The following is a 144,179-nucleotide window of genomic DNA, read 5'->3' as shown; positions in this document are numbered from 1 at the left end:
TTCTAGTCCTGGCTGTGTCTTGGGCCTGTGACCTTAGCATATCAACAAACTTCAACTTTTACTTTCCCCATCTTGAAAATGGGGATAAAAAGTCTACTTAGAAAGGGTGTTATGAGAATTACATGTAATCATTTATTCTCTGTGTGATTGCATCTTTGTCAGTTAAATCTTAGCTCAGATGCCATCTTCTCAGAGGCTTTCCCAAATCCTCCTGGATTAAGTAGTTCCTCTCTCACCTCAGTCATTCCTTTACTTTGTCCTATTTTTATTGACTTCTTAGCATCATCAGTATCTGAAATTATGTTATTTAGTTTGTTTCTGTGTTCTTTATCTCCCTATACTGTAAAGTACATTCCATGATCATTTATATACCTAGTAGATGCCTAGTTATATCTGTTCAACTAGGCATCTACTAAGTATATAAATGATCATGGAACTTACTTTACTTTAGTGAATGGATAAGACGTTTAGCAACTTAGCACAGTGCCTCTCACTTATTAGGTCTTGATAAATAATATTGAAGTCATTATTCCTACAACTCATCACAGTACCTGGCACTTGGTGACTAAAGGAAAGATACTTCTGGTGTTCAGGGATCTCTTGGTCTGGTGATGGAAACTGACATGCAAACAGACAGTAATCCATCATGTAATATGATAAGTAGAATAATGGAGGTATTTTCTAAGTACTTTGGACCACAAAGGAGGGGGAAGTAACTGACCATTCATTAATAGAAGGCATCCCAGAGATTGTTAACAGTTGAGCTAGGATCCAAGAGATACATAGAAGTTTTTCTGAGAGAGAAGTAGAGATGGACATTGAGGGAATGGACAACAAAGTGAGCAACAAGTAAGGAAGTTTCCAGGAAAGAACTGGCATGTTGGGGAGCATTGAGTACTTGGCTAGGCTAGATGGAACTAAGAATGCTGAAAAGGTGAGGGCTGACTGTGAAGTCCTCTGTAGCATAGTAAGATATTTAGACTTTATTGTTCTACTGGGAAAAAGAAACCATTCATGTTTTAAAGGGGGGAATAAGGCAATCTTGTTTGTGTTTTAGGACCGAGTTTTCTGATGGCACATGTATTGGGAGAGAGAGAGAATAGCATCAGGGAGACCAGTTCCAAGGCAATTGCAGTTCACTTGTATCAGTTCATTTTCATACCGCTATGAAGAAATACCCAAGACTGGGTAATTTATTAAAACAACGACAAAAAAAGAGGTTTAATGGACTCGCAGTTCCACATGGCTGGGGAGGCCTCACAATCATGGTGGAAGGCAAAGGCAGAGCAAAGGCGTGTCTTACATGGTGGCAGGCAAGAGAGCATATGCAGGGGAACTGCTCTTTATCAACCCATCAGATCTCATGAGACTTATTCACTGTCATGAGAACAGCATGAGAGAACCTGCCCCCCATGATTCAATTACTTCCCACCGGGTCCCTCCCATGACATGTGGGGATTATGGGAGCTACAATTCAAGATGAGATTTGGTTGGGACATAGCTAAACCATATCATTCCACCCCTGACTCCTCCAGAACCTTATGTCCTCATATTTCAAAACCAATGATGCCTTCCCAGTAGTCCCCCAAAGTCTTAACTCATTTCAGCATTAATTTAAAAGTCCACAGTCCAAAGTCTCATCTGAAACAAGGCTTGTCCCTTCCACCTATGAACCTGTAAAATCAAAAGCAAGTTAGTTACTTCTTAGATACAATGGGGGTACAGGCATTGGGTAAATACACCCATTCCAAATGAGAGAAATTGGCCAAAACAAAGGGGCTATAGGCCCCATCCAAGTCCAAAATCCAATAGGACAGTCAAATCTTAAAGCTCTGAAATGATCTCCTTTGACTCCATATCTCACATCCAGGGCATGCTGATGCAAGAGGTGGGTTCCCATTGTCTTGGGCAGCTCTACTCCTGTGGCTTTACAGGGTATAGCCCACTTCCTGACTGTTTTCATGGGTTGGCGTTGAGTGTCTGCAGCTTTTCCATGCACACAGTGCAAGCTGTCAATAGATCTGCCATTCTGGGTTCTGGAGGACAGTAGCTCTCTTCTCACAGCTCTACTAAGCAGTGTCCCAGTGGCTATGTGTGGGGGCTCACACCCCATATTTCCCTTCCACACTGCCATAGTAGAGGTTCTTTGTGAGGGCTCCACCCCTGCAGAAGACTTCTACCTGGACATCCAGGTGTTTCCATACATCCTCTGAAATCTAGGCGGAGGTTCCCAAACCTCAATTCTTTACTTCTGTGCACCCGCAGGCCCAGCACCACATCCAAGCTGCTAAGGCTTGGGGCTTGCACTCTCTGAAGCAACTGCCTGAGCTGTACCTTGGCCCCTTTAAGCCATGCTGGGATGCAGGGCACCAAGTCCCAAGACTGCACAAAGCAGCAAGGCCCTGGGCCCAGGCCAGGAAACCATTTTTCCCTCCTAGGCCTCTGGGCATGTGATGGGAGGGGCTGCTGTGAAGACCTCTGACATGCCATGGCAACATTTTCCCCATTGTCTTGGTGACAACATTTGGCTCCTCATTACTTACACAAATTTCTGCAGCCAGCTTGAATTTCTGCTCAGAAAATAGGATTTTCTTTTCTATTACATCATCAGGATGCAAATTTTCTGAACTTTTATGCTCTGGTTCCCTTTAAACATAAGTTCCAATTCCAAACCATATCTTTGTGAATACATAAAAGTGAATGCTTTTAAGAGCACCCAAGTTACTTCTTGAATGCTTTGCTGCCTAGAAATTTCTTCTGCCAGATACCCTAAAGCATCTCTCTTGAGTTCAAAGTTCCACAGATCTCTAGGGCAGGGACACAATGCTGCCAGTCTCTTTGCTAAAGCATAGCAAGAATCACCTTTGCTTCAGTTCCCAATAAGTTCCTCATCTCCATCTGAGACTACCTTAGCCTGGACTTTTTGGTCAAAACCATTCAACAGGAAATTCCGAACTTTCCCGTGTCTTCCTGTCTTCTGAGCCCTCCAAGTCTCTAGGAAGTTGTAAACGTTCCCACATTTTCCTGTTCCTTCTGAGCCCTCCAAACTGTTCCAACCTCTGCCTGCTACCCAGTTCCAAAGTCACTTCCACATTTTCAGGTATCCTTATAGCATTATCCCACTCTACCAGTACCAATTTACTGTATCAGGCCATTTTCATACTGCTATGAAGAAATATCCAAGACTGAGTAATTTATTAAAAAAAATGAGGTTTAATGGACTACTTGCAGTTCCACATGGCTGGGGAGGCCCCACAAACATGGTGGAAGGCAAAGGCAGAGCAAAGGTATGTCTTACATGGTGGCAGGCAAGAGAGCATGTGCAGGGGAACTCCCCTTTATCAAACCATCAGATCTCATGAGACTTACTCACTGTCATGAGAACAGCATGAGAAAACATGCTCCCATTATTCAATTACTTCCCACCGGGTCCCTCCCATGATGTGGGGATTATGGGAGCTACAATTCAAGATGAGATTTGGGTGGGGACACAAACCATATCATCACTGTGTGTGTGTGTGTGTGTGTGTGTGTGTGTGTGTGAGAGAGAGAGAGAGAATGAGGATGTTGAAGTATAGAGATGGAGATGAGAGATTCAATTTAAGAGATACTTGTAGAGCCAAGAGGAGATGGTCACTGAATGTCTAGTGTGCGAGGAAGTGAAGAATTAATACAAGTTACTGATGGTGATGTCCTGGACCTAGAGAAAAAGTTAGGAAAAGAGTTGTTGGAGGAAGGAGCTAATGCATATTGTTTGGGACATATGGCCTTTAGGTAGGTACAATTGAACCATAATTATATACTCTCGTGTTGAAACTTTGAGATAATTCAGGTGCTATTCTTTGCTTTCCTTGGATCATACAGAGATTCCTTTCATAAGAACCTTCATGAGAGCCCTCTGGACAGGCACAGGCCAGAGTAGAGACTTGATAGTTAACATTTTAGACAGTAGGAGTTGAGGTGGCAAGGTGTACTAAAATAGAAACAAGAAATTGTTAAGTGTGAGTACCAGAGGTTTGGCTGTGGGGATACATCTTTTTATTTAATACTTGTGTTAGTTATCTGATACTATCTAATAATGCATAACAGATTATAAATTTAGTGGCTTATTTGCATTTATTATCTCCTAGTTACTGTAGGTTAGGGAGTTTGGGCCTGGTTTAGCTAGGTTTTCTGCTTCAGGGTCTCACTAGGCTACAATCCAGGTGTTGGCTGGGGTTACAATTTCATCAGAGGCCCAACTGGGGAAGATTCTGCTTTTCAGCTCTTTCAGGTTGTTGGCAGAATGCTTACAGTGGTAGGACAGTCCACCCTGAGCTCCTTGAGTTCTCTGCATTGTAGGTTTCTGCTTCATGGTAGCTTGCTTCTTCATAGCCAGCATGGGAGAAGGAGACTCTAGAGTAAGTCTGCTAGCAAGTTATGTCCCATAACATAATCACACTGCATTCTTGTGCCATATTCTACTGGTTAGAAGCAAGTCACAAGTCCCAGCGACACTCAAGGAGAGGGGATTGTAGGACGTGAACACCAGGAGGTAGGGGCCACAGGGATCACCTAAAGTATCCACCACAAGTATATTTTACAGTTCCTTTATATATGATTTTTTTTTTTTTTTTTGAGACAGAGTCTTGCTCTGTTGCTCAGGCTGGAGTGCAGTGGTGCGATCTCGGCTCACTACAACCTCTGCCTCCCAGGTTGAAGTGATTCTTATGCCTCAGCCTCCTGAGTAGCTGGGATTACAGGCACGCACCACGACACCTGGCTAATTTTTTTTGTATTTTTAATAGAGATGGGGTTTTGCCATGTTGCCTAGGCTGTTGTCAAACTCCTGAGCTCAGGCAATCCATCCGCCTTGTCCTCCCAAAGTGCTAGGATTCAGGTGTGAGCCACTGTGCCCAGTCTATATAGGATTTAAATAAACAGTTGGAGTTGGGCACAGTGGCTCATGCCTGTAATCCCAGTATTTTGGGAGGTCAAGGCAGGAAGATCACGTGAGGCCAGGAGTTTGAGACCAACCTGGGCAACATAAAGAGACTCCATCTTTACAAGAAATAAAAAAGCCAGGTGTGGTCCCAGCGGGAGGCTGAGGCAGGAGGATCCTTTGAGCCCAGGAGGTCAAAGCTGCAGTGAGCCATGATTGAGCCACTGCACTCCAGCCTGGTGACAGAGCAAGACCCTGTCTCAACAAATAAATAAACATAAATGCATGCATTCATACAAAACACAACCCCAAAATCCCAAAGGAACCTTTAGTTTACTGCATTTCTATACGCTTAGAAAAAAAATTTCTGAGGCTGGGCATGGTGGCTCACGCCTGTAATCCCAGCACTTTGGGAGGCCAAGGCAGGTGGATCACGAGGTCAGAAGTTTGAGACCAGCCTGGCCAACATGGTGAAACCCCATCTCTACTGAAAATACAAAAATTAGCTGGGCGTGGTGGTGGGTGCCTGTAAACCCAGCTACTTGGGAGGCTGAGGCAGGAGAATCGCTTGAATCCAGGAGGCGGAGGTTGTGGTGAGCTGAGATTGTGCCGCTGCACTCTAGCCTGGGTAACAGAGTGAGACTCCATCTCGAAAAAAAAAAAAGAAAGAAAAATTTCTGGCCTTAGAGAGGAAGGTGAGATAGTAATCCTAGGGCATTACCTTTGACTGTCTAGTACTTCAGATGCCCCTAGTCTCAAACTGGAATGCAGCACCCTCAGTACATACTAATTTCTCTCCATAACCTATTATGGACCTATCATTATTTGATTCATTGAAACCCTTCCAGCTTGTACTACCTCTAGGGATAACGGATATATTACATAGTGGTGAAGTCTGGGATTTAATGTACTCATCACCAAATAATGTACGTTGTACCCATCAGGTAACTAATCATCCCTCACCACACCCCCCTGCCCCCCGCCACCCTCCCACTCTTCCAAGTCTTCCATGTATATTATTCTACACCCTATACTTATGTGTACACATGAAATGATTATTAAAAGTATTATAAGAGCATGATTTTTTAAATGATATAAAAAGTATAAATGCTTATTGTAAAAATTCAAACAAAACAGAAAAGTGTAAATAAGAAAAGTCCAAGTCTCCCCCATAGGTGCATTTTCTATGTATATAGATATGGTGATAGTATGGGAGTGTGTGTGTGTATAGTTCTGCATACATAGAATTATACTGCTGTTGGCATAACCTGCTTTTTTTTTCAACTGAGCAATGTATACAAACAATATATTGCAGCTTTTCCAAATCCAGTAAATATACCTATGTCTTCATTTTTAGAGAATGCTCAATATTCCACTCCTCTGTGGATGACATATTCCCCCATAACTTCCTTGTTCCCAAGGGAAAGGGAACTCAGGCATTTTTGTGTCTTCATTTGAGAGCTTCCTCATACCTTTGATAATTGTGGTTGCCATTCCTTCTCCCTTTGAAATCAGGTTTCTTGAAAAATGAAATATTTGTCTCCTTGAAACTGTGATAACTGTAGGAAGCAGTTTTTCACTTAATTTGCCTCACTTCAAGTTCACAGGTTGTTTTGGTATTCAGTTTGGCTTTGTTTTAGAGTGGTTAGGGAAAGGGCCCAGAAAGTCAGATGCTGGCAGTTTTTAGGCCACTGGGGGATCTGGACTCAGTGACTGCTATAGTTCTTTTTTTTTTTTTTTTCGAGATGGAGTTTCACTCTTGTTGCCCAGGCTGGAGTGCAATGGCCTGATCTCGGCTCACCACAACCTCCACCTCCTGGGTTCAAGCGATTCTCCTGCCTCAGCCACCTGAGTAGCTGGGATTACAGGCATGCGCCATCACACCCAGCTAATTTTGTATTTTTAGTAGAGGCAGGTTTTCTCCATGTTGATCAGACTGGTCTCAAACTCCCGACCTCAGGTGATCCACCCACCTCAGCCTCCCAAAGTGTTGTGATTACAGGCATGAGCCATCGCGCCTGGCCCTATTGCTGTAGTTCTTTTGTCTGCAGAATCCTCAGGTCACTCATGGAGGTGGCTTGGCAACCCGGACAGCGAGACGGGGGATATGAGGGATTCAGGCAGTAAAAAAACAGCAAAAAGGAGCATATTGAGGAAACTTCTAGAGTGCCTCCTGGGGATTCGCAAGGTCCACAATCAGCCTGTGCCAATCTATTGTTCTCTGTTGCTGGGGCCTGGGCTTGGATGTAGTAATTCTGGGAAGACTTGCTTGGAGAACACTTGATGTTATAGAACAAATCACATTACAGTAAACTCTTCCTGTTCTTTTATGGTATCAATAAACTGTTTCTGTATGTTTATAGCATCAAATGTTTAAAATAGGTGGGCCTTGAGCAAAGGACCAGAAGTCTCTTTTGTACTAGATATGTGTTAATTTTGGTTGTTACTTTTGAAATGTCATGTGGTGCGTCTCAGAAAATGCTGATGTGGCATCCTGCCATATTCCAGCAATAAATTCAGTTTACCGTTGGCTAAACCAAGTTATAACCTAAGCCAGTATGCACTGAAAAAGCTGTTGTGTTAGTTCAGACTGAAAGGAAGAATGGACCCAAGTACCCTTACATAATAGCTTAGGGGATCGGCCCTCCTGCATTCTGGCATCTGTTGCCCACCTTCCTTCTCAGTTCCTCACCTTTTTCCGTCTCCTACCTCCCTTTTCCCCTCCCTTCCTCACCCTCCTTCCTTTTTCTCCATCTTCTTCAACCTCACCCAGACAAACAGGCCGTGACTTGATTGGTTAATCCCTGTCCGGTATAGGGAGTCTTTAAAAGGCAATTTTGGGTTCAGGTACTGGTCCAGTCAGTGGGAGCCAGTGGAACATTTTATTTTCCTGGAATATATGTTTGCTTTTCTCAGAGGGAGCAGTAGGGGGCAATGTAATTGCTAGATGCTTTTGATACTTGAGGCCTATCTATTTAATAGTTAAGTGAATTATTTTGGTACACCTGTATATTTTACTTGGTTTTTTTTTTTTTGAGACAGTTTCGCTCTTGTTGCCCAGGCTGGAGTGCAATGGCACAATCTTGGCTCACTGCAACCTCCGCCTCGCGAGTTCAAGTAATTCTCCTGCCTCAGCCTCCTGAGTAGCTGGGATTACAGGCATACGACACCACGACTGGCTAATTTTGTATTTTTTTTTTAGAAGAGATAGGGTTTCTCCATGTTGGTCAGGCTGGTCTCGAACTCCCAACCTCAGGTGATCCTCCCGCCTCGGCCTCCCAAAGTGCTGGGATTACAGGCGTTGAGCCACCGTGCCTGGCCTACTTGTTTTTTTATGTGACAGAAAATGTATGAAAATACTCTGAAAACTGCAAAACTATGTAATATGAAGATGTTTTATGAAAAATGTTATATCTTATTGAAACCATCTAGTGGGGCTAGGCACGGTAATCCCAGCACTTTGGGAGGCCAAGGTGGGTTAATTGCTTAAGGCCAGGAGTTTGAGACCAGCCTGGGCGACATAGCAAGACCCCATTTCTACAAAATTAAAAAAAAAAAAAAAAGCCAGGCATAGTGGTAGGGTCTGTAGTCCTAGCTACTTGGGAGGCTGAGGCGGTAGGATCACTTGAGTCCAGGAGGTCAGGCTGCAGTGAGCTATGATCACACTACTGCACTCCAGCCTGGATGACAGAGCAAGACCTGTCTCTTTAAAAAAAAAAAAAACTATTAAAAACAAACAAACAAACAAAAAACCATCTGGTGAAATAAAGCCTGTTTTCTTGTTTTTGGAATCATGTAGCAAAATGTAAATGAATAAGTTTATGATGATAAGTAGGACTTTTAAATTCAATTTACTATTTTTAATGTAAATTGTTAGGCTTGTTTCAGATAGCTTTGTATGGGTTTTTAGTTAATGAAAAATTTCCAAATGTATTTCTCTATCTCAATCAAAAGGGAGAATTACCAAGATCTTCATCACACACCTTCATGGAGACCATTTCTTTGGCCTTCCGGGGCTCCTCTGCACAATCAGCCTGCAGAGTGGCTCCATGGTGTCCAAACAGCCCATTGAAATCTATGGCCCTGTAGGGCTTCGGGACTTTATCTGGCGAACCATGGAACTCTCTCACACGGAGCTGGTCTTCCATTATGTGGTTCATGAACTGGTTCCTACAGCGGATCAATGTCCTGCAGAAGAACTAAAAGGATTTGCACATGTGAATAGAGCAGACAGTCCTCCCAAAGAGGAACAAGGAAGAACTATCCTATTAGACTCAGAAGAAAACTCATACCTTCTGTTTGATGATGAACAGTTTGTTGTAAAAGCATTTCGCCTCTTTCACAGAATTCCCTCATTTGGGTTTTCAGTCGTGGAAAAGAAACGCCCAGGTAAACTCAATGCACAGAAACTTAAAGACCTTGGTAAGTGTTTTTTTTTGTTTTTTGTTTTTTTCCCCGCTTCTCATCAATAGGGCTCCTGTTGACTGAAGCTATAAGAAGTGTCATAGTAAGGCCAGGAGTGGTGCTTCACGCCTGTAATCCTAGCACTTTGGGAGGCCGAGGTGGGAGGATCACTTGAGTTTGAGAGTTCAAGACCAGCCTGGGCAACATGGCGAAACCCCATCTCTACTAAAAATACAAAAAGTAGCTGGGTGGGGTGGCATGTGCCTGTAGTCCCAGCTACTTGGGGGGCTGAGGCAGGAGGATCGCTTGAACCTGAGAGGTCAAGGCTGCAGTGAGCCAAGATGGTGTTACTATACTCCAGCTTGGGTGACCAAGTGAGACTCTGTCTCAAAAAAAAAAAAAAAGTGTCATAGTAAGCTTCCACTCCTCTATCACAGGCCTAAAACTGACATTTTCTCCACTTAGTCCCTTTGCCCAAAGTTTGCTTATTAAGGAAAATCCATGGGGCCAAAAAATGCTATTTAGAGCAAAAGCCAAGTATACATTTGAATCCTGTCTTCAGCTCCCTGGATCCACATTCTTAGTCTGTCTTCATCTTATACTATCTTGGTTGGCAAGGTGATTTGGGTGGTAGTGGTGGTGGTTTTAGGTCCAGGCTTTATTTTTTCATGTCTTCCCTTTGATATGTGTTTTTGATGACATCTTTGGTCTGAGAATTTTTGCCATCATTCTTAACCTTACAGCTGCAACCATGTGCTTTCAGAATTTCCTTCTGTATCTACTTTGCTTACTAATTTAACCTTGATTAAATTAATTTGGTATTCAAAACCCTGTGCCTCAACCAGTTTTATATATCAGGGTTCATCATAGTTGAAAGCAAGCATACAGAGGTGGGCTTGGGGTTTATCTAAGGCTTCACACCTCCTCCATGCTAAGCCAGCATGCATGAGGGGATCTTTTCAGCACCTCTTGCGAGGTAAAGTCCAGGTACGTTATATCTCCAGCGTCACTGCCTTCACGGGCATGCTGTGGCAGTGCCTGTAAAAAGCATGGTAGCATTTTGTGTGTGTTTGTTTTTTTATTTATGTGATCTCTTCCTCAACTAAAACAAAATGCTAGATAATGAGGAAAAGTGACTTAGGCCAAGGGTATTTTTATTACCTGAAAGCCTGTGGAAATACTATTATATTTGGAAACTTTAAACAAGATCTGTGTTGGAATTGGTGGTCATATTATACTGGTTTGTAAGTATTGTCCATAGTGATGATCAGGTCTTATTTTAAATTAATATGAGATTTTTTTTTTTTTTTTTGAGATGGAGTCTCGCTCTGTCACCCAGGCTGGAGTGCAGTGGCGCGAACTCGGCTCACTGCAAGCTCCGCCTCCCGAGTTCACGCCATTCTCCTGCCTCAGCCTCTCCGAGTAGCTGGGACTACAGGCGCCCGCCACCATGCCCGGCTAATTTTTTGTATTTTTTTTAGTAGAGACGGGGTTTCACCGTGGTCTCGATCTCCTGACCTCGTGATCCGCCCGCCTCGGCCTCCCAAAGTGCTGGGATTACAAGCGTGAGCCACCGCGCCCGGCCTTAATTTAAGCCCACTTTGATAAATGTGGAACTGCCCTTGTCTGCCAAGAAGACTAATAATGTACAATTGCCTGAAAAAATGCTCCTTGATCTCGTAATACAAACAATCCCGCTAACAATTTTTTTATTAAGTTACTTTGTAGGTACTTGTTTTGACTAGGTGTTGATTATCTTTTTTTTTTTTTTTTTTTTGAGGCAGTCTCACTCTGTTGTCCAGGCTGGTGTGCAGTGGTGTGATCTCAGCTCACTCACTGCAACTTCTGCCCGCTGGGTTAAAGCAATTCTTGTGCCTTGGCCTCCCATGTAGCTGGGACTACAGGTGTGCACCACTACGCCCGGCTAATTTTTTGTATTTTTAGTAGAGGCAGGATCTTGCCTTGTGGCCAGACTGGTCTCAAACTCCTGAGCTCAAGTGATCCGCCTGCCTCGGCCTCGCAAAATGCTAGGGTTACAGGTATGAGCCACTGCACCCAGCCTGACTATATCACTATTTAAATGCACTCTCAAATTTTACCCAAAGGTGAGCTTATTAAATAAAGCACTCTCAAAAACTGTTGTTTCTGTGCACAGCAGAGAATCAAGAATGTTATAGTGACTACAATAAGGTCCTAGCAATACTTAGGAGACTAAAAGTTGTCTGACATGTATGCATGGGAAATGTGTTAAGTACTAAGGCATTGCTAATATCAATCAACACTGAAATTTTAAAAATGTATAAATAATTCCAGTTTTCCACAAGTAGTAAAACATTTATAACAATTATGGATGCCTTTTCCATTAGCTATTTGCAATGCTGTTAAAATAGACTCTTGAAAAGTCATAAATTCCATTCCTATGATGTAATGTTATCTGCCTTCATCATTAGGTGTTCCGCCAGGTCCTGCCTATGGGAAGCTGAAAAATGGAATTTCTGTTGTTCTGGAAAATGGGGTTACAATTTCTCCCCAAGATGTCTTAAAAAAGCCTATTGTTGGAAGAAAAATCTGCATATTGGGTGACTGCTCTGGGGTTGTGGGTGATGGAGGAATAAAGCTGTGCTTTGAAGCAGACCTGTTGATCCATGAAGCGACCCTGGATGATGCCCAGATGGACAAAGCAAAGGAGCACGGCCACAGCACACCACAGATGGCAGCAACATTTGCAAAGTTGTGCCATGCAAAGAGGCTGGTTCTGACTCACTTCAGTCAGAGGTACAAACCAGTTGCCTTGGCCAGAGAAGGAGAAACAGATGGCATTGCAGAACTAAAAAAGCAAGCTGAATCAGTGTTAGATCTCCAAGAAGTGACTCTAGCAGAAGATTTTATGGTGATAAGCATTCCAATCAAGAAATGAAACCAGTGTTCCTGAGTACACACTGACATGTCTGTGAATATGTTACTGAACCTATAGTCCAGTTTTTTATTTCTTGTTTTAGTCTGAAATTATTTGGGCCCTAATAATCCTAAAAAGAATGGAGCTGCTCAGTATTTAAAGGGAGCAAGCTTTTTGATAATAAATCTTTTTAAGAGAAAAAAAACCCCAGCATCCTTTTTAAAGTCCAGATTTGTCAAAATGATAGACTATTCAGGTATACGTCTTATTTTGTGCTACTACCACAGATAGCCAATATTTCATGCAGTCCTGGGCTTAGCTTCTGCCCAGCTTTATTGCTGCTATTGGCAAAGAGCACAGGACTCAGCCCTCGTGGCTAAAAATGGTATCTTGGCAGTTTGTATTGAATCTGTTTGTGTTATTAACAGAAGAGGGAGAAATGTCATGAGACGTTGGATATGCAGGATTGACAATAGCATGACCATAACTTTGCTGGAATACTGAATGCAGGATTTGGCTAGGTGTTTATTTTAACATTTTATTAAACTTTCTATTTGGCTCTTAACCCATGGTTCTCAGCTGGGGTGACACTGCTCCTCTAGAAGCAGGTTTGAAATTATGGGTATGTTTTCTTGTCACAGTGACTGAGTAGGTGGTGATAGTGGTGGTACTACTACTACTGGTATTTAGTCAGCAGGGATCAGGGATGTTAGATGTCCTGCAAAGTTTTGGTCAGTCGTATACAATAAAGAATCATCTCACCCCGAAATGCAAATTGCAGGCCCATTGAGATACACAGCAAGTTAAAGTTTATACTCTTGATGTGAATATAGTTTACCAAAATTAGTGACATAATGAGTCGAATTACTAGGTAAGTCAAATCCTAAAGAGTGAATATGTTAGAATTGCAATGTCATACCAAATAACATTCAAAAGAAATGAGCCATCAAGTGAAGCTTATGAACCTGGAGGTAAAAAATGCTTATCTATTAAACTGAGGTTTCATTTATGTGTCCCTATTAATAAACATTATTTGCCCCACAATGTTTCTTAAAACATGCTCCATGGAAAGCTAGTCTTGAGTGCTGATTCACTCAGGGGCTCCTCAGTCAAGTCAGTTTGGGAAACACATTATTGCTGTCTGTCCTTCTAGGAGTGGTGTAGCGCCCATCAACATATTAAAAACAGTATTGCTTCAAATGATCATAAACCAGTGTTTGATGCCAGAAATACCTGATCCCAGAGTCCCATTCTGTGACGTGTGGTGGTACCTCTGTGTGGTCTGGAGCAGGCAACTCACTCTCTGAGTTTCTTCAGCTTGTTCATTTCAAAAATGGGAAAAACGGTAAGACCCATGTCATAGATTGTTAAACAAGACAACATATATAAGGAGCGTAGCACATTGCTTGAAGGTGTTGAGAAATCCTGCAGTACAGAGGCCTGTCAGCTCTATTGAAACCCTTTCTCAGTCATATTTCACCAGGTACTACCTGTTAACATCTCAGGAACCTAGAGTGCTTTACAGCACACATATTTAGAAACACTGTTGTAGTACATACTGTTCAATTCCTCTGAGTTCTGGGGCTTCTCTGGCCAAAATTTTTGACTCCTAGCTAGTTGTGGAGACTCCAAAGTAGTGATGATTGGCTGGGGCAGTGGCTCATGCCTGTAATCCCAGCATTTGGAGGCCAAGGCAGGCGGATTGCTTGAGCCCAGGAGTTCCAGACCAGCCTGCACAACATGGTGAAACCCCATCATTACAAAAAATACAAAACTTAGCCAGGCATGGTGGTGTGCCTGTGGTCCCAGCTACTGAGGAGGCCAAGGTGGGAGCCTGGAGAGGTTGAGGCTGCAGTAAGTCATGATCATGCTCTTGCACTCCAGCCTGAGCAACGAGCAAGAGCCTGTCTCAAAAAATAAATAAATAAATAAATAAATAAATAAATAAATAAATAAATAAAAGAACAATGATCAAGATAGGTCTGGTTACTTAAGAGATGATCATTCTGATGCAGTCTCTAGAATGGTCTGTCTTACTGTAGACTCTGCCCCCAAAAAGTGCCAAATTTTGATCATGCATAAAGCATGTCATGGTTTCTAAATTCAAATAAGCATTAATTAGACATCTAATGTACCTAAACTTGTGCAAGAGGCTAGGACTCTAGGACTAGAATGGCTCAGATGAGTATCTCTAATGCATGAAGCCCCTGAGGATAGAGATTATGTCTTAGTCACTGCCACATCCTTAGAAATGCCCACCTAGAGCTGAGTGCAGTGGTGTGTGCCTGTAGTGCCAGCTACTCAGGAGGCTGAGGTGGGAGGATCACTTGAGCCCAGGGGTTCAAGTCCATAGAGACATAGCAAGACTCCATCTTGGCCAGGGGCAGTGGCTCACGCTTGTAATCCCAACACTTGGGGAGGCCAAGGTGGATGGATTGCTTGAGGTCAGGAGTTCAAGACCAGCCTGAGCAACATGGCTAAACCCCCGTCTCTACTAAAATTACAAAGATTAGCTGGCTGTGGTGGTGCATAGTAATGAAACTAGCCCATTTCATTACTGAACTTACCAGAAAGAATTTAAACCACCTGTTTGGTGGTGCCCCATTCACTGAGTACTAAATAAGTGCCAGACTTTATTGTGTTGGTAGTACATACATGAATAGACAAATGGCAAAATTCCAGCCCTAAGCGCACAGCCTAGTGAAAGAGACCAGTAGATAAAAGTAAATCTGTAGTTGCTTCACATGTTCTAATCTTGTATCCTGGGCACTCGAATTTTGCTGTTCCTGAGCATTACTTGGTAGCTGACTTGAGCCATGCCCTTAGAATCAGGCTCTATAAATACATATGGGATAAGCCCTCAGAGGCCATGGGAATGTGGAAACGATATGTTGGGTCAAGTGTAGAGTATCAGTCCATGATGAGAACTTTTTCTAGACCCTCTTCTGGGCTAGAATTTGTTTTCAGTGATAGGGACATTCTAAGAATTTGTGGAGCTAGAATTAAGAAAGAAACTTACATTGGACTTCTCAGAACCTGTACTCTACCCAAGAATTTGACTCTTAAGTGGGGAGGGTGACCATAATATGTATTGTGTCCCAAATTTATTTGATTACTGAATCCTCTTTTTGCCACGGAAGATCTTGTAACTTTAGAAATGGCATTCTCCATACGTCGCAAAATTATTCTATTTATTTTTTTTTACCTGCACAGTTTATTGAGCTAATGATTTCCATGTCTACACTTAATATATTACTTCCTTTGTCCTAATCTGCCTCCATTGTAAGGAATCCATAGATACCTACTTATTTTAGATTTTATTATTATTATTATTTGAGACAGTCTCATTCTGTATTTTAGATTTTAAAAAATGCACACTTGTGGCCAGGCACCATGGTTCACCTGTAATCCCAGCACTTTGGGAGGCTGAGGTGGGTGGATCACTTGAGGTTAGGAGTTCCAGACCAGCTTGGCCAACCTGGTGAAACCCCATCTTTACAAAAATTAGCTGGGCATGGTGGCGGGCACCTATAATCCCAGCTACTTGGGAGGTTGAGGCAGGAGAATAGCTTGAACCTAGGAGGCGGAGGTTGTAGTGAGCCGAGATCACACCACTGCACTGCCTGGGTGAAAGAGCAAGTCTCTGTCTCAAGAAAAAAAAAAGTGCACATTCTAATTCTCCAAAGTTGTTTACACTTGCCCAGATAGACCCTAAATCATCTCTGTTTAATACTCATGCCTCATTAATGCACTTTTAATGAACTTTGAATTATAAAAGCAGCGTATGCTTGGTAGAGAATTTTTTTAAGATACTATAAAAGAAGACAATTATTCGTAATTCCGTCACCCACAGAGAGCTGTTATTTCTGATCCAGTGGTCCCCAAACTGAGGGGTGGGTGAGAATTACTCAGGGTGTGTAGGTAGACAGTGATCCTTAGGCTGTGTTTTCAAAGACTTAGGCTCTGTTTTCAAAGGTCTGGGGTAAACCCAGGAATTTGCATTTTTAATAAGCCCCCAAGGTGATTCTGAGGTATATGAATGGCAGACCATATTGGGAGAAAAAAACTGTCTATTCTATGCGTTTTTAAAGTTTTGTGTGTGTTTAGATATTTTGTATGTGCTTCTACCTATGTTTGTATGTGTGTATATTATACACATGTATATTTTTACATGTAGGCTGACCTCAACTGTTTTTCTCATTTAGCATATTATGAGCATTTCCACACGGCATTAAGTGTTCTCTGAAAGCATGAATTTAATGATTTTCTATTATTGCATTCTATAGATACAGTATCACTTAACCAATTTGGAGGCAGTGAGATTGTTTTCCGTTATTACAAATAATACTATTATGAATATTCTTATGCATAAATCCTTGTATTTCTGAGTATTTCCTTCCTTAGAATTGATTTCTCTGAGGGTGAAAATCTGACTTCTTTTTGGAGGTTCTGCGTAGGAATTGCCCACTGGTTTCCATGTTCTTTTACACTCCTAGCAGCAGTGAACAGGAGTGGCCTGTTTCGATATTCTATCTGGAGATGATATGGAGTATCATCAGCTCATGACCTTGCTAACGCTTCTTCCCCAAGACATTAGTCCTATGAAGATTATTTTCACCTCGCAGTGCAAATAACTTTGTTATGTCTTGCAAGTAGGACGTATTGTCATTTCCTTGAATATTCTTATGCCAACTTAAAAATTTGGTAGTTTTTACTTTAGGGGTAAAAATTCTTACTGCTTCAAATACGTCCATGATAGATGTACAGTGAAGGTACTTTTTTACTAACAAAGGTATAAATTTATCGTGAAATGTGCTGGTTCTGTACTTACTGATTGATGGATTTTTCAGGTAATGAATGAGTCAGTATTTTTCTTACATGGGAAGACTAAAAAGGAAGCGCTGGTAATGCTCTGAATGTTCCCTCTTGGCAGGATAAGAATAGAGCGGGGAGGCGGGTGAGATCGCAAAATTCTTTTCTTCCTTAGTAGGAAGTAAACAATGTCTAAAAGTGAAAAATAAATAGTACTCTAAGCATAGTATGTTTTTTAAAAGCAGAAGGAGGGGAGGAGAGACTACCAGATGAATAGTTAAGAGTGGAAGAAGGGGTCAGAAGGGTCAAAGGGGTGGAGACGGACGGTCAGGGGACTGCTATTTTTTATAAGCCTAATAGTATTAGCACTATTTTATATTTTAAACCATTTGTGTATATTCATTTAGTTTAAAAATTACATTAAAACACACACACAGATAAGATGCTGCTCTGAGTAATCTTATTCAATTGCGTGTCTCCCCATGGGTGCTACAGGCAGTTAGCAGCTGCTTTCAAGCCTTTGTAACATTCCAGTCCCATTCTCCATACTGCAGTCTGAGTCTGTGTGTTTTGTTTTTTTCAAAATGCACATTTGAGTCTCACATTCCCCCTGCTTGAAACTTAATGGTCATTTCTTACCCACCTTTCCAATCTAATCTTCCTCTACACTTCTGCAGCCCTAGCCACGTGGGTCTTCTTTCAGTCCTTTGTCAGGGCTTTCTGTTGTCACAAAGCCTTTGCAAGGCCTGCTCCCTCTGCCTGGAATGCTCTTTTTCCTCTCCCCAAGTTAACCCTTACTGGGCTTCAGATCACAGCCCTATAGTCACAGCCTCATGGAAACCTTCCCTGGCCTCCCCACTAGGTAGCATATTACTCTTTTTTTTTTTTTCTTTTTGAGACGGAGTCTCGCTCTGTTGCCAGGCTAGAGTGCAATGGTGCGATCTCTGCTCCCTGCAACCTCCACCTTCTGGGTTCAAGCGATTCTTCTGCCTCAGCCTCCATATAGCTGGTACTATAGGTGTGCACTACCACGCCCAACTAATTTTTGTATTTTTGGTAGAGATGGGGTTTCACCATGTTGGCCAAGATGTTCTTGATCTCCCGACCTTGTGATCCACATGCCTCAGCCTCCCAAAGTGGTGGGAACACAGGCGTGATCCACTACCCCCGGCCGCATATTACTCTTATAGCACCTGCATCTGACCTTCCTGGTGCTTGGCACTTACTATTTTCATTTTGCTTCCGTGAGTGATGTTTCTCTTTCCCATTAGCATTGTAAGCTTCCCAAGAGCAGAACTGTGTCTTTCGTTTCCCTCTGTGCCTAGCTTGGTGCCTGGAACATATTAGGCACTCAATAAATAGTGTTGACTGGTTCAGTTTTCCCTGTCATCCTGTTATTCAGTTAATATGCAGTGCCTTGTTTTTCTAGGAATTCTTCCTGATTAATATTACAAACAAAATTCCCACCCCTAGTCTCTGAAATAAAAGTAGGAAGGAGGATAATGGTTGTCTGTGACTTTAATGGGGTGAATCCTTTTAAGTGGTAATTTTAAAGCTTTAGTTTTGTGTCATATGATATGCAGACAGAAACCTAGACCCATGGGAAGGGTTGGAAAAAAGATTTACTCTGCCTAAAAAGTTGGGATGTTAGCTTTTGCAATGTATAGGGAAATCAGAACAGAGAGGAGACAGCCAAGCCCCAGGCAGGAGTCTGGAGCCCTATGCAGGCAGGAAAAGTGGGAAAACTTTAAGAACACAGATATCTGATACTCAATTTTATGTTGCCTGCATTGCTTGGAATTAAGTCCCTACTTTCTACCTAACTTCCTTTGAAGTCTGCTAGACACACATGACTTGGGGATCCCCCCCCAGCCCTGCACACCACCAAAAGAGAACAAGTTCTAAATTCCATGACTAGGTTGACCTGGGGGGAAAAAGGACAGCAGGGAAGAGAGTGAGACAATCCCCAAACTAATACAGTTCACAGGAGCTGAAGTCAGAGGTGATTACATGAACCAGTTATTTTCAGAAAATTGTGAAGAGGACATTGACCTTAACATAGCCCATGGAATGAGAGTGACAGGGGTTGAGCCAATTTCATGTATATCTTAAAGGACAGGGTAACTCCAGCTGCAATCTAGACACAGATATTTCTGTGTCCTTGATATGTTTCAAGGTTTAAAAGGCTGTCATATCCAGTATAACAAGGAAGTTTTTTGGGGGGAAGCAGTACCTAAGTTTATCCAAAGCAAAAAATATTTCCACCCCTAAATAAAGCTAGCTGAGAAGCACTGCTGCTCAGATGTCAGGATGCTAATTATACACCCAGCAGACATGGAAGGTACAAAGATGAAATGCACCCACGAAAAAGTAAAAGGGGAAAGGCAAGGGATCAAGTTTTCCAGCTATATAAATCTACCTTTAATTGCCAGAAATCATTCAGGCAGCCTCAGGTGGAGAACTACACAATGTTTAGTTCACTGTCACCAAATGAAACCAAGGTTATCTGGGTTGTTTTCTACATTGTTATGGCTTCCAGACGTCATAGGCTTGTCTGACTGTATCTCTTGACACATCCTGGGCTGGAAGTGACCTTATCACTCGGCCTTCTAAAGTGCTGGGATTACGGTTGTTGACCCAGACATGAGTACCTTAGAAGTACCCATATCTGGGTCAGCAACTCAAATGCTGATCCCAACTGGCTCACAAAGGGCCTTCCGATGGAATACATTTTCACACAGCTAGCAGATAATAGGGCACAATCCTCCCCAGCATGCCTATACTGAGAGGCAGTATAGCCTAGTAGAGTGGTCTTCAGGCTAGGTAATAGTATCCCTGGAGATATGTAAAGACTTTTCTAAGGATACACAGGCATATTCTCATATGAAATATTTCCTAAAGTTTATCTCCCTGAGAACTATTGCAATCAAAGTGTTTTGCTGTAGTATTCTGCATTGTACCAGAATGAAAAGCCTCTGGGATACCAGTGAAAGGGATAATTGAAATATTGATATTGAGGTTGAAAAAAATGAATAACACCTTCTTTTATAAATGAGGTAGTTTCCAACTTGTTTTGAACAATATTGAAGGAGGATCTAATCTGTCCAATGATAGATTTGTTTAAGCAGCTTTATGGAGATATAATTCACATGTCATACAATTTGGTAGTTTTTCATATATTCACAGAGTTGTGCAGCCATCACCACTATCAATTTTAGAACATTTTCAGTATCCCCCAAATAAACCCCATACTCATTGGCACTCACGCCCACTCCTTCCCATCCCCCAAACCTACCATCCCTAGGCAACCACTAATCTGCTGTCTTTATAGATTTGCCTATTTTGGACATTTCAGATAAATGGAATCATACATTATGTGGTCTTTCATGACTGGCTTCTTTTAGTATAATGTTTTCAAGATGTATCCATGTTGTATCAATCCTTTATTCCTTTTTATGACCAAATAATATTCCATTCTATGAATATACCACATTTTATTTATCCACTCATCAGTTGATCCAATAATAGGTTATGAAAAATATTGTCTACAAAACACCTGTATCAGGAATGAAAAATGAGATATTCCTACAGATCTTATGTTTGTAAGATATTGCTACAGATCTTACATTAGAAAGATAAAAAAGTATATTATAAATAACTCCAAAGTTACTGAAACAACTTCCTTAAAAAAAAAAATTTGCCAGAACGGACACAGAAAGTAAATAGGACTAACCAGACTTTCTATTTATTAAAGAAATTGAATTTGTGATAAAAAAGAAACCTTCTTACCAAAAAAAAAAAAAAAAAAAATCTTGAGGGCCAGGTTAGTGAATCATTTTAAACAACTGAGGAAGAAATACACCTTTCTTCTCCAAACACTTCTGGAAAGTAGAAAAAGAGGGAACACTTTCCAACTCATTTTATGAGTTTAGCATAACCTTGATGCCAAAATGTAAGGACATTAAAAGAAAGGAAAATTACATGCTAGTCTCTATCATAAAAACCCTGAAGAAAATTAGCTAATTGAATCCAGTGAAATATAAAAAGAATAAGACCTCTTCATAAAAGGAGTTTCTTCCAGGAATGCAAGATTCATTTAACATTTGAAAATTAGTGTTTTCCATTTAATAAATGGGGAAAAACTGTGGGACAGTCTCCACAGATACAAAACATTTTTTGATAAAATTTAATAGTCATTTGTAGTAAGAACTCTTAGCTTATTAAGAATAAGAGATAAAAGCCAGGCGCGGTGGCTCACGCCTGTAATCCTGGCACTTTGGGAGGCTGAGGAGGGCAGATCACTTGAGGTCGGGAGTTCGAGACCAGCCTGACCAACATGGAGAAACCCTGTCTCTACTAAAAAAATATAAAATTAGCCGGGCGTGGTGGCGCATGCCTCTAATCCCAGCTACTCGAGAGGCTGAGGCAGGAGAATCACTTGAACCTGGGAGGCGGAGGTTGCGGTGAGCCAAGATCGAGCCATTGTACTCCAGCCTGGGCAAGAAGAGTGAAACTCCATCTCAAAAAAAAAAAAAAAAAAAAAAAAAAAAAGAGATAAAACAGCAACTCAAAATACTGTTAAAAGAAAAAAAAAAAAAAGGATAGGAGAGAATGCCCTTAATGTGCACCACCACGCCCAGCTAATTTTTAAAACTTTTTATAGAGATGGGGTCTCTCCATGTTGCCCAGGCTGGTCTTGAACTCCTGGGCTCAAGTGATCCTCCCACCTCGGCCTCCCAAAGTGCTGGGATTACAGGCATTAGCCACCGTGCCTGGTCATGTACTATATTGCTTTGAAGGTCTTAGCCAGAGCAATAAAATAGATGATAGATAGATAGATAGATAGATAGATAGATAGATAGATAGATAGATAATAGATAGATAGATAGATAGATAGATAGATAGATAGATAGATAGATAATAGATAGATAGATAGTATGAAGATTGGAATGGAAGAAATAAAGCCTTCATGATTAGCAGGTGACATGATTATGTATGTAGAAAATTTTAAAGAATAAGCAAATAACCTGTTAGGATAAATAGATGAATTTAATAAGATTGCTGAACACTCAGTCAATATAAAGAAAATCAACTTTATGTCTATATTCCAACAACAAACTAATAGAAAATGTTTTAATTATATCATTTACAGAAGGATCAAAACTATCAAAAATCTAGGAATAAATCTAATGAAATATATGCAAAACCTCTCCACTGAAAACTACAAAATATTATTCAGATGAAGAAAAGTAAAATAAATGGAAAGGCATACCATGTTAATAAACTAAGAATATTCAGTATTGGAAAGATGTCATTTATCCCTAAATTTATCTGTAGTTTCCATGCAATCCAATCAAAGTGACTGTAGGTTTTTATTTGGATATGTTTATGAAGAAATTGAGAAACTGTTTCTAAAGTTTATATAGACATGCAAAGGACCAAGAATAGCTAGGACAATCTTAAAAGAAGAACAAAATTAAAAGATTTACATTATCGGATATCAAGACTTACAGTAAAACTGCAATCACTTAGTATAATATTGTTGCAAGGAGGACAAATAGACCAATGGAATAGAAAGACGTTCAGGGGAAAAAAACCGACACATATTTAGTCACTTATGACAAATACGAAATTTCTTTGCAATGAAGAAAGAGTTGCCTTTGCAATAAATGGAGAGTCAATCAGATTTCAATAATGAAAAAATTGATTACATTGATTCCTACCTTAAATATACACAAAAATCAATTCCAAATGGATTTTATATATAAATGTGAATATAGAATTTTAGTATATGTGCTGCCGAGGCGAGCACTAAATGTGAATATAGAAAAGCTCCCTTTTTGGAGTAGGCAAAGATTACTAAAACAAAATACAAGCACTAAGAATAATAAAGAAAAAGGTAGTTAAATTGAATGTTAAAATTAGGAACTTCTATTCATAAAAGACACCATCAAGAGAGTGAAAAAGCAAGCCACAGAGTGGTACAGCATATTTACAATACCTAGAGTTGATAAAGGATTTGAATCTAGAATTCAATAGTAGTTAGCTGTTGCTACGTAACAAATTACCCCCAAAACAGTGATCTCATAATCTTGGTGGGTCAGGAATCTCGGTACAACTTAGCTGGGTGCTTCTGGCACAAGATCTCTCATGAGGTTGTAGTTAAGCTGACAGCTATAGGGCAGTGGGTTCATCTGAAGACCTGAACATAGGTTATATATCTGTGGAAAGCTGACTTAACATTTTTGATGAGAAACTCTAGGCAGAATTCTAAAGATTCTTATCTCCTGGTTATTAATTAAAGCTCTAAGCTAGGCATAACTATGAGTGGATTTTGCAGATATAATTAAAGTCCCGGTTGACTGTAAAACTATCCAAGTGAGCATAACTCAATCGGGGAGCCCTTTAAAAGCAGATAATTTTTCACCTATAATTCCAGTGCTTTGGGAGGCCAAGGCAGGAGGATTGCTTGAGGCCAGAAGTTCGAGACCAGCATGGGCAAAATAGTGAGACCCTGTCTCTATTAAAAAAAAAATTAAATGATTTAACATATGTAACAGATCAGACATTGTCATTATTAAACTTCAAATTGGAGCCTACAATATTCTTTCATCATTCAGAGGAGGTTTAACTTCTTTGGGGTTTTGGAAAATGCCCTCACAGTGTTCCACCAGCCCAGAGGCTGGGGTAAGGAGTGCCTCCAACCTTCTAGATTGGGGGCCAGGGCACACTGCTTTTGACTTATGTTAAAGCCACTTGCCACATGTTGCTACTGGACACTTGATATGTGGCTAGTCCAAATTAAGATGTGCTGTTAAGTGGAAAAAAGTCACTGGATTTTAAAGACAGTATGAAAAGAAGAATGTATAATAATAGTTCAATCATTTTTTACATTGATTATAGGTTGAAATAATATTTTGGACATATCAGGTTAAATAAAAAACATGACTAAAATTAATTTCACCTGTCCCTTTTTGCAGTTTCTAATGTGGGTACTAGAAAATTTAAAATTACCTATGTGGCTCACATTATATTTCAACTGGACGGTGCTGCTTTAGACAGTCTTTCTCAATGCCAGCAGTCAGAGTGGTCCTTTAAAGATACAATTCAGATCATGTCACCACTCTGCTCAAAACCCTCCAGTAATATCGGATCTCACTCAAAAGTAGGTCAATATCCAGATCAAAGTCTACCAGTTCCTGTGTGATCAGCCTCCACCTCACCCCCTCTCTCTCAGGTTCAGTGTAAATCAAGTTCTAAATTTTGCAAAACCTGAAGTTTACATTATGGGAGAAAGGAAGGGGAGATGAACGTGGGTTCTTTCTAAGAAAAAGTACAAATTATGAATTTATTTATTTATTTAGAGATAGAGTCTGGCTCTGTCCCCCAGGCTGGAGTGCAGTGGCACGATCTTGGCTCACTGCAGCCTCTGCCTCGTAGGTTCAAGCGATTCTCCTGCCTCAGCCTCCAGAGTAGCTGGGATTACAGGCTGGGTAATTTTTGTATTTTTAGTGGAGATGAGGTTTCACCATGTTGGTCAGGCTGGTCTTGAACTCCTGACCTCAGGTGATCCGCCTGCGTCGGCCTCCGAAGGTGTTTGGATTACAGGCCTGAGTCACCGCGCCCGGCCAAATTATGAGTTTAGAATTAGGTACTGTGATGGTTAGTACTAGGTGTCCACTTGAATGGACTGAGGGATGCCTGGATGGCTGGGGAAGCATTGTTCCTGGATATGTCTGTGAGGGTGTTGCCAGAGAAGATTGACATTTGAGTCCCTGGACTGGGAGAGGAAGACCCACCCTCAATGTGGGTGGGCACCATCCAATCAACTGCCAGAGCAGCTGGAACAAATCTGGCAGAAAAGGGGAAGAAACAGCTTCCTGGGTCCTCTCCGGTGCTCTCTTTTCCTCTGCAGGATGCTTGCTTCCTGTCCTCCTGCCCGTGGACATCAGACTCCAGGTTCTTCGGCCTTTGGACTCTGGGACCTGCACCGGCAGCCTCCTGGAGGCTCTCGGGCTTCAGCCTGAGGGCTGCACTGTCGGCTTTCCTGGTTTTGAACCTTTCAAACTTGGACTGAGCCACGCTCCCGGCTTCTCTCTTTCTCCAGCTTGCAGACAGCCAGTCATGGGACTTCGCTTTATAATCCTGTGAGCCAATTCTCCCCGATAAACTCCTTTATATATACACACATATATCCTATTGGTTCTGTCCCTGTGGAGAACCTAATACAGGTTTTGGTATCAGGAGTGGTTCTAGAGGAACATAATTTTAAGCATAAATTTCCTTTGTTGGTTTTGGGGTTTCTGGAGTTGGATATCTAATCTGATTAGACCCAAATGCTAAAGACTCTATTTCTAATAGTATGAATAGCACTAATAGTCCTTGGCTTGAACTGTTTAGAAGTACGCAAAATAAATGCATTTGATATTCCTGATTCCCTGTTCCTAAGAGGCAAGGAGTTTAGTGACTCTATACATGATACCTTTGAACATTTGTGGAGAACCAAGGAATATAATGAAGTTGGTTGGTTGCTCCTAAGTTCACTGGGCAAAGTGATGAAGGAAAAGGATGAGCTGAGGGATTCTATTTCCTGGTTCAAGATACGCATACATAGCCAAAAAGTTTCTCAGTGTGCCCTGGGTAAGAGTCTTCTCTTCTGTGGACAAAGAGTTGAAATTGCTGAAAATCAGACACAAGCTCTTATGCAAGTGGCTGACCTGCAATGGAAGGTTCATGCTCAGCCTCACCAAGTGTCTACTGTCAAAGGGAGGGCTTTGATTGGGAAAGAATGGGACCCTGTAAGTTGGGATGGGAATACGGGGGATTCTGATGAAGCTGGGGACACCTGAACTCCTAAATTCTGATGAGCCTTTTTTTGCCAGAGGAAATGGCCTCCCCACCCCCAGTAGTGGCAACATGCTTTTACCCATGCACTCCAGTTCCAGCCTTTCCATCTTTGAGATTAACCCTGCATTGCCCGGGGAAACAGTGATGTCCTCCCTTGAGGCAGCTGCCAGGAAAGACAATGCTGGTTCTCCTCAGGACCCATCCCCAACACCTGTCTTTGCCTCTGGACTTTAACTGGACTCCAGTTCCTACAGGCCCCTAGGGGTGAGGTTCAGGGTATGACTCATGAGAAGGCAAGCTATGCTCCAAATACTAATCAGACTTTTGGGGGGCTACTGGATGCTGGCTCCAACTACTCAAGTTTTCTAATTTACAGGAGCAGAAATCCAGGGAACAGGTATGGGATGGATATTAAGAGTGTGAGATAATGCAGCCAATATCATACTGAATGGGCAAAAACTGGAAGCATTCCCTTTGAAAACTGGCACAAGACAGGGATGCCCTCTCTCACCACTCCTAGTCAACATAGTGTTGGAAGTTCTGACCATGGCACTCAGGCAGGAGTAAGCAATAAAGGGTATTCAATTAGGAAAAGAGGAAGTCAAATTGTCCCTGTTTGCAAGTGACATGATTGTATATTTAGAAAACCCAGCTGTCTCAGCCCAAAATCTCCTTAAGCTGATAAGCAACTTCAGCAAAGTCTCAGGATACAAAATCAATGTGCAAAAATCACAAGCGTTCCTATACACCAATAACAGACAAACAGAGAGCCAAATCATGAGCGAACACCCATTCACAATTGCTTCAAAGGAATGAAATACCTAGGAATAAAATACCTAGGAATCCAACTTATAAGGGATGGGAAGGACCTCTTCAAGGAGAACTACAAACCACTGCTCAATGAAATAAAAGAGGACACAGACAAATGGAAGAACATTCCATGCTCGTGGATAGGAAGAATCAATATCGTGAAAATGGCCATACTGCCCAAGGTAATTTATAGATTCAGTGCCATCCCCATCAAGCTACCCATGACTTTCTCCACAGAATTGGAAAAAACTACTTTAAAGTTCATATGGAACCAAAAAAGAGCCTACATTGCCAAGACAATCCTAAGCAAAAAGAACAAAGCTGGAGGCATCATGCCATCTGACTTCAAACTATACTGCAAGACTACAGTAACCAAAACAGCATGGTACTGGTACCAAAACAGAGATATAGACCAATGGAACAGAACAGCGCCCTCAGAAATAATACCACACATCTACAACTATCTGATCTTTGACACACCTGACAAAAACAAGAAATGGAGAAAGGATTCCCTATTTAATAAATGGTGCTGGGAAAACTGGCTAGCCATATGTAGAAAGCTGAAACTGGATCCCTTCCTTACACCTTATACAAAAATTAATTCAAGATGGGTTAAAGACTTAAATTTTAGACCTAAAACCATAAAAACCCTAGAAGAAAACCTAGGCAATACCATTCAGGATATAGGCATGGGCAAGGACTTCATGACTAAAACACGAAAAGCAATGGCAACAAAAGCCAAAATTGACAAATGGGATCTAATTAAACTAAAGAGCTTCTTCACAGCAGAAGAAACTACCATCAGAGTGAACAGGCAACCTACAGAATGGGAGAAAATTTTTGCAATCTACCCATCTGACAAAGGGCTAATATCCAGAATCTACAAAGAATTTAAACACATTTACAAAAAAAAATCAAACAACCCCATCGAAAAGTGGGTGAAGGACATGGACAGACATTTCTGAAAAGAAGACATTTATGCAGCCAACAGACACATGAAAAAATGCTCATCATCACTGGCCATCGGAGAAATGCGAATCAAAACCACAATGAGATACCATCTCACACCAGTTAGAATGGCGATCATTAAAAAGCCAGGAAACAACAGATGGTGGAGAGGATGTGGAGAAATAGGAATGCTTTTACACTGTTGGTGGGAGTGTAAATTACTTCAACCATTGTGGAAGACGCTGTGGCGATTCCTCAAGGATCTAGAACCAGAAATACCATTTCACCCAGCCATCCCATTACTGGGTATATACCCAAAGGATTATAAATCATTCTACTATAAAGACACATGCACACATGTGTTTATTGCGGCACTGTTCACAATAGCAAAGACTTGGAACCAACCCAAATGCCCATCAATGATAAACTGGATAAAGAAAATGTGGCACATATACACCATAGAACACTATATAGCCATAAAAAAGGATGAATTCATGTCCTTTGTAGAGACATGGATGAAGCTGGAAACCATCATTCTGAGCAAACTATCGCAAGGACAGAAAACCAAACACCATGTGTTCTCACTCATAGGTGGGAATTGAACAATGAGAACACTTGGACACAAGATGGGGAACATCACACACCGGGTCCTGTCATGGGATGAGGGGAGGGGGGAGGGATAGCATTAGGAGATATATCTAATGTAAATGATGAGTTAATGGGTGCAGCACACCAACATGACACATGTATACATATGTAACAAACCTGCATGTTATGCACATGTACCCTAGAACTTAAAGTACAAAAAAAAAAAAAAAGAGCGTGGGATAATGGAGGAAGGACCATAAAGTTGGATCAGGATGAACTCATTACTATGGGTCCACTAAACAGAGATTCTGCATTTAATAATTGCAGCTCAGGGAGTTAAAAAAGGGTTCTAATAGTTTATTTGCTTGGTTAGCTGAAACATGGCTCGAAAGATGGCCCACTGTGAGCGAGCTGGAAATGCCTGATCTCCCTTGGTTTAATGTAGAGGAAGGATCCAAAGGCTTAGGGAGATTGGAATGTTAGAGTGGATTTGGATTTGTCAGTGAGGACCTACTCATCCCAACTGGGAGGATCCAGAAGACACACCTTTCACCAGTTCCTTGTGAAATAGATTTGTGAAGGGAGCACCAGCATCCTTGAAGAGCTCTTTGATTGCTCTTCTCTGTATGTCAGATCTTACAGTGGGAGCCACAGCCACTCAATTGAAAAACTTAAATGCAATGGGAATAATTGGATCCCGAGGTGGCAGAGGCAAAGCGGTGGCACTCAACCATCAAAGGCAAGGTGGGCATAGTTAGTAATGGACAGCAGAGGCAAAACAGCAATCAGAATAGTCTGAAACCTGTAGAGCTCTAGCATTGGCTAATTTATCATGGTTTTCCTAGAAGTGAAATCAACAGGAAGCCTACTATATTCTTACTTGATCTGTATAAGCAGAAAACTTCCAGGTCAAGTGAACAAAAGTCCAATTTGAATTATAAAAACAGAGAATCATGGTCCTTCAATCAATTTCCAGACTTGAGCTAGTTTATAGACCCAGAACCCCTTGAATGAAAGGGAGGCCAGGTCCACTTGAGGAAGGACCCCACTATACTACTGAAAATTTATACTGTTAATCTTTCTCCTAACCTTCCTCAAGGAAACCTCTGGCCTTTTAGCAGGGTAACTGTGCTCTGAAGAAATAAATAATCAGACTTTTGGGGGGCTACTGGATACTGGTTCTGAACTGTCATTGATTCTAGGTGAGCCAAAATATCACTGTGGGGCTGGGCGTGGTGGCTCACACTTGTAATCCCAGTACTTTGGGAGGCCGAGGTAGGCGGATCACTTGAGTTCAGGAGATCAACACCTGCCTGACCAAAATGGTGAAACCCCATCTCTACTAAAAACACAAAAAATTAGCTGGGCCTAGTGGCATGCACCTGTAGTTCCAGCTACTTGGGAGGCTGAGGCAAGAGAATCACTTGAACCCGGGAGGTGGAGGTTGCAGTCAGCCGAGATTTTACCACTGCACTCCAGCCTGGGCGACAAACAAGATTCCATCTCAAAAAAAAAAAAAAAAAATCATTGTGGCCCTCCAATTAGACTAGGGGCTTATAGGTGTCAGATAATTAATGGAGTTTTATCTCAGGTCTGACTTATAGCAAGTCCAGTGAGTCCCTGAATCTATCCTATGGTCATTTCTCCAGTGCTAGAATGCGTAATTGGAATAGATATTCTTAGTAGCTGGCAGAATTCCCAAATTGGTTCCCTGGCCTGTGGGGTGAGGGCTATTACAGTGGGAAAGACCAAATGGAAGCCATTAAGAATGCCTCTACCTAGGAAAATAGTTAATTAAGGACTTGAAACATGCAGGGTAGTGATTCCCACCACATCCCCATTCAGGTCTCCTATTTGGCCTGTGCAGAAGATGTGGATCTTGGAGAATGACAGTGGATTATCATTAGCTTAACCAAGTGGCGACTCCATTTGCAGCTGTTATAGTAAATGTGGTTTCATTGCTTGAGCAAATTAATACATCCTCTGGTGCCTGGTATGCAACTATTGATCTGGCAAATGCCCTTTTCTCCATTGCTGCCCATAAGGCCCACCAGAAGCAATGTGCCTTCACTGTCTTACCTCAGGGGTATATTGACTTTCCAGCTGTATGTCATAATCTTGTTCACAGAGGCCTTGATTGCTTTTCCCTTCTACAAGATATCACACCAGTTCATTACATTGATGACATTATGCTGATTGGACCTAGTGAGTGAGAAGTAGCAACCACTCTGGCCTTATTTGGTGAGACATTTGCATATCGGGGGTGAGAAATAAATCTGACTAAAATTCAGAGGCCTTCTGCCTCAGTGAAATTTCTAGGAGTCCAGTGGTGTGGGGCCTGTTGAGATATTCCTTCTAAGGTGAAGGATAAATTGTTGCATCTGGCCTCTCCTACAACTATGAAAGAGGTGCAACACCTAGTGAGCTTATTTGGATTTTCGAGGCAACACATTCCTCATTTGGGTGTGTTACTCTGGCCCATTTATTGAGTGACACAAAAGGCTGCTAGTTTTGAGTGGAACTACTACCTAATGGTAGGCTGATTACATTGGACTACTTCCATCGTGGAAGGGGCAGCGGTTTATCCTTGGGACAGATAGTTATTTCTGATATGGATTTGACTTTCCTGCATGCAATTCTTCTACCAAGACTACCATCTGTGGGCTCACAGAATGCCGTATCCACTGCCATGGTATTGCACATAGCATTGCTTCTGACAAAGGAACTCACTTCCCAGCCAAAGAAGTACAGCAGTGGGCTCATGCTCATGGAATTCACTGGTCTTACCATATTCCCTATCATCCTGAAGCAGCTGGCTTGATAGAATGGTGGAATGGCCTTTTGAAGTTGCAATTACAATGCCAACTAGGTGACAATACTTTATAGGACTGAACTCTTCTCCAGAAGGCTGTATATGCTCTGAATCAGTGTCTAGTATACGGTACTGTTTCTCCCATAGCCGGGATTCACAGGTCCAGGAATCAAGGAGTGGAAGTGGAAGTAGCACCACTCACCATCACCCCTAGTGACCACTAGCAAAATGTTTGCTTCTTGTTCCAGTGACATTATGTTTCGCCGCCTAGAGTTCTTAGTTCCAGAGGGAGAAATGCTGCCACCAGGAGACACAATACAAAAGTAGCTTGAGGAGCTACTTTAGGCTCCTCAAGCTTCCGAGTCAACAGGTTAGGAAGTGAGTTACAGTGTTGCCTGGGGTGATTTACCCAGACTGTCAAGGTGAAATCAGACTACTACTCCACAATGGAGGAAAGGAAGAATGTCTGTAATTTAGGAGATCCCTCAGGGTGTCTCTTAGTATCACCCTGCCCTGTAATTAAGGTCAGTGGAAAACTACAGCAACTCAATCCAGGCAGGACTACAAATGGCCCAGACTTCAGAAATGAAGGTTTGGGTCACGCCACCAGGTAAAAAAACCACAACCAGCTGAGGTGCTTCCAAATAGCAAAGGGAATACAGAATGGGTAGTAGAAGAAGGTAGTTATGGTTAGGGACAAGCTGCCCCAGGGACCCCCCCTCCCCCCCGCCCTGCCCCGCAATGCAGCTGACCCTTACCCTGAATACTCTGCAGCTGCATTCCTGAACCCTTATCTAGGCACCACAGCAAGGTCACCAGACTTGCTGAGCAAACCCTGATTATAGCCCCCCGGGCGGCACTGGAGAGGTCAGGAGAAACCTAAGTTACACCCTCTTGTAAATTCCTATTTTCACAAGATAATATATTGTAAGCCGGTCACGAGATGATATGTGGTAAAGTTAACCGACAAACAATCCCAGAGTCTCTCTCCCCCATATAAACCCCTCATTTTGTAAGCTCAGGGCTGCCTCCTCTGACTGTGGTGGAACAGTCTGGCAGGTTAATAAACTTCCTTGCCTGACCTTGGGTCGCTCTCTCTCTCTCTCTCTCTCATCCTTTATTTCGGCTAACCTTACAGTTATCAATACCAGCTACCACTACATGACCCATTTCAGAAACGAGGACTGTAATTGTCATGAGTATTCTCTCCTTATTTTGTTAATAATACATTTGTGCATATATACACTTGTATTAAGCAGATATCTTTGTTTTATGTCTTTTCTTGTTCCTTTATGATGTAACATAAGATTTACTGATGTCACATCAGCATTTAAGTGTTAATTTTATGTAATAGTATTTAAGTTAAGGATTAGTGCATTTTCAATTGTACAAAGGATAGTTACATTATGTTGGGTAGAATTATGACCTTATTGTCTTTATTTGGAGATAAGTATGATTTAAGAAAGTGTGTGTGAGTGCGAAGTTGACAAGGGGTGGACTTGTTATGGTTAATAGAGATGTCAACCTGATTGGATTGAAGGATGCCTACATGACTGGGGAAGCATTGTTTCTGGTTGTGTCTGTGAGGGTGTTGCCAGAGGAGATTGACATTTCAGTTGTTGGACTGGGACTCAGTGTGGGTGGGCACCATCCAATCAGCTGCCAACAGAGGCTGGAACGAAGCAGGCAGAAGAAGGGGGACAAAGCAGCTTGCTGAGTCTTCTTGCTCTCTCTCTTCATGTGCTGGATGCTTGCTTACTCTCCTCCTGTCCTTGGACATCAGACTCCAGGTTCTTCAGCCTTTGACGTCTGGGACCCCCACCAGTGGCCTCCTGGGGGCTCTCGGGCCTTCAGCCTCAGACTAAGGCCTGCATTATTGGCTTCCCTGCTTTTGAGGCTTTTGGACTTGGACTGAGCCACACTCCCAGCTTCTCTCTTTTTCCAGCTTGCAGACGGCTTATTGTGGGGACTCACCTTGCTATCATGTGAGCTAATTCTCCCTGATAAACTCCCTTTTATATATACATATATCCTATTGGCTCTATCCCTCTGGAGAACCCTAATACAGGTTCAGAATTGAATGTGAATTTAGAATGAGAAAATAAATCACAACAATTTATTGGATTCTTGGAAATTCTGGTCCCTTTCTTCTGATCTCTCTTTAGGCAAATTATCAGACATGTTTACACAGAATACCTCCAGATTGCAGCCTGGTTCCCCTTACCCCATCTAGAATTCTCCACAACCCCAACAACAGCTGCCCAGGCTAAGGGGAGCCTTGAAGCTCTGACCTCACTGCCTTTGACCTCCCCTCTCTTTCTGCCTCCTTACTACTCTTGTTTGCACCATGCCGGTGCCCATTGTACAGCTTTTCCACTTGCCCTTTCCTGTGCTTGAAATGTTCCATCCCCAGCTGTCCACAGAGCTCACCTTCTCATCTTCAGGTGTCTGCTCAAATGTCACCTCATCAAAGCAACCTACCCTGTTCTCCCTGTAAAAAGCAGCAAGCCCCTTCTGCACTTTCTATTCTCTTTACCGTGCTTTAATTAGTCTCATCACACTACCAGCTGACATATTCTGTGTTTGCACATTTGTTTGTTAATTATCAGTCTCCCTCCTTTAGAATGGAAATTCAGGAGGATAGGGACTGTTTTGTCTCCTGTAAGTACACCTGGCACCTAAAACTAGGCCTGGCCCTTGATAAGACACTTAAAAACTACTGGTTGAATGAATGAATATAAGTTGAATAACAAGGAAGCCTTATTATTTTTCAATATGGAATCAACTCTTTAAGGAAATAATTCACTCCACATTCCCAGCCCATATCCTCAATTATCAGTTACCTCAATTACCTACTGGTGTGTGACAGCTACTATTTTTGGCTACCTGGCATGCTTCCACATCATTCTTACCCTAATCCCACACTCCACTTATCTCCAGGGATAAGCACACACTCTAGGTATGGCCAAGTGGTGTGCTCCAGATGATTGGTCAGAAATGAGCTCACCTCCTAAGCTTGGCCAATCCATGACTTCCTCAAGATCATTCTCACTGGAGTTAGGGAAGAGGAAGTAGCCCCTTGACATGTGTCACATTATTGAGCTAGAAGGCTGTGAATTAAGGGTTCTGAGGGATGTGTTTTTCCCTAGCAGAGAAAGAGATGGCTTGAAAGTCCCAGCAGCATGGAGCCCTGGGTCCAGTTTCTGGAGCTCCTCTGCTTTCTGCAGCTCTTCCTGCAGTTCCAGGATGCTGGAACCTAGGAGTTTCCCAGCATCCTTCCAAGTTCCTTTTCTGCTTTAACAAATACCAGCTGAGCTCCTGTTACTCACGATTAAAACTCCTCACTAATATGCACCAGGCACCAGCCTGTTCACTGAGGATGTAGTGATGACCGGGACACTATCCTTGCCCTCAAGGAACTTACAACCTTCAGGGAGAACGCAGAAGGGAAGATGGCAATGGCAATGCAGTCTGAACACATGTACTGGATATGGGACTTGGTGGAATTCAGAGATCTGACATGTGTCATGACATTGATCAGCTACTTTAAGTTCTTGTGATAATTCTATGTTCAAAGCAACCTAAGGATCTAAAATAATATTGTTGGTCATCAAATCAATATATATACTAACTGAGCACCTACTGTATGCAAGGGTTACCATAAGTGCTATGATACAGACCTGTAGAGCATTCTAACTGGGGTAGGTTGCCCTTCTAAAAAATAATAAATACATGGTATGTATGAAATGAAGTCATAGGACATTCTATTTCTTCCTGAAGTCATAGGACATTCTATTTCTTCCTATCTGTGTCTTTCTTTTTTTAATTCTTTTTTTTTTGAGATGGGGTGTTGCTCTATCACCCCAGCTGGTGTGCAGAGGCACGGTCATAGCACATTGCAGCCTCCAACTCCTGGACTCAAGCGATCCTCCTGCCTCAGCCTCTTGAGCAGCTTGGACTACAGGTGTGCACCACCATGCCCAGCTAATTTTTTTAAGTAGTGATGAGGTCTTGCTATGTTGCCCAGGCTGGTCTTGAAATCCTGGGCTCCAGCCATCCTCCCACCTCAGCCTCCCAAAATGCTGGGATTACAGACATGAGTGAGTCACTGTGCCTGGCCCTATCTGTGGCTTTCTAAAGGAGCAGTTTAGCATATGGTTGGGAGTGTGAGCTTTGGAATCCCAGTTGTGTTACTAGCCAGGTGATCTTGGGCAAAGTCACTTTATCTCTGTGAGACTCAAGTGTCTTCCTGTAGACTGGATAACTATTTATTTTACAGGGTTGTTAGGAAGATTAAATGAGTCCATTCGAGTAAAGCAGTTAGAATAGTGCCTGACACATAGTAAATCCTCAATAAATGTTACCTAACAACACTGTGTCTAAATCATATAAATTATAAATTCCTCAAAAGCAGGAGCCTTGCATTATTTGTAGCTCTGCTAACATGTACAGACCACTCAAGATTTTTCTAGTTGCTCAGCTCAGCAGTATTAATATATTAGCAAATGTAGCATTGTCTTGCTTGCTGGTTTCTCCATCTGCTCTAAATTTAGTACTAAATAAAGATAGTTGTGGGGGTGGAGGAGGTTTTAAAGATCTCTGGTCCAAATCCATTAGGTTTTTTGTTTTGTTTGAAAGCTGTAATCCAGAGACAGTTTGGAAGCATATGCTAAAGACCATTTTTAGGCATGTTTTGCAGAAATGTATAGCATCTATTTACATTATTATGTGTTTCCATACTTTGAACTGTCAACCCTTTGCATATAGTAGTATCCTAACTGATGTTCCAAATTTGCTACTATGCTATACATGGGCTTGCATAATTCCTAATTCATAACATATGGATATTAAATAAATTAGCTTATGAGAAGCAATTCACTTTTTTCCATCTTGGTAAGTAGAATAGTCACAATCCAATAAAGATAAATAAAGATGCCTAGGACTAAGGCATCATAATTACACCTTATATTTGTATAGTGCAAAATAACACCTTACATTTGTACACCTTATTTAATTCTTACAACCACTCAGTGAGGTAAGCAGGCATGGAAGTATCGTGAATTCCATTTTACAGATGAAGATATTAGAACCTAGAGGTTTTAACTGACTTGCCTAAGTTTACTACATGGTAACTAATGGCAGAGCCAAGATCATACTTGGGTTTCTTGACTGCTAGCCCAGTGCCCTTTTTACTTTATTGGTAGAGAAAAGTGTTAGGAATTTTTATTTTCTTTCACCAATATTTACAGCCTGACTCTACAAAGAACCTTACCAATGGTAGTCTGTTGTGAGCCTTTGGCAAAGCATGGGTCTCATATGCTTAATCCCAATTTGTAAATGTTATAGAGCCACCCCCCTGGCAAGGAGGATTTATATCAGGCAAATGTTGCAGATAACAGTATTTAGCTGCATCTGCTAGAGCTGACACACTTTGGAATTGAAAGACAAGAAAGAATCATCAATGAAGTAACTCAAATAATGGGAGAGAATCTTCCAGTCAACACTTAATCTCCTTGCTCCTTAAATTTCAAGCTAAAGATGCCTATAAAACTCCGTATAATATAACCACAGAAGATATTTTGTAGGTAGTACTTTGCACAAAAGCAATCATAGGAGTTTTACGGTTTGTTTTTATTGGAAGAGAGCCACCGCTCCAGAATTTCTTGTCATTGAATAGATGGGACAGAGCGGGAGTTAGAAGCAGAAAAGAGAATCAGCCTGAACATACAGATGCTGGGGACTATGTGGTTGGGGCAGAAAATGTTTATACCGTAAGAAGTTAGTGTGAGTGGTGGAGACAGTGACTAAAATTTCTACACAATTACTATATAAATTTTTTTTAGTATATACATTCTGATCAGACTAGTGTAAACTGGCATAGACAAATATGAAGCAGTTGATGTTGGACACAGAAATGGGAGAAAAGAAAGCCAGACAATGTAAAAAATTTATTCCCCTCCCACTCCAGATAACACCCCAGTGTGAGAGTTAGGAGTCCACATATTTCAAGAGACTGAAAACCAATTCAATGAGCTTGAAAAATAATAAGATGTATTGATCCTCATAGGTCAAAAAAAACAGGGATGGTACCAGCATCAAATGCAATTGGATCTGAGGCTCAAAGGAGAGTAGGGATTTCCCTCTCTCTCCTTCTGGCTTTCTACTCTGCTTTCTTGTTCATTATCTTCTTTCCTACTGCAAATGAGCTTCCTCGATGTAGTCAGAGAAGCTGACTGCCAGGAGTGGCAGGCCAATACTCCATGCTGGGGTACCACTGTTAAACCAAATCCCAGCACAAAGAAAGAACACGTTTCTCCGATGGCTTCCATGTATAATGTCTTAGAGAAGGATTGTGATTGGTCAGTGTGGACCACGTCTGCCTGTGAACCAGTCTCAAGCTCTAGAGCAATGGAGTGCCAGGACTGACCAATCCTTGGTTATGTCTCCACACTTGTAGCCAAAGCAGATGAAGTCCATCACCAGAAAAGTGGTAAAGAATTTGGCTGAGCTATCCCAGTTCACTACAGCAACAGTTCCCAAATTGACCTGAAGATAAACATCCCCTGGACCCTTGTTAAAAAACAGATTCTTTGGCTCCCAGCTTAGACCTCCATAATAAGAATTTATATAGGAGAAGGATGGTAATTTGTATATTTAGCAAGTACCCCAGGTGTATTCGTTTCCTATTGCCACTGTAACAAATTACCACAAATTTAGTGGCTTAAAACAACATGGATTTATTATTGTCCTGGAGGTCAGAAACCCAAAATTGGTTTCACTAGGCTAAAGTCAAGGTGTTGACAGGAGGTTTCTTCTGGAGGCTCTGAGGGGAGAATCCATTTCTTTGCCTTTTTCAGCTTCTGGTGGCTGCCTGTGTCCCGTTCCACCATCTTTGAAGAGCATCACTCCAGTTACTGCTTCTATAATCACATCACCTTCTCCTCAAACTTTGACTCCTTCTGTGATCCTTTTATAAGGACCATTGGACATTGGGTCCACTTGGATAATCCAGCATTATCTCCAAGTTCAAGATCCTAACTCAGTCACATCTGCAAACTCCCTTTGCCATATGCTATATGGTTTGGACGTGTCCCTCAAATTTCGTGTGTTGAAAACTAGATCCCCAAATTCATACCTTGATGCTATTTGGAGGCAGAGATTTGGGGAGGTAATTAGTATTAGGTGATGTCATCAGGATGGGGCTCCTATGATGGGACTGGTGGCTTTATAAGAAGAGGAAGAGAGACTTGAGTTTGCATGCCTGTGGTCTTTTGCCATGTGATGCCCTTCACCATAAAAACCCTCATCAGAAGTTGAGCAGATGCCGGTGCCATGCTCTTGGACTTTCCAGACTTCAGAAGTGTGAGAAATAAATTTCTTTTATTTATAAATTATCCAGCCTCAGGTATTCTGCTATAGCAACAGAAAACAGTCAAAAACACTATTCAAGGTAACAGTCACATGTTCCAAGGTTTAGGGCATGGACATAGTGGGGCCATTATTCAGCCTACTGCACCAGGTAATTATTATTATTATTATTATTATTATTTTTGAGACAGAGTTTTGCTCTTGTTGCCCAGGCTGGAGTGCAGTGGCGCCATCTTGGCTTACTGCAACCTCTGCCTCCCGGGGTTCAAGTGATTCTCCTGCCTCAGCCTTCCGAGTAGCTGGAATTACAGGCATGCGCCACCATTTTTAGTATTTTTAGTATTTTTAGTAGAGATGGGGTTTCTCTATGTTGGTCAGGCTGGTCTCGAACTTCCGACCTCAGGTGATCCACCCACCTCTGCCTCCCAAAGTGCTGGGATTACAGGTGTGAGCCACTGCGCCCGGCCTGCACCAGGTAATTATTATCAGGTAAATTTGAGAAACACTGATAAAGGAGTTAAAAAGAAATTACTTAGGCAGATTGTGAAGGTAAGGAAGTCCTTGGTAAGGTTTTTCTTTTAATGAAAAGCAGCCCCCAAATAATTTTCTTTTCTAACAAATAGCAGCCTGTAAAATCGAGCTGCAGGCATAGACAAGCAAGCTGGAAGCTTGCATGGGTGAATGCTGGCAGTTGTGCCAATAGGAAAAGGCTACCTGGGACTAGGCATGATTAAAATGGTAGCTCCATATTTCCTTCTCTTTGCTAGCCATGTGTACAGTAAGAAGCAGACAAGATGGCACTGGCCAAGTGGAAAGCCCATTTGCATAATAAGATTGGGGTGGGGCAACCAGCCGTCTCCTTGTGCTATGTAAACATCACACCTGGTCGAACCAACAATCTGTGGGCCCTTCATAAATCAGACACCACCTCCTCAAGCCTGCCTATAAAATCTGCTGCAGTCTGCTGCAGGCCAGCTTTTCCCCTACAGACAACGCCTCTCTCTCTCACAAAAAAGAGCTGCTCTCCTTTCTCTTTCTTTTGCCTATTAAACCTCTGCTTCCAAACTCACTCCTTGTGTGTCCGTGTCCTTAATCTTCTTAGCACGAGACAATGAACCCCAGGTGTTTACCCCAGACAGTGATGCTGCTTCAGCACCACAGGAATGGTTAGTTAACACCACAAGTGCAACATAAATATTCCAAACTATAAATATTATATAAGCATAACTAATCACTTAACTGTATATAATATATAGATGCCCCAACTGGGTGGCCCAACCACCATGTTTTTGAATATGTCAGTAACTCATTTCATTTTTATTGTTGAGTAGTGTTCCATTGCTATGGTTTTGAATGTCCCCCCAAAACTCATGTTGAAATTTAATTGTCATTGTGATGGCATTAAGAGGTAAGGTTATGATGAAGCACAAAGGCCATCGCCAGATGCTGCTGCTATACTCTTAGTCTCCCTAGCATCCAGAACCGTGAACCAAATAAATTTCTATTGTTTACAAAGTGCCCAGTCTCAGGTATTCTGCTATAGCAACACAGAATGGACTAAAACATCCACTGAATGAATTTACCACAATCTGTTCATCCATTCACCTATGGATGGACATTTGGATTGTTTCCAGTTTTTTCTGGGCCAGGTGTGGTGGCTCACACCTGTAATCCCAGCACTGTGGGAGGCTGAGGCAGGCGGATCACTTGAGGTCAGGAGTTTGAGACCAGCCTAGACAACATGGCGAAACTCCATCTCTACTAAAAATACAAAAAATTAGCTGGATGTGCTCGCTTGAACCCAGGAGGCAGAGGTTGCAATAAGCCAAGATCGTGCCATTGTACTCCAGCCTGGGTGATAGAGTGAGACTCTGTCTCAAGTGCCCAGTCAAAGGTAAAAAAAAAAAAAGAATATTTATGGAGCCTCTTCCACACATATTCTCTTTCCCATCTCACCTCCTACTTCACTCCTCTCTTATCCTGCCCTAACTGTGTTGACCTTACTTCTGTTATGTGAATACACTGAGCTTACTTCTGCTTCAGGATCTTTACATCAGCTCTCTCCAGATTTTTGCATAGCTCTCTCCATCATTCAGGTCCCTACTCAAATGTCACCCTCTCAGAGAACCTCTCCTGATTGCCCTATCTAAAATAGTGCTCCACCTCCTCCCCCAATCTAATCAATCTCTATGGTCTTTTTTAAAGTAAAATTGCAATTATCACTTTAATATTATCTGTTTGGCCACATGTTCATCTTATGTATATCACCCACTAGAATGTAAGTTTTTTTTCATTTCTAACTTTTAAGTTCCTGGGTACATGTGCAGCATGTGCATGTTTGTTACACAGGTAAACATGTGCCATGGGGATTTGCTGCACAGATCATCCCGTCGCCCAGTTATTAAGCCCAGCATCCATTAGCTATTCTTCCTGATCCTCTCCTTCCCCTCATCCCGTCTCATCTGACAGGCCCCAGTGCGTGTGGTTCCATGTATCCATGTGTTCTCATCACTTATCTCCCACTTTTAAGTGAGAACATGCGGTATTTGGTTTTCTGTTCCTGCATTTGTTTGCTAAGGATAATGGTCTCCAGTTCCATCCACGTCCCTGCAAAGGACATTATCTTGTTCCTTTTTATGACTGCATAGAATTCCATGGTGTATATATACCACATTTTCTTTATCCAGTCTATTACTGGTGGGCATTTAGGTTGATTCCATGTCTTTGCTATTGTGAATAGTGCAGCAACGAACATACGCATGTATGTGTCTTTATAAAAATGTATTTAATAAGTTCTTTAAGCGGCTGGGCACAGTAGCTCATGCCTGTAATCCCAGCACTTTGGGAGGCCAAGGTGGGCGGATCATGAGGTCAGGAGATTGAGACCATCCTGGCCAACATGGTGAAACCCCGTCTCTACTAAAAATACAAAAATTAGCTGGGTGTGGTGGCACGTGCCTGTAATCCCACCTACTTGGGAGGCTGAGGCAGGAGAATCGCTTGAACCAGGAAGTCAGAGGTTGCAGTGAGCCGAGATCGTGCCGCTGCACTCCACCCTTGTGACAGAGCAAGACTTTGTCTCAAAAACAAAAAAAAAAGAATGTATTTAATAAGTTCTTTAAGGACCAGGAAATTTGTCTCACACTATGTCTCCATCTAGAGCAGTGCCTGGCAAACAGTAGAAACTCAATAAATTTTTGTTGGATGAGAATTTTCATTTAAATCTTAGGAAAAGAAAAATTTGAACAAGTGTTATACCTACTTTTATAGCTGAAGCAACTGAAGGTGAGACAGGTTCAGTAACTTGCCAGGAGGGCACAGAGATAGAGCCAGGATTTGAATGCTTGTCCATTTGACTTCAAAGCTCATCCATTATCTTAGCCTCTATCTACCGTCTCATAATGAAGTGGAATGTATACACACAAGACTACAAAATCAAGTGCCAGTGGAGTGGCTTGAGGTTCCACTCCATGAGATCAGCAGAGAGATGGAGATGAGATCAGCGGAGGAGATGGAGTCATCAGTAGGAGGGGAGTTGGCCTCATGCATGAGATTTGTAAAGATGGAGGCAGAAGGGAGGGCAAACCTTGGGTCTAGGCCTGCGATTGTCCACCGTGGCTTTGTCCTTGGCTGAAGAAGCCAGTTCCCATCTTCTCCTGGGAGAGCAGTGAGGATGGAGGGCCAGCTGTAGGGTCAGGACTGTGTAAGCCGCATTCCTGGGCCTTTGTGTCAAACCTACCAACAAAGAACACTTTCTGAGGAGCTTTTGTGGACTGTGGTTAGACCTGCAGTCAGGACCCGCATTCTAACTAACCAGTGTAGCCTCTGGCAAGTGCAGAGCCACTTTGCAGCTCCCTGGCAATGGCGATGATCTGTGTACTGAGGAAGGCAGCTGGGCCCAGAGGGGCTTTTGAAACACAGCATTTTGCTTAAAGATGAGGGATGTTATTGTTGAATCCAGTAGGAGGTGACCTGGGAACCACCCTCCCTGAAAAGGAGGAGGGAGGGAAACACCTATGGCCAGGGTTATGTGGTGCTATTTCCTTCCTGATTAAAGATGTAGATGCCTTAGTACCCGAGCCCTGGAGGAGGCTCCCTCAACCCGAGAAAGCGCTGTGCTCCAGCTCATCCTGGGAGCCAGCTCCCCTGGGTGGTACAGCACAGAGGAAGGAAGGGGGTGGCAGTTCAAGGGCAGCAGCTGGGAGAAGCACATCAGAAGTGCCAGGGAAGCGAAAGTTGGCCAGAGAAAGGAAAGGGGAAGAAGGAAAAGCAGAGAGGTAGCAGCAGCTCTGGGAGAAAGGGACAGCAGACATTAGAGGGGCGAGTGTTCTGGGAGCCTCAGAGCAGTGATGGATTTTCCATCTTTCCTTGGAGGAGGGGCTGGGTCTTGGAATCCCCTCTTCTCTGCCCCTTACACACAGTTTGTCCTGAAGAGCAGACATGAGGTCTGTGCTCACCCAAGCGCTCACAGTCTCCTTCTCTCTTCAATACCAATCTGCTGGGCCTAATTCTTACCTCAAAAAAGTAACTCTTGATTATTCTTAAAAGTTTTAAAAAAAATAGTAACTGTGGTTTTGGTCTAAGCTAAAGTTAATTATTTTTCCTCAAGGTTGTCTCCCAAGAAAAATGCTTAAAGAGGCCGGGCGCAGTGGCTCATGCCTGTAATCCCAGCACTGTGGGAGGCTGAGGTGGGCGGATCACCTGAGGTCAGGAGTTCTTCAAGACCAGCCTGGCCAACATGGTGATACCCCATCTCTACTAAAAAATACAAAAATTAGCCGGGTGTGGTGGTGAGCACCTGTAATCTCAGGTACTCAAGAGGCTGAGGCAGGAGAATTGTTTGAACCTGGGAGGTGGAGGTTGCTGTGAGCCGAGATCGTGCCATTGCACTCCAGGCTGAGTGACAGAGGGAGACTCCCTCTCAAAAAATAAATAAATAAATAAGAAAAACGCTAAAGAATATGGAAAGAATTTGGTGTTGTTTAGGTAGATTGTTTTCCTCCTCAGAGTTGAAAGTAACACAGATATTCATTAAATTTTACCACTGAAATGACACCACAGCACTGTCGCCCAGGCTGGAGTGCAGTGGTGCAATCTCAGCTCAGCGCAACCTCCACCTCCCTGGCACAAGCGATTCTCCTGCCTCCGCCTTCTGAGCAGCTGGGATTACAGGTGCATACCATCATGCCTGGCTAATTTTGTATTTTAGCAGAGACGAGGTTTTGCCATGTTGGCCAGGCTAGTCTCAAACTCTTCACCTCAAATGGTTTGCCTCGGCCTCCCAAAGTGCTGGGATTACAGGCGCGAGCCACCGTGCCTGGCAGGTTTGTTTTTGATGAACTTGTCATTTCCACCACTCCCTGCTTGTGATGTTCTCTCTTGTACCTGTGACACTGAGGAAAACTGTTAGATGCCAAGTTCACCTGAGGGACTAAAATCTGTCTAGATGTAACTCTGATCTGGCATCTACTGGGGGAAGGGAAAGACTGGATAAACTCTGTTTCAGTTCATATCCATTGCCATTCAATTCTGCATTCTAAGATATGGCACCCAGTAGGTTCACTCTACATGTTTATTCAATGGAAACGATGTCCGAAAATTTAACTTCTATCAAAAAGCATTTTAGGTGGGTAGAATCATGACTGTGAACTGTCTCCTAAATTTAGTGTTCCATTATTCCCCTCCCCAGTACATTTTAGATTTAGGTCCTACACAGTTCTAAACCCTGGAGTCTAGGGCTTTGCCTCTGGAACCAGCAGTACCGGCCTCATTTGAGAGCTTATTAGAAATGGACAGTCTTCAGCCCACCCTCAAATCCAAGGAATTATGGTGGTGCTTGCTAAAATCTAGCTTTTTAAACATAAAATTTTCCTAAAGTTCACTATTTTAACCATTTCAAATGGTTAAATATACTAAGTGTCTCTTAGTATATTTACAATGTTGTACAACTCTCAGCACTATCCAATTCCACATTTCCATCACCTCATGAAGAAACCCTATATCTCCCAATTCCCCTGACAACCACTGATCTGTTAATCTACCTCTGTTTCTGTGGATTTGCATATACATAAAATGAAATACTACTAAGCAATAAAAAGGAACTAACTACTGATACACAGTAACATTCTGGATCTCAAAAACAACACACTGAGTGAAAGAACCCAAATACAAAAGACTGCATATGGAAATATTCCATTTATGTGAAATTCTAGAAGAAACAAAGCCTTAGGAACAGACAGCATGGCAGTGGTTGCCTGGGGACAGGAACATACAGTTGGGAGGTGGCACTGACTGCAAAGGGGCATAAGGGAACTTTTTGGAGGGATAGAGGTGTTCTAATACTTGATTGGTAGTGGTGGTTACACATTGCATATATTTGCCCAAATGCGTCAAATTGTCCACTGCATCAAGTTTATAATATGTAAATTATACCTTAATAAGATTATAAAAAAAGAAGAAAAAAACCCAAGCATATCTGGTCCTGAATGGAGTTCAATTCATCAGCACGGCTTCCTTTGTTGTCTGGCCCCAGATCCATCTTCCCAGCCTCATCTCTCGCTTCTCTGACACTTGCCGTGGGCAAGCTCAGTGTTGGGTACTCGGAGAACATGGGGGAAGGAGAACCTCTATCTTCAGGGAACTCACGGCCTAGTCTGGGAGCAGAAAGAAAGGGCAGCCAACTCTGACACAGCAGGGCACCATTCCTAGAGGACCACCGAGTCCTAAAGGACAGGAACAAGAATATTCCAGATACAGCCTGGATTCCGGCCATTTTGAATCTCAAGTTTGAATCAAGTTGCAATCTAATATTTTGAATAGGTAATACATTTCTGTGGCTGTATACTTTAAGCCAAAGAGATGACAGAGTTTATTTTATTGCTTTTAGGAATGTGGGAATCACTTGTAATGTTTAGGTTAATCGATGTCAAGTAATTTTCAGGAGCAACTGGAATTATTTTAAAAATCACTGGGTTAAACTGGGTGCAGTTGTGCATGTCTGTAGTCCCCAGCTACTCAGGAGGCTGAGGCAGAAGGATCACTTGAATGCAGGAATCTGAGTCCAGCCAAGGCAACACAGCAAGACCCCATCTCTAAAAAACAAAACCAAACCAAACCCAAAACATTGGGTTGACACTAAAATATCATGATGCTAACTTGTGCCAGGAGGTCCTTTGCTTGAGGGAAGAGCACTCTGTCTCCATCCCTAGGATGAAAAGATTAAACTTCCATATTCACCTCACCCTTAGAAAGCTCCTATTCATAGGAGGTAAAACCATTAAATAAAACAAAAGGAAAATAAACCTTTCAAGTCTTTGCCTGCCCCTATCAGAGATCTATGTAGAACTGGCGGTAGCTTGGCTCCCTTTGAGTGCTTTGGAACTATGGTCTTCAAGATTTCTTGCTTGCTTTTCTCCTAAAAGAAATTTGAAAAACTGTGTTTTTTTCTTTCTTCCTTCCTTTCTTTCCTTTTTCTTTCTTTCTCTCTCCTTCCTTCCTTCTGTCTCTCTTCTTTTTTTTTTAAATAAGAGATAGGGTCTCATTCTGTCACTTAGGCTGGAGTGCAGTGGCATGATCACGGCCCACTGCAGCCTCAAACTCCTGGGCTCAAGCAATCAATCCTCTCACCTCAGCCTCCTGAGTAGCTGGGATTACAGGCATGAGCCATCACGCCTCGCTAAAACTGTTTCTTCTTGTACTTTTAAAGGTCATATCTAAAATGTTTCATCACAAGTTTAAATAATAGTACGGTTTGTTATTTCTGGCGTAAGTATTGGCATTTTAAAATAAGATAGTTACATCATTCTTTAAATGTATCCAAGGAAATTTAAGATCATAATGCATCTATCATCCATTTAAAAAATACATGAACAAGCTTTTCTTTAAAATAAATTTTACATCACTCTTTTTTTCTTATCTTGTATTTCCATTCCACTTACCCCTCAATATTTTAATATAGTATTTTAAGCTAGAGAGTCTTTTATTGATCAACCTATTTCCATACAAAAAAAATTATTTTTAAAAATTCTTGACTGAGGCTGATAAGCTTAAAAAGCTCATTTTGAATGTATAATTTTAATATCTAATTGATCTAAACAACATAAAATATTACATATTTTGGTATCTATTAAAATTAAAGTAAAGGATATTTTTGCTGAATGAAAGAGAATTGGGTCAAACCTAGTCCTAGTTTTCACTTCTATGGATAGAAGCACAAACACCTTGTTCATTCATTCAACAAATATTTATTGAGCACCTCCTACGTGTGAATAGCTACTCTAGGTACTTGGGATACACTGGTAAACACTACAGATAAATCCTTGCCCTCATGGAGCTTACATTCTAGTGGGGGGTAATAGGCAATAAACAATAAACACAACACATAAGCAAATCATATAGTATGTCAGAAGTGCTATAGCAAAAGAGAAAGCAGGGTAAAGGGGCTTTGGGTGTACTGTGAGAGTTAAGAATGGGCTGTGATTTTTAAAAGGTCGAGATAGGATTCAGTGAGGTAACTTTTGACCAAAGGAGGTGAGAGAGTTGGCAATGCATATATCTGGGGGAAACATGTACAAGGCAGAGGGCACAGCCAGTGCAGAGGCCCTAACTTGGGAGCATGGCTGGCATCTTCTAGGGACAAGAAAAGAGGTCGGGAAGGTTAGAACATATTGGAGAATGACTGATAGAAGATGAGATTAGAGAAGTAATGCTCAGGGGTGGAGTGGTGATGCTGATCTTATAGAACCCTTTAGACTATTGTAAGGATGTAGATTTTTACTCTAAATGAAATGAGGATCATTTAATGCAGGGATTTAAGCAGAGAGATGTCTGACTTTTTTTTTTGAGATGGAGTCTCTCTCTGTCACCCAGGCTGGAGTGCAGTGGCGCGATCTCCACTCACTGTAAGCTCTGCCTCCTGGGTTCACGCCATTCTCCCGACTCAGTCTCCCGAGTAGCTGGGACTACAGGCACCCGCCACCAGGCCCAGCTATTTTTTTTGTATTTTTTAGTAGAGATGGGGTTTCACCGTGTTAGCCAGGATGGTCTCAATCTCCTGAACTCGTGATCCGCCCGCCTCAGCCTCCCAAAGTGCTGGGATTATAGGCGTGAGCCACTATGCCCGGCCCTGACTTATGTTTTAAAAGGATCACTCTAGCTATTATGTTGGGAAGAGGCAAGCATGAGGACAGGGAGAGCTTTTAAAAGATGAATCCAAAGATGAGATGATGGTGGCTCAGACCAGGGAGTAGCAGTGGAGGTGGTTAGGGATGCTCTGTGGATTAGACATGGGTGTGAGAAAACGAGGGGAATCCAGAATTGCTGGACAGCACTAAGGATTTACTTGAGGTTCATGGTGATGAAATTAAAGTGAAACTACTCAGGGTTTTTGGTCTGAGCAACTTGAACAATAGAGTTATCAAATGAGATTGGAAAGCTAGTGGGTTCAACAGGTTTGAGGGAGAATATTGCTCAGTTTATGACATGTTTGAGGTATCAGAATCTGGAGTTCAGGTAAGAGATCTGAGCTGGAGATATAAATATAAGAGTTGTCATCATATATGATAATATCATATATCTTAGGTGGTACAGAAAGTCAGGAGACTGGATGAGATTAAGGAAATGAATATAGATTAAAAAGAATTCAAGGGGCCAGGTGCGGTGGCTCATGCCTGTAATCCCAGCCCTTTGGGAGGCTGACGCAGGCAGATCACTTGAGGTCAGGAGTTCAAGACCAGCCTGGCCAACAAAGCGAAACTCTGTCTCTACTAAAAATACAAAAACTAGCCGGGTATGGTGGTGGGCACCTGTAATCCCAGCTACCTGGGAGGCTGAGGCAGGGAGAATTGCTTGAATCTGGGAGGCAGAGGTTGCAGTGAGCCGAGATCATGCCACTGCACTCCAGCCTGGGTGACAGAGAGAGAGTCTGTCTGAAAAAAATAAAGAGTTCAAGGAATAAGCCCCAGTTAAGGGGTCTGAGAGAAGAGATGGAACCCAGCAAAGAAGACAGGGAAGGAGGAACCACGAATGAAGGAGGAAAACCAAGAGGATGTGGTTAAAAAAAGAGAATCAAGTGATGAGCTGCGTCAGCTGTTACAGATAAGATGAGAACTGAGACTCATCAATCAAGATGAGAACTGAGACTAGATCATTGGGTTTAGCCAATGTGAAGTTCATTGTTGGCCTTCACAAGAGTAGTTTTGATACAGTAGTAAGGATGAAAGCATGAATGGAGTTTAAGAGAGGATGGGAGACCTAACACTTAGCTGATGACCTAAAATACGCCACACGTGTACCTCGCATGTAATGATTCTACTACATATGTATGGAGTCTTAACATACGTATCATGCTTGACATGTTTTTGAACTTTGTATAAATGGTATTGTATGGGATGTATTCTGCTGTTGCAGAATGGGAGAAGAACTGGAGACAAAGTATAGAAAACTCTTAGAAGTTTTGTTGTAAAGGGAGTAGAGAAATGGGTGATAGCTGACAGTAGAAATAGGTCAAAGAGAAGAATCTGTAGGATTGGAAAAATCACAGCTGCTTGTAAGCTTATCAGAATGACCCAGTAGAAAAATACTGATAATACAGAATAGGCAGATAATTGCTGGAGTGACAGTGAGGATCTTGATTAGGCAAGATAGGACTGGAATCCATGTCTTGGTGACAATGCTCCTTTAGCTAGGAGCACAGCAATTCAACCATGTGAGGGTGGGGAAGGCAAAGTAGAGGCTGGTGTGTGGGTGTGGGTGATGCTGAGATTCTGTGGAATTTTTTCTCTCATTGCTTCAATTTTCTCTAACAAGTCTATTAATTGAGAATGATCAAGGGGAGGACGTGCAACTTAGAGGACAGAGAAGGTACAAAATCCAGAAGAATGGAGAAGGGAAGTAGAATTGCTGGACAGCATTAAGGGTCTATCTGAGGTTCATGGTGATGAAATTAAAGTGAAAGTAGTCAGTGTTTGTGTTCTTCTCTCGCCACATTCAGATGCATGGGTGCCAGCTTGAATCAGGGTTGTGGCTTTGCCAAGGAAGCACAACAAAGGGAGAAAAAGGCAAGGGGGCTGAGGACATGTGTAAGAGTGATTGTGATTGGCTAGGGGTTGAGGCTGGGTGACAGCAGATATGAGGGTTCAAGAATTGTTGCAGTTAGAGTACTACAGGGAGTGACCTGGAAAACTGAGGTGGTGATCGGGGTGTGAGATGTTTGAAACTGAGATAATGAAGAAGTTGCAGAGTTTGATAAGGCTACGGTGATTATGACCATGGGAGGAAGTGGCTGAATTAGGATATATGCAAGTTAGAAGTTAGAGAAGGTACAAAATCTAGAATGATCAAGGGGAGGATGTGTAAGTTAGAGGACAGAGAAGGTACAAAATGCCGAAGAGTGGAACAGGGAAGTATAAGAGAATTGCTGAACAGCACTAAGGTCTACCTGAGGTTAATGGTGAACAGCGGGAGCCTCCAGCCAACAGCCAGGAAGGGACTAAGGCTATCAGTCCTGAGGCCTGCAAGGAACTGAATGCTGCCAACAACCACATGAGCTTGGAAGCAGATCCGCTGTCCCAGCCTCACTTTGTAGAGGACCCAGCTAAGTAATGCCTGGACTCCTGACCCAGAGAAAATGTGAGATCATAAAATTGAAGCAATGAGAGAAGATCCTTGAAGAAGAAGAAAAGGAACTGAGAGGCCAGGGTAGTGGGAAGATCTTATAACCACCTAGCAGTAGGACAGAAGTGGCATTGGAGTGACTGACAGGAGCAAATTGTGCAGAGATGAAGTGGGGTGAGGTCAGCGATAGAGGTATCGGACAGCAAGATTTAAAGCTGCTGGTTTAGAGGAGGAGGGGGATGACCTGGAAGAATGTTGAGAAGCAAGAAGGAAACCTATCTCACCTCCAGGCACTAAGAAGCTGAAGGTTGAAAACACAGTTGCCGAAGTAATTCTGTCCTGTGGGGTTCGGCATCATGCAAGCTCCCCCTGGGCCATTCTCTGATGCAGGACACTTGCTCCACACTCTGGGAACCCAGATTAACCAGTCTGCCCTGTCACATAGTTGAAGGAGTTGCATTTATTTTTCTGGCTCCCAATTCCTTTAAAATTACATTTGTTGCGGAACCTCCACAAGGCTAAATAAAATAAAATTACATTTGTGACCATCAGAGAACTGAAGGAACTATTAACTGGCCGTCCTGGTTTTGCTGAGATCCGGCTGTTGACAGTTCCTGGTTGTCCCACAGCTACCATGTCAGATATCTCCACTAACATTTCCAAGAATCTTTGTAGGACAATTTCTCCACCTGCAAGGTCTTTCAAGTAAGAACTCTTCTTTCCTTTAAGGCAATTAGCCCATTGCCAAAAGGTTTTACTGTCTTAAAGCTGGAACTGTCTTTCTGAGATCTAATTCCAAGGACTTTTCTACAGCTAAGTGAGATGCCTCACACCAGTATCAGGTGATTCTTTGTGTGGACAGAACAGAGCATATTCATCTTGTGTTTAAAGCAATTTGTTGGCTTCGGCTCCTCACCACTTTCTATACCAGTCTCCCATTCGTGCCCCTAGTAATGCCTATGCCAGAAAAAAAGAAAAAAATGAAAAAGCTGATTGTGAAACCTACAGGTTTAAGGGCTTAAATCTCAACCTTTGTGTTAGGAGTAACAGAAGAGTGCTGAGAGGGCAAGCAATAAAACAAGTCATACCAAAAGGCCACATTGGTCTCTCCTAAGCCCCAATCCCACTCCACTCCGGTGGCCAGTAGTCCAAACAGAAAATAACTGGAGAAGACGAGGAGGTCAAAGGATTAGGGAACTAAGCATTATGTGAATTCACCAGCAAGATGTACAGAACGCTTGTGTTTACACTGTTTTTATGGAACTAGCAGAATAAAACTGATCTATTTTAAAAATGAAAAAAAAAAAAAAAAAAAAGAAAACACAGTTGCTACTACTTGAGAGGTGGAAGGAGGAGCAGTGTCCCAGGGCAAAGTTGGGTTTCCTTAAGTAAAAAGGTGAAGGGAACCTGAAGGGAAATTCTGAGAAAAGGTTGAGCTTATAGGGAATATTATTTGCATAAATAAATAGATGGTGTGGTAGACTCTAAAGAGGCCCCATATGATTCCCACCTCCTGGTGTTCAAGCTTTTGTGTGTTTCCTTCCCCTTCAGTGTAGGTGGCGCCTGTGATTTGCTTCTGGCCAGCAATGTATGGCAAAGGTGACAGAGTATGAGTGACACTGTGTATGTGATGATGTTACATAAGATTGAAACCAGTGTCTTGCTGAGACTCTCCCCGCTGCTGGCTTCGAAGAGGCAAGCTGCCATATTGTTAGCTTCCCTATGGAGAGGACCACATGGCAAGGAACAGAGGGGGTCTCCAGCCAACAACCTGCAAGGGACTAAGGCCCTCAGTCCTGCAGCCTGCAAGGAACTGAATGGTGCCAACAACCACATGAACTTGGAAGCAGATCCTTTGTTCCAGCCTCACGTTGTAGAGGACCCAGCTAAGCCATGCCTGGACTCCTGACTCAGAGAAACTGTAAGATCATAAATGTTTGTTGTTTTAAGCTTCTATATTTGTGATGAGATTGTTATACAACAATAGGTAACTAATACAGATGGAATAGAAGAAGTTTAGTTATAACAATGTCTCAATTTCTTAAAAACTTCTTCTGAGGTATATTACCTAAGATTCACATATTGATCTGTTACCAAATCATGGTTTGTAATCTATCAGCTGACAGATCTTCCTTCAGTTTTGTTGACAGAAAAGATTTGAAAACTATCTGACTTGAAAAAAAATTTAATATCCATTCACTAAGGTCATTTACTTTCTCAGCAGAGATACCGATTTTTGAATTGTCCCTTTTGGATTGCTGGGGAGGTTCTGCATTGATCCCATGCACCTTAGTAGTGGGTGAGAATTTTGACTTTCTTTTGTAAGGTGGGAGAACAGTTTTGAAAGGGGATGCTGTGTCCTCAGCTCCTTTCTCAAGCTGGGCAATTTTAGAAAATAGAACATATAGCAATGGAAGATGTGGAAATGAATTCCCTTAAAACTGGTCTCCATAAACCCCAGGGGTAAGAGAACACCAGTTTGGAGCTTTTAGGGGCTTTCTGGTAAAAGAGGGAATGGCCCAGGCAGTGATGTGGAGGACAGAATGAAGCACTGAGTATGAGTGGCGAAGGCGTGCGGTGGGTGTAGAGTTTTTCTGGGGGACGTGACCTAAGGAATGACTTTAGAACTGGCTAATCATTAGTTTTGGAGGGACTAAAAGTAGTTCCAAAGTAGTTCCTGGTTGGTGAAAATAAATCATTAATGCGTTTTAAATGAAAAAGAAATGCATGCGTCTTGTAAAAAATATGAAATAAAAGAAGCATAAAGTCAAAAGCAGAGCCTATGCCTTCCCCCCACCAAACAAACAGGTAACCTAGTTAACAGGTGTGTCGTAGGATTCGAAGTTCCCCTCCAGCTCCAAGAGTGCGCCTACATCTCTTCCAACAAAATCCACTCACACTTGCAACGCCTGGCAAGGCTCTTCAATATGTGATTCCTTGACTGTCCTGTGCGTCTCTCGAGTGTGAACACCTCTGGGGCTCGTGATTCGGGGTGCCAGAAAGAGAAGGAAGGTGCCGCCAGCGTCTGTTTCTTCCCGAAGTGAACTCCTACAACCTAGCCACCTTCTCCCCAGAGCTGTCGGCTGGTGGTTGAAGGCCAATTTTTGTGCCTACGCAGGTCCTCAACACAGAACAAAACAAAAAAACAACAAAGGCCGGGCTAATAGCTATTTATAAACACTTACTGGACGCCCACTCTACGCCGAGCTCTCCCGCGCTCCTTGGGTACTTTTTTGCAAAGATATGCCAATTTCCCCGGCGACCACTCCCTCAAGCAGGCCTTCGCCTCCGCCCGCGGTGAGGCCCAGGCCCGGGCCCGGATTCAGAGCCGCCCGCCGGCTGGCGCTGCCCTGCAAGCGCCTGCGCAGAGCGACCCTCCCCGTCACTCGGGGCGGGAGGCGGGGGCAGCCGGGAGAAAGGAAAGCTGCGGGGGAAAAGGGCCAAACCCTGAAATTACCCGGATGTGGTCCCCGCGCGCGCATGCTCAGTGGCCTCTCGACAAGTTGGCAGCAACAACACGGCCTTGGTCGTCGTCGCCGCTGCCGTAACGGAGCGGTTTGGGTGGCGGAGCCTGAGTTCGCGCCCTCCCGCTCTCCTCGGGAGGCCCTTCCTGCTCTCCCCTAGGCTCCGCGGCCGCCCAGGGGGTGGGAGCGGGTGAGGGGAGCCAGGCGCCCAGCGAGAGAGGCCCCCCGCCGCGGGGCGGCCCGGGAGCTCGAGGCGGTCCTGCCCGCGCGGGCAGCGGCGCGGCGCTGAGAAGGGGCGGCCTGGCCGGGACGCCTCGGGGCGGGGGCCGAGGAGCTCTCCGGGCCGCCGGGGAAAGCTACGGGCCCGGCGCGTCCGCGGACCAGCAGCGGCGGGAGAGCGGACTCCCCTCGCCACCGCCCGAGCCCAGGTAACCGCGCCATGTCCCCTCCCCTTCCCCCGGCAGGGCCCGCGCACCCCTCCTGCGGCTTCCCCGCCCCGGGGCGGGCTCCAGACTACGGCGGCGGCGGCGGCGGGGAGCGCGCGGAATCCGCTGGGAGGGCGATCGCCGCCGCCTGACGAGCCGGGCCGGGCGGGCCGGGTGAATGCCAGGTGGCGGTGCCTCGCGTCCCTCCGGCCCCCAGCTCCGTTTGCAGCTCGTGGGAGAATCAAGTTAAACTCGGACGGGACTTCTGCCGCGGCCGCCGCTCCTCTTTGTTGTTCTCAGTAGTTTCACCGTCGCCCCGGCTGAGCGCGTTGGGTCGGCTGGAATGTGTTGCCTTAGGGTCTAAATGAAAGTTGTAAATTGTTGGTCTAAATTTATTTTCTCCAGCCAATTTCTGTTTTGTCTTTGTCCCCTACTTTCTCTTCCTAGTCTTGTCATGCCAGTTTACGCTTCTGGCTTTGATATGTTTACTTTTTGAGTACTGAGAGTGACAGCGGTATGCAGGACACATTCTTAGCACCTAACTTAACCCCTCCTTGCCCCCAATAAAACATGCTTCCTAATAAAAGACATAGTTGATCTTACTGTTAGCACTGCATGTACTGACAGTGAAATTGGTGTAGGGTGGAGGGCGGTGGCTCCATCACTTGTCCCAAACTGCTGTTAGGATTTCTCAAACTAGATTTGCAAAGACACAAGTGTGTTTAGTTAACATGAAAGGTTTATTTGCTGGTGCAGAGGCTTTAAAAAGCCATGTTGAAGACTGATAGCTGTTTCCCCTCAAAAACCTAAGTACGTTTGTTTTTATTAAAAAAAAAACACATTTATTTCCATATTAGTTTCTTAATGCATTTAGTTTTTGCACCGTAGTTTAAGTGGAATTGCCAGTTATTTAGGAATAATAAACACAACAGGATAATAGCGGAATTATCCTGAATTGACTTTCTGCAAACATATAGTCTTAGCTAATTTTTGTTAATAACCTTTGACTTTTGCCAGAATTAGCATCCTTCTAGTCTTAGTAGCAGCTTGGTTACTCGGGTGTTTAAGAAGTAGGTTCACTCCTTTTTGCTGGCAAAAACCATTTAGTCTCAAAAAAAAAAAAAAATGCGTAATTTCTTAATTAGATTTAGAACATGGCATTTGAGTAATTTTTATGGTGGGTTTCATAAATTACTTTTGCCATACCCTGCGGAGACTAGGTATATATATTTCAGTTGAAATATAGAAAGTTCTCAAATGTAACTTTTTTTAATGCTAAGGACTTACTCTGTATATTGGAAAGTTCTGATATGATTAGTACATAATATTCCAAACTGTAAAATGATTAACATTTAAAAATACGGTTTTTAAAATTAGTGTTTCTTCCATAATGCTGTCATGATTGTGTTTACTTAAATGGGTTTGTTACAGAACAAATGTAATGGAGATAGAGCAAGCATTTATAATTGGAGTAGCTTTAGATCTAAAGACGGTGGTGAATTATGTAGGTTTAAGTTGTTGGAATTAAAACTAAAAACTTCTTTTGATAAAAGTCGTTGTAACATTTTGTGACTCTATTAATAGAAGTGGCTTTTTCTTTGCTTTCCAGGTTTTTGGGCGAGTTTTAAAGAAGTATTGCATCTTCGTTTTTTTATTTTTGAAGTGGGAGTGTATGTTTCTGTTTAGGTCACTGCCTTCAGTGTAAATCTTGAGTTTAGAAAAAACCAAACTGCAAATCTGTTTTTCAGACTTAATGAAAATTTGTGCTGAGAAAGTCACTTTGAAATATTTTGGAGTAAGTTTTACATGAATGATTGACCTTTTATGATAGCTTTGCTGTTTGAAGCAATTCTGCCTCTACTAGGAAGCAGCAAATCTTATTTTTAAAAACCGGTGCTTCACTTTCTTAAGCTGCATTTTAGTGGAGCGATTGTGTGTGAATTCTTTTTCTGTATTCCCCTTCAGTTTTTCTTTCTCCCTGCAAATTAAGGAGCAAGAATTAACCTAATTTATGCTGCCCAGTCACACTCCAGCTCTCCCACTTGGAAGCAGTTTTTTTCTGATTGAGCCAGTGTTACAGTAACATCATTAGACACTATTCTAATTGAGGTGTGAATTACTGAGGCCTCTGCTAGGGAGGTTAACCCTACAGAATCTGCAGGGTTCATTATATTTAAACTGCATATTTAGGTTTGTCTAAATTTTTGCCTATTTTGGTGAAAACATGTTGTTTTGCCGATGTTGAAACTTAGCAGACTTAAGTAAAAAGGGGAATTCATTGGCTTGGTCTGGAGATAGAGCTGACCTCAGATTGCTATATCCAGAGTTTCAAGCAGCATCACCAGGATTCTTGACTTTGCTTTCTTTCTGTTTCTCAGGTAGTTTGCAGGCTATTCCCAGCTTCAAGGAAGCATGAAGAGGGCCTTTATTTTCTCCCCTCTGTAGTTCCATTGGAAGTGCTGGAGCTATGTCACTCGCCTGCCTGCCTTGGGTTCTTTGTCATCAGAAACAACACTGTGGTCAGGGGGTGGCTCTGGTTAGTCTGGGAATTGTCCCACCTGGCCAGATGGGGAGAGTCTCCTTGGAAAATCAGACTACTGTTTTACAAATGGGGAAATACATGCTGGTACACAAAAACTGATGTCCACCTATAGTACTTTGTTATTTCTTCTTTTAACAGCCTTTAATTTACTAATCCAAAAAGGGTAATTTTTAAAGAAGATCAGTTAAACTGAAGGTGGCATACCAAAATGACATTTAAATTTAAGACACATGGGTAAACAAGAAGCATACATCTCAATTTGTCCTTTGTCATTCATCTTAAAAGTTAAAAAAAAAAACTTTTTGTTGCTTTTATTGCTTTATAAATGTGCTCTTGGAAGTTCGCCAGCTGCCCTCAGTTTGAAGAACCTGAACTTGCTGTCTAGGATTTAGTCTTTAGCTTGTGTTGCAGACAGTTGCACTAACTGTGAACACCTTTTTTTGCTATTGGTAAACCTAAGTTTAGAGTTTCTTCCTAGTGATACATTACCAGGCCCAGCTTTTTTCTCCTCCTCTAGTTAAATTTAAGCACTTTTGCGCCGGGCATGGTGGCTCATGCCTGTAATCCCAGCACTTTGGGAGGCCAAGGCGGGCAGATCATGAGGTCAGGAGATTGAGACCATCCTGGCCAATATGGTGAAACTTGTCTCTGCTAAAAATACAAAAATTAGCTGGGCGTGGTGGTGCGCCCCTGTAGTCCCAGCTACTGGGGAGGCTGAGGCAGGAGAATCGCTTGAACCCAGGAGGCAGAAGTTGCAGTGAGCCGAGATGGAGCCGCTGCACTCCAGCCTGGGCCACAGTGAAACTCTGTCTCAAAAAAAAAAAAAAAAAAAAAAAACACTTTTCTCAAATATTCCCATAGTGAGTAGTTTATTGATCACTGATCAAAACACTTATAACTTCTAGAAAATACATGTTTGACACATATAACACAGTTAATTCAAAAGTAAACTAACATCTGAAAAAAAAAATGTCAACACTCCTTACCTAAAATATATGAATTTACATGAGAACCTCTCTCAGGCCAGTATTCAGCCTGTTTAATTTTAGAGAGTATCTTAATTAGTTTGGTTATTTGGCTTTCTAGTCCATTTATTAGTATACCTATGGTCAACGTCAGTTGATAGCTTACAATTAATAGCAAGGCTAGAGGAAAAACACAACAGGCAGATACAAGAATCAGCTGTCTCTTCTTGCTGACTCTTTACCTCTCATAACTCTTGACTGCATCTAATACCTGTATATGTTAGTGCCTTTCAGATAGGCCTAACTTCTCATCTCTTCAAACTCAAGATATCTAAAACTGAATTTGTTACATACCTCCTTTTAAATTTTTTAATCATTGAGTTATCTAGAAATGGGTCATCTTTTAATAGTTCCCCTTTTTCACCCTTCATATTTCAGTTGGTTAAAGACTCCAGTCTTTTCTACCTAGAAATAGCTCACTGATTTCCCCCTCCCCTCCTTGGCCCATTGCTCATTCCCCAGTCTAGGATCTTACCACTTTTCTGATAATTGTTTCCTAACTGGTTTTCTATTTCCTTTTCCAAAGCTGTTCTCCAGGCTCTCACTGAAGTTTTCTTTCTAATACAAATCTAATGCTGTTTTTTCACCTGTTTTTCTACCATGAACCTACTCTAGACAAAGCTCTTATCCATCTCTGCTTTTCCTCATCATTTTCCTTCAGCCTGGCAACTTCTTATTCATGTGTGGTAATCCATTAATACTATTCTACCAATATTCTGATGGCTGTCCCCTGGCACATGGTAGTATTGTGCTTCTTTATCTCCCTCATCCCTACCTTGAAATTAGGCATGGCCCAGAGTTTCTTGCATTGGCACTGTTGACATTTTAGGCTGGATAATTTATTTTGGGGGTTGTCCTGTGCATTGCAGGGTATTTAGCAGCAACCATGGCATTTAGCCACCAGATGCCCAGTAGTATCCAGTTGTGACCATATATTGCCTCCAGATATTGTCAAGTGTCCCCTGAGGGACAAAGTTGCTTCTGGTTGAGAACTCCTGGCATGGCCTTATGACTTTGGCCAGTCAAACATGAGCAGAAGTGGTAGCGTTTAAAAGAAGATACATGAGCTGTCCTATCCCTTCTCCTGCCATTTAAGGACATATGTGGAAATGGAGCCTTTGTCAGTCTAATTTCTGAGCGATGCCAGTGAGCAGTGCCCCCAGTTGATCTGTGATGAATGTGTATTATATCTTAAGCGGAAAATAAGCTTTTGTTTTAAGCTACTGATCTTTTGGGGGTTGGTTGTCACTGCAGCTTGGACTAGCCAATCCTGACTGATACGTTGTGCCAAGACCTAGGTTACCTATGAACTTTCCATGCTCCCTCATTTATAGTCCCAAATCACTTTATACCTACTTATTTTAGCATTTATTACTTATGTAATAATATGTTTGGGTCTTCCAGATTAGTAGTTCTCAGTGGAATAAGTACTGCTCTTTAAGGGATGTTGTAGAAATTTGTGGATGGGTTTGGTGGGTTGGTGGCCAGGGATGCCATCCTGCAATGTGAGAGACAGCGAATAATTATCTTGCATCCCACAAGACTTTCAGATGCCCCAGAAATTCATGTAGGAGGAAAACATAATTAGCCCAGAACCTAACTCTATAATATATATTCACTTTGCCAGGAGTTAAATTTCTTTTAATTCACTTTTTTCTTGCCTGCCTCCCTCCCTCCCTTTTTCTCTCTGTTTTCTTTCTTTTTCATTCTTCCCTCCCTCCCTCCCTTACTTCAGGCTCTGTCACTCAGGCTGGAGTGCAGTGGCGTGATCTTGGCTCACTGCAACCTCTGCCTCTCTCAGGCTCAAGCCATCCTCCCACCTCAGCCTCCTGAGTAACTGGGACTATAGGCATGTGCTACCATGCCCCACTAATTTTTTGTATTTTTTGTAGAGAGGAGGTCTCACTTTGTTGCCAGGCTGGTCCTGGCAACCGTCCTTTGTTGCCAGGCTGGTTCCGAGCTTAAGTAATCCAACCATGTCGGCCTCTAAAAGTGCTGGGATTACAGGCATGAGCCACTGTACCGGCCTTTGTTGTTTTCTTTTTTGTTTTTGAGACCAAATCTTACTCTGTCACTTGGGCTGGAGTGCAGTGGCTCACCGTAGCCTTGGTCTCCTGGGCTCAAGCAGTCCTCCTGCCCCAGCCTCTTGTTAATTCATTTTCTTAGTTCAAATTGTTTAAGAGTTCACCATTTGGGAAAATCCATGTTACTGACTGCAGTGCCATTGTGCTATTTGAGTTGCCAGTATAACACATTTGTCTTGGAAGGTCTGAATTTGTAGCTGTCATATTTGTTATGATTCTGTATATAAGTGCTAGCATCTAACTTCTTTATTATACATTCTAACTTAGTTGGCATACCTGAGTATTTATAGGTGGAAGTACACATCATATATTAAGCTTTTCCTCCTCTTTGTTATAGTTAGGGTACTGTTAAATTTTCAAAATATGTGTAAGTAGTTTAGAATTTTGTTTCAGTAAAGCTAAGGTGGTGATATAAATTATTTGTTGGAAAAAAAATGGGATGTTGGTCTGAGAGAGTCCAGACTGACTTTCTTACTATGGGCTTCCTGTTTTTGTATCTGTAGTGCTTTGTATATACAATGTTTGTTGAATTGGTCAATTTATATTTCCCAAATTTCTTTTATGTACATTGTTGCATCTAATTACCACAATAAATTTGTAAAATTGTCAGGGCAGGTGTTACCATTTTATAGATGAGACAGTTGAAAGAGATGTTAACATTCAGTCATGCTGCTAGACCTTTAATTAGAATATATAATTTTATTTATATCGATATTATGCCCTTGCCTACCATACTTCCATAATCTAGAACCATTTAATGTAAGAATACATCCCTTTATTCCTGCTAGTATTATTTTTTATATGCATAACTTTTAATTATGTTTCAGGCACTTGTGGTCATAGGAATACAATAAAGAGAGAGATGAGAAAGCTGTGTTTGTTTAAGAAAGCAAGGTCATTATCATTTGTATTCAAAGCAACTTGGTATTAAAACAGACTTTGAGATACCATTAAGGCCCCAGAATAGCATAAATTTTAGAAATGATGACGTGATGATGAGATTGTGGTGAAATAGTTACCCTTAAACATTTTAATTGCATTGTAGATTCATACACATCTTTTGGAATATAATATCAGAAAATGACTTCAAAAGTATCTGCACTCTTCTAATTTGTTGTAAGACAATTCCACAGAATAAAAAGCTATGGTCAGTCCAGAAACACTTGCCTGGTATATGTCAGGAACTGTTCGTGGTGCTGGGAATTTCTAAAATGAGAGTGTTGTTGCTGTTTTCTTGGATTTCTAATTTGTGGCAACAATGTGAGACAGATATGTAATCAAATAACTAATGTGTTAAATTGTAATTTACACATATAATTTACAATTAAATTGTAATCGTAATTGTTAAATTGTAATTTAATGTATCTTTCCTTTTCCCTCTTTCCCGATTCCTTTACTTTCTACTGAGTCTCACTCTGTTGCCCAGGTTGGGGTGCAGTGACACAATCATAACTCACAGCAGCCTTCAACTCCTGAGCTCAAGCAGTCCTCCTGCCTCAGCCTCCTGAGGAGCTGGGACTACAAGCCCACACTACCATGCCTGGCGAACCTCCTACTTTTTTTTAGACAGATTTTAATAGAAAATGCAGAAAAATGCGTAATGCATTTTAGGAAAAATCTCCTTGTAAAACTATTATTATTTTTTGAAATAGGGTCTCACTGTGTTGCCCAGGCTATAGTGCAGTAGCACAATCACAGCTCACCAAGGCCTTGACCTCCCAAGGCTCAGGTGATCTTCCAGTCGCAGCTCCCCGCGTAGCTAGGACAACAGGCGTGTGCCACCACACCCAGTTAATTTTTTTATTTTGAGTAAAGATTGGGTTTCGCCATGTTGCCCAGGCTGGTCTCAAACTCCTGGGCTCAAGCGATCCACCTGCGTCGGCCTCCCAAAGTGCTGAGATTACAGGTGTGAGCCACTGTGCCTGGCCACAGTTAAGCATGTTAATATTTCAACAGTAGCTTTTTTACTGAACACTACGTATCAGACACGTTATGTAGAATTTTTCCTTTGAGCTTCTGTATACCCTCTTTTTAATCCAGATTCAGAGTAACTTCATTTTCTGACTACTGTGAAAACTGGAATTCTAATTCAGATCTCTTGACTCCAAAATCTCCCATGCATGTTATCTTTGGTTATCTGCAAAGTGTACCTTCAGCATGTGTATTGAATGTGGGCAAGTGCTCTAAGACATATGAAAAACTGCTTCTCTGCATGGGGTTTATGAGTTGAGACAGACATTTATGTAAAAGATAACAACAGAGGGAGGAGCAAGTCTTAAATATCAAGTGATTGATGTACATTCTGAAGAGGCTCAAAACTACAACAGTGGCAGGGAGAATGGGAGGAGAGATAGAAAAGACTGAGGTAAAGAATCTTGTAACTGTGACGGAATGTAGGGATAGTGAAAGAAAGAGGCAGGTCAGAGATCTTTTGCAAAGCTTCCCAAGGCTGGGTAATTGAGTGGAATTGATACTTTAACAAAGGTCTTCAGAAGAGGAAGAGATTTTGGTAGAATGATGAGTTTTATTAATCTTGTGGGAGGATACTTTAAAGATTCAAGTATGCAGCAAAAGAAAATGAAAGCAAAATAAGTCTGGAATGCAACTTCAGTGAACAAATAAAATACAACCAAGCACACAAAGTACAGGCTCCAGTCCTGCTTTATCTTCTTTATTCTTAGGCTAATGGCCTTTTCCTATTCTCTGTGGGGTCTTGGGGTCAGATAAGTTAGTTTTCTACCTGTTGAATGGATTCTTTATTAATCTTCACTTTTTGTTATTTTAATTTTTTTTGGAAATAATTTACCCTGCTGCTTTTACAGGTAAAATCTTTTGAGGAATTTAGTGATCTCTTTAAAGAACAGCTGTATTGAGATATAATTTCCATACCATAAAATTCACTGTTTGAAAGTGTACAATTCAGTGGTTTTTACTGTAGTCAGAGTTGTGCAGCCATCACCATTATCAATTTTTAGGACTTTTTCATTACAACAAAGAAACACCATACCCATTAGCAGTTATTCCTCATTCCCCTTCCTCCCAGGCCCTGGCAACCACTGATTTACTTTCTGTCTCTGTGGATTTGCCTATTCTGTATATTTCATATAAATGGGATTATATAATGTGTGACCTTTTGTCACTGACTTCTTTCACTTAGCATGTGTTTTCGAGGCTTATCCATGTTATAACGTGTTAGTACTTTATTCTTTTTTATGGTTGAATAATATTTTGTTGTATGGAATTTTATTCATGCATTCATCAGTTGATGGACATTTGAGTTGTATCCATTATGAACAACGCTGCTATGAACATTCATGTACAGGTTTGTGTGGACATGGGTTTTCATTTCCCTCAAGTAGAAGTGTGAAGAGTGGAATTGCTGGGTCGTATTTACTCTGTTTAACATTTTATATTAATACCAGACTGTTTTCCAAAGTACCTGTGCCATTTTGTAATCCCAGCAGCAATGAATGAGGGTCCAATTTCTCTACTTCTTCAATACTTATTACTGTCTTTTTGATTTATCCATCTCAGTAGGTATGAAGTGGCAGCTCATTGTGGTTTTGATTTTCATTTCTGTAATGTCTAATGTCGAGCATCTTTCTTGCGCTTATTGGCCATCATCTTTGGAGAAGTGTCTTTTAGAATCCTTTTGTTCATTTCTAAATTGGGTTATTGTTTTTTTTTTTTTTAATTGGTCTCTTTTAACAAAGGTGAGTGTTAACTATTAGGTAGCATTTCATACCAGGAGATGGTAAATTTTTCATAAATATTAGTAATAGACTTTTAGGTTTAACTAGTGCTGATCCTCATAAGTAATCCTTTAAAAAAGTGCTGGTAAGATTTTCCTTTAGGGTGACTAGTAAAGTCAGTAAGACTTGATTGAGCATGCCACTATCATAGTGAGAAGACCTAACTTTAATATTTTTGGAATGTCAAAAACAGTGACATTTTAATTAAGTAATTTTATTTTTTAAAATTATTTTTAATGGCTAATATTTTGTAAGAATTTTAAGTAATTTTCAACTCTGAGCATCAAATTTTAATTATGTGCATTGAATCTCTGACTTAACCAGAGCAATTTCATCTTTTCCCAAGTAGTCAGATCTACTTCATGAAATGTGTTCTGATGTGTCTTTTTTTTTTTTCTTTTTTAGGTTATCCTGAATACATGTCTAACAATTTTCCCTGCAACGTTAGCTGTTGTTTTTCACTGTTTCCAAAGGATCAAAATTGCTTCAGAAATTGGAGACATATTTGATTTAAAAGGAAAAACTTGAACAAATGGACAATATGTCTATTACGAATACACCAACAAGTAATGATGCCTGTCTGAGCATTGTGCATAGTTTGATGTGCCATAGACAAGGTGGAGAGAGTGAAACATTTGCAAAAAGAGCAATTGAAAGTTTGGTAAAGAAGCTGAAGGAGAAAAAAGATGAGTTGGATTCTTTAATAACAGCTATAACTACAAATGGAGCTCATCCTAGTAAATGTGTTACCATACAGAGAACATTGGATGGGAGGCTTCAGGTTAGTCTTACAAGAGTTTTTCTATATCCTCTGTGGTGGCAGATTTAAAAACTTCCTACATTTCCTTTCAAGCTACTACAGGGTAATTTAATTCGTGCTCCATCTCTTCAGATACTGTGCATCCTGTACAAATATGCATTATGGGAATTTGTGGAAGAATATGCAAAAGATAAAATTTTAAAGCTTTTTAATGTTCTGCTCAGAAAAATGTTCAATGGAGAAAATTTGGAAAATAAAAATAAAAAGCAGAAAACCCACACTTTGCAAGAACTACCTTTAGCACTTTGCTATTCATTTTTGTAGCCTGTTGTTTTCTTTTTTTTTTTTTTTTTTTTTTTCCTAGACGGAATCTTGCTCTGTCACCCAGGCTGGAGTACAGTGGCATGATCTTGGCCCACTGCAACCTCCACCTCTTGGGTTCAAGCAATCCTCCTGCCTCAGCCTCCTAAGTAGCTGGGACTATAGGCGAGTGCAACCATGCCTGGCTAATTTTTGTATTTTTAGTAGAGATGGGGTTTCACCATGTTGGTCAGGCTGGTCTCGAACTGCTGACCTCAGGTGATCCACCCCCCTCAGCCTCCCAAAATTCTAGGATTACAGGCATGAGCCACTGTGCCCAGTCATGTTGTTTTCTTTTTTGATATTGTATGTACATTTAAACAACCGGATTACACTTAGTCCTTTTATAATTTAGAAATCTGATATGTTTCACTGTTATCAAATGTTTCATTGATCATGTTTTTTCAGGTAGAACTTCATAGTACATATCCCTTGCTTAAATAAATCTCACAGAAATTTTGTCCTAGATTTTAAAGTTTTATTTCAAGACTTTACACATAGTTTCTACAACACAGTCTTTTTGCATATTTATTTATTTTATTTTATTTTTTTGAGACATGGTCTCACTCTTGCCCAAGCTGGAGTGCAGTGGTGCGAACATGGCTCACTGCAGCCTTGACCCACTGGGCTTATGCAGTCCTCCTGCCTTAGCCTCCTGAGTACCTAGGACTACAGGCACATACCACCATGCCTGGATAATTTTTTATTATTTGTGGAGACAAGGATCTTGCCATGTTGTCCAGGCTGGTCTTGAACTCCTGGGCTCAAGCGATCCTCCTGCCTTGGCCTCCCAAAGTGGTAGGATTACAGGTGTGAGCCACCATGCCCAGCCACTTTTTGCATTTTTGAAACCTGAGCACAGACCTTGAAATTATACCAAGGTTTAAATTCTAGGTCTGATGTATGACATGGCCAAGTTAGTTATTGTGAATTTTAGTTTTCTTATTTATGAAATGGGGATTATAATACTGACTTGGTGGGATTGTGAGGATTAAATCAGAATATATGTAAAAGTGTCTTGCATAATGTGACACATGAATAAATTGTCGTTTATTTTTCTAGGTGGCTGGCCGGAAAGGATTTCCTCATGTGATCTATGCCCGTCTCTGGAGGTGGCCTGATCTTCACAAAAATGAACTAAAACATGTTAAATATTGTCAGTATGCATTTGACTTAAAATGTGATAGTGTCTGTGTGAATCCATATCACTATGAACGAGTTGTATCACCTGGAATTGGTAAGTAGACTTTGCTTTCATCCTAAGAAACATAAAAGGAAAAGGATCTCAATAATGTTTTACTTTTTGTAAGTTAAATTATAAATTCGGAAGATAGCCCACGACTTTAAATAAGGTTAAAGAATCAGACATTTTTAATATATGTATTTAAATTTGAACTTAGGAGCAAACTTATATTTTGACTGCTAAAACCAAGTATTGTAGTTGATACTTTGCCCATTTAGAACATTGTTTTTGAGAAATAAGATGGAAAGCATTATAAATTTGAATACTTAGTTATGTATTGTTAGATAGCGTTTATGCTAACTTCTGAATTGAAATGGTTCATGAACTTTTGTAATCTCTGGTTTAAATTTACATTCTCTGTTTTTAAATGGAAAATACTTTCATTGTAATGATTAATGTTTCATTTGTTTTCCCCTTTAAACAATTAAGATCTCTCAGGATTAACACTGCAGAGTAATGGTAGGTAATCTGTTTCTTATTACTTTCTCTTTGTTTTGTCCTATCCTCTCTGTTTTTTTGTTGACCTAGAATTAGTTTGTGTGAGCGGCAGTAACATTAACAAGAAAATAACTTACTGCTTTGGAAATGTAGATTTTGAGGTTAGGGGCATTTAAAACTGGATTTAAATTGGCTATTTGCTCTTTGTATTTGAACTGCAGTTTATGAACTAAAGTACTGTAAAAAATATGATAGAGGAATGCACCAAAAACAAATACAAAGAATATTTTTTGAGTTAAGACCTATTTTTGAAGAAAATCTCACAGAGCCAGTTTAAATGGATGTTAAATACCCAGAATGTTTGGTAATTTGGAATCACGTATAACATATCCTTTAAAAATACCAGTATTCTAATTTTCCTTCATTTCAGCCTAACATTTTTATGAATGATAATGTTGAGAATGGTTTAAAATTGCACTCATTTGTATTTTTTCAGTCTTGTTACATTTTGAGTAAATAAATCAAGGCTACTTTAAAGGATATGCCCATCACAGCTTACCTAATTGTATTTTTAAAAAGAAAAAGTGTTTTAAGGTGAGAAAATGAAATGCGAATGGGGGTGTGTGTTTTTGTTTTTTATTGTAATATTTGAGAATGGAGTTTTATTAAATCTTTAGCTCTTTTACTTAGAACTTAATAAACTAAAATTTATGTAAGAACAATTAATTTGCAGAGAAACTCTTATAAAGAACCACTGTCAGCCAGGCACGGTGGTTCACACCTGTAATCCCAGTACTTTGGGAGACTTAGGTGGGTGGATCACCTGAGATCAGGAGTTTGAGACCAGCCTGGCCAACATGGTGAAACCCTGTCTTTACTAAAAATATAAAAAATTAGCCAGGCATGGTGGCGGGTGCCTGAAATCCCAGCTGCTCAGGAGGCTGAGGCAGGAGAATCGCTTGAACCCAGGAGGTGGAGGTTGCAGTGAGCTAAGATCATGCCATTGCACTCCAGCCTGGGCAACAAGAGCGAAAATGTCTCAAAAAAAAAACAAAAAAACAAAAAAAACAAAGGGCCGGGCGCGGTGGCTACTCCTGTAATCTCAGCACTTTGGGAGGCCGAGGAGGGTGGATCACGAGGTCAAGAGGTTGAGACCATCCTGGCTAACACAGTGAAACCCTGTCTCTACTAAAAATAGAAAAAATTAGCCGGACGTGGTGGCGGGTGCCTGTAGTCCCAGCTACTTGGGAAGCTGAGGCAGGAGAATGATGTGAACCCGGGAGGCAGAGGTTGCAGTGAGCCGAGATAGTGGCACTGCACTCCAGCCTGGTTGACAGAGTGAGACTCTGTCTCAAAAAAAAAAAAAAAAGGAACCACTGTCGTCTTAGAAAGGCGTGCTCTTGTTCTGGAGGGAAATTAGTAGTAGTTTAGCACCTTTTTTGTTTGTAGAATTTTGGAGGTGGGTCAGAAATACTAGGTGGCCTTAACCAAAATTTAGGAAGAGTATGCAATTCTACTTGTTTTTTTTTTCCACCTTTCTCCCATATCACTGGTAATGGAGGAAGACTTACTGTCTTGTGGTGCTTGTTAGTGATTAGTAGGTTTCTGACAAGTGTGGGTTTATTATTAGGAGCTGTTGTGGTGGTCTGGGAAGGGTTGCTTTAAGATTGGTTAAAACTCTGCCTCTTTGCTACACAGACATTGATATTATATCACTTCTTTTTTTTTGAAAGTAAACATGCTTCATATCTTCACCATTTTCCATCCATGTTTTTGGAGAAAACATTTGTCTCAGTGGGTATTAAAGGTTGGGAGACTGCAATGATAAGTGTGTCTGAATCTCTCTATGGGGCTGTTTGTGAGGGGGTTCAAATTCTGAATGCTCATCACACACCTCCCCTATTCTAAAATTATTGATGCACTGTTATTGATGGGATTGTATGGGTTGATAGCCTTTCTTTAGTGACTGTAGGGCTGTATTCAGCCTTGTAGATCCCCCTAGTGGTGGTTTTGTAAAGGCTGTCTTCAGTGCCTTATTTCCTCAGAAAACAACTGGTATTTCTCACAGCTCCTTCTAGATTTGGACAGAGGAATAATACAAGACCAGGTAACTAAAAGTTAGGACAATGGGACAGTTCCTTCATTTTTGAGTTAAAGTCTTGTGGTAATCATTTCCAGCCTATCTTTTATCTTTCATGAAACTTTCTATGACCATGTCAACCTGTGTATTCATTTTAACAAATATTTAATAAGCATGTATTGCCTGGTACTGTGTTAGGTTCCAGGGATGCTAAGATAAGGTATGTTTTGTCTACTCAAGTGAGCTTATAGTCTAGTGGAGGAGAGAAAAAGTAAATAAGAGAGTGATAATACCATGAGATAGGTGCTGTGTCCTGGCTGCTGGTGATGATAAAGAATACAGACCTAAGGTGGGCCCAGTGGTTTCAGCTTTTTTGTCACCTATATATAGAGAATATATTCTTTGACCCTCTTAGAACATTTTTTTTTTTCTTTTTTGAGATGGAGTTTCGCTCTTGTTGCTCAGGCTGGAGTACAATGGTGCAATCTCGGCTCACTGCAACCTCCGCCTCCTGAGTTCAGGCGATTCTCCTGCCTCAGCCTCCTGAGTAGCTGGGATTACAGGTGCCCGCCACCATGCCCAGCATTTTTGTTTGTTTGTATTTTTAGTAGAGACGGGGTTTCACCATGTTGGCCAGCTGGTCTCGAACTCCTGACCTCAGGCGATCCACGCGTCTCAGCCTCCCAAAGTGCTGGGATTACAGGCATGAACCACTGCACCCAGCCCTCTTAGAACATTTTATAATCACTGTATATATGTATAACTACTCTAAAAATATGGTTAAATAATAATAGCTAACGCTGGGTACTCATTGTGTGTCAGGTCAGACTGAGCTAAATGATTTCTGAGTATTGTGTCATCATTCTCATGATACTTCTACATGGGAGGTGGGATTATTTATACTTACAACAGATGAAGGGACTGCCACCTGGAGAGGTGAAGGAACTTGCCCAAGAATAGACAACTAGGAGGAGCCGGAGTAATGTGTGCTTGCTATTAGATATTTAAACAATGGAAAAATATTACAAAAGACTGCAAACTCCATGACAGCAGGGATATTTGTTTTGTTTATGGATATATCCCAAATACTAGAACAGTACCTGGAACAGAAGTGCTCAAGAAATATTTTTTCAGTGAATGAATTTGTTGAATGCTAGCCCATAAAGAGAAATATTTAACAGTTTGGTATCTGTTTTTCTGGACTTTAAAAAATATATACTATATGTTTTTTTAATTTTATTTTTTTGAATAGGCAATACATGGTCCATAAATCAAAATACTATAAAAAGGTATACAGTGAAAAGAAGTGCTCCCACCCCTGCCCCCATTCCCCCCTACCTCAGGTAATCACTTTTTTTAGTTTCTGGTGTTTCCTTCCAGGGTTTCTATATGCAAAAAATACACACCTCCTTTCTTACACAAAACGTATACAATGCATACTGTTCTGGACCTTGCTTTTTTACTTACAGTATATGATTTTTTAAACGTGTATGATCATAGTGTACAATAGTGTTTTGTAACTTGCTTTGATTCTCTTGGCAAAAATATATTGCAGACTTCTATCCTTGTTGATACCTTTAGTTTTACCTGAGAAACATTTATTATAGATTATCTGGGGTTAAAGAGATCTGTAGACCAGTAGAAGTTTCAAACTTACATTTGGGAAGTTTAGCCAGCATATTTAAGACAAGAAAGATTTATGGGTCATAACTGTTTAAAAGCAGAATACAGTTGGTACTTAAAGATGTTATGATTGCTGATTAAACTGAAGAGTCATCTGAAAAGCAAAAGCAGTGAGTACCAAGTTGACCAGTTGTATCCTCAAATCAGCTAGCAAAACCACTAAGTCGGTAAAAAGATCCCAGTCATTATAACAACAAAAAACCTAAAATGTCCAGGAATTAATTAGAGATGTCAGGATGTATATGAAGAAAATCACTGAACTTTGTTGAAGGGTATAATATAAGGCTGAATAAGTGTAGACATACCAATTTTATGCCCCAATTTTTTTCTTTTTATTATTTTTATAATTTGGCCAATGTTAGTGATGAGTGGTTGTGTTCAGTTTTTTTTATTGATACATAATTTGTTAAGCATCCTTTTGATTATCTTTTTGTTACCATAAAATTTCTAAAGAGGAACTTTGGAATGGGATTCATAGGTCTTCAAAATATCATCTTCATGACTTTTGATGCATGAACATACTTCTTAAGACATTTTTAAGAGGTTGTACATAGAAACTTGCACAATGGATGGTTATTACTGCCTTGAACTAGTCTCAATTTAATAAAAAAATACCCATGTAACTTAACTGATATTTACATGTAGTAGATTTTTTTCAAAGGTTGACATAGGGAAAGATAAGGGAAATGATATGCTGGTTCTTAATGAAAAAGGCAATGTCTTTTTGTGGTCTACTAATTGACTGCTTTAAGAAGAGAACCTACTATTAGTTCAGTGGATTGTTAAGTTCTGGAGTAGTGTTAGTTTAGAAGCAATAAAGGATTGGTTGCTAAAGGTAAAAAGCAAACCTTAAAACAATAACCTAAAAACAAATGGGAAGGTTCTGGGCAGAGAATTAACATTATTAATGCAGTTCAGTTTCAGTTTTCTGTTTTTCATACAGCAGAGCAACCTGTTTCCTGGTTTGTTAATGGAAAGATGTTACGCTATATCAGCTGGAATCTAGCTTTGCTTATGAAGGTATAACCACATAGGTGAAAGATGTTGATTACTGAGTTTTCTCACACCATATATTAATCAAATACTCTTATTTGGGTTGGGTTTCGAGAGGGAAATTTCAGTTTGACTTTTCATTTAGAATTTTTCCGTTTGGTTCTAAATCTATAGGGGACATTACATTCAGTGAACTTCATTTTTAAAGAATATGTTGCTTAACAATAATTATAGATCCTGGGATTGGATCTCTATCAGATCCCACTCATATCTCCACGGTGTGAAATTGGCAAAAAGATATAGTTAAATAGTCTCAATTTAGACCGAATAATTGTTTTTCTCAGCTGGACACACATTTTCCAGCCATTCGGTTTTTGCCTGCCTTACGTATTTAGGTGATTATTCTTCTAGGTTTATCAAGAAACTGAGGAGTACCTTTTTAGGATTGTTGCTGGAGGCTGTTGGAACATAGACTAGCTTCAAATTTGAGAGTCAGATTGATAAAATATATCTGATGCTGTTACCGCTGAATAAATGACTTTTGCTGGTAAAGTAGTATGCTTTTAAAATAATATGAAAAAATTCTGAATTAAAGTTAGTAATTTACACTGTAATTGATTTTAGATGCTATTATATTACTTGCTAATAAGATTTTTTTTTCTGGGAATAGAACCTTATAAAAATTTAAAATATGTTTAATTTTCTGTATAGCTCCATCAAGTATGATGGTGAAGGATGAATATGTGCATGACTTTGAGGGACAGCCATCGTTGTCCACTGAAGGACATTCAATTCAAACCATCCAGCATCCACCAAGTAATCGTGCGTCGACGGAGACATACAGCACCCCAGCTCTGTTAGCCCCATCTGAGTCTAATGCTACCAGCACTGCCAACTTTCCCAACATTCCTGTGGCTTCCACAAGTGAGTTCTAGAATCAGATGTAGTCAGCAAGTTGAGTTTTCCTAATCGTTGCTTATTTATGTATAGTCACTTGGGGGGAAACTCCAAGTAAGTAAACATTAACAGTAACTGTAGTATCTTTCATAGGTAAACAGGTATTAAACAGGTATATACAATCACTTGGAATTTAAGTAATGGCTTTGATTATAATATTGATTTAAATTAATGATCTGATTTGTATTTTACTATTACGTGTAGAAGTAAGTAGCCTCTTAAGCTCCCAGATAGATTTTGGAGAAATATTTGATCCAAGATGTTTATGAAGGTCTGTGCTAATGGAATTGCAACCTTTCTTTTAATCTAGTGTTCTCATTTTGGTTTATCTGGGAGAATTACCTTATAGTAGTTGTCTGATTTTCTCACTTTGCAAAGGGATCTTGACAAATTTGTTATATATTGCTCAAGATAGACATTAATTAAGTCAATTTTGATAAAAGCTAACTTATATATCTCTTTTTAAAATATATATATATATATATTTTTTTTAAAAGTCTGTTTCAGAAAGATCCATCTGTTTCAGAAAGATCCTTCTTTTCTGCCATGTCATAGGAGGCAGAGGGGCTGCTAGGTTCAGGTTTTTGGGGGCCTGATCATATGACCTGGTTCTGTTACTTATTTTCACAGTAACCGAAGGTTTGATAGTTTGCTGCTTGGCAAAGGAAGTAGCTTTTTTTTCTTTTTCTTTTTTTTTTTCTTTTTTCAATTAATCAGAGCATTGTCTTGGCATGTGTATGGTGTTAGTTGCATGCAGTTGCTAAAGGAATTTATGTAAACCCACATCAGAATAGATTTTTGACAGCTCTGGGCTAATACTGTGTTAGTTGCTACCAAAAGTACCATTATTCTGTTTGCTTTACTATCAGATTAGATTCAACATAGAAATTTTGATCTTTGGAATAAATGGGGGACTGATTTCTGTAATTGTGAGTTTTCAACTGAAGTATACCAAAATTTCCCCTCTTTAATTCATTACACCACTTCAAAGCAATATGTTTTTGGTTTGCTATATAAGAGATGACAGTCTCACTATAGGCAGCATATTCTAAATGGGTCATATAGGTTAAGCACTTGAGAACCCAGATCCTTAATCACTTGGTGCTTCTATTGTCTGTCTACTTTTTATTTACCAAATTAGGAATATGGTTGACAAACAGTGGGTAGTGATAGAAAATAAAAGAAGGAGCCGGGCGCGGTGGCTCACGCTTGTAATCCCAGCACTTTGGGAGGCTGAGGCGGGCGGATCACAAGGTCAGGAGATCGAGACCACGGTGAAACCCCGTCTCTACTAAAAATACAAAAAAATTAGCCGGGCGTGGTGGCGGGCGCCTGTAGTCCCAGCTACTCGGAGAGGCTGAGGCAGGAGAATGGCGTGAACCCGGGAGGCGGAGCTTGCAGTGAGCCGAGATTGCGCCACTGCACTCTAGCCTGGGTGACAGAGCGAGACTCCGTCTCAAAAAAAAAAAAAAAAAAAAAAAGAAAATAAAAGAAGGTACATTATAGCCACTTGAATGTAGATTAGTGCTAGAGCACAGCTATCTACTTCTGTTTATATTATCTGGAGATTTAATTTCTATGCCTTTGTCAGTGCTTACTAAAGTGACTTCATTTTGACTGTGTTGTTTCCTGAGGTTGAATCCTATTCAAAGATTAGAAAAAAGTGATACAAATAAAATGCAGCTAATTTTATCCTGGTATTTATTGGGTAGATTTTAATAGTCGAATACTGTAAATACTGTAAGTTTTAGAACTTGTGTCAAAATGTTCCCTTATGTGGTGGCATGCGCCTGTAGTCCCAGCTACTCCAGGGGCTGAGGCAGGAGAAATGGCGTGAACCCGGGAGGCGGAGCTTGCAGTGAGCAGAGATCAAGTCACTGCACTCCAGCCTGGGCGACAGAGTGAGACTCCGTCTCCAAAAAAAAAAGGGTTCCCTTAGATCTCAAAAAGTATACTGATAAAATTAAATGAAAGAAAAGAAGTTGAACTAGAATAGAAGATTTGAAAGGCTATTTTATGTAAGCTGATTTAGTCGTATTGTTTAACTTTATTTTACATACTTAGAATTGTATAAGGGAAGTATTCAATATGGATAACTACAGTGAGTCACTTTACAATTTATGTTCTTTTGACACCTGAATATTTTAAGAATTTCCTTTTAAATACCTGTAAATTAAAATAATTTATCCTGTGTAGTTAATGACAGTTTTTGTAAGTTAGCTAAGAGTATTGCCTGTAGAATTGTTAAAAACATGAACAAAACCATAATTAACCTTTAAAGATAACTTGTAGAATCTGGGGGATGAGTAGGAAGGGAGGTTGCTAAAATGTGATTTTTACAGATAAATAATTTGGGGAGTATTGAAATATTCTCTTTTGCTTTTGGTTTTGTAATTCTTAGCTTTAAGGAAATGTGATATGTAAAGAAAAGAAAAATATTCCTTTTCTTTGATACTTTGAGCAATGGTGACATGTTACTCTCTTCCATCTGATTATACTCCCATTTAGAAAAGAATGAGGTGATGCCAGTTATAAATAATTATAAATTTAGTGCTTTCCAAATAGGATAAACAGTCGACTTAATTAATGCTCTTTAAGAAACCAAGTTGCCACTTTAAAAAAAAAAGCCTTAAAAAGGTAGGACAGTAAGCAATATCATAGGATGGTTTTTTGAATAGAATAGAAGCCAAGAGAAGCTTGATTCTCTTACAGAAAGGGCAACTAATTTCTTGTACATCTGGGAATATGATGGTATTCTTGAAAAGAAATGATTCTTGGTTTATAAAAGCTCTTGAAAAAATTTGAAAGTAGACTGATAGTTTTTTTGTTTGTTTTTAACCAGTAAATGGTATATTGATTGGACAGCAGAGCTAGATCTTCTTAACTTCCTCATCTTCACTATCACATCCTATTTAAAATAATTTTCTGCTCTGCTTTTCTCTGTCAAACCCTAGCATTCTGCCATTGCTAGTACCAGTGCTGATAATGATTAATTTTTCAGTTTTCAACATTTTCTTGAGCCTGGATTTTTGGGGTCCTAATCAGAAAGATCCAGAGAGAGAGGTGGATGGAGTGGCCAGGATGAACTGACATACTTCTGAAGAAGTTAATATGATAGGCCAGACATACAGTGGTGTTTTGCTGGCATTTGAAATATGTTTGTGAAGAAATAAGCCATTACAATTAGTTAGACATTACCTAAAATGGAATAATTTTGAGCTTCCTCAAGTTAAAGTTTGCCTTTATAGGTGACTGTAGGTTTTTTACCTGATAGGCCATGGGTGAGTTACACTTTTTGCCCATCTTTATAGTCGTGCATTATCAGATAAAATTGGTCCTTCATTTGGTATATGAAATCATAAGATGACATCTATGAATGTACCATGTTAATATCTTCTTGTTCCTCTAGGTCAGCCTGCCAGTATACTGGGGGGCAGCCATAGTGAAGGACTGTTGCAGATAGCATCAGGGCCTCAGCCAGGACAGCAGCAGAATGGATTTACTGGTCAGCCAGCTACTTACCATCATAGTATGTACATACTTTAAAAAATCTTTTAAATAGTTGAGAAAAAAGTAGGCAGCCTTTATAAAAGCAAATTAACCCATGTGGGCCTTAATTTTTAGACAGCACTACCACCTGGACTGGAAGTAGGACTGCACCATACACACCTAATTTGCCTCACCACCAAAACGGCCATCTTCAGCACCACCCGCCTATGCCGCCCCATCCCGGACATTACTGTAAGCTCTTGTTTTTGTTGTAAGGGCTATTTTTTTTTTTTTTTTGGTAGGGCTTTGTTTTCTATTTTTTAAAAATGTTCTTACATCTTTTATTCATCCTGTGATTTTGTTTCATTAAATAGTGCTTTTCAGTATTTTTTGTAAACAGTATTATTTTTCATAGTTATCCTTTTTATTTTAGAGGAGTGATGTTTGCTAAATACATTTATTTCTCTGTTGCTAATGTTTCATTGACATCACATTGATTTCCATTCATTTGTTTGTTTGCTTTGTATATGTTCTTAGATCTCATCTGTGTCTTGTATATCCATGCATAATGGATTGAAACCCTTTGAGCTCTAAGTTCTCAAGGTTTCCCTCAGCATAGTATTCAGTGTACTTTGGATAATGTTGAATCTATAGATAACTCTGTGCTGGCATGATTGGGAGGAATACCCTACAGATAGCCTGTAGTTTCAGGTAGAATAGGAGCATTGTTCATATGGCTTAGTAAGATCAAGAGTGTAACTCTTTTATATACATTAAATCCCTTTCTTCTCATTATAATATTAATAGTACCAAAGAAAACTTAGAAAATAATAGAAAAGTGTAAATAAGAAAAGCAAAATTACCCTGAATCCTGCTACTCAAAAACAGCCACTTCTAATATTTTGTTATTTTCCTTCCAGTCATATAAACAGGTATATGTAAATTGACAGGGGGCTCCCACTCTATGTGTATTGTATATATCTTGCTTCTTTTCAGTTATGTTACTATTTTTTCCATTTCTTAAGAGAATGTAATTTTTAATGGCTGCCTAGGCCGTCATAGTGTTGAAGGGTGCTGGGTTTGGACCTTTAACAGGCTGTGTGACCATTGACAAGTTATTTCACCTCATTAAGCCTCAAGAGTAATAATAGTAGTATCTACCTCAAGGGGTGTTTGTAAGAAGTAAACGTAATAATTTATGTGAGGTGTTTAGCACAATGTCTTAACACATTACAAGTTTTCAATTATGTTAGCTACGATTCCATTAAATAAACATCCTTAATTAACATAAGTACTTGTTTTTAGAATAGACCTAACAGTTTATTATTATACATTGCCTTATAAATTGTACTGTATTGGACGTTACATGAATAATTTATGATCTGTATTAAATATTGGATATAAAATTATGTATAAATTGTGTAATAATAGCACTTGGCAGATAGCACTAAAATGTTAGTTATTAAATATCCACAAAAGTATTAATAGTTTAAGACTATTTGCTTATTGTAAACTTTTAAGTTCTTAGACATTGCATAAGCTTGTTTTAAACAATTCCTAACCTATAATAGTTATATTTAAGTACGATTTACTGAAAGTTTTAGCGTTAGACAACTTTTAATAAAAATAGAATTTTTGTTGTCTTTTCTTTAGGGCCTGTTCACAATGAGCTTGCATTCCAGCCTCCCATTTCCAATCATCCTGGTAAGTGTATTTCAAAATTGATTTCCTGTATTTAGATTGATTTAGTGGTGATTGAAATGCACAAACACAGGCTTTAATAGAATTATAGGGTCACTTAACTTCTCAGATAAGTACAATACTCATCATGACATGAGTTAATCAACAGTTTGAGTAGCCAGTATAGTCACACATAGACTGTCTATATTTTATTCAGTTTAGCTGTCCCCAAAAGAAAAGAACTATCTTTTCAGCTAAAATGGGAATTACAGAAATGCTGGCTTCAGCATTGAATACATAAATATGCAGCAGAATAAAACTAGGTTTCAAAATAGAACAGCTGTAAAACTATAGCTTAAAAAGCCAGGAAAGAATCTTAAGTACATGCTGAAAAGAAAAATAATTCACTCTATTCAGGATCTCTGGTCAACTGGAATTTAGAAACTATTTGATTAAATTGTATGCAAAAGAGTAAATAGCTAAGTAGCTTTCTTCAATTCAAAGTTTGTGTATAATTTTTGAAACTATAGAGGTAATAAAACAGAAAACACTTGAAAATAAAATACTGAAAGTCCCTTGTAACACAAACAGATTTTGAATTTTTTTCTCATCCCTTCGTATCTGTTTCTCTTAGCATAAAAAGATGCAAGTATGTTACTTCAACTAATCACCTTAATTTTTTGGAAACTATAAACTCAATTTTCCTCCTAATTAAAAGAAAATTATTATGAAGAATTATATTTTTATTTTTACTTGTTTATTTTTGAGACAGGGCCTGGCTCTGTCACCCAAACTGGAGTGCAGTGGCATGATCTCAGCTTACTACAGCCTTGACCTCCTGGTCTCAAGCGATCCTCTCGCCTCAGCTTCTAGAGTAGCTGGGACTATAGGCAGGGGCCACCATGCCTGGCTAATGTTTGTATTTTAGTAGATACAAGATCTCACCATGTTGCCCAGGCTGGTCTCAAACTCCTGGGCTAAAGCATTCCTCCTGCCAATAATTTTATTTATTTATTTATTTATTTATTTATTTATTTATTTATTTATTTATAAATTTTTTTCCGAGATGGGATCTCTCTATGTTGTCTAGGCTGGTTTTGAACTCCTAGCCTCAAGTGATCCTCCTGTCTTAGCCTCCCAAAGTGCTGGGATTATAGACGTGAGCCACCACACCAAGCTTGAAAAATTAAAAAAAAATTTTTTAAATGATTTTATTTTTAATCTTTGTGGGTACGTAGGAGATGTATATATTTATGGAGCACATGAAATGTTTTGATACAGGCATGTAATGCATGATAATCACATCATGGAAGATGGGGTATACATCCCCTCAAGCATTTATCTTTTGTGTTACAATCTATACTCTGTTAGTTAAAGTGTACAATTAAATTATTGACTACAATCACCCTGTTGTGCTGTAAAATATTAGATCTTATTCATTCGAACTACTTTTTGTACTATTAACCATCCTCACCTTCCCCCAATCCCCCACTACCTTTCTCAGCCTCTGGTAACCATCCTTCTACTGTCTGTCTCTATGGGTTCAATTGTTTTGATTTTTAGATCCCACAAATAAGAACATGTGATGTTTGTCTTTCTTTGCCTGGCTTATTTCACTTAACATAATACCTCCAGTTCCATCCATGTTGTTGCAAGTGACTGAATCGCATTATTTTTTATGGCTGAATAGTACTCCACTGTGTATAAGTCAAGCATAAAGAATTTTAAGCATACCAGAATAATACAGGAAGTTCCCCCATTGTACTCATTCCTCAGTTTCAGCCATTATCAACTAATGACCAATCTTGTTTCATTCATACTCACTCTTTCTTCATTCTATATTATTTTGAAGCAAATCCTATATAATAGTTTTATATGTAAATATCTTAGTATATATTTCCAGTAAAGGTTTTTAAAAACATAAACACAGTGCCCATAATGATTAATTTAAAGGATAACATACAATTCTTAAATAGGTCTTTGTGTAAATTTTCTTTTATTGATTATGTTGGTTTAATTTTTCTTCTAGCTGTTTAAAAAAATAGAAGGATACATCTTTGTGTTTATAACTTTTCTCATATTTTAGTTTAAGAAATTTATAGAATCTCTAGATCGAAAGGCCATATTACAGTGACATCAGAGTGTGCGAACCAGTGTTACTGTGCTGGCTAGCAGTAGATGTCATAGTTTAATAAACTTTTTGCTGATTTAAGAGGCAAATACTTGTTCTGGTTAGGAAAAAGGTGATGTTAGTGGGGCAGAAGCATTCTTTAAATAATATATATTTATTATCTTCTTTAACGGATTTTCTGTGTTATATTGTATGTTGTGGTTTTAAACATTTTTAGGTCAAGGGGTCTAGTCTTTTCATAAACTTTTTCTTTTGAGAAATGTAATATACAGAAAAGTACATAACACAAGTAAGTATATAGTCTAACATCACTAAAACCAATACTCATGTAACCACTACACAGATTGAGAACTAAAACATTACAGCATCCCAGGAACCCTCCTACCCCATGAATTTTATCTCTGTCAAAACCTTCTCTTTCCTTCTCCCCAGAGGTAGCTACTGTCCTGCTTTTTATGGATATTACTTTTTTTTTGCTGTTTTATTTTTTAAATTTTTATTTATTTATTTTGAGATGAGCTCTTGTTTTGTCGCTCAGGCTAGAGTGCAGTCACGCAATTGGGCTCACTGCAACCTCCACCTCCAGGTTCAAGCCATTCTCCTGCCTTAGCCTCCTGCGTAGCTGGGATTATAGGCACCCGCCACCATGCCTGGCTAATTTTTGTATTGTTAGTAGAGATAGGGTTTCACCATGTTGTCCAGGCTGGTCTCGAACTCTTGGCTTCAAGTGATCTCTGCCCCATCAGCTCCCAAAATGCTGGGATTATAGGCATGAGCCACCACGCCTGGCCCTTTTATGCTCTTTTAAAGTGATGAATACATCCCTAAACAGTCCAGTAATCTGGCTTTACTTGTTTTTTTTTTTTTTTCGAGACAGAGTCTCGCTCTGTCGCCCAGGCTGGAGTGCAGTGGCGCGACTTGGCTCACTGCAACCTCTGCCTGCCGGGTTCACGCCATTCTCCTGCCTCAGCCTCCCGAGTAGCTGGGACTATAGGTGTCCACCACCACGCCCAGCTAATTTTTGTATTTTTAGTAGAGACGAGGTTTCACTATGTTGGTCAGGCTGGTCTCGAACTCCCGACCTCTTGATCTGCCCGCCTCGGCCTCCCAAAGTCCTGGGATTACAGGCGTGAGCCACCGCGCCCGGCCTCTTGTTTTTATTTTTAAGAAACCGTGTCTCACTATGGGTCTCTATCTTTGAGTAGAATAAGGAAGTGATTTAATGGTGAGGCTGATCCTGAAAAGGTCTCTGTCAAGGTAGTTGCCAGAGAGGATTTGCTCTGCATGTACACCTTTAATGGAGTCAGCAGGTAGAACCCAGATGGTCTTTGGCTGTGGATACTAATGGGCCCTTGAGGAGTTCTATCTCACAACTGTTCCTCTTCATTTCTCCTTTTGTACTGTTTCAAGAATACTATGACTGATTTCCCTGTTAGGAGAGCTTCCAGTTCTAGTACCCTCCTCCTCAACTCTTATCTCTACTGCTACTAGGTATTTATTTTAAAATTTGAATCTAGTTATTTCTTTGCTCAAGAACTTATTCCCCTACTCAGTGCTTGGCCATAGGATAAAGTCCAAATTCCTTAGCTAGGCAGAAAAGAATCTCTGGTCCTGGTGCTTGCGTGCTTCTCTAGCCTCATCTCTTGATGCTTTAACCTAGGTATATCATCCCTCTGCTTTTTTCTCGTCCTCTATATTATCTATTCCACAACAAATTAACCCAAACTTAGCAAATTGAAACAATAACAATTTATTATATCACTTAGTTTCTATAGGTGGGGATCTACATATGGCTTAGCTGGGTGGTTTCGGCTCAGGATCTCATGAGGTTGCACTAAAGTTGTCAGCTGGGGCTGCCATCATCTGAAGGCTTTTTCAGAGGCTAAAGGAATCACTTTCAGGGTGGTTTACTGACATATCTGGCAAGTTAGTTTTCTTTTTGGCAGGAGGCTCCAGTTTCTCTTCTTGTGGATTTCTCTGTAGAGCTGCTTGAATATCCTTATAATATGACAGCTAACGAGTGATCAGGAGAGAGTAAAACAGAGCCTCGGTGTCTTTTAATACTTAGCTTCAGAAGTTGCATCATCATTATCTGTAAGAGTCCATGTTATGTGGGAGGGGACTACACAAGGATGTGAATATCAGGAGGTGAGAATCATTGGGGGTCATCATGAATGCTGGGTCCCATGCACCTCTATCCTCCCAAATGTAGTGAACTCTTTGAAGATCCAGCTCAAGTACACTACTGATGGGAAGTTCCCTGCTACCTAGTACTTTATAATCGTACTAAATTATAGCTACTAGTTTACATGTCTGCTATCCTTCCTTAATGTAGAAAAGAAACCAAAGTTTAAAAATTTGTGTAGGTATATGGTTAATGTAGGTCCTTAAGGTCTGATTAAGAAATGCTAAAATATTCTACCATAGATTTAGAATTATTTAAACAGGAAATATATCTTTGAATCTTTTATATGTGTAAAAATCATCAATAATATATAGTAAATTTATTTTGAGAAATTATTTTTGAAGATACATAAATGTTTTAGGAAATAGATGATATAATTGTAGAAAATGAAAATAATAAAGATTGGTCGTAATTACCTTGATGTTAAAGATTTCAGGTAGGCAACATACTTGGTGATTCCATGTGTTGTCTTTGGAAAAGTTTAATCACCTCATTTCTTTTTTACCAACTTACTGTTTCTACTTTTTCTTAAAGCTGAGATATATTCATCAAATTGAATATTGATTGCAAATTAAAGTGAAAGATTTCTTCAGTGTCTGAGGTTATTTTGTTCAAATTCACAAATGGATTCGAAACCCACAAATTTCCAACTTTAGGTGTGTTTTAGACTTTGGAGAGTACCTTTTTGTATTCATAAAAGATTCTCACAGGGCATCTCATTCAGATCTAAATAATAAAGGTAATAATTCATAATGAGTCACTTAGGTGCTTTAAGCAAATCTTTACACTTTATTTGGAATGACTTTATTTTTATTTAAAATAATGAAGATAGGCAGAGCACTTTGGCTTACTCCTATAATCCCAGCACCCTCAGAGGCCCAGGCCAGGGGATCGCTTGAGCCTAGGAGTTTGAGACCAGCTTGGGCAACATAACGAGACCCCGTCTCTACAAAAAAGTACCAAATAATTAGCCAGACATGGTGGTGTGCATCTGTAGTCCCGGCTACTCTAGAGGCTGAGGTGAGAGAATCACTTGAGTCGGGGGGTTCAAGGTTGTAGTGAGCCATGATTGCATCATTGCATTCCAGCCTGGGTCTCAAGAAAATACATAATGATTCTGAAAACAAAAAATTGAAGATAATACCTTGGAGACTTAAATCTTTCATTATAATTTAACAACATTTATTTGATAAGACTGTGCTTTATAATTTCCCCATTACAAAAAATATTTAGATAAGTTTTTTCATTGTAAAAAATTTTTTTTGTTAACTCAGTTTTTTAAAATCTTTTCTTTGGCCAGTGATGAGCAGTTTTGGGCTCCATGAGACTGGCTTAACTTCACTAATTTAGGAGCAAAAAATATAAAAATATCAAAGTTACCACATAACTGTCTTATTCCCTTTCAAATGAGTTGGGGCATTCAGAAAGCCCACTCTGTGTTGAATAATTCCAGCCTTCTGTTGATGCTAGTTTTGAGAACTGCAGAGTTGTCATTATATGGCATTAGTCCTTGGGGGCAAAAGAGTGAAGAGATTCTAGAAAAGTTTAATAGGTGTTTTCCTGTTACCGTCCCCTGTTTTTAAAATAAGAATGATCCCTTCTGACTGTTTAGCAAATTGAGATTGGAGTAAGAAAGTTTTTCACATAGTGTTTTGTATCTCAGTACTGCCAGATTTGCTGGGACTCACTTAGATTAGCTCTAGACTTCTCTGTCCTCATAAGTGGTAGTCCCCTTACCTTTGCTTTCCTAGGCCTTTTTAAATCACTGATCGGTAGTGCCACTCACCTATGCCCATTTCTTTTCATTCTCATAAAACATTTCTTCCCAGTACTAGCGTGTCAACTCAAACTAAACCTGTTCAGAGTGCAGCTTTAGATAACCATTGTTATTTTATGGTATCTGAACTATTAAGACAAAAACAATTACTTTGGTGAGTAGGAAATAATAAAGTAAGGTTTAGGTGCAGTTGTGGGTGTTGTAAATAATGATGATAAGACTATATTTTTCAGGCCCGGTGTGGGCTCACACCTGTAATCCCAACACATTGGGAGGGCAAGGCAGGAGGATCACTTGAGCCCAGGAATTCAAGACCAGCTTGGGTATCATAGGACCCAACCCCATCTCTACAAAAAATTTAAAAAATTAGCCTGGCATGGTGGCCTGCATCTGTATTCCCAGCTACTTGGAAGGCTGAGGTGAGAGGATAGCTTGGGCCCGGGATAGCTTAGGATAGCTTGGGCTGCAGTGAGCTGTAATCGTGCCATTGCACTCTAGCTTGGGCAAGAGAGTGAGACCCCCATCTCCCTCCTCCTCCCAAAAAACATATTTTTCTTAAACGTGGAGGCTATAAAACTCCCATCCCCCCACCGTTGACTAACAGAAAAAACGTTGCTTACTATGGAACTTTGCTTCTGGTTAGTATCCTTCAGTATAAACCAGGAAATGTATGTACTTGGATCTCTTTTTTTTTTTTTTTTTTTTTTTTTTGAGACGGGGTCTCACTCTGTCACCACACTGGAGTGCAGTGGCACCATCTCGGCTCACTGCAACCTCTGCCTCCCAGGTTCAGGCGATTCTTCTGCCTCAGCTTCCCGAGTAGTTGGGACCACAGGTGTGCGCCACCATGCCCAGCTAAATTTTTGTATTTTTAGTAGAGATGGGGTTTCACCATGTTGGCCAGGATGGTCATGATCTCTTGACCTCGTGATCTGCCCGTCTTGGCCTCCCAAAGTGCTGGGATTACAGGCGTGATCCACCATGTCTGGCCCTCATTTTCTTTTTACCTAGCTTTATAAATACTTGTTTAAAACAAAATTTAACATTTGGACTGATTGTGTAAAGATCACTTTTAAGTGTTGTTACTGTTTTTTTGTTGTGTTTTTTTTGGCCGCCAAAACATTGGGTAATTGTTGTCTTAGACAATCTCTGTAGTTTTGGTTTAACCAGTGTACCTATCAGTTGTTTGCTGAAGCTTCTTGTCCATAGCATAATGTGATACCTTCACATTACATTTTCTATAGACAGTATTTTTTTTTGTTTTTTAATTTTTGAGATGGGGTCTCACTCTGTGGCCTGGGCTGGAGTGCAGTGGCACTCTCATGGCTCACTGCAGCCCTGACCTCCCAGACTTAGGTGATTCTCCCATCTCAGCCTCCTGCGTAGCTGGGACTACAGATGGACACAACCATGCCCAGCCAATTTTTCTATTTTTCGTAGAGACGCAGTTTCGCCATGTTTCCCAGGCTGGCCTTGAACTCCTGGGCTCAAGTGATCTGCCCATCTTGGCCTCCCAAAGTGCTGGGTTTATAGGCATGAGCCACCATGCCGGGCTGAAAATAATTTCATAAATACTTCAAAACTGGCTTTTTAAGACACTCAGTGAAGACACTTAGTGTATCACTGGTTTTTATGTTCTAATCATAATGAAATATATTTAAACAAATATTTATCTTTGTGACGAGTTCATTAGAGTGACATGGCAAAACATTGGAGTTTTTAAGTTTTTGAATTATCCAGTCTTCATGTGATCTGTTTTGGTAACTCCTCATTGCATTGGAAAGTATTTTATTGCTTGGCAGCATTTTGAAAAGTAATTAGGGTACATAGCTTTTACAAGTTGTTTTCTTTTTTAAAAAATTTTAAGCATCAATCATACTTCATTTTAGGTTTTTTTTTTTTCCGTAAGATCTGGGTTTCTTTTTTGTCATTCTAAGTAACTTTGTTGAAAGTAAGATTGTTGAAAGTTTTATTGCTTCAAATTATAGTTTAAAGTTCATAAACAGCATATTGAGATACAGATAAATCTTTGTTTTAAATATGTCGAACCCATTTCCACCCTAGGGTCTTTGCTTTTGCTTCCTCTCTGAAATCTGTTCAGTGTTCACATAGATAAAAGGTTATTCAGGTCTCATCTTTTCAGATGGGATGTCCCCTACCATCCAGTCTGAAGTGTTCTTCCCAGTCATCTGCTGTTCCATGCCCTGTTTTATTTTCTTCACAGTGTTCATTGTTATCTGAGTTATTTTGTTTGTTTGCTTATTTGTCTGCCCCTGCACCTCTGTGAGAACAGGGACTGTAGCTGTTTTGTTTCCTACTGTGTATGCAGTGCCCAGAAAGATCCCTAGATACTCTGCAGATATCTGTTAAATGAGTTAAAACAGGAAAGCCAAATAATTTTTATGTATTTGGGCTTGATGTAATAATTGTTGTGTACAAATAAAAATTAGAAGTACTTGATCAGTTGTCTTTGCAAACCAAAGTAGCACCTCTTTTTTCCCAGTGATTTAGAATTATATATTATTGTTCAAATGAATACACTAAATACATCTTCAAAGTTAAAATTGTGGTAGTTAACATGACCTGACTTCACTAAAAATATCTTTTGCTATAGCATAGATGGGACAAATGACCTACCCAAGAGACAGTTGAGAATCTGTGTGTACAACAACTGTGTGATTAGAGTATAATTAACCATAACTCAGGGATGGGATAGCTGACTTGCTTATGCACTTTCTCTCAATTAGGGAATCTATAAAAACATGTCATGAATCGATGTTATTCAAGGACGGTTCCCTGGAATACATCTTAGGGTCAGTGTGTTTTTAAAAAATAAAAGTTGAGACTACATAGAGAATATGTGTAGTCAAATGAAACATCATGGTAAAATAATTTATTTTAGATTCTGATTATTTCTGTTCTTTAAATTCTCAGTTGACCTGGTCCTTTGAGGTAAGAACCAAATTCCAGATTTTAAAAAATGACTTTTAGAACTTGAGGATAAGTTGTAATTGGAAATTAAAAAAAAAAAAACAAATTACTTTAGGGTTTTAAGAACAGTGCTAGGTACTGAGCTAGAAAATAGAAGACATGGAAATTCCTACCTTTTAATGCGTTATGTTATTTTAATCCAGTTGTTTTGGGTGCATTACATTTCCCTCTCCCCTCCCTTCACCCTTTCTTTTAGCAAAAACTGTGTTGTGGAGTGCAAGTGAAAGCCTTATATCTTTCTCTCATGGGAGGATGTTCTTTCCCATTTATTTCCTATAGCTCCTGAGTATTGGTGTTCCATTGCTTACTTTGAAATGGATGTTCAGGTAGGAGAGACATTTAAGGTTCCTTCAAGCTGCCCTATTGTTACTGTTGATGGATACGTGGACCCTTCTGGAGGAGATCGCTTTTGTTTGGGTCAACTCTCCAATGTCCACAGGACAGAAGCCATTGAGAGAGCAAGGTATTGATTGTATAGTCAGATAGTTACTTTAAAAATTGAGCATAGTACATTGTCTTTTATTCAAGGTTACGTTTTCCCATGTACATTATATGTGTTCTTAAATATAAATAAAGGAATAAAGGTCATGTTGAAAATTCAGAATTTGTAAGCACTCCATCTTAATTGTCGATGTTTTTGTTGTTTAACATATAATGATAAAAGATAGCCTTTTTTATGTTAGTAGGTTTCTATGTTTCGAATAGTAAGTATACCTTTTGGAATTCAGCTTGAAAATTTTATTTTCTGTGATCATACATTTCTACAAATTACTGAAAGGAAGTAATATTAAATGAGAACATGTTTCTGAAAGTTTTACTTATAATGTTAAAAAAATTGTTAATAAAAGCGAAATGGTTAAGTAAATTATGATAAATTTTTCCTTTTTTTGTATAGTCATTAAAATGTTTAAAAGTTTATATAATGAGGCTGGGTGTGGTGCCTCACACCTATAATCCCAGCACTTTGGGAGGCGGAGTCGGGCAGATCACTTGAGGTCAGGAGTTCGAGACCAGCCTGGCCAACATGGTGAAACCCTATCTCTACCAAAAATTAGCCATATGTGGTGGTGCACACCTGTAATCCCAGCTACTCAGGAGGCTGAGACAGGAGAATTGCTTGAACCCGGGAGGTGGAGGTTGCAGTGAGCTGAGATCGTGCCACTGCACCCCAGCCTGGGCGACAGAGCGAGACTCCATTTCAAAAAAAAAAAAAAAGTTTATATAATGAAATGGAAATGCTTACAATGAAATATTACAGGAACATACCATTTTAGCTACTGTATGATCTCAGCTTTTTAAGGATATGTGTGCTAAGGAACATAATCTTGGCTCTATCACTTGCTGTGTGACTTTGGCAAATTACCTAACCTCTAAGCCAATTCTGGCTAATAGAATTTTCTGTGATGAAGAAAATGATTTATATTTGCACTGTCCAGTTCAGTAGCCACTAGCCACATGTAGCTATTGAGCACTTAAATTATAGCTCACATGATTGACTAATCAGATTTCTAATTAGTTTTAATTTAATTTAAATAGTCACATGTGGCTAGTGGCTATCAATTTGGACAGTATGCCTTAGTTTCCTTATCTAAAAAAATGAGAATAATAGTACTCATTGAGTTGTAAGGGTTTAATGAGAATTCATACTACATGCTCCTGACACATAGTAAGTGTTGTAAATATGTGCATCATTATTAGATATGAACAGGAAAAAAAGGAAATACACAAAAATGTTAATAGCTATCTTTTGGTTTTATATGATCTTTATTTTTAATTTTTCAATATTAAGCATGCTATGCAATCTGAACTAAAATTTAATTTAAAATACTTATCAAGATAAAATGTAATTTCTTTTTTCTTCCTAAGGTTGCACATAGGCAAAGGTGTGCAGTTGGAATGTAAAGGTGAAGGTGATGTTTGGGTCAGGTGCCTTAGCGACCACGCGGTCTTTGTACAGAGTTACTACTTAGACAGAGAAGCTGGGCGTGCACCTGGAGATGCTGTTCATAAGATCTACCCAAGTGCATATATAAAGGTTAGTTACAATTTTATTTGAATATTTTAGACTTGAAGCTCTATTTGTTCTCAAAAGAATTGAAATCCGGGTGGAAGGAATGGAAAAATGTTTTATGTATTAAATAATAAGAAATTGTGTTTAAGTATAAAATCACATTTTCTGAGGGCATTTATTGACATTATCAGTAATCTAGTTTTATGATTGCCAATTTGTTACATGTTTTATTTTTTATTTTATTTATTTATTTATTTTTGAGACAGAGTCTTGCTCTCGTTGCCCAGGCTGGAGTGCAGTGGCATGATCTCGGCTCACTGCAACCTGCGCCTCCCGGGTTCAAGCAATTCTCATGCCTCAGCCTCCCAAGTAGCTGGGATTACAGGCATATGCTACTGTGCCTGGCAATTTTTTGTATTTTTAGTAGAGACAGGGTTTCACCATGTTGGCCAGGCTGGTCTCGAACTCCTGACCTTAAGTGATCCGCCCAACTTGGCCTCCCAAAGTGCTGGGATTACAGGCGTGAGCCACTGCGCCAGGCCTGTTACATGTTTTAGAGTAATACAAAGGCTCTTGAAAATAGTGAAGCCTCCAAAGTTGTATTCCTGTAACTTGAAATTTGTAAGAATCAGACTCTGGACTTTCATCTTAGCCAATCTTCAGGATTTTATGGAAGGGAATTCTAAAATTAATAGCTTTTCAAATTAAGAACCTGATAAGCCTGAAATATTTTTCACTAGTTATATATTCAACCTATTTGAATTTTACTTTGTAATATAACCTGTTTTTGAAAGAGAAAGACAGTTGTAATTAGATAGCCTAAATATATTTTTAATTTTGCGTCATCCTCAACATTTTCAGTGATTGTAAATTGGTGGAATTAACTGTATCTCATAAGTTATTACCAGGAAGTTGCTTAGGATAAAAATAATGTAGCCCCTTAGCATCTATAAAAATGGAATTGCCTGATTGCCTTACAACAGCAAACCCAGTTTCTCATTTCCAGTTACAGTTCAGTTAAAGAATATTGGAATTTTTTTATATGACACTTTAAAACATACCAAGTATAGAGAAAATAACCGCATGTACCTATCATCCAGCTGCCACAATTATCAGCACTTTACCAATCTTTAATGTGTTTCTCCCCCAACTTTTTTTTCCTGGAGTCGTTGAAAGCCAATTCCAAACAGCATAGTCACTCATAAAATATTTCTGCGTGAGTAACTCATAAAATACTCCTGTGTAACTCTCAAGTCTATACAGACTTCTGAAAAACATAATCGCAGTGCTATTTATTACACTTAATAAATTAGCATCAGTTCCCTGTTAAAATTTTCAACAATAGAGCATCAGTTATACTTTTAGTCTGTTAGAACAATAGAATAAAACAATAAAGTATTACATTTATTGATAGGATATCCATGTGTATAGAAAAGTTAGTTATTAAACAATACATAAGGCCTGATTTAGTGGCTCATGCCTGTAATCTTAGCACTTTTGGAGGTCAAGGTTGGAGGATTGCTTGAGGCCAGGAATTCAAGACCAACGTGAGCCACAAAGTGATACTCCCCATCTCTACAAAAAAATTAAAAAATTAGCTGGGTGTGGTGGTGCATGCCTGTAGTTTTAGCTACTTGGGAGGCTGAGATGGGAGCATTGCTTGAGCCCAGGAGTTCAAGGCTGCGGAGAGCCATGATCATGCCACTGTGCTCCAGACTAGGTAATAGAGTGAGACCCTTTCTCAAAAATAAGTAAATGAATAGACAACACATAGACTATGATCCCATTTTTGTTAAATGATATCATGATATTTGTATTTGTTTATATGTACCCATAAGTCTAGAGTGGTATGTATAATGGAATTGTCTCTGTGAGGTGGAAATTATTTGTATTTTGCAGTTTTTTTCCACAAGTAATTTTTGTATTGGTTATTTATGCTTTATTATTATTATTTTTGAGACAGAGTCTTGCTCTGTCACCCTGGCTAGAGTACATTGGTGCCATCTTGGCTCACTGCAACCTCTGCTTCCAGGGTTTAAGTGATTCTCATGCCTTAGGCTCTCCGGTAGCTGGGATTACAGGTGTGCGCCACCACGGCTAGCTAATTTTTGTATTTAGTAGAGATGGGGTTTCACCATGTTGGCCGGGCTGGTCTCGAACTCCTGACCTCAAGTGATCAGCCCAACTTGGCTCCCAAAGTGCGAGGATTGCAGGTATAAGCCACTACGCCTGGCTTTTTGTTATTATTTTTTAATGGCTTTGGATTTCCTTATGTGTTTTGTAGTCCATTTTGTATTTGTTGGCCAAGTTTGTTTTGAGAGAATTCACTCGTTTTATTTTCTATTTTTTCTTCCTTTCATTGCTTCACCCTATGTGGCAATTTTGCCTTACCCTGGCATCTGGGATTCACATCTCAGAACCAAATCTTATAAATTTAGGAAGTAGGGGGACTTTATCTCCTGAAGAAATTGAGTTCCATTCTGTAGGTATGCTTGGGGCTTAATTCCTGATTGCCTAGATTTCTCTGAAACTTTTCCCTGCCATGGGCAGATATTTTATTCCTAGGTGTACTTCTGAATTGGCTGTATTTTACCAGCACTTGATTTATGGGCAGGTGCCCAGTTGTAGCCCCCAGAGAGTTTGGCTGTTGTCTCTCTCCATATTATTCCAAGAAGTCAAATTCCTGTCCCCTACCCTTTGTTTATGGTCTTTGTATACCCCTAGTACCTCCTATCTTTAGTCTCTGCTTTCCACTGTGGGTTTTATTTATCATCAGTTTGGATGTGTGGATTGTTTCCATATGAATTTCATGATCAGTTTGGAGAGGATGACTATTTTAAATAGTTTTTCTGTTATTTGTATGTGGTTGGAGCAGAGAGAGAAGGTGATTATGTATACCCACTTACCCATCTTGACTGAGAAGTCTCTTGTGTTATTTATGTAATTTAAAGTGACTGGATAGAGAACTATGGTGTTGAATATATACTGTGTGCCAGATAGTATTTATAAACTTAATCAGATATGGAGTAGTATTTAAAACAATTGAGCTTAAATAATGTGGAGTCGTGCAAGTGTAATTTCTTGGATGTCAAATAAATATATTGTGACTTATTTATATTTTGGTACAGATGGCCTTTGAAAAGCCCCCAAGGTGTGAGACAAGTCATCACTTGATAAACCACTGTCTTGGACAGATCTTAATAGTGATCTCATACTTTTACCATGAACAGCAGATAAATATCTTGTTGGACAACATATTTGGAGTTAAAAAAAAATCTCATTTGGTTATATTAACTAAGATTTTAAAATAATTATTTCTGTTTACCAACTATATTACTGTTCTTCAGAAGAGTCTTACTAGTCAGAAAGAGACAGTTACAAGTACAGCCCCTATCCACAATTTCACTTTCCATGGCTTCAGGTATCCATAGTCAACCACAGTCCAAAAATATTAAATGAAAAATTCCAGAAACAATTCATAAGTTTTAAAATGTGCACTGTCCTGAGTAGATGATGAAATCTCACTCCATTCTGCTTGGGATGTAAAACCTTTTGCCCAGCATATCCATGCTGCCTGCACTACCCACCTGTTAGTCACTGAGTGGCGACCTCAGTTTTGAGATTGACTGTCATGGTCTCACAGTGCTTGTCATCCAGTAACCTTTATTTAGTTCATAATGGTCCCATAGTGCAAGGGTAATGATGCTGGGATATTGTTAACATTGTTCTGTTTTATTATTACCTGTTGTTGTTAATCTCTTACTATGCCTAATTTGTAAGTTAAACTTCATGATGAGGTATGTATGTATAGGAAAAAAACATAGTATATTGCACAGTACTATCTAAAGTTTCACGCATCCACTGGAAGTCTTGGAACATATCCCCCATGGATAAGGGAGGAATACTGTATACCTTAAAATTTAACCATTGGCATTTTCTTCATTCGTTTTTTGGGTAGCAGTAACTAAGGGATTTGTAAGTTATCAGATTTTCACAGGAGATGATATTATTGGGGTAAATTGTATGTAGATAACATGCATCCCTGGAAGGAGTGCCCACACTTCGAGTACACAAACATGCACGCATGCACATACACACACACACACACACACACACACACACACACACACACACATTCCCGTTTTTAATTAAAATGAGGAAAACAGACTTGGAGAGCAATAATTTCATTTTATAAGCCAAGAAGCTAGGACTAAATTGTGGTTTTTTTCCCCTTCTAAATTGACTTTTTTTCCTGCTTCTCTCATGACATAGTAGTCATTTTATACTTATGAAAATCTGATGTAATGAAATGACATTTTACAAGCTTTAAATGAAGCAAATGTTTGAATTCTCTTTAAGTGGCCTTGTTCTTTTGCTTTCAAAAGTAAAATCTGTTTTGTTTTGTGTTATTTAGCACTGGGCGTTTCGAGTTTTTAATAGCTTTATGAGATTTTGAGAGAGAATTCACATGACATACAAGTCACCCATTTAAATTGTACAATTCAATGATTGTTGGTATATTCACAACATTGTGCAGTGATTACTACTCTCAATTTTGGAGCATTTTCATGACTGTGGAAAAAAACTCCATATACCTTTTTAACTATCACCCCCAAATCTCCATTCCCATTAGCTCTAGACAATCACTATTCTACTGTCTCTGTCTCTGTAGATTGCCTATTCGGGGCATTTTATATAGAAGAGAATTATGTAATGTAGTCTTTTATGACTTGCTTCTTTTCACTAAGCATAATGTTTCAAGCTTCATCCATGTAGCACATATCAATACTTCACTCCTTTTTATGGCTGAATAGTGCTCCACACACATTGTGTTCGTCAGTTTATTCATTGATGGACTTGATTTCCACTTTTTGGCTATATTATGAAGGATACTGCCATGAACATTTGTGTATAAGTATTTCTGTGTTTTCATTTCTCCTGGGTACATACCTAAGAGTGGGATTGCTGGGTTGTAAGATAACTCTATGTAAACTTTTTGAGAAACTGACAGACTGTTTTACAAAATGGCTGCACCACTTTACATTCTCACTAGCAGGATGTGAGGGTTCCAATTTCTCTACATTCTCATCAGTACTTGTTATCTCTTTTAGCCATTGTAGTAGGTATGAAGTATATCTTATTATGGTAGTTTTGATTTGCAAACTTTCTCTGTTAATACTGAGTTGGGTTTGTTTTTGAACACATTTATTTTAGAGGAAAGGGTAGCAGATGTTTCTAAACCACTGGTGGCTAGGTCAGAGGGTATTATGAACCTCATTTAAATTTATTCCCAGTTACCACTCATTGTGATTCCCTAAGTCAGGTAGAACTTAGAATGTCCTTAGCACAATCTTATTTATGTTCAGGTGCATTTTTCATTCTGGATTACTGTTTCCTAATGTTAATTTAAGATTATATAGTATTGCATTTAAGCCTTGTCAAAGGAAAATGGCAAAATTTGACTCCTGGTTGTAAAAGACAGTATCCTAAAGATGTTGACAGTGATCTTTATGAGACACGCATATGGGTTTGTAATAAATTTAGAAAACATGGTTAAATAAAGCAGAAATTAGCTCAGGAGTGGTGGTCAGAAATGTTTTTTGGATCTGAGCCAAAAAGAATATTTAAAGCCTTTGATTACTTTGAATTGCCTTCGTCAACAATTTAGTCACATTATGAAAGGAAGACAGTAAGTAGCATTTCAATAATAGCTTTAATTTTTATCATCCAGTGTAACAAATGGAATCTGTTATGGTATCAGTTATCAATGGATTAGTTACAGTGTGTGAAGTCAGGAGGCAACGCAGGTTTTAGTTATTAGTGAACCAAACTGAATAATTTTAGGTCTTCTGATTTGAGTGCTATAATTACGTAAATAATCTGTGGAAGGGAGGTTTGCTGAGGTGCCCAACGAATCATTTTTACTACATCTGCAGATGTAAGTCATAAAGTTTAATCCATGTGGGTAACCTGTAATATGTGCTGCTGATGTTAGCATAGATTCAGGCTGAAACAATCCTAATTGCAGTTATTTACAACACATTGGAGAGAGCCTATGTGTGACATATTACTTGGTTATTTTTTTAAATGACTCATGGTGGGGGTGGGGGAGTGTTAATGTTAAAGGCATACTTGAATCTTGGAGATTATAATTAAGTTTTATTCCCTACTCCCAGATAACATTATATATATATATATACACCATACTTGGTTAGTGATGGTTAAAAAAAAAAGTGGTTGTAGAGACCTAAATGTAAAACACAAAACTATAAAACTTCTAGAAGATAATATAAGAGAAAAAGTGAGAACTTTTTTTTTGAGATGGAGTCTTGCTCTGTTGCCCAGGCTGGAGTGCAGTGGCGCCATCTTGGCTCACTGCAACCCCCGCCTCCCAGGTTTAAGGGATTCTCCTGTCTCAGCCTCCCAAGTATCTGGGATTACAAGCTTGCACCACCGTGCCTGGCTAATTTTTGCATTTTTAGTGGAGACAGGGTTTCACCATGTTGTCCAGGCTGGTCAGGAACTCCTGACCTCAAGTGATCTGCCTGCCTTGGCCTCCCAAAATGCTGGGATTACAGGCGAGAGCCACTGTGCCTGGCCAAGAGAAAAAGGGAGAACTTTTAAGATACAACATCAAAGGCATGATCCATGAAGGAAAGAATTGATAGGCCTGACTTCATTGAAATGAAACACTTCTGCTCTGTGAAAGACAGGGTCAGAGAATGAGAAGACTGGGTGAAAATATTTGCAAAAGACATCTAGTAAGGGACTGTTATCCAAAATTACAAAGAACTCTTAAAACTCAACAATAAAATAAACAATGCAGTTAAAAAATGGGCAGAATAGACTGGGCATAGTGATTGACTCCTATAATCGCAGCACTTTGGGAGGTCAAGGTAGGAGGATTGCTTGAGCCCAGGAGTTCAGGATCAGCCTGGGCAACAGCAAGACCTCATCTCTACCAAAAAAAAAAAAAATTAGCCAGGCATGGTGGCATGTGCCTGTAGTCCCGGCTAGTTGGGGGGCTGATGTAGGAGGGCCATTGAGCCCAGGTGTTCAAGACCAGCTTGGGCAACATAGCAAGACCCCATCTTAACAACAACAACAAAAAAAGGCAAAAGACGTGAACAAACATCTCACCAAAGAAGATACACATATGGCAAACAAGCATATGAAAAGGGGTTCAGCATCATAAATATGTACAAACCCATAGAATGTACAACACCAAGAGTGAACCCTTAACGTAAACTGGGTTTTGGGTGATAATGATGTGTCGGTGTAAATTTATTAATTGTAACAATTGTGCCACTGTAGTGGGGATGTTGATAGTGGGGGAAGGTTGTGTGTGGGGACAGGGACTCTGTACTTTCTGCTTAATTGCGCTGTGAACCTAAAACTGCTCTAAAAAGTAAAGTTCATTAATTTACTTCTTTAAAAATGTGGTTGTAGAGCTATTTACCTTTTCAAATGTTTGAGTCCCTGCTTTGTTCTGTACTGGGTAATGCCTTCCAAATGTCATAGCCTGGAAGTTCTGAAACGAATGGACTGTGAGAAATTTGAGGAAGTAGTGGTTTCACTTCTGGGTGTTGTGGGCTTTTTGATTTCTAGAACCTGACTTTGTCATGCTTTCTTTTAAATTTAAATTTTTTTGTGGAGATGGGGTTTTGGCTGGTCTTGAACTCCTGGGCTCAAGTGATCCTCCCACCTGAGCCTCCCAAAGTGCTGGGATTACAGGCATCTGCCACCATGCCTCTGTCATTGCTTTCTTTGCTAAAGTATTTTAGGACCTAATAGTCCAGGACATACATACATGTATGTTGGACAAATTCATATCTCTTCAAAGAATAGGGTAGTCTAAGTGTTGTCCTTCATTGGTGCTAATTGGGAAAGGTTTTTTGAGGAAATGGATACTGAGTAGAGAAATAGGAGTAAGTAGGAGTGCAATTTGTTATTTGGAGAGAGTATATTATTGTATGTTTTTGTGGTTCATGTAAATACCATGGTTGAAGATGATCAGAATTTTTTCAAGCATCTGAAAATTATGGTTTAAGTTCTAAAACTGTTGTTCATCAACTAATAAATTATGCATTCTCAGAATTCTCTTAAAGATTAATTATGCTTGCGTGTGTTGGGCCCCTCATGTACATAATGGGACTTTAAAAAATATTCATGTCCTTTTAGAATAGGGAGTATAGCCACATGGTTCAGAAATTAAAGTGATTTAAAAACAGTGGACATTGAGCAGCCTTGCTTCAGAACCTGTCCTTGTTCTGCTTTCCTGCAAATTCTTTTTGTGTAATCTTCCAATGCTTTTTAAAAATGCAAATAAGCAAATATTTTAGGAAGATTTTTTTCCCCAGAAAAAAAGGTGATGTGTGATTTATTATCTGTAATTTGTTGCATATTAAAAGAACATTCCAGTACTTTCATAAATATAAGGGTAGATATGGCAGCCCCTTCCTTGCTATGCCAGTTCTTCACTTGGTTGATAAAAGTAAAATTATTTATTAACTCCCTAACTCATCCTGAAAGATAAATGACTACAGGGGAGGCTAAAAACAAAATAAGTAACTGTATACTATGCCAAGTTTGCAACAACCTCATGAAAGTATATACACTTAGCATTCGCATTTTATAGATAAAAGAAACTCAACCCGTGTAATGAGCAGATATCAGTGATGGGATTTAAAACTGGCCTTTTTTTTCCTTAAAAATTATGAACATTTACAAAGAAATGTAGAGAGAAACTAATGAAATCCCATATACCCATCACACGGATTAAGTAGTTACAATTTTATATTTGTTTGATCTAGTCTTTTGTTGTTGTTGTTTCTTCTCAAGTATTTTAAAACAAGTCCTGGATATTATTTTGCTTCTATTTGCAAAAGTACGTGTCTCTGAAAAATGTTGATCTCTTATATAGCGACAGTGCCATTTTGTTAAACTCCTCCAAATAAGCAAGAATGGTAAGACAAAAAGTTGGCCAGGCGACCAAAGCTATCAACTCCAGCCTAAGGAAAATTCAGCAATTTGGTTATGAAAGGAGGAGGGGGACTTCTTAATTGTACATTTTACACAGATTTTCATAAGGACAGTAACAGCTGACCCACATCAAACTAGATAAAAGATACAGAGGCGTGTGGCAGCCAAAGCCATCATGATGTTGACATGATCTTCTTGGTGAGCTCCAAGCCACCTTTCGTAACTAGTTTTAGACCAATCACAATGTACATAAAAGTTTACATGTTTTAATTAATTCTTTTCATGTGAGAAGTATAATGAAACTGAGTTTTAAATAAGTCAGGCATTGGTTTTTGATGTATGGAATTTTTCTTTATGGACTCATAATACGAAATGTTTTTTCTTAAAAGGTCTTTGATTTGCGTCAGTGTCATCGACAGATGCAGCAACAGGCGGCCACTGCACAAGCTGCAGCAGCTGCCCAGGCAGCAGCCGTGGCAGGAAACATCCCTGGCCCGGGATCAGTAGGTGGAATAGCTCCAGCTATCAGTAAGTATGCTTTTGATTTTTTTTAAAGGTATAATCGTTGATATTTTTATCTTGATTTACTCAGTTGATTAGTTTCTTTGAGCAGTAATAGAAATTAAAGTTCTTTTTCCTGGGATGATAACATTTTTGAATTGGTAAAATCTGTTCTTCTGTAATAGTTGCTTTTTGCCTGTGACCCTGTTTGCATTCTTTTTGTATCAAAAATGGAGTATGGGATAAAGGAGAAAGGGGATGATTATTACATTATACTATTCCATCTCCTCCTTTTTTGTTGATGCTTATTATAATTCCTGCCTCACCAGCCCGGGTGGGTTGTAATCACTGAAGTGCTTGGCTTTATTCTAGTAAGGAAAGCATATTTCAATTTCAGAATTGGACACTTTTCCAATTTTTTTTTTAAAGTATGCTAAACATGGAGAGAAAACGTAAGTGAGGGTGGTATTTTGATAACTTGTAGACTTTTTTTTAATTTTAGGGTAAAATTGAACTGTGTGCCAGGTTTCACACTGATGGGGAATTTTTTACTGCAGAGTTAAACTCCTGACTATAGACTTTTATGATGGAAACACGTGGCACCCATCTTCCACGTCTGAAGGCATAACTAGTGATTCATTCAACCCCTGTTCTTAACCTCTTCAGTGTGGTAAGCAAATCACACTGGCTAAGAAAACTGCAGTGGCCCTGCAGGTTTCTCTACAGTACATGCAAATTCCTCCCATTAGTTTCATTGTAATATTGATGAATGCAGATGGACTATATGACTGTATGTTCTGACTGGAAAATTAGATGCAGTCTCCATTGTGACTTATGTTCAGGAGTTTACAATTTAGAGGTAGATTAGGCATATTCATTGAGAGAATTTGATTTTTTAAAATTTGGGGATCTAAACCATTGATTTGCTGGTTTCAGTGTTATAAACATGCTTTTACTGAAGAATCCAGAACTATTATTAAATTTCATATTCTCATCAGTTGCCACCACTGAGTAATAGTGTATTACTCTGTTACACTTTGAAATTGAGAGAGACTTCATCTTGGTCATCTAAGAGGTCTTAGTGGAACTAAGAATATTAACTGCTTCATTATTAGTTATGTCTTATTCTGAACTAGGCTGTTTAGACAGTAATGTTTTTAGAAGCAACCTGTGGACACGCACTACCTCTTAAAAACAAGTTGTTTCTTATCCCTTCACCTCCACTTCTAAAGAGAAAAATAGGTGAGGTGTTGGTGGATTGTGGTAATTTACTTCATAATTGGTTGTAGCTAGAAGACACATGTGGAATGTAAAGTTACTTAACCAAAAGTGTTCAGCTTGTTGATAAAGTTTAGATCTACTATTACTTCTTGGCACTTTAGCAGAGAAGTTATATGCTGAGGAGAATGAAATACAGAAAGCTGGTCACTTGATTAATTTAGAATGTAGGGAGGATGGGAAGAGATCACCCTGTCCCTCTGATGTCTTCCAAATCTTTTCTGTTAGGTCTGTCAGCTGCTGCAGGAATTGGTGTTGATGACCTTCGTCGCTTATGCATACTCAGGATGAGTTTTGTGAAAGGCTGGGGACCGGATTACCCAAGACAGAGCATCAAAGAAACACCTTGCTGGATTGAAATTCACTTACACCGGGCCCTCCAGCTCCTAGACGAAGTACTTCACACCATGCCGATTGCAGACCCACAGCCTTTAGACTGAGGTCTTTTACCTTTGGGGCCCTTAACCTTATCAGGATGGTGGACTACAAAATACAATCCTGTTTATAATCTGAAGATATATTTCACTTTTGTTCTGCTTTATCTTTTCATAAAGGGTTGAAAATGTGTTTGCTGCCTTGCTCCTAGCAGACAGAAACTGGATTAAAACAATTTTTTTTTTTCCTGTTCAGAACTTTTCAGGCATGGCTCAGAGCTTGAAGATTAGGAGAAACACATTTTTATTAATTCTTCACCTGTTATGTATGAAGGAATCATTCCAGTGCTAAAAAATTTAGCCCTTTAAAACGTCTTAGAGCCTTTTATCTGCAGAACATCGATATGTATATCATTCTACAGAATAAATCCAGTATTGCTGATTTTAAAGGCAGAGAAGTTCTCAAAGTTAATTCACCTATGTTATTTTGTGTACAAGTTGTTATTGTTGAACATACTTCAAAAATAATGTGCCATGTGGGTGAGTTAATTTTACCAAGAGTAACTTTACTCTGTGTTTAAAAAGTAAGTTAATAATGTATTGTAATCTTTCATCCAAAATATTTTTTGCAAGTTATATTAGTGAAGATGATTTCAATTCAGATTGTCTTGCAACTTCAGTTTTATTTTTGCCAAGGCAAAAAACTCTCTCATCTGTGTGTGTATTGAGAATCCCTTAAAATTACCAGACAAAAAAAGTCATTTAAAATTATATTTGTTATTCCTAATGGATGACTCTTTATGAGGAAGTATACTTTTCCCCTGTTAAACAGTAGTTGTATTCTTTGTATTTCTAGGCACAAGGTTGGTTGCTAAGAAGCCTATAAGAGGAATTTCCTTTCCTTCATTCATAGGGAAAGGTTTTGTATTTTTTAAAACACTAAAAGCAGTGTCACTCTACGTAATGTCTCACTGTTCTGCAAAGGCGGCAGTGCTTAAACTAAATAATGAATAAACTGAATATTTTGGAAACTGCTAAATTCTATGTTAAATACTGTGCAGAATAATGGAAACATTACAGTTCATAATAGGTAGTTTGGATATTTTTGTACTTGATTTGATGTGACTTTTTTTGGTATAATGTTTAAATCATGTATGTTATGATATTGTTTAAAATTCAGTTTTTGTATCTTGGGGCAAGACTGCAAACTTTTTTATATCTTTTGGTTATTCTAAGCCCTTCGACATCAATGATCATATCAATTGGCAGTGACTTTGTATAGAGAATTTAAGTAGAAAAGTTGCAGATGTATTGACTGTACCACAGACACAATATGTATGCTTTTTACCTAGCTGGTAGCATAAATAAAACTGAATCTCAACATACAAAGTTGAATTCTAGGTTTGATTTTTAAGATTTTTTTTTTTCTTTTGCACTTTTGAGTCCAATCTCAGTGGTGAGGTACCTTCTACTAAATGACAGGCAACAGCCAGTTCTATTGGGCAGCTTTGTTTTTTTCCCTCACACTCTACCAGGACTTCCCCATGGACATTGTGTATCATGTGTAGAGTTGGTTTTTTTTTTGCATTTTTATTTTACTATAGCAGAAATAGGCCTGATTGTCCACAAGATGATAAATAGATTGTCTACAGGATAAACAGTATGAAATAAAATCAAGGATTATCTTTCAGATGCTTTTACTTTTGCCTGGAGGACTTTTAGCTATAGAAACACTTGTGTGATGATAGTCCTCCTTATATTGCCTGGAATGAACACAGCTTCTACTGCCTTGCTCAGAAGGTCTTTTAAATAGACCATCCTAGAAACCACTGAGTTTGCTTATTTCTGTGATTTAAACATAGATCTTGATCCAAGCTATATGACTTTTGTCTTTAAATAGCTTATCTACCAACTCATTTGTACTCTTGATTACTTACAGATTCTTTCAGTAAAAACCTAACTTTCTTCTGTAAAAGTTTGGTGATTTAAGTTTTATTGGCAGTTTTATAAAAAGACATCTTCTCTAGAAAGTGCTAACTTTAGGTCCATTTAACTGTGAATGAGGAATAGGAGTGAGTTTTAGAATAACAGATTTTTAAAAATCCAGATGATTTGATTAAAACCTTAATCATACATTGACATAATTCATTGCTTCTTCTTTTTTTTTTTTTGAGATGGAGTCTTGCTGTGTTGCCCGGGCAGGAGTGCAGTGGTATGATCTCAGCTCACTGCAACCTCTGCCTCCCGGGTTCAACTGATTCTCCTGCCTCAGCCTCCCTGGTAGCTGGGATTACAGGTGCCCGCCACCATGCCTGGCTAATTTTTGTAGTTTTAGTAGAGACGGGGTTTCGCCTGTTGGCCAGGCTGGTCTTGAACTCCTGACCTCAAGTGATCCGCCCACTTTGGCCTCCCCAAGTGCTGGGATTACAGGCGTGAGCCACTGTACCTGGCCTCATTGTTCCCTTTTCTACTTTAAGGAATGTTTTCATGTTTAATCATCTGGGGAAAGTATGTGGAAAATATTTGTTAAGAAGTATCTCTTTGGAGCCAAGCCACCTGTCTTGGTTTCTTTCTACTAAGAGCCATAAAGTATAGAAATACTTCTAGTTGTTAAGTGCTTATATTTGTACCTAGATTTAGTCACATGCTTTTGAGAAAACATCTAGTATGTTATGATCAGCTATTCCTGAGAACTTGGTTGTTAATCTATATTTCTATTTCTTAGTGGTAGTCATCTTTGATGAATAAGACTAAAGATTCTCACAGGTTTAAAATTTTATGCCTACTTTAAGGGTAAAATTATGAGGTTATGGTTCTGGGTGGGTTTTCTCTAGCTAATTCATATCTCAAAGACTCTCAAAATGTTGAATTTCAGTGCAAGCTGAATGAGAGATGAGCCATGTACACCCACCGTAAGACCTCATTCCATGTTTGTCCAGTGCCTTTCAGTGCATTATCAAAGGGAATCCTTCATGGTGTTGCCTTTATTTTCCGGGGAGTAGATCATGGGATATAGTCTATCTCATTTTTAATAGTTTACCGCCCCTGGTATACAAAGATAATGACAATAAATCACTGCCATATAACCTTGCTTTTTCCAGAAATATGGCTCTTTTGTATTGCTGTAACCACTAAATAGGTTGCCTATCCTATTCCTCCTGCGAACAGTGCAGATTTACAGGTTGCATGGTCTGGCTTAAGGAGAGCCATACTTGAGACATCCAGGTAAACAACTCATATTAGCTGTGCTGCATTTCAGACTTAAAATCCATTTTTGTGGGGCAGGGTGTGGTGTGTAAAGGGGGGTGTTTGTAATACAAGTTTTGAAGGCAAAATAAAATGTCCTGTCTCCCAGATGATATACATCTTATTATTTTTAAAGTTTATTGCTAATTGTAGGAAGGTGAGTTGCAGGTATCTTTGACTGTGGTCATCTGAGGAAGGAAAATTTTACATTTTGCTATAATGCTCCTTAAGTGTCTATGGAGGTTAAAGAATAAAATGGTCAAGAAATGTTTCTGTGCCTGGTTTGATGGTAACTGGTTAATAGTTACTCACTATTTTTTGCAGAGTCACATTAGTTCACACCCTTTCTGAGAGCCTTTTGGGAGAAGCAGTTTTATTCTCAGTGGAACAGAGTTCTTTTTGTTGATAATTTCTAGTTTGCTCCCTTCATTATTGCCAACTTTATTGGCATTTTATTTAATGATAGCAGATTGGGAAAATGGTAAATTTAGGTTACGGAGGTAAATGAGTATATGAAAGCAATTACCTCTAAAGCCAGTTAACAATTATTTTGTAGGTGGGGTACACTCAGCTTAACGTAATGCATTTTTTTTTTTTCCGTAAAGGCAGAATCCATCTTGTTGCAGATAGCTATCTAAATAATCTTATATTTTCTTTTGCAAAGACTATAGAGAATAGGCTGTGACAATCTTGTGCAAGCCTTTCCATTTTTTTCCCTGATAACTAAGTAATTTCTTTGAACATACCAAGAAGTACGTAAAAAGTCCATGGCTTTATTCATCCACAAAGCTGCATCCTAGGACCAGCCTTATCCCTAGCAGTTGTCCCAGTGCTGCTAGGTTGCTTATCTTGTTTATCTGGAATCACCATGGAATGAAATTTTCGACATCATCCAGAATTGCCTTATTTAAGCAGTAAAACGTTTTAATTTTTAGCCTTTTTTTGGTGGAGTTATTTAATACGTATATCAGGATATACTAGATGGTAACATTTCTTTTTGTGCTTGGCTATCTTTGTGGACTTCAGGGGCTTCTAAAACAGGCAGGACTGTGTTGCCTTTACTAAATGGCCTCAGACAGCTATGGTTTTGAATTTTTAGTTTTTTTTTTTAACCCGCTTCTCGCCTCCTGGTCGCTTCCCTCTCTGACATTCATATGTGAGTGTTAGTGTTCTCCTTTTAGCATTTTCTTCTTCTCTTTCTGATTCTTTATTTCTGACTGCTTAGGCAAGGAAACCAGATAACCAAACTTACTAGAACGTTCTTTAAAACGTAAGTACAAACTCTGGGACAGGACCCAAGACACTTTCCTGTGAAGTGCTGAAAAAGACCTCATTGCATTGGCATTTGATATCAGTTTGATGTAGCTTAGAGTGCTTCCTGATTCCTGCTGAGTTTCAGGTAGTTGAGATAGAGAGAAGTGAGTCATATTCATATTTTCCCCCTTAGAATAATATTTTGAAAGGTTTCATTGCTTCCACTTGAATGCTGCTCTTACAAAAATTGGGGTTACAGGGGTTACTAAATTAGCATCAGTAGCCAGAGGCAATACCATTGCCTGGAGGACACCAGCAAACAACACACCACAAAACAAACCTTGGGAAACTAAGGCCATTTGTTTTGTTTTGGTGTCTCCTTTGAAGCCCTGCCTTCTGGCCTTACTCCTGTACAGATATTTTTGACCTATAGGTGCCTTTATGAGAATTGAGGGTCTGACATCCTGCCCCAAGGAGTAGCTAAAGTAATTGCTAGAGTTTTCAGGGATTTTAACATCAGACTTGAATGAATGAATGAAACTTTTTGTCCTTTTTTTTTTTTTTTTTAATGTAGTAAGAACTAAGGAAAACCTTTGGTGAAGACAATCATTTCTCTCTGTTGATGTGATACTTTTCACACCGTTTATTTAAATGCTTTCTCAATAGGTCCAGAGCCAGTCAGTGTTCTTGTTCAACCTGAAAGTAATGGCTCTGGGTTGGGCCAGACAGTTGCACTCTCTAGTTTGCCCTCTGCCACGAATTTGATGTGTGACCTTTGGGCAAGTAATTTATCTTCTCTGGGCCTTAGTTGCCTCATCTGTAAAATGAGGGAGTTGGAGTAGATTAATTATTCCAGCTCTGAAATTCTAAGTGACCTTGGCTACTTTGCAGCAGTTTTGGATTTCTTCCTTATCTTTGTTCTGCTGTTTGAGGGGACTTTTTACTTATTTCCATGTTATTCAAAGGAGACTAGGCTTGATATTTTATTACTGTTCTTTTATGGACAAAAGGTTACATAGTATGCCCTGAAGACTTAATTTTAACCAAAGGCCTAGCACTACCTTAGGGGCTGCAGTAAACACTGAAACACACACACACACACACACACACACACACACACACACACCCCTGAGAGGGAAAACTAGGGGCTGCAATAAACACTGAAACACACACATACACACACACACACCCCGAGAGGGAAAAACACACACACACACACACACACACACACACACACACACACACCCACACACACCCCTGAGAGGGAAAAGCCTTCATTTTTTTCTGGTCAGAGTTTATTAAGGCTTTCGAGTCATGACATTCTAGCTTTTGAGTTGGTGTGTGTGATACCACCCTCCTAAGTGGTGTGTGCTTGTAATTTTTTTTTTTTTCAGTGAAAATGGATTGAAAACCTGTTGTTAATGCCTAGTGATATTATGCTGTAAACAAGGAGATTCACCTGAACCGCATCAATTAAACTGGTTTATATGACTTAAGAAAACAATACCAGTAGATGATTATTAACTTTATTCTTGGCTCTTTTTAGGTCCGTTTTGATTAAGTGACTTTTGGCTGGATCATTCAGAGCTCTCTTTTAGCCTACCCTTGGATGAGTACAATTAATGAACTTCATATTTTCAAGGACCTGGGAGCCTTCCTTGGGCTGGGTTGAGGGTGGGGGGGGGGTTGGGGAGTCCTGGTAGAGACCAGCTTTGTGGTAGCTGGAGAGGAAGGGATGAAACCAGATGCTGTTGCAAAGGCTGCTTGTCATTGATAGAAGGACTCATGGGCTTGGATTGATTAAGACTAAACATGGAGTTGGTAGACTTTCGTCAAGTATTGAGTTCTGTTCAATGCATTGGACGTGATTTAAGGGAAAAGTGAATGCTTATAGATGATGAAAACCTGGTGGGCTGCAGAGCCCAGTTTAGAAGAAGTGAGTTGGGGGCTGGGGACAGATTTGGTGGTGGTTATTTCCCAACTGTTTCCTCCGCTAAATTCAGAGGAATGCAGCTATGCCAGAAGCCAGAGAAGAGCCACTCTTAGCTTCTGCTTTTGGGACAACTGGTCAGTTGAAAGTCCCAGGAGTTCCTTTGTGGCTTTCTGTATACTTTTGCCTGGTTAAAGTCTGTGGCTAAAAAATAGTTGAACCTTTCTTGAGAACTCTGTAACAAAGTATGTTTTTGATTAAAAGAGAAAGCCAACTAAATCATGTGCTCATTCTTTTTCTTAAGCTTGTGCATGTCTTGGATCTGGAAAGGGTTTCTAATCACTTAGAGAATTTTCAAACTTTAGGTCATTTTCCTTTATTGTCTTGTGGCCACTGAAATGGGAAATGTGACATTTAAAATATGACCCTGGAATAACTGTCCCCATTCTTTTCTCATTTTTAAAAGGAGAAGGTGGAGTGATGGTGATCAGAGAGATGGGTGTTAGGGGATTATAAGAACCAGGATGCTTAAAGGAGAGGTACAAATTGGAAATTGGAGACCCTTTCATTGCCCAGCTAAGGGATAAGGAAAGCTGTTTCTCTCCCATTTGCCTTCTCTCTGAAATAGGGGTCAATGGGAGGGGAGTGGTGGTCAGGTAAGTAGATTCTGTGGCAAAGGCTTGTATATAACATGCACATCAACATTTTATTTCTAAGCTTGCTGACATGAGTTTCGGAGAGTTTATAGGGCTAAGAGATTTGTTCTCACCTGTTTGCTAACCTGAAATTTATAGTATTTTAGGCTAGAACTTGAAGAGGATAGTAGGTTAGCATTCAGTTGAGAAAAAGGAAAAACAAACATTGTGGAGCACTTCAGGTGAAAGGGCAGTTGTGTGTCTCTCTGCTTTCTGCTCTTGACCCTTAATTCTTTGCGCTTAATTCCATCTCCTCCCACATCACAAGTCTCTCAGAAATGGCAGTCTCAAAGCTTGGGACATCTCCATCACTTCTTCAAACCTTTCCCACCCGTGTTGTCTTACTGATAAATTGTAATGCCCTTTCTCCTCAGCCCTTTGTATTCTAAAAGAATAATTCTGTTAGTTCTGGCCTACTTTTGGAGTGGCATCCACATCTATATTTTGATAGTTTTGTTGGGCCACCACTAGGTCTCAGACAGATGGACAGGAGGGGTTCAGGGAGAGCAGACGATCCATTGCCAGCAGACCTACCTTAATCGAATGGTAGTAAAGGAAGTTCCCTAAGCAGAAAGGAAATAATGATAGAAGGAAAGTTGGAACATCAGGAAGGAAAAAACAAAAACCCCAAAAAAACATGGTAAGCAAAAATACGGGTAAGTAGGATTTCCTTCTCATCTTGAGTTTTCTAAATTACATTTGATAGTTGAAACAAAAATTATAACACTGCCTGAGGTGGTTCAAAATGTATATAGAGGAAATATTTAAAACAATTATAAACAGGTAAGAGTAAAGGAACCTATAGGAATATAGGTTTTCTACATTTCACTCAAACTGGTAAAGTGACAGTAGTAGACTGTGATGTTATGAATATATAATGAAATTCCTAGTACAAGTACTGAAAAAGGTATACAAAGATGTATATACAAAATCATTACAGATAAATCAAAATGAAATTCTCAAAAATGTTGAGAATTCTCAAAAAGTAACTCAGGATAAGGCAGGAAAAAGAACACAGAAACAACAGAACAAAGGTAAATGGAAAATGGGAGACTTAGACGCTAACATATCAATAATTACATTATTATAAATGGTCTATACTAATTAAAAGAAATGCTTGCAGAATGGATCAAGAAAACATGACCCAACTGTATACTGTCTACAAGAAACTCACTTCACATAACAATAAAGGCAAGCTGAAAGAAGTATGGAAAGATACATATCAGCTAAACATTAAAAGAAAACAGTAATGGGCTATACTAGTATCAAAATAGATTTCAGAGCAAAGAAAATATCAAAGGAACATATAATGATGAAAGGGTCAGTCCATGAGGAAGACATAGGAATCCTAAATGTGTATGCACCAAACAACAGAGCAGTAAAATATGTGAAGAAAAAATTGATAAATCCATAACTATATTTGAGGACTACAATATTTCTCTTTCAGCAATCAACAGAATTAAACATAAAATCAAGAATATAGAAGAACTCACTACTATCGGCCAATAAGATCTAATTTACATTTATAGGATAAGCCATCCAATAACAGCAACATTCATATACCTTTCAAATGCTAACAACATAAACCAAGATAGGTCATATCATGGGCCATAAAACAAAACTCAAAAAGTGTAAAAGAAGTCAAAGTTTTCTCTGACCACAATATAATCAAACTAGGAATCATCAGCAGAAAGATAACAGGAAAATCTCCAAACACTTAAAACAATGTAAATAATCTATGGGTCAAAGAAGTCTCAAGGAAAATTAAAACCATGAACTGAATGAGAATGAAAATAAAACACCAATGTTTGTGGAATATGGCAAAAGCAGTGCTGAAAGAGAACTTTATAGCACTAAATGCAAACCTTAGGAAAAGGAAAATCTCAATACCCTAAGCCCCCACTTCAAGCACTTAGAAAAAGGAGAGCGAGGCTGGGTGCAGTGGCTCATGCCTGTAATCCCAGCACTTTGGGAGGCTGAGGGAGGCGGATCACCTGAAACCGGGAGTTTGAGACCAGCTTGGCCAACATGGTGAAACCCCGTCTCTAGTAAAAATACAAAAATTAGCCATGCGTGGTTGCACATGCCTGTAATCCCAGCTACTTGGGAGGCTGAGGCATGAGAATCACTTGAACCTGGGAGGCGTAGGTCACGGTGAGCTGAGATTGCACCATTGCACTCGCCTGGGTGACAGAGTGAAACTGTCTCAGAAAAAAAACAAAAAAACCCAAAATTAGCTGAAAGCAGCCCAAAAGATGGAAATACAGATAGGAGCAGAAATCAATAAAATTGAAGCAAAAACATTAGAGAAAACCAATGAAATAGCTTATTTGGAAAAATTAAAATTGGAAAAACCTTTAGTAAGACTCACAAAGAAGACAAATTTCCAATATGAGGAATGAAGCAGGAGATCACTAGACTCTGCAGACATCTAAAGGATAATAAGAGGATGCTGCAAACAACTCTACACACATAAATTGACAAACTAGTTGAAACAGACCAATTTCTTAAACCTACCACAACTCAAACAATATGAAATAGATCATTTGAGTAAGTCTATAGCTATTAAGGAAGTAAGATTCTTAAAATCCCAAAAATATCAGGCCTAGGTGGTTTTACTGGAGAATTCTTACCAAATAACACTGATTCTGTAGTCTTCCAGGAAACAGAAGAGAAGGAAACACTTCCCAAATCGTTTTATGATACTTGTATTACCTTAATACAAACTCAATACAAAAAAAGAAAATTACAGATCAATATCCCTTGTGAATATTCACACAAAAATCCATAACAAAACATTAGCAAATGGAATTCAGCAACCTATAAAAAAAAATACATCATGAGCAAGTGGGGTTTATTCTGGGAATCCCAGACTTCATGTTTGAAAATCAATCTAACCCATCACATTGTCAGACTAAAGGAGAAAAATGTTGTCAGTTGATGCAGGCAAAGCACGTGACAAAACCCAACAACCATTCATGATAAAAACTCAGAAAAATAGGAATGGGGAGACTTCCTCAACTTGATAAAGAGCATCTAGCAAACACCTGCACCTAACATTTTATTACTAATGGTGAAAAACTGAATGCTTTCTGCCTAAGATTGAGAACAAGTCAAGGATGTCTGATTTTACCACTCTTCAAAATAATGCTGAAAGTTCTAGCCAGTGTAAAAAGGCATGAAAAGGAAATACAGATTGGAAAGGAAGAAACAAAATGGTTCCTATTTGCAGATGATGTGATTATCAATGTAGAAAATTCCAAGGAAAGTATTTTTAAACAAGTAACTAATAAATGAGTCCAGCAAGGACACAAGATACAAGCTCTACAGACAAAAATTTTATTATTAGCAATGAATGTGTGAACACAAATTAGAAATACAATACCAATTACAACCACTTAAAAAAAGAAATAGGTGTCAGTCTAAAAAACATGTATAGGACTTACATGCTAAGAACTACACAATGCTGTTAAAGATCTAAATAAATGGAGAAACATACCATGTTCATGGATTGAGACACAACATGGTAAAGATGTTGCTTCTCCCTCAATTTTATTAAAATTGACAGGCTTAATGCAATTTCTACCAAAATCTCAACAAGATATATTTGTGTACAAACAAGCTTATTCTAAAGTTTGTGTGTAAAGAAAAACTAGAATAGTTAAAACAATGTTGAAAAAAAGAATAAAGTGGGAAGGATCAGTCTACCTGATTTTAAGATATTATAGCTACAGTAATCAAGACTGTGTGTTATTGGTAGAGGGATAGACACATAGACCAATGGAACAAAAGAGAACACAGAAATTGATCCATACAAATACACACAGCTGATTTTTGACAAAGATGCAAAAGCGATTCAGTGGAGGAAAGCTAGCCTTTTTACCAAATGGTGATGGAGAAACTGGACACACATAAAAATGAATGTTGACCCAAGTCTTATACCTTGTACAAAAATGAACTAAAAATGCACTACATACTTAAAATGTAAAATTATAAAACTTTTAGAAAATAACCAAAATCTTTGGGATCTAGAATTAAGCAAGAAGTTCTTAGACCTGACACCAAAAGCTCAATTCAGAAATGGGAAAACTGATCAACTGGATTTCATCAAAATGGAAAACTTTTGCTCTGTGAATGACCCTAGTAAGAGGATAAAAAGACAAATTTTGGATGGGGAGAAAATATTTACAAGCCATATATCCAATTAAGGCCTCATGTGTAGAATGTATAAAGAATTCTCAAAACTCAACAATAAAAAAAATCCAATTAGAAAATGGACAAAAGACATTTCACCAAAAAGGATACACAAATGGCAAATAAGCACATGAAAAGATGTTCAGCATCACTAGCTATTAGAAAAATGCAAATTAAAACCACAGTGACGTATCACCGCACATAAATCAGGAAGGCTAAAATAAAAAATAGTGACAGCATCAACTGCTAGTGGAGATACAGAGAAAATGGACCACATATGCACATTGCTAGTGGGCATGTAAAATGGTACATCCACCTGAAAAACACTTTGGCAGTTCCTTTTAAAGAAACTAAACATGTACTTACCATATAACCCACCAACTGTAATCCGGGGCATTTGTCCCAGAGAAGTATGAAGACGTACCTGAATGTTTATAGCAGCTTTATTTATACCAAGTTAAAAACTAGAAACAGCACAGGTGTCCTTCACAGATGAAAGGTTGAATAAACTGTAATACACACATGGAATACTACTCAGCAATAAAAAGGATCAAATTATTAATACATGCAGTAACCTTGATGAACCCCTTTAGAGAATTATGTTGAGTGAAAAAAGCCATTCCCAAAAGATGAATTATTCTATTTACAAAATGTTCTTGAAATGACAAAATTACAAAAATGGAAAACAGATCAGTAGTTGCCAAGGGAGGGCATGGGATGGGAGGTAAGTGGGTATGAATCTAAAAGGGTAACAGATTCTTCTAGGGATGGAAATGTTGTCTATCTTGACTCTATTAATGTGGATACCCTGGTGTGATATTGTACTAGCATTTAGCAAGATGTTACTGTTGGGGGAAACTGTGTTAAGGGTACATGGGATTGCTCTGTGTCATTTCTTAGAACTGCATGTGAATCTATAATTACCTCAAAGTTTTAATTTTAAAAAGTCATTACTATGAGGCTTATGATGAAAGACAACAGTCTCTTACCTCCGCATTTTCCACTCCCATTCCTGTTTCTTAGCTGTTTTTTCTGGGTTTACCCACATCTTTCTAAATAGCATACTCATTGCCATATCTTTCTTTTATTATTAAATGTAGACATCTACTGACTTCTTACTGTGGAAAATGATGAGTTAGCTCTCTCATACCACTACTACCACCATTATTACCGATTCACCGAAGAAAGTAAATCACAACTTTTGATTAATTCGTTATTCACAGCTAGGCCACTCTGTCAGTTTTCTTTCTTATACAAGTTTTTTGCCTTTTTCTGGAAGTTAATTGCCTCAATATGTTTATTTGCTTGTTTTTCTGTGTAGCTCTTATTTGAGCCCCCAACTTTGCAACAGAATAATAAAATTCCTTCATTATGGTCAGTCACATCAGACAACCTTTCAGTACCATTAATTAATTGACTCTTCTGGAGGTGGCCCTTTGTCTTAGAGCTCCAATTAGGACTAGCATTTCTCTAGGGCTGCCTCATAGTTGTCATCTATGGACATCTCTTCACCATCAGTGATGATATTCTTGAGGTTTCTTCTTTGGGACCAAAAAGGTGAAAGTGAGAGTTGAGGATGTGACCTTAGTGAGTTGCCAGTGAAAACATATAGAAATGGGCAAATCTAAAAACATCCCGGAAACAGAAATGTAACAGCAGGCATGGTAAGAGTAGGGAATTTAAATTAGGGAAGGCAGCAAAGCCTCTCCACAAGTATCTACTGATGGGCCCAGGAAGCAGGAGTTCAGCAGGGACAGAATCTGTCTCACTCGTCCTGGCATCACCATCATCTGACTCAGGCTACACGCAGGAGTCAATTGACAGGCAGGAGGATCAGCCACGAGAGCTCCAGTGCTAACAGTATCCTTTGCAAAATTCCTTAGAACTTCGCAAACAACTCCTTTGGCTATAGTTATTGGCATTTAAAACAATTTTAAACAATTAAAACAATACGGGGACGGGTGTGGTGGTGGCTTACACCTGGAATCCCAACACTCTGGGAGGCCAAGGCATGTGGATTGCTTGGGACCAGGAGTTTGAGACCAGCCTGGCCAACGTAGTGAAACCGCTGTCTACAAAAAATACAAAAAAAATAGCTAGGTATGGTGGTGTGCTCCTGTAATCCCAGCTATTTGAGAGGCTGAGGCAGGACAATCGCTTGAACTTGAGAGGTGGAGGTTGCAGTGAGCTGAGATCATGCCACTGCACTCCCGCCTGGGCAACAGAGTGAGACTCCCATCTCAAAATACATACATACATACTGTGTAATGCTTGATAAATAAAAATGAATATAATATATAAGATATGCAGTGTAATGGTAAAATGAGCACCCGCAAACCCACTCCCCACCTTCAGAACTAGAATGGTTGTGACAGTAACAACCTTTTACAAATACCCTGTGGGTTTGGGGACCTAGGGCTGCTGGGCCACTGGGGAAGCCTTTACTTGAAGAAAACCTGCAGAGCTGCCATGGTCCACAGCAGCTGCCACAGTTGCTGCTTCAGGCAGAAATCAGGGGCAGTGCAGGTCATGGAAGCATAGGAAGAGGGCAGGGCTGGGGAAACTTGTGACTGCTGCTGTGCCTGTGGTGTCCTTATAGAACTCTGGGAAAGTCCATGTCGACCATGAAGCAGCCTGTAGGGCTCCTCAGAGCCTCCTTTAACTCCTGTTTTGTATAGTGGGCTTGTTAGGTAAACCACCTCTCTCCCCAACCCATGAGTTCTCAGAGAGCATGGAGTATACTTTACATTTCATGTTAAAATAAAAAACTTTTTTTTTTCTTTGAGACAGGGGCTCACTCTGTTGCCCAGGCTGGAGTGTAGTGAGCAATCACAGCTGACTGCAGCCTTGACTTCCCAGGCTCAAGTGATCCTATCTATCTCATTCTCCCACGTAGCTGGGATTACAGGTTTGTACCACCTTGCCCGGCTAATATTTTGTATTTTTTGTGAGGACAAGATTTTGCCATGTTGCCCAGGCCAGGTTTTTTTTGTTTTTGTTTTTGTTTTTGAGACAGTCTCGCTTTGTCACCAAGGCTGGAGTGCAGTGTTGCAACCTCTGCCTCCCGGGTTCAAGCGATTCTCCTACCTCAGCCTCCTGAGTAGTTGGGATCACAGGTGTGCACCACCATGCCTGGCTAATTTTTTTTTTTTATACTTTTAAGTTCTGGGATACATGTGCAGAATGTGCAGGTTTGTTACATAGGTATACACGTGTCATGCTGGTTTGCTGCACCCATCAATCTGTCATTGTATTCCTCCTAATGCTATCCCTCCCCCAGGCCCCCACCCCCTGACAGGTCCCAGTGAGTGATGTTCCCCTCCCTGCATCCATGTGTTCTCACTGTTCAACTCCCACTTATGAGTGAGAACATGCAGTGTTAGTTTGCTGAGAATGATAGTTCCCAGCATCATCCATGTCCCTGCAATGGACATGAACTCATCCTTTTTTATGGCTGCATAGTATTCCATAGTGTATATGTGCCACATTTTCTTTATCCAGTTTATCATTGATGGGAATTTGGGTTGGTTCCAAGTCTTTGCTATTGTGAACAGTGCCGCAATAAACACACGTGTGCATGTGTCTTTATAGTAGAATGATTTATAATCCTTTGGGTATATACCCAGTAATGGGATGGCTGGGTGAAATGGTATTTCTGGTTCTAGATCCTTGAGGAATCGCCACAGCGTCTTCCACAATGGTTGAAGTAATTTACCCTCCCACCAACAGTGTAAAAGCATTCCTATTTCTCCACATCCTCTCCACCATCTGTTGTTTCCTGGCTTTTTAATGATCGCCATTCTAACTGGTGTGAGATGGTATCTCATTGTGGTTTTGATTTGCATTTCTCTAATGACCAGTGATAATCAGCTTTTTTTCTTATGTGTGTTGGCTGCATAAATGTCTTCTTTTGAGACGTGTCTGTTCATATCCTTCATCCACTTTTTGATGTTTTTTTTTTTTTTTTTCGTAAATTTGTTTAGGTTTCTTGTAGATTCTGGATATTAGCTCTTTGTCAGATGGATAGATTGCAAAAATTTTATCTGTAGGTTGCCTCTTCACTCTGATGATAGTTTCTTTTGCTGTGCAGAAGCTCTTTGGTTTAATTAGATCCCATTTGTCTATTTTGGCTTTTGTTGCCATTGCTTTTGGTGTTTTAGACATGAAGTCCTTGCCCATGCCTATGTCCTGAATGGTATTGCCTAGGTTTTCTTCTAGGGTTTTTATGGTTTTAGGTCTTACATTTAAGTCTTTAATCCATCTTGAGTTAATTTTTGTATAAAGTGTAAGGAAGGGGTCCAGTTTCAGTTTTCTGCATATGGCTAGCCAGTTTTCCCACCACCATTTACTAAGTAGCGAATCCTTTCCCCATTGCTTGTTTCTGTCAAGTTTGTCAAAGATCAGATGGTTGTAGGTGTGTAGTGTTATTTCTGAGGCCTCTGTTCTGTTCCATTGGTCTATAGATCTGTTTTGGTACCAGTACCATATTGTTTTGGTTACTGTAGCCTTGTAGTATAGTTTGAAGTCAGGTAGCGTGATGTCTCCAGATTTGTTCTTTTTGCTTATGATTTTCTTGGCTCTGCATGCTCTTTTTTAGTTCCGTATGAAATTTAAAGTAGTTTTTTCTAATTCTGTGAAGAAAGTCAATGGTAGCTTGATGGGGATAGCATTGAATCTATAAATTACTTTGGGCATTATGGCCATTTTCATGATATTGATTCTTCCTAACCGTGAGCATGGATTGTTTTTCCATTTGTTTGTGTCCTCTCTTATTTCCATGAGCAGTGGTTTGTAGTTCTCCTTGAAGAGGTCCTTCACATCCCTTGTAAGTTGTATTCCTAGGTATTTTATCCTCTTGGTAGCAATTGTGAATGGGAGTTGACTCATGATTTTGCTCTCTATTATTGGTGTATAGGAATGCTTGTGGTTTTTGCACATTGATTTTGTATCCTGAGACTTTGCTGAGTGAGGTTGCTTATCAGCTTAAGGAGATTTTGAGCTGAGACAATGGGGTTTTCTAAATATACAATCATGTCATCTGTAAACAGAGACAAATCTGACTTCCTCCTCTCTTCCTGTTTGAATACCCTTTATTTCTTTCTCTTGCCTGATTGCCCTGGCCAGAACTTCCAATACTATGTTGAATAGCAATGGTGAGAGAGGGCATCCTTCTCTTGTGCTGGTTTTCAAAGGGAATGCTTCCAGTTTTTGCCCTCAGTATGATATTGGCTGTGGAGTTGTCATAAATAGCTCTTATTATTTTAAGATACATTCCATCAATACCTAGTATATTGAGAGTTTTTGGCATGAAGGGGTGTTGAATTTTGTCAAAGGCCTTTTCTGCATCTGTTGAGATAATTATATGGGTTTTGTCATTGGTTCTGTTTATGTGATGGATTACGTTTATTGATTTGTGTATGTTAAACCAGCCTGGCATCCCAGGGATGAAGCCGACTTGATCATGGTGGATAAGCTTTTCGATGTGCTGCTGGATTTGGTTTGCCAGTATTTTTTTGAGGATTTTCGCATCCATGTTCATCAGAGATATTGGCCTGAAATTTTCATTTTTTGTTGTGTCTCTGCCAGGTTTTGGTATCAGGATGATGCTGGCCTCATAAAATGAGGGAGGATTCCCTCTTTTTCTACTGTTTGGAATCGTTTCAGAAGGAATGGTACCAGCTCCTCTTTGTACCTCTGGTAGAATTTGGCTGTGAATCCATCTGGTCCTGGACTTTTTTTGGTTGGTAGGCTATTAATTACTGCCTCAATTTCAGAACTTGTTATTGGTTTATTCAGGCATTCGACTTCTTCCTGGTTAAGACTTGGGAGGGTGTATATGTCCAGGAATTTATCCATTTCTTCTAGATTTTCTAGTTTATTTGCATGGATTGTTCTCATTGTTTTCAAATAACTTATTTATTTCTGCCTTAATTTCTTTATTTACCCAGTAGTCATTCAGGAGCAGGTTGTTCAGTTTCCATATCGTTGTGTGGTTTTGAGTGAGTTTCTTAATCCTAAGTTCTAATTTGATTGCATTGTGGTTTGAGAGACTGTTATGATTTCTGTTCTTATGCATTTGCTAAGGAATGTTTTACTTCCAATTATGTGATCAATTTTAGAATAAGTGTGATGTGGTGCTGAGAAGAATGTATATTCTGTTGATTTGAGGTGGAGAGTTCTATAGATGTCTATTAGGTCCGCTTGGTCCAGAGCTGAGTTCAAGTCCCAAATATCCTTGTTAATTTTCTGTCTCAATTGATCTGTCTAATGTTGACAGTGGGATGTTAAAGTCTCCCACTATTATTGTGTGGCAGTCTAAGTCTCCTTGTAGTCTCTAAGAACTTGCTTTATGAATCTGGGTGCTCCTGTATTGGGTGCATATATATTTAGGATCGCTCTTCTTGTTGCATTGATCTCTTTACCATTGTGTAATGATGCCTGGCTAATTTTTGTATATTTTGGTAGAGACAGGGTTTCACCATGTTTTGGTAGAGACAGGGTTTCACCATGTTGGCCAGGCTGGTCTCAAACTCCTGACCTCAAGTGATCCACCCTCCTTGGCCTCCCAAAGTGCTGGGATTACAGGCATTAGCCACTGCACCCAGCTGGAGGCTGGTCTTGAGTTCCTGAGCACAAGCAATCCTCCCTCCTCCTGCCTTTCCCTTCCAAAGTGCTGGGATTATAGGCTAAAATTTAAAAAAAACTTTATCTTTACCTACTCACACAACTCTCCTGGCACCAAACCCTGTTCTTCAGGGTTTTTACCAAGGCTTCGTTACAAAAGCATGATTGATGAAATCATTGACCATGGGTAATTAAGTAAATCTCCAGCCCTGGAGGTGGAGGGGGAAACTAAATCCAATCCTCTAATCATGTGGTTGGTTCCCCTGGCAACCAGCTCCCCCATCCTTAGGGGCTTCCCAAAAATCATTTCATTAATGTAAACTCAGCTGTGGTTGAAAATAACAAGACACTCTTCTCACTTTTATCACCCTGGAGCTATTTCAGGAACTGGAGACAAAACCAAATATAACATAAGATGCTTCTTCCACTTTCAGCACTTAGAAAATTATAAGGGTTTTAGAAACTCTGACCAGGAGCTGGAAAGGAAGATCTAATATCTATTTCTAATTATTTCACATCATCACAACATTCCACACATGAAATCTAGCATGTGCTTGCTTGTTGTATGTACTTCCAAGAGACGTGTTGATGGGTGGACTGGAAACTTTCTCTTCGAGGAGCTTGTGTCCCTCTCAGTGCTGTGCTGCTTTCATACCAGGCTGATCTCTAGGAAACAGACACATCTGAGTAGAACTTGCTCTGGGTAGGGGGCTGTGCTCCCTCGAATGATGAAATTGGCAGGTTCTCCAGATCACTGTAGCACTGCTCAGTGAGTGAGCCCTAAGAAGCTTCCCGGAGTGAACCCCAGCTCATCCCAGCACTGCCGAGGAAGCTCTGGCTCTGAAGAGCAACGGATGCTCTGGTGTTGTTCTTCTGGACCCTCAGGGAAAGGGTGGTCCTTGGGCCTGCAGGTCTCACAGCCATGTGGCCATGGGAAGGAGCCTGGCTCACTTCCTACTTGGATAATGGCTCATCCACACTAAGCCTTTCTCAGAATCCCTGGATCACCACATGATCCCTCTTGCTTCCAGTTTGTTCTACCCAGTTTACTTGTGTAATTACTCTTTTTTGTTTCCTTTTGTTTCAGGGAGTCTGTGTTATGCTTCTTGTCTAGAATATGAATTCCTTAAGGACATGATTTATCTAGTAAGCAAAGAAACCAACTTTAGCTAATTTAGCAGATAAGAAATTTATGTCAAGGATACAGCTTAGTAATCAGAATCTCCACTAGAGTAGGACACCCAGGCTTAGCATCCACAGAGTCAGGAAGGAACTGCCCCACATCCCATTGCAGAGTTGGTCTGGCGGAGTCCTCACTACTGTTGCTGGGCTCGGGCTTGAACTTAGACTCACAGTGAGCTTTTCCCACACTGCCCACTCTGGGGCCTGGATGCTATTGCTAGGTCACTGTCCTTGCTGCCTCTGGAGCCTGGAGGCAACTGCCCTGCCAAAGGCCCAGATTCTTTACAGTCCCCACTTCTTTCTGTTGATTACAAAGCAAAGTGCATCAGGTAAACGTGGGTGGAGAGCATAGATCATGTGTCCCTGTCTTGGCCTCAAGAGAGGCTGGGAAAGCAGAGATTTGGCATATTTGGGTTCTGTAGCAGGAGCTGGGCTCTGCTTAGGAAGGTGGGGATTCCATAAGACGGAACTTAGGCTACAGCAGGAATACTCTGTATTTTCTGTAGCGCCTAAACAATACTTAGCATAGATAATAAGCAGGTTGTTTCCAATTTGTGACTGGGGCATGACTCAGCTAAAATCTTGCTGATTAAGGATCCACAAAATAACAGATGTCTGCGTATTCATCACTATTTCTGGTTTTCAACTTAATTTGTTCTTTTTTTTTTTTTTTTTTTTTTGAGACCGAGTTTTGCTCTTGTTGCCCAGGCTGGAGTGCAGTGGCATGGTCTCGGCTCACTGCAACCTACACCTCCCAGGTTCAAGTGATTCTCCTGTCTCAGCCTCCCAAGTAGCTGGGATTACAGGCATGCATCACCACGCCCAGCATTTTTGTATTTTTAGTAGAGATGGGGTTTCACTCTGTTGGCCAGGCTGGTCTTGAACTCCTGATCTCAGGTGATCCACCACCTCGGCCTCCCAAAGTGCTGGGATTACGGGCATAAGCCACCTCACCCAGCCAACTTAATTGGTTCTTACTGAACCAGTCTACCTGGACACAATTAAGAATGTCAGAAACCTAGTATTTCAGTAAAATGCCTATCCCAATAAAATATATCAATCTATTTTATTCATTTCTTTGTAACTCATTTATTCAACCAATATTATGGAGTTTCCCTACTCCATATGTCTTCTCACCTTTTTCCATTGCAACAGAACTCCAATCTTATTCTGGGTAGAAGAAGATCCAGTTAAAAGATGATATTTGTCAGCCTTTTTTTCAGCTAAGATACTAACTCAGGATTTTTTTCTTTACTTGGTTTTATAAAAGTTACTTGGCTCTCTGGATCTGTGTTGAGCAGTCTAGGGCTCTGGTGCCCATGCAATGCCAACAGGAGGGCTGCCATAATCTCAGGACTAAAGACCCTTTCATAGTCCTCAGGTTTTCATCACTGCTTCCCATTATGCTGCTATTTGAGATTTATAGATTTGCGGTCCAGGTCTTATTTGACTTCACTTCTATTTTTCATTGATACCCCCGTTTAAGGTAGTAGCATCCTGCACTGGATGAGAGGGGCTGGGGGTGAACTGGATCAGAGTTTGTAATGGTTTCCAGACAGTGGATGTGGGGGTTGGCAGCAGTGCTGGTGCAGGGCTGGTGGCACTCGAATGTCCCAGGAGTTCGGGGAGCTTTATACAACTGCAGATTTCCTGGTATCCCAACAGACTTACTAAATCAGACTCTCTGGGGCCTAATAATATGTATTATTTGAAGTTCCGTGGGGGATTATGTTGCACAGCCTGGTTACAGAACCCTGAACTAGGTGATCTATTTATAAGATTTGTTTAAACTCTATATTTGGCTGATGTCATCTTCATTTTATTTATCCAAAACAAACTTACCTCACTGCAGATAATAAACAGAATCTTGGGCACACTCCTATTATAGGATTTGGTGAATGTGGTTGATTTTACTGTTGTTTAAAAAATCCACTACCCATCCATGGGGGGAATGATATGGGAGGGGGACAGGGAAGTGCTGGGTATAGAAGGGCAAGGTCCTTAGTGAGGGCTCCGCCCTCGGGACTGTGCCCATGGACCTGAGTGAGAACAGCCACTCCTGTTTTTGCGCCCAAATGTTGCATTTTCCAAGACCACTCTGACCTGCCACACCCCCCTTCCTGTGCCCATATAAACCCAAGAGCTCAGCGGACACACACAAGTGGCTGAATGTCAAGACCAGCAGACCAGTGATGGTAGAACGACACAGCAGAGAAAGAGAAGAGGAGGGATATTTGGACACCAAGGGGAGTTTGGCTGAGGGCGGCTGGAGAAGAGTCCAGCTGCTGGGTGGCCTGACTCCAGGGGAAGACCACCTTCCCACCCCATCCTCCCTTCTGGCTCCCCATCCATCTTGCTGAGAGCCCACTCCACCACCAATAAAACCTTGCACTCTTCCTTTGAGTCTGCATATGACCCGATTCTTTCAGGACGCTGGACAAGAGCTCGGGATGCAGAAGGCTGTCACACTGGACCTCTGCCCTTGTGATAAGGCAGAGGGTCTATTGAGCTGACTGACACACAAGCCATCTGCAGACCACAAACCTGGAAGAGCTTGGTAACACTGGGGTTGCAGGCACCCCTAGACACTACTGCAAGGCCGAAAGCCCAAAGCACTCACCCCAGCCTTGGAACCTGCCCATCTGCACACTCCCCCTAGGGGTTTGAGGTGCAGGGTGACCAAACAGGCAAGCCACACCCCTGTCAGAAGTCCTGCAAGGGGAATCAGGGAACTCTCCTGTTTCAGGAAGATTATACTGTCTTTCCCCCAAGTTGATACCATGTGATCTGCTCTGACCTTTGAAATGCAGCAGAAGTAATGTGTCACTCTCAAGAAGATAAAACAGAAGAAGGAAGAAGTGTCCTGAGGAACAAAGGCTGGTTAAAGCTCTTCGAGGTGGCAAGTACCAAATCAAGGGCGTGGTAATCACACTGACTGCTGCAACTCCAACCGAAATAAAAGATGCCTTTGGCTGAATGTTTTGAGAGTCCTGTTGCCACCAGAGACTGACTGCGCCAGACCTAAAACAACAGTGGAGTCCCTTGTCTTCTGCTGAGCCCCTAAGAGGTCATATTTTCAAATGTTCTCTTCGGATGCAGCCAAAGAGGATGATAATGGAGAAAGAATGACCTCCTGGGGCAGAGCCAAGGGTCACAGAAAACTTTGGACTGCTGTCAACTCCCGGGAGCAGAGCTTCTTGACTTCTGATACTGTATTGTATCAACTTAATCAAGGAAGACAATAAAGCACGTCAATTTAAAGTTTACCGTTCAATGAGTTTTGACAAATGGAAGCACCACCAACATCGATATAAAGAACATTTCTATCACCCCAAAGTGTTCCCTCTTGTACATCAACTCCCTCGGCCCTGGGCCACCATTGCTTCCTGTCCACATACAGTGACTTTTCTAGAAATGGAATCATACAGTCTGTACACTCTCGTGTTTGGTGTGTCTTTCTCAGCATAATGCTTTTGAGACTCATCCAAACTGTTGTATGTATTGGAAGTTCATATCATTTTGTGCTGTGTGCTATTCCATTGTATGAATGTATCACAATTTGTTCATTCGCCTGTTAAGAGACACTTGAGTTGTTTTCAGTTTTTCGCTATTATGCATAAAGTTGGTATGCACATTTATGTGCAAGTCCTTAGATGACGTTGGTTTTTATTTTTCTTGGGTAAACCTTATGAGTAATATTAATTGTTTGTAGAGTAAATGTATGTTTAACATTTTTCAAGCTCTTTTCCAAAGTGGTTTCATCATTTTACTTTTTTTTTTCTTTTTTGAGACAAGGTCTCAATCTGTCACCCAGGCTGGAGTGCAGTGGCACAGTCATAGCTCACTGCAGCCTTGAAATCCTGGGCTCAAGAAATCCTCATGCCTCGGCCTCCTGAGTAGCTGGGACTACAGGCACATACCACTACACCCAGCTAATTTGTTTTAATTTTTGTAGAGACAGAGTCTCACTATGTTGCCCAGGCTGGTATGGAACTCCTGGCCTCAAATGGTCCTCCCACCTTGGCCTCCCAAAATGTTGGGATTACAGGTATGAGCCACTGCATCCACTGCTTCATTTTACTTTTCCACCAGAGAAAAATGAAAGTTTTCATTACTCTACATTCTCACCAACACTCGGTATTGTGAGTCTTTTTAATTTTACCCATGCTAATGAGTATGTAACGGGATCTCATTGTGGTTTTAGTTTGCATTTCCTTGATGACTAATGATACTGAGCATATTTTCATGTGTTTTTTGGCCATATGCATATCTTTTTTGGTGAAGTATTTGTTCAAATTTTTGCCACTTAAAAATTAGATTGTTTGCCTTGTTAATGAATTGTAAGAGTTAAAAAAATTATTCTGGATAAAGACCTGTATCAGGGAGAAAGACATATTTTCTCCCAATCTGTAGTTTGCCTTTTCATGTTCTTAGTGACTTTCAAAGAGTTGTTTTAAAATTTTGATGAAGTCAACTTTATGAATTTTAAAATTTATTTTTTGTGCTGTTTGTGTTCTAAGAAATCTGCCTACCTCGGATCACAAAGATTTCCTTCTAGAAGTTTTATACTTTTGGCTTTCATGTTTAGGTCTATGATACATTTCAAGTTAATTTTTACCTGTGCTATGAAGTAAGTGTCAAGGTTCATTTTCTCCCATAAGTATATCCAGTTGTTCAAGCACCATTTATTGAAAAGTCTTTCTGTCTCCTCCATTAAATCACCTTAGCACCTTTGTGAAAAAGTAATTGCCCAAGTAACTTCACACTGGAGAAACCTGACAAACACTATCTCAGCCAAGGCAATCAGGGTTCACATCAACACTTACGTTGATACTCTGTGCCCTTGATGTGATGTGATAAAAATGCAACTTGACCTCTTTGGTCTTTTTTCCAGTCTAATCATAAGAAAAATGTCAGACAAATTCCAAGTGAAGGGCATTTCATAAAATACCACTACTCCTAAAAACTGCCAAGGTCATTCAGAATAGGGAAAGTCAGAGAAACTGTCACAGCCAAGAAGAACCTAAGGATACATGAGAATTAAATGGAATGTGGTATTATGGATATAAGATCCAGGAACAGAAGGACATTAGGTAAAAATGAAGGAAATCTGAATAAATTATGGACCCTGGTTAATAGTAATGTATCAATATTGTTTCATTAATTATGCCAAATGTACCATTTCAGTGGAAGATGTTAATAATAGGGGAAGCTGCATGCAAACTATATGGAATCTTTTTGAATTATCTTCACAAATTTTCTGTAAATCTAAAACTTTATAAAATAACAAGTTTAACAAAATCAAACAAAAAAACCAATTGACCACATGTGTTTTGAAGCTCTGTTATTGATTGTGGTTACATGTAGGATTTGCACATCCTCTTAATGAGTTAGCAATTAATTAGTGAAATGTCTCTCTTTATCCTGATAATTTCTTTTTGCTTGTTTTTTTTGAAACAAGGTGTCGCTTTGTCACATAGGCTGGAGTGCAGTGGCACAAACACAGCTCACTGCAACCTCAACCTCCCAGGCTCAAGTGATCCTCACACCCCAGTCTCCTAAGAAGCTGGGAACACAGGCACATGCTACCACACCCAACTAATTTTTCTATTTTTTGTATAGAGATAGGGTTTCTGTGTGTTACTCAGGCTAGTCTCAAACTCCTGAGCTCAAGCAATCGGCCCACCTCCGCCTCCCAAAGTGCTGGGATTACAAGTGTGAGCCACCACGCCTGGCCCCTGATCATATTCTTTGCTTTGATTGTACTTTGTCAGATGTTATTTTAACAACTCCATTTCTTTTGATTCATATGCATGGTATTTTTCCCCATCCTTCTACTTATAGTTGGGTCTTTTTTTCATCCAGCATGACCAGCTTGCTTTAAAAAAATCTCTCTATATGGAGTATTTGGACCATTTATAGTTCATATAACTATTGATATAGTTGGATTTAAAACTCACATCTTGCTATTTGTTTGCTATTTATTCTACATTTTCTTTGTTCTTTTCCGCTCTATTCCTGATTTCTTTTGGAGTTATGTATAATTTTGTATGATTCCATTTTATCTTCTCTACTGGCTTATTAGCACTACCTCTTTGTTGTATTTTTAGTGGCTTTTTTAAGGTTTACCATATATGCTTTTAACATAGCCTACCTTTATATAGAATTGTATTTCTTTACTTATGATATGTCAACCTTATTTTCTTTTCTTTTTTTTTTTTTTTGAGACGGAGTCTTGCTCTGTCACCCAGGCTGGAGTGCAGTGGCGCAATCTCGGCTCACTGCAAGCTCCGCCTCCCGGGTTCACGCCATTCTCCTGCCTCAGCCTCTCCGAGTAGCTGGGACTACAGGCGCCCACCACCGCGCCCGGCTAATTTTTTGTATTTTTAGTAGAGACGGGGTTTCACCATGGTCTCGATCTCCTGACCTCGTGATCCGCCCGCCTCGGCCTCCCAAAGTGCTGGGATTACAAGCGTGAGCCACCGCGCCCGGCCAACCTTATTTTCATTTCCCTTCTTCTATTCTTTGTGTTACTGCGGTTGTACATTTTATTTCTATATATGTTATAGACCCCACATTACATTGTTACTATTTTTGTTTAAACAGGCAATTAAAAAGTGACTAGGCGCAGTGGCTCACACTTGTAGTCCCAGGACTTTGGGAGGCCAAGATTGGAGAATTGCTTGAGCCTAGGAACTCAAGACCAGCCTGGGCAACAAAAAGAAGAAAAGACTGCTTCACTACTATCTCAGGGATTGTCTTCCTGGCTGCCAACACTCATTCTGCAATTTTCTTTTTTTTTTTTTTTTGAAACAGGGTCTTGATCTGTCACCTGGGCTGGAGTGCAGTGGCATGTTCATAGCTCACTACAGCCTCAACCTCATGGATTCAAGCAGTCCTCCTGCCCCAGCCTTCCAAGTAGCTGGGACTGTAGGTATGCACCACCATGCCCAGCTAATTATTTATTTATTTATTTATTTATTGAGACAGGATCTTGTTCTGTTGCCCTGGCTGGAGTGCAGTGGTGTGCACAATCTTGGCTCACTGCAACCTGCACCTGCTGGGCTCAGATGATCCTCCACCTCGGCCTCCCAAGTAGCTGGGACTACAGGCGCATGCCACTGCACCCAGCTAATCTTTGTATTTTTTGTAGAGACAGGGTTTTGCCATGTTGCCCAGGTGGTCTCAAACTCCTGAGCTCAAGCTATCTGCCCGCCTTGGCCTCCCACAGTGCTGGGATCATAGTCGTGAGCCACTGTGCCCAGCCTATTTTTTTTTTTTTTTTTTGAGTTGGAGTTTCTCTCTTGTTGCCCAGACTGGGGTGCAGTGGCACGATCTCAGCTCACTGCAACCTCTGCCTCCCAGGTTCAAGCGATTCTCCTGCCTCAGCCTCCTGAGTGGCTGGGATTACAGACGCCCACCACCACGCCCAGCTAATTTTTTGTATTTTTAGTAGAGACAGGGTTTTGCCATGTTGGGCAGGCTGTTCTTGAACTCCTGACCTCAGGTGATCTGCCCGCCTCGGCCTCCCAGAGTGCTGGGATTGCAGGCGTGAGCCACTGTGCCTGACCTAATTTTTTATTTTTTGTAGAAACAGGGTCTTATTATGTTGCCCAGGCTGGCCCTGAACTTTTAGGCTTAAGTGATCCTCCCACTTTGGCATCCCAAAATGCTGGGATTACAGGCATGAGCCACTGCACCTGGCCTACAGTTTTTTTTTTTTTTTTTTTTTAGTTTGGAGTCTCACTCTGTCACCCAGGCTGGAGGGTAGTGGCTTGATCTTGGCTCACTGCAACCTCTGCCTCCCCGGTTCAAGCAATTCTTCTGCCTCAGCCTCCCAAGTAGCTGGGACTACAGGCGTGTGCCACCATGCCTGGCTAATTTTTGTATTTTTAGTAGAGATAGGGTTTCACCATGTTGGCCAGGCTGGTCTTGAACTCCGAGCTCAGGTGATCCACCCTCCTTGGCCTCCCGAAGTGCTGGGATTACAGGCGTGAGCCACCGTGCCTGGCCTGGCCTACAATTTTTGATGCTGATACTTTCTTGATCTCATAGAAAGCTTTCAGAAACAGACAGGACTCCTTGTTCCTTCCTCAAATGGTCCTTAGGTGGTTTATTAACTGAAATTTCAAGGGTTCACATATGTTCAGGATATGCAGCTTGACTGGCACTGGGCCACTCTCGATTGTAAGGTGCCTTCTGAGCTGTTGAAAAGTAATAAGTGGGTGTCTCCAAATCAGTTGCTAAAATGTGGTCTGTAAGTATTGTCCTGCAATTCCTTTTCTCATCTACTGATATATGCACAAGATCTTTTCACGTTAGTCCATTTAGAGCTGCTACCTTGTTTTAAAACACTGTATGAAACCTACAGTATTCCCAGTATAGTTCTACCACAACTCCTCTAACCACTGTTCTATTAATAGGTCTCTAACTTGTTTCTAAGTAGTATCAAATGGTTCAATAAATATATCTCACATGCCTTTGAGTATATTTCTCTAGGACAGATATTGAGAAGGGGAGTTGTTGAATTGAAGGGTATGCCCATTTAAAAATTTTAATTGTCTCCCAGAAGACCTTATCATTTTGCAGTCCCACCAAATGTGTATTCAAGTGTTTATATATTCCATTGCCCTTGCCCACGTTGGATATTATATATTTAGGAATCTGTGTCAATCACATTGGGTCAAGAGCGATGCTATAATGTCATTTTACTTTGCATTTTCCCGACTAGTATTAAGGTAAGATGATTTTAACATGCAGAGCAGATGAAAATACTCCTCCCCAACAACTTATTGGCTCACTGTTCCATGGGTCAGGAGTGCAGCCTTTTTTGTTTTGTTTTGTTTTAATAGAGATGAAGTCTCGCCGTGTTGCCCAGGCTGGAGTGCAGTGGCTACTCACTGGTGCAGTCCCACTACTGATCAGCATAAGAATTTTAACTTGCTGTTTCCGACTTGGGCCAATTCACCCTCCTTGAGCAACCCTGTGGTCCTCACTCCCAGGAGGTCACCTTATTGATGCCAAACTTAGTCCAGACACCTGATGGGCATAGTGTAGTACAGCCTAGAACTCCTGGGCTCAAGCAGTCCTCCTGCCTCAGCCTCCCAAGTAGTTGTGATCACAAGGGTGAACTTCCACATCCAGCAGTAGGCCAGTACATTGTAGCTGGGTCCTCCTTTCAGCATCTCATAAGGCTGAAACCAAGGTGCTGGCCAGGTGTGTCCTCATCTGGAGGCTTGATCCGCTTCCAGACTTCCTCGGGCTGTTGGCAGAATTCATTTCCTTACAGTTGGAGGACTGAGGTCCCTTTGTCTTGCTGGCTGTTGGTTGGGAACTGTTCTCAAATCCTACAGGCCACTCTCAGGGCTTGCCACGTGACTTCCTCCAGCTCAGCCACGGGACCCACCCACCGTCAAGTCCCTCTTACGCTTTGAAACTCTCAGTCTTCCCCTTCTGTGACCCATGGAAGAAAACGGTCTGCTTTCAAAAGGCTCACGTGACTAGGTCAGGGCCACCCAGATCATCTCCCTATTTTAAGATCAACTTTACCATCTGACATAACTGAATCACAGGAGTAAAATCCATGATATTCACAGTCTCAGGGATCTTTCAGGTCAGGGCACAGGCACTCAGGGGACAGGAAGCTTTGGAAGCCGTCTTAGAATTCTGCCCACCATACCACCAATGAGGGTGCAAAAGAGAGACCTTTCACATCAGACAGGAGGTTGTATGTGGGCACTGCTTGTGCTAGGAACAGGGGTGTGTGTGTGTGTGCACACATGCGTGTGTGCATGTGTGCATGCATGTGTGTGCATGCGTGTGTGTGCATGTGTGCATGCGTGTGTGTATGTGTGTAAAGGACCTCCAAAGAAGCCCAGGTAGAGTTTCCATGAGGAGTTCAAAGTCTGATAGATGATTAACAGTTGAAAGAAGCTTAGGGCACATGACTCATGACTCCAGGAAGTGTTCCCTTTTTCAATGAAACACTCCCAGCAGCCCCAGCGATTTCTTCTATGCGAGGTCTCCAGATGCTCTCCGTTACTGCTGCATAGGAGAAAGGAGAAGGGTGAGAGACACACCTTTACTTCAGATTAAAGTAGCACATGATTGGTGTTTGCACTGAAGGTCAACTTTCTGAGGAGGAAGCTGGAGGATCAGGGAAGTCTTCCTGGAGGAGATGGCCTTTAAACCTTGCCTTGAAGACTGGGGAGAATTCCAACAGGATGAGCTGGATGTGGAAAGGGGCTTCCAGGAAAGACACAGCCAAGTGTGGAAGCCCGAGGAGCATTTCAGGAAGGGCAAGCAGCCAGTGTGTAGAGCTGAGAATGGAGGATCAGCAGCAGGAAACAGTCGGGGCTGGACCGGGATGAAGGGTAAGGACTAGGCAGAGGAGCATGGGCTTCAGTAAAAATGCAAGGTCAGCTTGACTTATCTTGACATTAGAATATTCTTGCCACTTCCCAAGAGGGAGAGGCTGTATTCCAAGTTAATAGTCCATTTTAACACCTAACACGAAAGAGAGAGAGAAACACGAGCACTTAAGCCTGGAGTAAACACAGTCATTACAGTGACCACAAAAGCATCACTGATAGACCAATAAAAAGCGAAAGGAGTCATAGCGGAAACCAGTCCATCTCTGCAGTGTGTAAAGCAACCCAACCTCATAAACGCCGCTGACCTTTCCTGTGACAAACCAAGCCCTGAGAGCTTTCGTTTTAATTGACAGTGAGACCACAGACACATTGCCCTTCACTGCTGTTACGGGTTGAATTGTGTCCCCCTAAAAGAGATGTTATTCTAACCCTTAGTACCTGTGAATGTGACATTATTTGGAAACAGGGTCTTTGCAGAAGTAATCAAGTTAAGATGAGGTCATTAGGGTGGGCCTCAGTTCACTATGACTGATGTCCTTAGAAAAAGAAAAGACACAGATTGACACCAGGGAGAGCACCATGGGAATATATTTTTTTCTCTGTCAGCCAGGCTGGAGAGCAGTGGCACGACCTCAGCTCACTGCAACCTTCACCTCCTGGGTTCAAGTGATTCTCGTGCCTCAGCCTCCCAAGTAGCTGGGATTATAGGTGCCCGCCACCATGCCTGGCTAATTTTTTGTATTTTCAGTAGAGACGGGTTTCACTATATTGGCCAGGCTGGTTTCAAACTCCTGGTCTCAAGTGATCCACTCCCCTTGGCCTCCCAAAGTGCTGGGATTACAGGTGTGAGCCATCGAGCCTGGGGTCATTCATTCTTCAAGTGTGCAGCATGTGCCCACTGTGAGCCAGGCTTTTTGCTGGGGGCTGCAGGTGGACTCTCTGCTGAGCAAAATGGTGGCTGACAATGCCCTGGCAGGCTGCTTTCTTTAAGGAGAAATTATTATAATATTGGGCCAAGCCAGGCCACCTTGCAATGTCCTTAAGGGAACCCGCTGGGAATGCAGAGCCTTGGCCTGCAGAGGCCGAGGCTGAGAAGCACATGCGGTGGGATCAGAGCAAGTCGGAGGAACACCCAGGGCACAACTGGGGCAGGAGAACTTAGCTGTCACCTCTGCTGAGCTGGAAGTACCTGTCCTTAGTACCTTGAAAACCAACCAAAGAACTACTCAGACAGGAGGGAGAGTAAAGGTGCAAAATATTCCACCGCGGGTGACCACACTACCACAATAATACATCTTCCTACAGGTTTACAGGAATCAGTAACTGAACCTTCAGGTGTCAGATTAAGAGACTATGGCATCCGTCCCTCCCGAGGTCAAATCTTAGCTCTGTTATTGCGTGTTGGAACTTCACAACGTTTTTAACTTTGAAAGACTATCTGTAAAACACTGACGGAAATACCTAACTTCTTAGGTTTGGTGTGAGCATAAAGTGAGAAAAGTGTACATAACGTTCTTAACGATATGACTGGAGCCTGGGAAGGCATTCCTGAGGCATCGTTACCGAAAGTGAAAGGGATGCATAATGGAAAAGTGTTAAGTCTGGGAGACGTCCGTGGCCTTTGAAGTGGACAAGCCGGTCATAAACTTGGCCTAGAGGGACTGTTCAGTGTCCTGTTTGGGGAATGGTGGCCTCCTCCAAGGCTCACCACTGTGGCAGGTGTGGTCCTGGATCTGCAGGTGAAGAGAGCTCCAGATTCTAGGTGTGGAGCGAGCCCTTTGCGAGGTGACAGCGCGAGGTCCCCTCAATGCCCTGGGGAGGTGGATTTTCCCAGCGAGAAGGGGCTGACAGGAGCTGCGTTTATTGCGAAGGCCCACAGGTAACGGGGCCATGCACCCAGCTGGGGAGACTGGAGTTAAAGGTGGGCGGCAGTCCCTGGTATTCAAGGCCACCTAAGACCCCCTGGACGGTGGACCCTGGGAAAGAGACGGGGTGCCCCCGCCCTGGCCAGGGTTTGTCCCTTGTGGGGCAGAGGGAGCCGGGGTGAGCAGCGCTGATGGTAGCCTGGGAACTGGGGCAGGGTCTGCGGGGCGGGTGGGGGACTGGAAGCAGAGCAGGAGGGAGGAGAGGGAAGAGCGCAGTGGGGTCAGAGGGCCCCGGCGCCTGCCCTGCGCTGGGTAAGATACCGCGCAGCCAAGTTCCCGCAGCCACCACTGGGTGTCGCCCTTGCCCCGCGAAGGGAGCAGGCGCGCGTTTCCCGAGGCGCCTCCTTCCTCTCAGCTCCTCCGGGTTAGATAGACAATGTCCCGGGACCGAGGTGGGCGTAGTGGTCCCAGCCCGGAGTCGTCCACCGTGGTCCCTGAGGGGCTGGCCCTGTGCAGAGCCTGAGGCCGGGTGGGCTTGGGCCGCTACCTTCAGAGAGCCCGCCAGGCCCAGCCTTGCGCGGACGCTCCCAGCACCTGGATTCTGCGGAGTCTGGATCGTTACTGCGAGGCTGCTGGGCCCTCCAGGAGAAGTCCTGTTGTGTCCGGAATTCTTGGGTTCTTGGTCTCACTGACTTCAAAAAGGAAGCCACGGACCCTCACGGTGAGTGTTACAGTTCTTAAAGGTGGCGTGTCCGGAGTTTGTTCCTTCTTATGTTCGGATGTGTTCGGAGTTTCTTCCTTCTGGTGGGTTCGTGGTCTCACTGGCTCAGGAGTGAAGCTGCAGACCTTCACAGTGAGTGTTACAGCTCTTAAGGTGGTGCGTCTGGAGTTGTTCGTTCCTCGCAGTGGGTTTGTGGTCTATGCTGGCTTCAGGAGTGAAGCTGCAGGCGTTCTCGGTGAGTGTTACAGCTCATAAAGGCAGTATGGACCCGAAGAGTGAGCAGTAGGAAGACTTATCACAAAGAGCAAAAGAACAAAGCTTCCACGGTGTGTAAGGGGACCCGAGCGGGTTGCCACTCCTGGCTCGGGCAGACTGCTTTTATTCTCTTATCTGGCCCCACCCACATCCTGCTGATTGGTCCATTTTACAGAGAGCCGATTGGTCTGTTTTACAGAGAGCTGATTGGTCCGTTTTGACAGGGTGCTGATTGGTGCATTTACAATCCCTGAGCTAGACACAAAAGTTCTCCATGTCCCCACTGGATTAGCTAGATACAGAGTGTGGATTGGTGTATTTACAAACCCTGAGCTAGACACAGAGTGCTGATTGGTGCATTTATAAACCTTGAGCTAGATATAGAGTGCTGATTGGTGCACTCACAAACCCTGAGCTAGACACAGGGTGCTGATTGGTGTGTTTACAAACCTTGAGCTAGATACAGAGTGCTGATTGGTGTATTTACAATCCCCTAGCTAGACATAAAGGTTCTCCAAGTCCCTCCCAGACTCAGGAGCCCAGCTGGCTTCACCCAGTGGATCCCGCATGGGGCTGCAGGTGGAGCTGCCTGCCAGTTGCACACAGTGGGCTCACACTCCTCAGCCCTTGGAAGGTCGATGGGACTGGGCGCCGTGGAGCAGGGGGTGATGCTCGTCTGGGAGGCTTGGGCCTCCCAGGAGGCCATGGCAGAGTGGGGCAGGGAGGCTCAGGTATGGCGGGCTGCAGGTCCCGAGCCCTGCCCCGCGGGGAGGCAGCTAAGGCCTGGTGAGAAATTGAGCACAGCAGCTGCTGGCCCAGGTGCTAAGCCCCTCACTGCCCAGGGCTGGCGAAGCTGGCCGGCCACTCCGAGTGCGGGGCCGGTTGAGCCCACACCCATCTGGAACTCATGCTGGCCTGCAAGCACTGTGCGCAGCCCCGGTTCCCGCCCACGCCTCTCCATCCACACCTCCCGACAAGCTGAGGGAGCCGGCTCCAGCCTTGGCCAGCCCAGGAAGAGGTTCCCACAGTGCAGTGGTGGGCTGAAGGGCTCCTCAAGTGCTGTCAGAGTGGGCGCCCAGGCAGAGGAGGTGCCGAGAGCGAGCGAGGGCTGTGAGGGCTGCCAGCACGCTGTCACCTCTCAATCCCCCCTTTAAACAGGACACCCCAACTGCTGTTGGGAATTTGGCCAATGACTGCTCTAGCTACTTCCTACTGGATGGGGTGAAGAAGGGGCCCTGCAGTTGTAGTGTCCTCCAGAGAGGAACTCTCTAGGCCAGTGGAAGTGCCAGAGGGTTGGTCCAGGGGTCTTCGGTAGAAGCTGTTAGTTGAACTCATTTGGGGTTCCATTTGTAAGACCATCTGTAGCTTGATGGCCTCGATTCTAGAGGAAACAAATTTGATAAGAAGTTTAAAAATATAAGGCCCAAAGGTGAGTAACAGCAAGATGGCTGCCACGGGACCTAGAAAGGGGAGAAGCCATGTTGCCCAACTCCAGAGGTTGGTATAAGAGTTTGAAAGGCATTGTCTGATTTCAGAAGCCTTTTCTTGTAAATGTCGGGCAGCATCTCGTACTATCCCTGACTGGTTAGTGTAAAAACAACACTCTTCCCCTAAGAAGGTGCAGAGTCCTCCTTTTTCAGCAGTGAGGAGATCTGGGCCTCAGCGGTTTTGGAGAGTCACTGCTGCCAAAGAGTCTATTTGGGATTGTAAAGTAAGAATAAATTTTGTTATTTCTTGCAAACTGTCTGAGAAATCCTTTGAGAGTGTGTGGTAGTAGGATAATGAAGTAGATAAACCGGCTATTCCAGTTCCTGTAGCAGTAGCCATTCGTAACCCTATAAGTAGGGGTATTAGTTGTATGGCTCTGTACTGACGGACTTGAGCTTTGAGGGGTACTCATAAGGTCTGATTTCCTGGGGCAATGTTAATGTTGGGACTCAGAAAGACTAAGGTGCAGGTGCCTGTCCAGTTAGTGGGGAGGCAGATATAGGTCGATGTTCCACATAGAAAAATATGCCTTGGTTGGGTAGACAGAACTTTACCCTGGCTTTTAAAGGAATAGGGTACACTGTTTTTGTCTTTACTGCTTCATCTCTCTTTCTTTCTCTTTGACTTCTTCTTTGTCTCTCTCTTTCTCTGACTTCCTCTTTCTCTCTTTCCTTTGACTCCTTCTCTTTGTCTCTATTTCTTGCTCTTTCTCTGACTTTCTTTTTCTCTCTTTCCTTCTTGCTGGTCTGCCAACTGCTTATGCTGCTGTTCTCCCCTCTTCTTCCCATTCTGATGGCTTTGGCAGTGTAAGAGTGCCACCTCCTTGTGTTTTTGCATTGAGTGCAATAACTCTATAATTTCCTTGTGGTATTCAATGGGGGTCCCCCCAGAGGTTAGGAACTCCCTTTTTTCCATATTGCAGCATGGGCATGTAGGATTAAATAAGCATACTTGCTGTCTGTATACACATTTATTCTTTTTCCCTTTTCCAGTTCTAAGGCTCGGGTAAGTGCCACCAGTTCTGCTAACTGGGTACTAGTCCCTGGGGGAAGAGGCTTACTTTTAAGTATGGTTACATCACTAACTATGGCTTAACCTGCCCTTCATATCCTATTCTCCACAAATGAACTTCCATCAGTATATAGGTTAAGATCAGGATAAGTTAAGGGGACTTCTAAGAGATCATCTCGGGAGGCATAAGTCTGGACTATAATTTGTTGGCAGTCATGCTCGATCGGTTCCCCATCCTCTGGGACAAAAGTGGCAGGGTTGAGGGCCATGCAGGTGCATATTTGAAGCACCGGTCCCTCAAGGAGTAGTGCCTGGTATCTAAGTAGGCGGTTGTCTGATAGCCGTAAACTTCCATTGGCACCTAGTATGCCATTTACATCATGAGTAGTCCAGACAGTGAGATCCTTTCCTTGTATTATTTTGACAGCCTCTGACACTAAGATGGTCACTGCTGCAACTACCCTTAAACAGTGAGGCCAGCCTTTTGCTACTGCATCAGTTTCCTTACTTAGGTATGCCACTGGCTGTGGGGTTGTCCCACGAGTCTGAGTAAGGACTCCAAGAGCTATCCTGGCTCTCTCTGTGATGTATAATGAGAAGTTCTGTCCTGTGGGAAGGCTTAAAGCTTGAGCTTGCACTAGGGCCTGCTTTAAGGTTTTGAAGGCTGTTTCTGCCTCTGGTTCCCATTCGACTAGATGAGTATTTGCCTTCTGGGTTTCCTTGATTAGCATATAGAGGGGCCTGGCTATCTCGCTGTATCTGGGGATCCATAGTCGGCAAAAGCCGGTAATTCCAAGGAACCCCTGCAACTGTTTTAATGTCTTAGGGCAAGGATAAGCCAGTATAGGCTGTATTCATTCCTTGCTGAGGGACCTGGTCCCTCTATCTAAGATTAGGCCTAGATATTTGACCTGCTGTAGGCAAAGCCGGGCCTTTGACCTAGACACCTTGTACGCTTGATTAGCTAGAACGTTCAAGAGATCTAGAGTGGCCTGCTGGCACAAGGCTTCCAAACTGGTAGCCAAAAGTAAATCATCCACATATTGAAGGACCAGAGTGCCTGGACTTGAGAAGTGGATTAGATCTTGGGCCAGTGCCTGACCAAACAGATGAGGGCTATCCCTAAACCCTTGGGGCAAGACTGTCCACGCGAATTGGGATGTATGGTCTGTGGGATCCTCAAAAGCAAAGAGGGACTGGGAGTCAGAGTGCAGGGGAATACAGAAGAAGACGTCCTTGAGGTCCAGAACCATGAACCATTCTGATTCCTCTGGCATTTGAGAGAGCAGGGTATAGGGGTTTGGTACAACCGGATATAGAGGAATTACTGCCTCATTAATGACTCTAAGATCTTGCACTAGTCTCCACTGACCGTTCAGTTTTTGTACTCCTAGAATGGGGTGTTGCAGGGACTGCTGCATTTCCTTACTAAGCCTTGAGCTTTCAAATGTTTAACAATATTCTGTAATCCTTTATGAGCTTCAGGTCTTAAGGGATATTGCCTTTGATAAGGAAAAGTGGTGGGATCTTTTAACCTGATTTGCACTGGGCGGGCATTTTTTGCCCTTCCAAATTGTCCTTCCAATGCCCAGACTTCAGGGTTGATTCCCTCCTCAAGTAGGGGACAACAAATGGGTAACTTGTTCCCCGTATTCATGTAGATAATAGCTCCAGTCTTGGCTAATATATCCCTCCCTAATAAGGGTGTGGGACTTTCAGGCATAACAAAAAAGGCATGTGAAAAGAGCAAAGTCTCTCAATTACAACTGAGGAGGTGAGAGAAATACCTGGTTACAGGCTATCCCAGGATTCCTTGGATGGTAACAGACCTTGAGGACAGTCGTCCAGGACAGGAGATTAACACTGAGAAGGCCGTGCCAGTGTCCAAGAGGAAGTCAATTTCCTGGCCCTCAGTAGTTAAACATACCCGGGGCTCAGTTAGGGTGATGACATGAGCTGGTGCTTGCCTCAGGCACCCTCAGTCCTGTTGTTGGATCATCTGGTTGGGGGCTTCTGACCCAGGGAACCTTTATCCTCTGGGGCAGTGCTCCTTCCAGTGATTGCCTCGGCATAGTGGACATGGACAAGGGGTCAGCTTGTTTCTCATTGGACAATCTTTTTTAAAGTGTCCTAATAAACCACACTGATAACAAGCTCTACCAGGTGATTGGCCTGCTCTATTTTCTGTCCTCTCTGAACCACCAAGGTTTGATTGTCTAAGGACCACGACTAAGGCTACAGCCTTTCTCTGATCTTGCTTCTCCTTTTGGGCCTGTTCCTCTTGGTCCCTATTATAGAACACTGAGGTTGCCAGGTTTAATAATGCCTCTAGATTTTGTTCAGGGCCCAGAGCTTGCTTTTGGAGCTTTCTCCTGATATCTATGGCTGATTGGGTCATAAAATTATCTTTTAGAATCAATTGACCCTTGAGTGATTCGGGTGACAGGGGAGTATATTTTCTTAAGGCCTCCCGTAGCTGCTTGAGGAAGGCAGAAGGACTTTCTTCCTTTCCCTGAGTTATGGTGGGCATCATTGAATAATTCATGGGCTTTTTTCTAATTCTCCTTAGTCCTTCTAGAACACAGGTCAACAGATGTTTACGACTCCAGTCCCCATGATCTGAGTCAAGGTCCCAGTGGGGATCCATACTGGTGATGGCTTGCTGACCGGTAGGGAATTTGTCCCTTTTTTTGGCTGTCATTCTATCATTTACTTGACTAAGATACCAGGTATCTCCAAACTCTCAGGCTGCAGCTAAATCCGCATTCTTTTCATTAAAGGCCAGGGTTTGATCTAATAGTAGCATGACATCTCTCCAAGCGAGGTCAAAGGTTTGCCCTAGACCCTGTAGGACATCTATGTACTTATCAGGATCATCTGAAAACTTCCCCAGGTCTACCTTGATCTGCTTTAAATCAGAGAGGGAGAAGGGGACATGTACTCGGGTTGGGCCAAATTCCCCTCCCCCTACAGCTTGAAGGGGACATAACCGATAGCTCGGGGGTTTTTGTGGTCCTTTGGAGATTTCTTTGCTTATTTCCTTCTGGGCAGGGGAGATTAGAGGAGGATTATCATTAATAGGAAGGGGAGCTATAGGGAGGCTAGGATGTGGGGGTAAGCTGAGAGGTCCTCCTGTGGGATGTAAATTGTAAGCTTTGCATAGTTGTGTATTCTCCCTCAATGAAAAGAAAGCTTGGAGACATAAGGTATTTCACTCCATTTGCCTTCCCTCTTACAGAAAAGGTCAAACTGTGGGATAGCATTGTAATTTGTACTTCCCTCAGGTGGCCATTTTTCCCCACTAGAGAGAGAATATTGGGGCCAAGCCCTAGTGCAGAAAAAAATGAGCCACCTCTTTTTCAGGGTTTGTGGGTCAAATTGGTCCCAATGGCTTAAGATGCATTTCAAGGGTGAGCCTGTTGATGCCTGAGTGTTTCCCATCTGAAAGACAAAACTACCTATGGTTTTGGTTTGTTTTGTTTCTCCCCCTGCCCAAGAACCCGCAATAGTCCCTGGACCCTGCTGATCGGAGTAGTTGCACTTACCTACGCAGCAGCAGAAACAACCCCTGCCCGAGAACCCGCAATGGTCCGTGGACCCTGCTGGTCAGAATAGTTGTGCTCACCGACGCAGCAGCAGAAACACTAGTTTTCTTCCCAGACCACATGGAGGACTGAGGAAGGTCGGATTTAGTGGCCCTTACCAACGCATTCTCAAAAACCTGCACCCTTGCCTGTCCTCCTAGACCACAAGGAGGACCGACCGAGAAAAATCAGATTTAGTGGCTCTTACCGATGCATTCTCGAAAACGTGTTAGAGTCTTAAGCATTCTCCTGTTAGTATTGGGAATTTACCCCTGTCCTATAAAGATGTTATGCCCCAAAAATGAAGTGGAGGGCCATACCCTGAGGGAGGGAAGGGATCTCCAGGGTTGGAAGAGTGACACCTTTTGTCCTCACTTATATGAATAGGAAGGATACAATTTCTGAAGCTCCCCATATCCTAGCTTCAGGAATAGCTTTTGTTAGGTCTGTTAGTCTGAGGAGGGATCCTAAAATTCCAGGTAGTCCCCACTATGACGGGGCTTTGGGCAAAAATTATGTCTTTCTGATTGGTGAGCCTGGGTGCCTAAAGAAGGTAACAGAGTCCTGGAGTTTATACTAGAAATCATTCTTATGGGAGAAACTAGAAAAGCACCAGAGACAGGTAGCAATTTTTAGAAGTGGGACTAACCTTGGAGAAGAGAGGCAAGAGGAAGTTTGTCTGGCATGCATTAGGACCCAGGGGGCAAGGGTCAGGATAGATAGGATAGATGGACAAATCTCGCTTGGGCGACATGCCTTTGAGAGTTCTGCTCATGGCTGCAGGGTCAACCAACTTGTTGTCGGGACCCTGGAGCTGCATGGCTTTCCTCTCTATTGACCCTCGGCTCAGCCTGGAAGTACAGGAAAAGCAGAAGCTGGTTCTAGGCAAACCAACGGTCTCAACTCTGAAGAGTCGGGGGTTATTAGACCTTTCCCAAAAAGCCTGACACTCGTGTCTTTAGTCTGGCAGCTGCGCTAGTCACTTTTAACTGGCTGACAGGTGCCTGGTATTTAGCCCCCGCATTCTAAGGAAAAGTAGGACAGAATAGCAAGCAAAAGGGGTCCGATGGTACTCACTGCTTGGTGATAGTCTCGCTGCTCAGTGACAGGTGATGGTCTCACCACTCAGCGATAGTCTCACTGCTTGGCGATAGGTGATAGTCCCTTTGTGGTTGCCAAAATGTGTCCGGAATTGGTGGGTTTTTGGTCTCACTGACTTCAACACGGACCCTCGCGGTGAGTGTTACAGTTCTTAAAGGTGACGTGTCCGGAGTTTGTTCCTTCTGCTGTTCAGAGATGTTCAGAGTTTCTTCCCTCCGGTGGGTTCATGGTCTCGCTGGCTCAGGAGTGAAGCTGCAGACATTCGCAGTGAGTGTTACAGCTCTTAAGATGGCGCGTCTGGAGTTGTTCGTTCCTCCTGGTGGGTTTGTTGTCTCACTGACTTCAGGAGTGAAGCTGTGGACCTTCGCAGTGAGTGTTACAGCTCATAAAGGCAGTGTGGACCCAAGGAGTGAGCTGTAGCAAGATTTATTGCAAAGAGTGAAAGAACAAAGCTTCCACAATGTGTAAGGGGACCCGAGCAGGTTGCCACTGCTGGCTCGGGCAGCCTGCTTTTATTCTCTTATCTGGCCCCACCCACATCCTGCTGATTGGTCCATTTTACAGAGAGCCGATTGGTCTGTTTTACAGAGAGCTGATTGGTCCGTTTTGACAGGGTGCTGATTGGTGCATTTACAATCCCTGAGCTAGACACAAAAGTTCTCCATGTCCCCACTAGATTAGCTAGATACAGAGTGTGGATTGGTGTATTTACAAACCCTGAGCTAGACAGAGAGTGCTGATTGGTGCATTTACAAACCTTGAGCTAGATACAAAGCGCCGATTGGTGCATTCACAATCCCTTAGCTAGACATAAAGGTTCTCCAAGTCCTCACCAGATTAACTGGATACAGAGTGCCGACTGGTGCATTCACACACCCTGAGCTAGACAGGGTGCTGATTGTTGTGTTTACAAACCTTGAGCTAGATACAGTGTGCTGAATGGTGTATTTACAATCCCCTAGCTAAACATAAAGGCTCTCCAAGTCCCTACCAGACTCAGGAGCCCAGCTGGCTTCACCTAGTGGATCCCGCATGGGGCTGCAGGTGGAGCTGCCTGCCTGTCCTGCGCCGTGCGCCTGCACTCCTCAGCCCTTGGGCGGTCGATGGGACCAGGCGCCATGGAGCAGGGGGCAGTGCTCCTCTGGGAGGCTCGGGCCACGCAGGAACCCAAGGCGGGGGTGGAGGGAAGGCTCAGGTATGGAGGGCTGCGGGGAGGCAGCTAAGGCCTGGCATGAAATTGAGCACAGCAGCTGCTGGCCCAGGTGCTAAGCCCCTCACTGTCCGGGGCTGGCGGGGCCCGCCGAGCCCACGCCCACCCGGAACTCGTGCTGGCCTGCAAGTACTGCACGCAGCCCCGGTTGCCCTGGCGCCTCTCTGGCCACACCTCCCTGCAAGCTGAGGGAGCCGGCTCCAGCCTCGGCCAGCCCAGGAAGGGGTTCCCATAGTGCAGCGGTGGGCTGAAGGGCTCCTCAAGTGCCGCCAGAGTGGGTGCCCAGGCAGAGGAGGCGCCGAGAGCGAGCAAGGGCTGCGAGGGCTGCCAGCACGCTGTCACCTCTTACTGTGACCACTGTCGATTTAGGGCCTCAAGAGCCTCGGTATTGCAGAGGGACCACACCAGGGCCTCACCCGCCCAGAATCCGCAGGCAGTGGAGTCCACCTCCACAGGACAGAAGCCCCGCCTGACTGCAGGCCTCAAGCCTCTTGGACCCCATCCCCTTCAGGGGCCTAGGGGACAGCAGCCCCCAGTGCTCAGGGAGCAGCTCCCAGAGAATCACTGGGAAAGTTGTTCCTCGGTCCTCACCCCGCACCCAGGCTCAGCTCCCCGACAGCGCCTGTTACTGAAAGGCTAGGGGAGCCCCCAGCATCAGGAGCCAAAGGGGAAATTCTAGAACCAGGCCCAGGAGGAACAAAAATAATTAAAAGCGACAACAGCTCACACCTAGCACTAACCTGTGCCGGGCACTATTCTAAGTACTTTACATGTCATTACTCATTTAATTCTCAGAGTCTTTGGGGAGATGTTATCACTGTTTTACAACTGAGGAAAGTGAGGTACACAGATCTTAAGTCTCTCTGGGTCTCAGTTTCCTAAAAATTCAACAGTTTTGAAAGGGAAGTGCCCTAGAAGTCTGCATGTGAATGGGCTCAGAGGACCTGTGACTCAGGAGGGAGGCTCTCCACCCCTCAACATGTTAGGGATACATCGTTACAGAAAGGGGAAGGAATTTCATGGTGAGAGTCAAAGTGCAGGGGGCTGGCCACAGAAGGTACTTTTGGACATGCTGGGGGACAAGAACGTTAGAAAAATGGCATCTAATGAGCTGGAGTACAGTGGTGAAATCACAGCTCACTGCAGCTTCAACCTCCTGGCCTCGTGCAATCCTCTCGCCTCGGCCTGCTGGTGGTCTTGATGGTGGGGAAGGAAAACTACATGTGATTGAGGGGAGGATGAAAAGAACACCCATCACGGGACTATTCACAAACGGGAGACAGACGCAACCTCGACGCCTGGGTCTTCAGTCGTTCTGCCCCAGCATCATTCCAGAGTCTAGCCCGGCCCTCTCGGTGCCATCTTGTCCCAAGGCCCTGCTGCCTGGCCTTTGGGAACACCGTAAGGTGCCACTGCCCACCCTTGCCATGGTCCTCTGCCTGACCTGTTCCCCAGCATGAACTTCCCCCACCATATGCCCAGTTTGGAATTCCATGAGGGGTAATGTGAGAGGGAACTTAGAAGAAACTGTTTTAAATAACAGAAGCTAACACTCTCGAGGACAGTCTAAAAAGGTTTTCTTTGATGATTAAGCCTGGGAGAGTTAAGACTGAAGGAAGGACTAGAAGAAGGAAAACGAGGATTTGGATGAGACTACAGGTGAATTTCCCGCAGATGGAAGCGCTGGAGAGGGACACTGAGCAGCTCTGCAGCGCCCATCAGCAGGAACACCAGGCAGGCTGGGCCTCCATCCATGGGTGCCTCAGGCTCTCCATCTGTGCATCCGGACAGCCATCACCCCTCACAGAGTTGTTATGAGGCTCCAAGGAATCACTGTGTATGAATCACTCAGCACAGTGCCTGACTTGTAGTAAGTGCTCTATTTTAGTATTATTTTTCCTTTGAAACAAAAACTTGCAGAAAATTGGGGACAAGAACAGGGAGAGCCCATGGGAACATCCAGCCTGACTGCCTCCCTTTAAGGTAAGGAGACAGCGCAGAGAGCTACTCTCCCAACCAGCACCTGAGTGGACGCTCCCGCCAGGGCCTCCTGCCCCCAACTGCCCACTCCTTTCTTTGCCGGTGAGGCACAGTCAGGACGGTCTCACAGCACTCCTGGGGGTTGAGTCTGACCACAGCACAGCGCCTGGGTAGTCCACACAGACCGTCTGCACACCAGTCAGGGTGCTAGGGATAGACAATCCAACTCAAAATAGTTTAAGCCTACTCCCCCGCCCAAAAAATGTACTTGTTCCTGTAGCTAAGACGTCTGGGATTGGTAGAACCTGAAATGACTGCATTAGGACACTGTCTCTTCTGTGTTCTGTCCTTTCTTCCCTTCATTCCTTTTCCTTCCTTTCCCTCCATCTCTCCCTCCCTCCCTCCCCTCTCTTTTCTTTCTTGACAGAGTCTCACTCTGTCACCCAGGCTGGAGTGCAGTGGCACAATCATGGCTCACTGCAGTCTTGAAGTCCTGGGCTCAAGCAATCCTCTTGAAACGGGAAAGGTTCTCCTGTCCCCCTCGCAGGGTGTGCGACATGTGGAGTGGCTCGCTTCTCCAGTGCCTCGCTGCTGAAATCTTTAGGGGAGCATACAGACGGGCAGGCTGTGGGGCTCCAACCCCACTGCAGTGTCTAGGGGTGAATGTTTACAGCTCCTGAAGCCCCAGTGGACATATGTTACAGGGTCTTTTAGTTTGCCCTCTATAGGCGGTTTGTGTTAAACAGCTCAATTAGACCCTCTACCTTGTCCCAAGGACAGAGGGTTTTCTGTATCCCCGGTTCTTGCCTTGGTGTACTGGAAGATTCAGATCACAGGTCAGCTTGGAGAATGAGTGCAAAGTTTTACTGAGTAGAAGTGGCTTTCAGCTGATGAGGGAGCCAGAAGGGAGATGGTTTTCCCCTGGAGTTTGGCTGCTCAGTGGCCCCAGCTCCCCTCCAAGGGCCCCATCCAAACTCCGCATCCTTCCGCTGGTTAATGGCGGGTCTGCCTGCCTTCCTATTGGGTCTTAATGACCAGCTGCTTGTCTTTTTCCTCCTATGTGTTCCTCCCGACTTCCAGCTGCTTCTATGTCTGCCCTCTAGGGGGTCACGGGTTTTTATAGGCCCAAGATGGGGGCGTGGCAGGCCAGGCTGGTCTTGGAGAATGCAACATTTGGGCAGAAATTGCCTGTCCTCACCTAAGTCCTTGGCGGTGGAGCCCTAGCCAGGGACGCCCTCCTCTACCCAGCACTTCCTTTCTCCCTTTCCATATAATTTAAAGGGACCACGCTCTTCCCTTTCCAGCATTTCGGTGTCACTCCCACCTCAGCCTCCTGAGTAGCTGGGATCACAGGCACGCACACCACACTCGGCTAAATTAATTTTATTTTTCTGTAGAGATGGGGGTCTCACCATGTTGTCCAGGCTGGTCTTAAACTCCTGGGCTCAAGGGATCCTCCCACCTCAGCCTCCCAAAGTGCTGAGATCTTTTAGGTTTCTTTGGGTTCATTCTCAGCATTCTTTGGGTTCATTCTCTTCATGTAGGGTAAGGTGGCCACCAGCAAGTACAGGCTTACATGGTCCTTGTGTTTTAAAATGCAGGTTTTCTGGCTGGGCACGGTGGCTCACGCCTGTAATCCCAGCACTTTGGGAGGCTGAGGCTGGTGGATCACAAGGTCAAGAGATGGAGACCATCCTGGCCAACATGGTGAAACCCCATCTCTACTGAAAATGCAAAAATTAGCTGGGCATGGTGGCGCATGCCTGTAGCCTGTAGTCCCAGCTACTCGGGAGGCTGAGGCAGGAGAATCACTTGAACCTGAGAGGCGGGGCTTGCAGGGTTCGGCGAGCTCCGCAGAGCTTGGAGTGTTGAGATCGCGCCACTGCACTTCCAGCCTGGAGACAGAAGGAGACTCCATCTCAAAAAGAAACAAATAAATAAACGCAAATAATAAAATAAAATAAAATGCAGGTTTTATTATTAGTATCAGGTATGGTGAGGCCAACGGGTCAGGAGACAGCTGCCGTTGAAGAGATCGTTACCCACAGTTCCCAAGAGGAGGGGGCACACTGCACCACACAGGGTCACCCGGGGAAGCAGGAGTTGGTCAGAAGGCAGAGGATGTGAGGGGAAAATGTGGGCAAGAGCCGTCATTGTGGTTTTCATGGGAAGGAAGGGGCAAGGTAGGTAAGCAGGTTTAGCAGGTGTAGAATTGGCCAGCTTGAATAATTTCAGCAGGCTC

The 144,179-nt window shown here is 41.3% G+C and overlaps 2 protein-coding genes across 3 annotated transcripts in view; both read left to right on the top strand.

Moving 5' to 3' along the window:
* Positions 1-14,150, top strand: part of ELAC1 (elaC ribonuclease Z 1) — a 21,148-nt gene extending 6,998 nt beyond the window's left edge. Inside the window, exons 3-4 of the mRNA XM_032152269.2 lie at positions 8,876-9,343; positions 11,776-14,150. Coding sequence (XP_032008160.1) covers positions 8,876-9,343; positions 11,776-12,242 — 935 coding nt within the window. The 3' untranslated portion in view covers positions 12,243-14,150. The remainder of the gene's footprint in view (positions 1-8,875; positions 9,344-11,775) is intronic.
* A 39,349-nt stretch (positions 14,151-53,499) lies between these two features.
* SMAD4 (SMAD family member 4) lies at positions 53,500-106,062 on the top strand. Of its 2 annotated transcripts, XR_004248077.2 has the most exons (13): positions 53,522-53,911; positions 63,717-64,092; positions 65,494-65,668; positions 66,104-66,133; positions 71,580-71,792; positions 75,235-75,354; positions 75,450-75,566; positions 76,968-77,018; positions 86,358-86,541; positions 87,945-88,113; positions 97,461-97,599; positions 98,130-98,242; positions 99,079-99,182. XR_004248077.2 is itself a non-coding variant. In XM_032152266.2 (12 exons), exons 2-12 carry the CDS (start codon positions 63,844-63,846, stop codon positions 99,288-99,290), a joined length of 1,659 nt encoding a protein of 552 aa, XP_032008157.1. In that variant the 5' UTR covers positions 53,500-53,911; positions 63,717-63,843; the 3' UTR covers positions 99,291-106,062. The 2 variants fall into 2 exon arrangements, 1 of the variants encoding a protein (XP_032008157.1); XM_032152266.2 differs by lacking the exon at positions 98,130-98,242 and having other exon boundaries at positions 53,500-53,911; positions 99,079-106,062.
* The last annotated feature ends 38,117 nt before the right edge of the window (positions 106,063-144,179 follow it).

The sequence above is a fragment of the Hylobates moloch genome, unplaced genomic scaffold (genome assembly GCF_009828535.3).
Source record: "Hylobates moloch isolate HMO894 unplaced genomic scaffold, HMol_V3 SCAFFOLD_5, whole genome shotgun sequence".
In the NCBI taxonomy this organism is placed as follows: domain Eukaryota; kingdom Metazoa; phylum Chordata; class Mammalia; order Primates; family Hylobatidae; genus Hylobates; species Hylobates moloch.
The sequence above is the reverse complement of the archived record's forward strand: the minus strand, read 5'-3'. Positions and strand labels throughout refer to the sequence as shown.

Excerpts from the sequence above, each read along its gene's own strand:
- SMAD4 (XM_032152266.2), top strand. The coding sequence starts at position 63,844 with ATGGACAATATGTCTATTACGAATACACCAACAAGTAATGATGCCTGT. Across the intron at positions 71,793-75,234 it reads CATTCCTGTGGCTTCCACAA|GTCAGCCTGCCAGTATACTG; the intron begins GTGAGTTCTAGA and ends TTGTTCCTCTAG. Across the intron at positions 86,542-87,944 it reads GAAGCCATTGAGAGAGCAAG|GTTGCACATAGGCAAAGGTG; the intron begins GTATTGATTGTA and ends TTTCTTCCTAAG.